Below are 143,887 nucleotides of genomic sequence, written 5' to 3'. Positions count from 1 at the left end.
CTCCTCCTTCCCTTATCAGCTGAGTTCTTGGCATCTGTCATTCTTAACATCTGTCAGCCACAGATGTGAGCTGGGAGGAACAGAAAAGAAAATCCAAATGGACAGGTACAAATGGGGTGGAGGGAGGGGGAACCTTTGACAGTAGCCCTGCTGAGAAAATTCTGGGGATTATAATGGGTCATAAAATCAATGCAAGCCAGAAACCTGATGCCATTGCAAAGAAAGCCAATGCAATTTTAGCCTGCATTAAGAGAAGCATTATACGACAAATATGGGAAGTGATGGTGCCACTGTACTCCACGCTAATTAGGCCTCAGCTAGAGCACTGTGTCCTTATTTGAGCACTTCATTTTAAGGAGGTTGTATTGAAACTGGAGAGGAATCTAGGTGTGAGTGAAGAAGGTGATAAAAAGGTTGGAATGCAAGTGTATGGAGAAGCTACATAGAATAAGTTTGGAGAAAGGGAGATTATTGGGAAATATGACAGCAATTTCCACATATTTGGAAGACTGAGTAATTGGGTTAAGGGATTCCACTGCAGAGATGTTGGGTAGACCTCTGGGAGTTGGCTCTTTAAAAGACTGAGAGTCACTTACTCTGGGTCCACCCACCCAGAGCTATATATATAAAAGGTGAGGCAGGGAAAGCAAATATGTTAGACCCAGGTCTGTGAAGAGACAGAGTTCCAGAAATTTGGTATGGGGCAGCCCCCAGTGGCAGGGCAGTAGGCTGGGTAGGTTGCAGGGTGCTTGCCAGGGAGACCTGCAGAGTGGAGCAGAGGGCTGGAGAGACCTAAGGAGTGGGATGACCATGGTAGTGTAGTGAGCATTTAGCTTGGTGATATGTGCCCCCAGGAGAAGGGACTCGTCAGTGACGCTGCTCAGGGCAGAGACTGTTGGACATTGCTACCCTGAACAGATTGCACAAAGGACATTGTGGAATGAGGCCTCTGAACTTGTCTACCATAAAGAAGATAGGGAAAAAATGTTCTCCCCTGCATAGAAGGCAGGACATGCGCCCAATGGGTTTAAGTTGCAGCAAAGCAGACTTATATTAAATTTTGGGATAAGCTTCTTAAATGCAAGAACTTCAGGACAAATGAACACACTGTCCAGGGAAGATGAAAGGTATTTTTCATTGGAGGTTTCTAGGAAGAGGCTGGTTGGGCATTACCTGGGTTTAGGAACTGTGCATCCTGCACCTATGAAAGGGAATTGGCTGCAGTCAGAGGCAGGCAGGCAGGGAGTACATGAGTGCTAGGACCCAGTAGCTACGGGCATTTTTCCCAGTGGCAGCACAGGGAAAGTGACTGATGGTGGAGCCCCCAGCACCAAATGTTGCTGAAGCCTCATGTTCATAGACTAGATTAAATGGTTTTGCAGACTTAATTTGGCTCACAGGCCATAGGTTATGGATTCCTGAAATAAAAATCTCTTCCTAATCTGGGGTTCTCTGAGAAGAACTTTAAGCCTATATTGTCTTCAAACAAGATGCAAAAAAAAAAAAAAGATAATTTATCATGTGATTGATCCAGTGAGATGGTGAACAAACTTAATGCCCTCCAAGTTCAGTGGGAGTAGAAGGTTCTCAGTACCTTATAGATATGAGGCATAAAGCAAACGTGTCTCTGATGGTACTTCATTTACTTATCTTCGTTACTATCACAGTACTACAACAACTGGCCCCAAGTGATATCAGTCGCTCAGTGTGCCCAAGGTCATATGATGGCACTTGAGTAACAGCTAACGTCCTCTTTCATCCCACACTCCACCCCTGCTTTTGGGACTAGGCATGACTGGAGAAATGCACCTCTTTAAATAGGACTATGGTTATGCGGTTATGCTGCATTAAAGGGTTAATCCCAGTTGGTATCAGGCACATCATAGTTGTTTTGTTGCCAGGTGAACCCCAATACAGAGGAGGTTCCCGATGGGCATTTCTTGTTAGCAAAACCTGATTTTCAGCTAACACTCTGCTTGAAATGGTTCCCCCATTTTGGGTACAGAGAAGTGATCACTCCTGAAAGCCATGCACTTGGTTTGTTCTTCAGTCTACTTCACATTATATAAAATCTTGAAATCTTTCAGCAAAAATATATGGGTGTTAAAACTTGAATTTAACCCTGTAGACTCTGGATGCAGCTACACATGCAATTGATGTGCATGAATAAAACTCCAGAGTTTATTACTCTGGAGTTTATTCGTGTGCAGCCCATTGAACCTGTTTGGAGCAGCCCTGGCTGGCAGCAGCCCATGGCTGCTCCAACAGGGCTCAATGTGCTGCGGAGGAGCTGGCTGAGGCATGAGGGTGCTTCATTGCAGGGATTCTTTCTTCAATGCAGTCTGTAGAGATACGTGTATACTGGTATGAGAATTTCTGATAACCTAAGTGCTGAAGAGTGTAAAGGGGCAGTACCTATATTTACCCTGAGAGATCTTTGGTCATGAACAAGGAATAGTATCCTCTCTTCTTTGGTATTATATGTTCAGGGTCTACCTTGCCCCTTTGTAAAAGCAACTGACTTAGGAAACGGCATTTTAATAAGGAAAAATGGGAGATCAAAAGAACTCACAGGTATGGCTAGCATTTTAGCCCTCTGGACAGAGATGCTATCAAGAGGTGATAGGAGAGGGAGAGTGCCAAGTGCCAGAGAATGGGGGGAGGCAGGAGGAGGGAATGGCTAGCTGCAGCTGCCACAGTGCAGGTTTCCTGCATATTTGCCCAGTTGCTGCTGCCACTTGAGTTCCCTGGGGACTGCCATTCTGGTGCCACCTCTAAATTGGCACCTGGGGCTAGAACCCTGCTTGCCCACCTCTTGTTCAGCTACTGAAAGACTTGGTATCTTATTGGTATTTGTTTCTGCATGTTCTGTGCAGAGAAACATGCACTCCACTTTTAGCTTCAAAGAGCATGGAAGGAAATGAAGAAAGCAGCTGGTATTTTGCTTCTTATTTATATTCTTTATTGACTGCCATTGACTGAGTGCTTGTATTGAATGCCAGGTATCAGCAGAACAGGTGGGACTACATTAGAGTTACAGCAAGATTTATGAAAAATGGTGTGAGACATGGAGGCTGGGGAGAGCTTGGTGGGATTTTGAAGCCTCAGCATAGCGATGGACCCCATGAAGGATCTAGAAAGACAGTGGAACAGCGTGCTTATCCTTGCATCAGTTGTCACTGGGGGAAGATGACACGAGTGGCATAAACAGATACACTTAAAAACTTTACTGAAAAATTGTTGCAGCTGCTGCATGTGACATGTCAGTGGTTCTCCTGTTGCTTCAAGGAATTCATTGTACATTCATTTCAGGTGCACAGTGTCTCAGGCTCTTTTTAAGGCAATTAGCTTAATTCTCACTTAGAACAGAGCAAGGCTGCAGGGCTTTCTCCTGCTTGAGCCTAATATTAAAAATCAGTATATCAGGTGTTGGTGTTGTGCACTCCTCAATATCTGGTAGATGTTACCTTGTACACCACAATATATGACTGTTTCAGCAAAGACGCCAGCTTGGCAGCATCCTTGTATCATGTCATCCTGACAGCACAGTTTGTTTAGGTTTAAGCTTCAAAGACCACTAGCTGCTCACCCAGCCTCTCATTCCATCCAAGGGGGAAAAAGTGAAAAGAAAAAGTAAACCCTTCTAGAATGCACTGATAGCTATGCAATGGCTCTGTGAATGAGGCCTGTGAATTGTGACAGCCTGGATGCTTCAGTAGCAGGTTGAGCTTAGGAAGAAGGAGCCGAGGTGGGCTTCTCCTCACGGGCTACAGGAATGGGTCTGTCGCTGTGAATGGTATCGACATTAGACTGGACCTTGGGACCAGAGAAGGTCAACATGCCATCAGCAGACAGGACACAGGTGATGGAAGACTGGTCCACGCTGGAAGGCAGGCGGTACCTGCGGTGGAATTCGCGGGAGATGTAGCCATGGTCATCCTGGTAAGAGACAGGAGAAAAAGAGATGGTTCTGTCAGAAATATTGTGTTACCCCACTTGTTAGTCATCCTTCACCTCTCTTGGCCCTCTGCACTGCCAGGGTGTGACTCCATATTCCAACCACTTCTTTCAAATCCAGATTTGACTTATAATGAGATCATTACTTCAGACAAGACTATGAAAGTTCGTACATTATAATCTGCATTCCGCTCTACTAGGAAACAAAATCTGTCCTGCCTGATATCCTGTGCAGCTTTACTGAAGTCCCCAAGGCATCCCCAAGAGTCCAAGGTGACTTTTGGCCTTACTACAAAATAGATCTCTCTCTGTGCTGGACACCTGTGGCTGCCCTCCATTTCAGAGGGAGCCATAGGTGCTTGGCACCTCTGGAGAGCAAATGTCCTGCTGATGCTGTTGGCTGAAAAAAGAAATCTTTTTAAAAAATGACAGATAATAAAGGTGATTCTTCCCCTCTGTCTTAATAGCAGCCTCAGAAAAATACATAGAAAAAAAATCAATGCTGATAACAAATTTTGTTTTCCCAGAAAGGATCTTTATTGAATGAAAAGTTAGACCCTCTGCTAGGAATATTTATACTTCAAATTTATACTTCTGGAAATTCCCATGTCATGCATATGTTAAGTTTCCAAGCCTCAGGCCCTTACTGGGTTTTTGTTTTGTTTTTGTCTTCTCATCTAACTCAGCATATGAAAATTTTGCGTTCATTAGTGATCCTGGCTTATGCAAACCCAGCCATTCTTTGGCAACTTCAAATAACATTCTTTTTCTAGTCAGACATCAATAATGCGCGTTGTTCTTTGTCATCTGATCATCTGACTGCACTGGAAGATGACAATTTAAAATGAATAAAGAGAACTGGATTATCTTCTTATCAAAAAACAAGTTTCATCTTCACCAGACTCAGGCATGTACATTTAGTTTGGTTGCTCTAATATCTGAAAAATAATGGTGTGGGAAGAAACTAAGAAAACCTATCATCTTCCATTTTTTCCCTAAAACACTATTTTCAACTGAGGAATATTTTAAAATAGAAAAGAAACAGAGCAGAAATATTGCCCTCCCCCAGCTGAATTTTTTCTGCTTACCTGTCTTTCATTGTGCTTGCCATGGACTTCAACAAAGTCATCAATAACCTTCACGCTTAAATCTTCAGGCGAGAAATGTTTTACATCCAGCATGATTGTAAACTTGTCCCGGTCAGATCTCACCTGAAATTAAAATTGTAGAGTAAATTTTTAAAATCCATGTTAAAAATCGTGTTGATACAAATACTGTGACAAAATAGTTCTCAGACTCTCGCTCTGTGACTGATTTGAGAAGGCTATAGAAGGGTCATAGAACTAACACAAAGTCCACTGAAGTAATCAGGATTCTTCATTAACTTTAATAAGCTTTGGATGAGGCTCTGTGATTGGGAGACTAGAGTAAAATTCCAAGTCACTTCTATTGTTTCTTGTGTCTGCATCACTTCCTTGCTCTATTTTTTATCGGTGTACCTTTATTTTTCTCAGGATAGGTTTATTGGCTCCTAGGTTCGTGTTCAGAAGCTAGAGGTCAAATTATATCAGTTTATTGTTTCATATTATAAGGCATTTTGTGAATCCATCACTTTTTCTACTGGGCTTCTGGTAGCGTTTGGAGGAAACTTTGAAAAGTCTGGAGGAATAGGAAAAGCACGCGTATCTACATTCACTGACACTTCTGATCTGATGGTTTTGAATAAAGCTCAAAGTATAAAAAGAAAGCACGGCTTTTTTTTTCCCAATTTGTATTCAGGCTTTTGTGAATTGTTCTTGGGATTTCTAGTGTAGGACTCCAAAGAATACAGAATGCATGAAAGGGGGAGGGAGAGCCAGAATATTCCTACTCAAGCTTGTATTTACACTGAGCTCAGTTACAAAAAAAACCTGTTATAGAAGCAGTAAGTTTTTTCTTTTCTTCCCACCCTTAGTGAATACAGGACTGAAGCAATTCTTTGACGTTATTGTAAAAATGCTATAGGCAAAGCCTTTCTTTTTCTAGATGGTAACAAGAAAGATTTCTCCTGCGCTACAAATGACCTCTTGATTTTCATTGAGTCAAAAGGTTTTCCTACACCCACTCGCATCACAGTCTTAAAATTTCAGCTTATAAACATACTTTCACAGAATCATGGAAAGTAGCAGGAGGCATGTTACTCTCCATGAACTGATAGCAGTAAAGATATTCAGTAAAGAAGTCTTACCTCAGAAATGCCTGAGTCCAAAACACTGCGGAAGAGTGAGTGCCTGTAGTAAGGGCTGATGGTGGAGGACAACAAAGGCAGGAGTTCATAATCAAAAAGACCCTCCCCGAAAAACTGGTCAAACAAACGGCTTGGAATCAGGGGTCCAAGAGCACGTTTGAACCAGGGGTGCTGGATGGTAATGTCCATGTCTTCTACTGAAGTTTAATGGTAGGAGAGAAGACAGTGCAATCACTTAGAGGACAGTGATGTCTTTGCTGGACTGCACGCTGCTAACACAGAGAACCTCCCTCTATATATACCACCTTCACAGAATGAGGGCATTAGTGGGATTTCTCTGGAAAGACATGATCTCATGATGAAGGCAATTTGGTCAGCAGAAATGTAGAGGCTGACCTAGAAATGACAGTCTGGTTAGACTCAGTGCCAGATTACTGCCTGGCCAATATCTGCTGTACTGTTTGCTTCATTACATGGAGCAACTTCTAGCCAGATGGAAAAGAGGCGCCAAGCTTTACCATAAACAAGTCATTAAAATGAGACTCTTCCTGTGGGTTTCTTACAGAAATTTCTTGACGGGGTCTGTTTTGGGGATCTATACTACCATTCTCTGCCCCTTCCTTGTCACTTCATTGCTTTTCCTTCTGTCCCTGAAACTGGGAAAAAATGTCTTTGAAGTGATATGTTTCCCCCTCAGGCTAAAGTTGTTTGACTAAGGTTGAAAGGAATCATATTTCATGACAGGTTTTCACATGTCCTAAAATCTTCAGAAAGGAAGAGGTGCCCTAGGCTTCAGTGACAGTGTTAAGAAATACGTTCCAAATTCTGATGAAAGAAACACTGATGCATAATGTCACCACTGGCAATCCCTTGACTAGAGGATGATCTCTACCACAGTTCATTGATGGGTCTTGAGGTGACTTAAGAGTCCAATTTTTGAGCCACAACCCAGTCCATAGAAGTTGCAAGTCTTTCTGCAAGGGAAAGTAGGCTGCAGGCTGGGCTTCCTCTCCTTTTCCTTCCTCCACTCTCTCTTCTCTGCTTTGAGGAAGACACTTTACCTCAAAACCAGCTGCTGCTTGGTTGAGGTCATGGTACCATTGGGGTCAGTTAACAACCAGCTCCTCCCAGCTCTTGATGTCAGCAATTGTTTTGTTGAGCTATGCCTTCAATGCGTCCTTGTAGGACTTCCTCAGGCCACCACAAGATCTCAGGCCATTACTAAATTAGGAATAGAGTATTTGTTTTGGGAGCTGAGTTAGGCATCTGCACACAATGGTCCAGCAAAGTTGGTGCTCAAAAATCATCCACTCAATGCTGGTAGCATAGGCTTCAGCAAGGATCCTAGTGTTTGCGCAGCAATCTTACCACTTGATGTGGAGGATTTTCCAGAAACATAACTGATGATGTCTCTCCAGGCTCTTGAGATGGTGACAGTAGTCACCCATGTTTCACATCTGTAGATGAGAGTGGGGATAATGACTGAATAGTAGACCTGGATCTTGATGTCTTTCCAGAGGCTGTGATAAAAAAAGACATGCCAAAGCAATTTTCTAAAGGAGGCATTTTCACACCGGGTCCTGTGCTGGATCTCTTCATGAATGTTCACTCTCTGAGACATGGCTACTAAGGTAAGGGAAGTATCTAACTACCTCCAGGGTCTTTCCCTCAATGGTAATTTGTGGAGGTGGATCACATTCATGGCCCAGGGCAGGCTGATAGAGCATTTTAGTTTCCACAATGTTGAGAGGGAGGCCCAAAGGTCCAAAAAGATCTAGCACAGTCTAGAGGTTTTCCTCAGTGTGCTCAAGGATGGCACAGTCATCAGCATATTGAAGGTCAAGGATGGTTATTTTAAATACTTTAGTCTTTGAGCGAATATTCAATAGTCACTCCCAATTCCAGGGGGAAGGCAATCCTTAATGAGAACCAGGGTGACTGTCAAAAAAATGGAGAACAGAGATGGGGCAATGACACATCCTTGCTTGACCCCAGCTCAGATGACAATTCACTACATAAAACTGTCACAGTCATCAGTTGTAAAGATGCCTCAGGACCTTGATATACTTTTCAAAACATCCAAACCTGGCCAGTACTTTCCATAAGGCTTCACAACTGATGAAATCAAAGGCCTTAGTGAGGTCAGTGAAGGTCATATACAGGTCCTGGTAGTGTTCCTGATACTTTTCTGGGACCTGCCAAGCAAAAAAAATCATGTTAACTACCCCACAGGATGGCCTGAAACCATATTGAGATTCCAGTAGGATTTCCTCAGCAAGAGGTAGAAGACAGTTATGGAGGATGTAACATGCAGTCAGTGTAGTTCCCGCAATCAAAAAAGGTCAATCTTGGATGGTTTTGCCAGAAGAAAATCAAATTTTTTTTTATCCAGTTTGACAATTATCAGAAAAGACTTATTGAGAGCTTATTTTCTTTCATATCCAGGAGTTTGTGATAAATCCATTTCCTCATCCAGCTGATAGCATAAATCTCCCATACACGTGTACTTTTTCATGTATTTTCTTATTGGATGCTTTCTAATCCTTGTATATACCTCCTAACTTTTGACACAGTTGGTTGGGTTCATTTTGTATTTATTTTTCAGATGTTAGTATCAGTCAAAGCAAAGATTCCATGTTTATTAGTTAGTCCTACAGGGCAAAGTGGTTATATCATGATATCATCCGTGTGCTTCATCACACCAGCATTTTGTGATACAGCACCATCATACTGGGCCTCAAACTTCTCCCAAGAAAATCAGGAAAAATTCCAAGTCATGCCATTATGACAAAACAGGATTTGGAGCTATAAATCGTTCCCTGGAGTTAAGCTTCTAAACTTGATAGTCCTTTCTCACAAGTAACAGAGAGAAAACAAGACAGACTTCCATCCCCAGTATTTAGGCCTCCCTTGATAGTGCCCTGTGTTTAAACCACGTTGTCCCAAATCTATCTTTTGCGGGGGGGAAATGGATGAAAGGAAAAATGCATTTGTGACTCCAAAACCAGCTGCTTTCAAAATATTTTTTTTCTTTTCAAGAGATCTTTTAGGTTCAGGGTTAAGCAGCAGAGTTCCAATGCAATGACACGTGGAATTCCATTTCTCCCATCCTGGCTCAGATATATGCTAACCTATGTTTAATGAGGTGAAGAGTTACAAAGTGTGATGGAAGCTTGAACTCCAATGTAGAGCAAATGGGAAGATTTAGGAATCACTTGGACTGTGCTGTGTGAATGATTTGGTCTGCTGGTACAGTAGCAAGTAAAGAAGAGAAGTAAGAGATAATGTCTCAAGGCCCCTATACGTGCATTCTGGACTAAAGCCATGCATATTGTAATATGATCTCTGTAGTGCACTGGAAAAGTTCCCTTCATCTTTCAAATCCCTGGTTGGGATCAAACAAAATAGATGTATCTTTCAGGATTACCACAAGTAGCAGTGTGCTTTATAAGCTGACCCTTAGTTTTAAAGAGACTGCCAACAACCACAGAGGTACTCAGGAAAGCTGTTCATTCTTCATTTTTTCACTTCCCTGCAATAATTTCCCATATGCGAAAGCTACTCTTCTCACATGGCCAAGATCCTCCTGAGCCTGCAGAACAATAGAAATATAGGACTGAAAGGGACTTCAGGAAGGTACTTACTCCAAACCCCTACTCAAGGCAGGCTCATTCCTGTCTAAACCTTTACAGTGTTTATCTATCCTGCTCTTAGAAACTTCTAAGGATGAAGATCCCACAACTTCTGTGGCTAATCTATTCCAATGTTTATCCACCCTCATAGAAAGCTCTTCCATTCTAAATGTCCCTTGTTGCAACTTAAGATCATTGCTTCTTGTCCTGTCCCCTGCAGTCAGAGAGTAATCCATCACAATCCTTTTTATAACCAGCCTTCAGGAATTTGAGGTCTGTTGTCAACTGCCTCCTTCCCAGTCTTCTCTTCTTTAGACCAAATAATCCCATTTATTCCACCCTTTCCTCATAAATCACATTCCCCAGAACTCCAGTTGTTTTTTGTTGCTCTCTGTGGAGCTCAAATTTCTGTCCATCTTTCTTGAAGTGCGGTGTTTAAAACTGAACATTATACTCCTGGGGAAGCTTCACCAAATACTGAATGCAGTGGAAAAATCACTTCCCTTGACTTGTAAGTGGAAGACTTGTTAATACAACTCACTATGTTATTGGCCCTTTTTTTGCAACAAGAGCACACAGGATACTTTAACTGGCAATACTGCAGCCTAGCGATTCATTTCCCAATCTGTATTCGTGCATGAGACTGTTCCATCCTAAGTACAGGACCTGGCATTTGTCCTTAGTGAATTTCATTTGATTAATTCAAAGAAAGATTTGATTAAATCCTGAGATCCCTGTCCCTCTCTCAGCAGCACAGAAGAAGAAAGGGATCTCAGACTCATCGTGGACTCCAAGATGAACATGAGTCGTCAATGTCACGAGATCATCAGCAAAGCTAAACCGCACTTTATCATGCCTTTATGTGGCATTGGTCAGACCGCAGTTGGAGTACTGCATCCAGTTTTGGGTGCTGTACTTCAAGAAGGTTGTCGATAGATTCAAGAGGGTCCAGAGGAGGGCCACTCGTATGGGCTTACAGAAGGAGAGACTGAGGGACCTGGACCTCTTCAGCCTCTGCAAGAGAAGGCTGAGAGGTGATTTTGTGACCACCTACACATTTATTAGAGGGATACAGCAAGGGATCAGAGACACTCTGTTCACCAGCGTGCCTCTTGGGGTAACAAGGAACAATGGTCACAAACTGACAGAGAATAGATTTAGGCTAGATATCAGGAAAAACTTCTTCACGGTAAGGGTGGCCAAAATTTGGAATGGGCTTCCAAGGGAGGTGGTGCTGTCCCCTACCTTGGGGGTCTTTAGGAGAAGGCTGGATGGGCATCTGGCTGGGGTCATCTGACCACAGCACTCTTTCCTGCCTAGGCAGGGGGTCAGACTCGATGATCTGTTGAGGTCCCTTCCGACCCTACCAACTATGAATCTGTGAATTTTGGACTATTTTTCTGATCTATCAAGGTCATTCTGAAACTGAATCCTATTCTCCAGAGTCACTGCAGCTCTACCCAGTTTGGTTTCATCTGTCAACTTGTTCACCATATACTCAATCCCATCCTCCAACTCCTTCATGAAGGTATTAAACAGTAGTGGAGCCAGGACAGACCCCTCAAGAGCCCCACTCAATACCTCCTTCCAAATAGACATCAAGCTATAAGATTAGTAGGGTGAAGGTACATCAGTTCCTGTAGCCACACAGCATCTGAGGGAGCATTGTAGCTAATAACACATGCAGCCAATTTTGACTATTGAGCCCAAATGGCCAACATCTATTTAACTGTGTCAATGAACAGCAGTTTGACCGAAGAGCCTTGACTCAAATTTGGAATAGGTCTGAAACTTGCATCTTTAGAGATGCAATGAGACACCATAACTGTTTTGTCATTATACTCTCCCAACACACAAACACAATCTCTCAACACTCCAATAAAATGAACAAGGTATACCCAGACAGAGGGTCCAACTGCATAAAGCTCCTATCGGGATCAGAATGTATGCTGAATGTAATATTTTTCTTGCTATCTGGATTACTGGAGTAGGCTGTTGAGAGGGTATTGTGTATGATCAGAACTGAATGGGGAAAAAAATGAATTAGTTTTACAAATTGCTGGCAGTATCTCGGTGAAATTTCAAATATTTACAAAACGTTCAACTAACTCTCAGTTTTATTCTTTAATTTTATTACGGTATGTACACACCCTGTTAAGGATACCTGTGGTATTTGTTAAATTGCAAGACAACATTTCAGTCTTTGACAGACAGAATCTTTTCCACCATGGCAGTAAATGTAATTTCATATTTCAGGTTTTTATGGATACTGAAGCTTTTGTGATTTAGAATGAAGTGGAATAGTTTAAGATCTGTCCATATGTCTCTCCAAGTAGCCTATAAATTATGCCTTGTCCCTTGTCAGAAGAAAGCTGCATATATGTGCTACAAAACAAGAAATGTAATATTTGGAGGTTATTGTCCCAGGGTTACATAAAGAACATGCAGCTTGAGGATGAGAAGCCTTTTTATTTCTCTGAGTCCAGGAGCCCATACTTCACCACCAGAGTGAAGAAGAGACCTTAGGCATTGTCTTAACTATTGAGTATGTTCAACTGCTGGTGCTCATAAGCAGGAGGAACAAAAAATACTGTTACTTTCTTGCAAAGAGAGGTCTCTTCACAATATATTGCATAATCTGTCCTGAAACACGACACAAGAAGTGTTTACCTTGATAGACCTAATCAAGGGCAATACTGCATTGCCCCTAACTGAGGCTGACCTTGTAACAGCACTGAGGTAAAAGCAAGAATGTTTTGTCTACACTAAGGGTTTAGAGCATACGCTGATCTGATGCAAGAAACCCAAACCCTCCATAAAAAACAACCAGGAACAAGTTATGACTTGTTCTTGCAAAATATGGACCCAACCAAAACCATAGCTTTCATGAGCCCACTGTCTGTTCTAATAATTAGTACACCACAAGCTGTATGGTTTCATCCTGTTCTCTTTACCATTCCAGAAGGCTTATTCTAAACACTACAACTGCACTCCTAACAATCCTTCCCTCCCTCCCTCCATTCTCTCCTGATCCCCTTTCTTCATGCCAGGCCAGCTGACAGGGTGACAGCTGTTCCAATGTCATTGCCGTGATCGCTCAATTCACTATTCTTCCCAAAATGTACCTGAAAGATACTCTGAATCAATGGTAAATGGCTGCATACAAAATCACTGTGAACAGGACCAAAGGACATTTTGGACTTCTTTCACGGGGATCAAGAGAAGAATGGAAGGGGAGGTCAGGGCAGCTGAACAGGGGAGAGAGGAAGAGTCATCAGATGGGCTGTCCTTATTGCATAGGGTGTCATATGCAGGGGTCCTGGTTTTCTCTGTTTAAAAATCTCAAATTCTTTATAAAAATAACTAATTCTCTGATTTTAAAACCCCCAAATCTCTGATTATAATGAAATGTCTCCTATATATGTGTGTGTGTGTGTGTGTGTGTGTGTACGTGTGAAACATTTGATTGATAAATTTATAATGTTAAAGCAATTTGGAAGCCTACCAGTGCTTCAGTCACTATAATATAATAAATTCTAAGTGCCTATACATTTTGGTATTTGATGTTGGATTTTTTATCATGGAAAATCAATGTTCCCCCTGCTGTCTTCACTCACCCGGAAGCAGATCCAGGGTCCTCACTCCCAAGCCACAACCCCCCAGCCCTGCTAGTGGCCCTCACTCCCCACCCACAGCCCCCACAGCCACCCCCCAGCCCTGTCAGAGGGAACCCTGGGACTCAGGTCCACATCCCCCTGCCTCCGCAGGAGCGCTTGAGCCCCAGCTACTGCCCATGGGAAGTGGCAGCTGCTGCAGTGGAGCTGAGCACAGAGCCTGGCTCCCCCTCCCCCATTGGCACCATGACCAGAGCGGAGCCTTGGTGGTGGGGAAGGGGGCAGAGGCAGGCTACCCACTGTGAGCTTGGGCTTCTCACCCTGCTGCCTTCCCCCAGGCCCTCCGTGGTCCAGCAGGTGGGACCTGGCACAGCAAGGCAGAGCAGGGCTGGGTGGGAAAGCTCATTGTCTCTGCAAGCCCTGTGCCACCCTAGTGAAATGCACCCTGCCTGTCCAGCAGCAGTGGGGGCAGTGGTACAGAGCTGTGCCCCTCACTAATGCTGGGTGGGCAGGGGGCACTTCACCAGGACAGGGTGGGGCTTGCAGCAGCAGCAACAGGCTTCCCCACCTGACCCCACTCTACCTGCTGCTGCTGGGCTGCAGAGACCCATGGGAGGGCAGCAGGGTGGGGAACTTGAGCCTGCAATGGGCAGCCTGTACACAAATCTGGGGGATATGTGCCCTCCTGCCCCTGCAAGGGAGTGTGCACAGCAGCCACCCTGTCTCCAGATGAGCTGCTCATAGTCCCTTTCTGAAGAGCCCCACTCATTTATGTTTACTTTGTTTTCAATGCTTTCACATGGTTTAAACCACTAAGAGTCTTATATTGCAGCATCTGTGTATTTGCAGGAATGTTTCTAGTTAAGCATTAAAGGACCCTGCACTAAAGGTGGGACTTTCTAAAGCACCCAAATGAGGTAGAAGCACACATCCCATTCAGACGGTCTATCAGTGGAATTTGCATGCCTAATATACATTGGCATTTTAAAAAAAATCCTTTATTAACATGGAATATCACAAACACACACACACATGCAAAACCTTATTTCGCCAAAAGAGCATGCTACCACACAGTGCTGCCCAAGAGAACAAATCAGAGCCTCAGATAAAACAAGTAGCAATTGGACCAGAGTATTTCAAAATTATCATTAGTTTGTTCACAGGACTGGCCTGGGCACAAGGGTGGTTAGCCATGTTAGTCTGAAGTCATGCAGAAGGTAGGGTAGGATGGCACCTTTAGAGGCAAACTTGTTCAGAGAGACACAAGCTGGTGTAAGCAACAACCTACTTTGTTGGTCCATTCATAGCATCTGATGAAGTAGATTGTTGCCTAAAAAACCTTATGCCACTCTGAGCCAGTTAGTCTCTAAGGCTAAAATCAGATGACTGGTTTATCTAGGCCGCGACTGATTGTCCTGGGCTTTGACTGGCATCAAATCAAGCTAGGGACAGTCATTTACTCATACAGCTTGAATTGTCCTGGGGAGAAAGCGTTATTGCTGTTCTTCATAATACTTGGGATGGGACAATGGGAAATTGGTCTGTTTTTATCCTAAGGCACCAGCCTTGCCATACCTTCTACATGACTGACCTGGTAGCCTTCTCATTTCTAGCCCAGAAGTTCATTGGTTCCAGTCTCATGCCAGAGTTTGTGTTGAAACCTAAGGGCACATCCAGACGAGTGGACCCCCTCCCACTCCAAATAAGCCTAGGATCTCAGTCCTTGGCTTCTAGTAGGCTTTTTGCTTCCTCATCCCTGATGACTGTGGTCTCTGTAGGAAATAGATCTTTGGGCAGAAAGGTCCTGGTTGCATCCCAGAGCAGCCCCATTGCCCTGCATGGGTGTGGGAGGGAGTGAGGAGCAGTGCAGCTTAGGATGCTGGAGGACTGAACAGACACTAGGCACAGAATGCTGTGGTCTGCACATCAGATTGAACCTGTTCAAGGAGGACCAGCTCAAAATAGTACTTGATATTTCTGGTTTGCTTTTGACATGTTCCAGGAATTTTAAACCAGTCTAAGGCACCCTGTACATTTCAACTCCTGGGGCACTTGTACATGTGATGGTCATCACAATGTACACATGCCAAAACTGTCATTTGTATCACTTAATGGCATCATACCTTACACATGTGCCAGTTTGGGGGGAGTTTAGATGAGTTTGCATAATTGCAAACTAAACTATATCTGGATGTAGTTTAGTTTGCAACAATGTGTTGCAGCTGTCAGCTCACCCCCCAGCCATGGGAGAGGTGGGCAGGCTCCTCAGAAAACAAGGATCAGGCCCCTGCCTCCAGCCTTTTGCTGCCCAGCTCAGAGGTAGCATGTGGCCCAATCCACACGCTAATACTGACACTTTGTAGGTATGAAACGCCTCATTATTCAGGCTGTCATTAATGGTTGTTGCTACTTCCTGGGATTTTTTTGAGGCAGCTTAAGGTAATTCTGTGTTCTCAACCAGTCACAACCCCCTGGGGAAACACAAAATGCCATTGAAAAAGTAAAGTTATGAAGGGTTGAAATCTTATAACCTAAAGGAAGAAAAATATCCCTCCTCTCACCTTCTCACAGGTTCATATACCTCAAAGTCAAGTAGTCACTGTCAACCTCTTGAAATGCATGCACATGCGCGATAACAGCCTTAGCACTGACACTGTTTTTACTCTTTTATGGTAAATTCAAGCAGATTGTTAGTGTTTACTTTGAATAAAGGTTTGTCTGCTAGCAACTTTGAACAGTGCCAGGCTAGGTCATTTTGTGCATTTGTACTTAACTTGTTTTTTCAGTTTATATGGAGTAGTGAATGGGGGTACTTCTTGATATCAAAGAACGGTATTTCAGATGTGCAAATGACAGTCTTGTCCTTTTAAAGAAATGTATTTTTTGAGGTAGAAGAAGGATTCAGGCCAGCTGTGATTGCAAAACAAGTTAATAGCGGATTATGAAGGACTGCAGATACAGTATACTGGAATTTATTGATTCCAGCTTTCCTTCTGACTATCTTGCAATGGAGCAGGATGCTGGGAAAGGCCTCACAACCCAATAAGTAGGATTAGCCTTACTTAGGCCCTACTGAAGTCAATGGCATTTATGTACCTGCTTAGCATTAAATACTTCCCTGTATGAAGGCTTCATTTTGTGATACATACAAGGAACAGATACAGCTGCAGAAGCTAATCATGCCACTATTCCTGTCAATCGAGACCTCAGGTACCTAAAAGCCATCTGAAAGGGTTTGCGCTGCACATATTCTTTCCCTAAAGGGATAGAAATGTTCTGCTTCATTTCCCTGATGCTGTCCTGGCTCAGAGAGATGAATGTCACTCTGCGATCTTCAATCCCATTTGTGCAGAGTCACTGTTCACATCCAGGAATGGTTCTTCTCTTTCCTGGACTGAAAGTCAATGAGGCTTTCCACCACAGTGCATCGGCCCTGCCTGCCCTCACTCCAGTCAGGCAAGCTGGAGCGGCCACTGAAATGAGATCTAAAGAACTGACAGTGTTAATATCTACAGCAGTACACATCCCCTCCTTCTGAAATCCCAACAAAGGCAACAAAGGTAACCATTCCTTCTTAATTTTGAATTCCATTACCATCTTGCAAAGCACTTACACCATGGATGACAAATGGGACTGGAAGATTATTAGAATTTGCATACTGCATGTAGGAGAACAAGGAGGGTGGGTGTGCTATAGATGAATACAGTCACAGGACACAGAGAGTGCTGTGCTCACTTCCACTGGACTAACAACCAGCACTGCAAGCACCACCCAAAAGCCCCTTTTTGTGGGTGGCTTATCGTAGGGGACAAGTCGGTGAAAGCTACTGGGTGCTCAGCACCTTGGAAAAACAGGCCACTTACATGCCTACATGCAGATTTTGGAGCCCTAATGGAAGCATGGGGTTTTTTTATTTTGTTTTTCGCTTAAAAATCATATTGTTTGGGGTGGGGTGTTATTGTTGTTATTGTTAGGGGGAGGGTTTTTTTATAACTTTGTTTTTAAATTGTGACCTTCTTGCTTTTCTTTTTTAAAAGATATTTCCACAACTCTGCAAATTCATGAACCTCATTTCTCCCTGTGATCACCAAACTTTCCGGTGGGCAGTCAGTGGGACATCTACCAGCAGCCTGGCAGCTTACCACTCCCATTAATTGACCAACTCTGTGGGGCAGTGCCGTGCGAGCAGAGACTCCTGCCCCTCAGACTGAGCTTTCTTTCTAACACTGCCAAACCCTGGTAGCCTGGAGGAACTGCAAATAAGAGCAGGAAAGTTCCTAGGCTTCCTACATAGTGACAGAGATTACTAAAGACTCTGGGACATCAAAGTTTGTTTTCTTTTTCTTCTAAGACTTACAGTGGAAGATAAATCTGATAGGATGCTAACTTTAAAGAAAGAAGTGGCTAAATACATTGTCGTATCTCTCTTGCCCCCCCTCCAGCCTCCATCATTCTGGTTGGTGCGCTACCAACCTGTGTACCATACAAGAGGGGTCACTTGTAGTAAACCTTTATTTATAGCTGATTTTATTCCTTCCCTGTAGGACTGAAGACTGATTGGCAAGCTACTGCATGTTAAAATGAGGGAAGAGATCACAGAATGGGTGCAGTGATGGTGGTGAAATGTTGTTGCTTTCTACCTTTGACTACTTCACCACACCACTGGTATTTAGAGAAGATGCCTCAAAATTGCTTTAGTCAGTCATTCTTCATCTTGATGGCTGGCCTTTGTAATGGGATGGATTTCCACTGCTTTATCACCTTCCTCCTTATTTTAAAGCTCTGGGGTTATTTATATTGTACAGCTTATGCCTATTTTCAAATAGTTTTACAATTCAGCTGTATGTTGGCAGAGCTAAATATGAGCTCTCCTCATACAAAGGCAGAAATGTATTTTATCTAAAGAATTTATATAATGTCAACAGTCTGTCTCAGTGCAGCCAGAAAGGCTTAAAAAATGACTAGCAATCCCTTTTTTCCACCTCAGAGCCCATGTCTGCACACTGGATAAATCCCATCAGTGTTTGGGGTATATAATATCATTGTTTTAGAATCAATGGTGAATTTATGTGGTGCTAATCTCTGTCCTTTGTTCAAACAAACTCAGCAAATTTCAGCAGCATAATGCATTCAGTGTTTTCATCGGTGGATTTACGTAATGAATGAGGTGGTCTCTACACCTCAGCCTGCCGCATTACAAGACAGAGAGAGATATCGAGAGTGAGGAAGCAGGAGAATGAGAACAACAACAGGGCTGGAATTTTACAGCTGCTGAGTAATGGTACCTAGCTTTCTTCTTCTGTAGATCAAAAAGCACTCAATGGAGGAGGTGAGTATTATTATCCCCATTTTAGTGATGGGGATAAAGAGAGGGGAGGTAACTTGCCAAGACAGAGGCACTGTGAGAAGTCTCCTCAGTCTCCTGTCCAGTAGTCTTTCTGATGAACCTGCCTTCCACACTGATGGAGCTATTACCCAGAGGTCCAGAGGCTTGCACTCAGGCTTTCATTTACAAGAACTCATTTTAATCCCTGACTTTGCTTTACAACCCCCACCCACACCCCGCCCTGCTTGCCAAGAAAACTTTAATGGTTCCTTTCAAGCCAGGGAACATTTTAATTTTTTCTTTTATAGCAAATGTTGGAGGAATTTAGCAGGCCTATCTGTTTAGATAAAATCTTCCATTTCCATCATGAATAATGTGAATCCTTACCTAAACTCGGTTTGGTGTTAGGACCTATACCTTCAGGCACAGAGAATCCTTTTCAAGAACTGGTTCCTTTATTTAAAAAACCCAAACCTGTCGTGATTTCCTCTGGTACTGACAGATCACACATGATTCCTGAACAGTCACTGTTTGCTCCCGCAAGGAACAAAATCTGTGCCTATGTTATTGGGGAGAATGCAAGTGATGAAGACAGAGACGAGATCAAAGCCTATTCTGACAGAGCTAGAGGAGTGAAGAAGGTATAATGAGGGGACTGCCATGGACATATGGCAAAGGCAGAGGCAATAGAGAAGTGTTGGCAAGCAGAAGGGGCTACCTGCGGCAGGTGGGAGAAGTGTGCACTGCCCAGGAGGTAAGACAGAGCTTCTTTTGGGATATGTGGAGAGGAGAAGTAATGATAAGTAGTAGATGTAATGGGAGAGGCAATGAGTCTGCAGTGATTGGGAGACCACTTAAGGGCTTGAGGGGAAGCTTTGGAGGAGGGCAGCTAGAACAAGGAGGCCGCAAGATGTAAGAGACCGCATCGTAGAAATCAGTTTGTGCAGCAGCTGAGCACTGGAGCTGTGTGGCAATTCTCCAATGAATTGTTTAGGCACTGCTGAGTTTGCCTCAGGTTGTCTGTGCAGAGCTTGAGGGAGGAAGGGAATGCAAAATGCTAAGCATAGGCTAGGTATGCATGTGGCAGTGAGATTAGCTGAGCCACCCAGGAAAGGCCAATAAACTACTTAATCCCAAGTGATCAGGACTCATAGTAGAGATGATATCTTTTATTAGACCAACAAGATTTCTGCAAAAAAAAGGTCTTTAATCCAAAGTGAACTGGCAATGAAGGACAGGTCTGGGATGAGTTGGAATTAGCTGATCAAACAGTGGATCTGCAAGTCAGAAATGCTTTGGAAATAAAGCAACCTTTGAGATGTGTTTGCAAAGAAGAGGGGTGGTGAGAAGAGACATTACGAGAGGCAGGAGAGGAAGGGTGTTAGTAGGGTTATGCTCAGCACTCTATTTCTACTACAGAGTACATACAATAGAAGCACACAATTATTTATATGTTGCACTCTTGTGTATCAGTATTATTTATATGCAATGTAATGTTAAATACAATTAAATAGATCATTTGATGCATCTACAATACAAACTGCATACACACTTAGATCTGTATTGAAATTAGTTTGTTCTTTGTGGCTAGGGAAAGACGTTACACACAAACCTGCTTAAGTGATCAAAAACTGGTTAAAAGCTGTAACAGAATAGACATTCAGTGTATATAAACCAGTTTCCAAATGGCCGAAACCAGTTTGAGATAAACCTGATTGAATGTAGTATCAGACTTAGCTGATTGAGCTCAAACCGGTTTATGCAATGTCTGTCCCAGACCCCTTCCTGGTTTGAGTTAAACCAGAGTCCCCCAGTATCCCTGCATGCTCTCTGGTCTGGATCCTCTGCTCTAGCTGAGCAGGCCTGGCTCCACCCCTCTGCTGGAGCAGTGACAGGCAGGGGTAGGAGCCTGACCAGACACTAGCCCCAGAAGGGAGTAGGGAGCTCCAGCAGCAGGGGCAAGGCCAGCCGCAGCAGTAGCCTTGGCTGAACTGTCCAGAGAGGGGTGTAATTCTCCCCTCCCTGTCCCACCGGTAGGGACCCAAGCTAGGTCTGCTGGGCGCTCCCCCTTTGCTGCTGCAGTGGTGGGGCCGGGCATGGCCAGAAGCCTGCTGGCTTGGCCCCTGAAGCAGAGGGAGCAGGAAGGGGGGTATTTCCCCCTCTACCCCCACTGCCTCCAGAGTACCACACTTGGGTATGCCCACCCCAACTGCCACCACTGCCACTCACTCCTTGCTGCTGCCCCCATCATGGTCGCTCCCCCAATGCCACTCCAGCAGCCAAGTGGGGGCAGGGCCAGAGACCAGCCAGCACAGCCCCTTAGGTTGGGGGCAGTGAGCGGGGTTATTCCACTGCTTGCCCCAGGCATACAGTGAGCAGTGGTGGTGGCAGTGGTCAGGGCAGGCAGACCTTGCTGTGGTCCCCCAGGGGCAGAGGGGGGAATAACACTGCTCCCTGCCTGCCACCTAAGGGGCCGTGCTGGCTGGCCTCTGGCTCCACCTCTGCCCAGCTGCTGGAGTAGTGAGGGGGGAGCGACCATGATGGGTGCAGGGGGGGTGGGGGAGGCCCTTCCCAGTGGGGGACTGCACTGCACAGTGTGGAAAGTTGCTGCAGATTGCGGAGGTAACAGCGGCGCTGGGGGGTGGGAGGGCTCTGGCCCCCTCCAAACTCTGGTGCTGCTGAATGAAGTCCACTGCAGCTCTGCCCACCCCACAGCAGGGCCCCCCACTGGGAAGGGGCTTGTGCTCCCTGGTACCAGGATAGGAGTGCTACCCCCATTAAAAGCCCTGCCCCCTCACCACTACAGTGGTAGGGCAGGACAGGGGCATGGCCAGAGGCCAGCTGGCAGGTCCCCTTAGGCAGGGTACAGGGAAGAGGGTTATTCTGTCACTTGCCCCAAGCAGTGAGCAAGCAGTGGTGGTCAGGGCGGGCAGACTCCGCTGCAGTCCCCCAGGGGCAGTCAGGGTAGAGGGAACAGTAACCTCCCTCCCTGCCCCCTCTGCCTCGAGGGCCATGCCAGCCCACCTCTGGTCACACCCAGCCCCACTGCTACAGCAGCGAAGCAGTAACACCTGGCAGACCTCGCTCAGGTCCCTGCCAGTGGGACAGGGAGGGAGGAATTAAACCCCTCTTTAACCAGTTCAGGCAAGGCTACTCCCTGGGCTGGCTACACCTCCCCAGCACAGCTTACCTGAACCTGAGGGTACGCGCTAGCACCTCCCAGCTCCTGGCCTAAGCAACTGTAGACGTGCCTGCATTTCCTCAGTCCAGAAGGAATGTCTGTGTGATTACAAATTGGTCAAACCTAGGCAGGTTAGATTAACCTGCAAAGTTTGAATCAATTCAGGCTCCATTTTTTTGAATACCTGTCCCTAGCCTGGATGTGAAATCTCTACAATGAATTATTATTGATAGGCCTCCCTGGAAGCATGGGATCAAAACCAATTACAGGACCCTGCAAAGCATGCAACCTCAGGTGTCCAATTGTTTAGAGCAGGGGTCAGCAACATAAGGCCTGCAGGCCAGAACTGGCCCACAGAGCCACAGCATCTGGTCTGTGGAGCTGGAGGGTTCTGCCTACATCCACACCCAAGGACAAGAACAAGGCTGCTAGAAGCTGTGCCTGTGCTACTGCTGCTTCTCCCCATCCCTGGCTGTGGTATGGGCACAACTTCCAGCCAGTCACACGTGACCTAGGGATAGACACATTCCAGCTGCATCCATGCTGGGAGAAAAATAGTGGTGTGCATGCAGCTCCCAGCTGCCCAGCCCTGGCGTTGGACTAGTGCTGAGTTTTTCCAGCCCATGGCTTGCAAAAGTTTGTGGCCACTGATTTAGAGGAACTAGAAACATAATAGAGAAAAAAAATCTCAGCTTTCAGGTTGCTGCAACTTTGATTTGTGCAGGAGTGTTAAATGCATTCGGCTCTACCAGCTGAACCCAGACCACAAACAGGGCTTCTTATGAGCTAGATGACCTATGAACCCCTACAGCTGCCAGGGACATTGTTTCAGCATAGATTTGGAACCCAGGAAGTTAATTCTCCTGCTGATATTGACCGCCCTTTTTTACCTGCCACTGATTTTAGTCATCAGGGAAGACTAAAACCCCTAATTTTTGGTGGCAGATAAAGGCAGGACGGGGGGGAAGGTGCATGGTGTTAGCTCCCTGAGTTCTGGAGCTCCGCTGAAACAGCTGTGATGGGCTGGCTGGCAGTGACCTGGCCCAGGGGTTTTGAAAGGGCAAAAGATGATTGGAGGATTTGGGATTCCCTTTCCTCACCAATCAGGCCCCAGAGACTCACCCTCCCCATCCCCCCCATGTCCCGATTGGCCCCTTGGGTCACCTGGAGGGGGATGAAAGGGGCAGCATGGGCTGACTCAGGAGAGAGCAATGAGGGACAGCAAGGAAGGAGCTTCACAGAGAAATTCCCCTGGAAGAGCCTGAAAGAGCAGGACTCGCAGGCAGCAGTGGGGTCCTCAGCAACGCAGCGTGCGGCCGCAGGAGAGGCTCCCCGCTGGGCTCCAGGACCCCCTATGAGAGGCTGCAACCAGCAGGAGAGGCTCCCCCGCTCCAGCAAGGATCTGAACAGTGACCTGAGAGGTTCCCAGCTCTGCTTCCAGCTCTTCCAATCAGAGGCGAGGCAGCATGATGTGAGGCTAGGGCTCCAGGAAGGTCAAGACCCCTAGCAGGATAGACTAGTACTACTAGTGCTGGTTGTGTGGCAGTGTTCCTGCCTACCATATAGCAGACCTGGGTTCAAGTCCCAGCTGAAGTGAGTGAAATAAAAAGCAAATCTTGCAGTGGAAAGTGGCCATTGTGTTTTCCCCTCTAGGTACCAAGGCCCTATATTTCCTTGTCACTTGACATTTTGCATTTTGTGCATCTTTATATTTCACCAACCAATATTGTTTGTTTGTTCTGCTGTTTGTGTTTTACATTTTGTTAACCCTGTTTTTTGTCAATGATTTGTAAGTGTCTAACCTTTGAATCCTGCTCTCTTGGGGCATTGTAGTGTCCACTATATCCTCTAATTTATGCTTGTTATCTTCCCAGTATCAAAAGGTATATGTTAAGTCCCCACTGGTGGTCTGGCTCTGCTCTATAGGGGGAGGAGAGTCCCTACACCTCCCACAGTGCTTGTGCACCTGTTTTGATCCCTTCAATTGGAGAGGGGGTACCTCTTGGAGTACCACATGGGTTACACAGCAGCTACAGAGATTAACACCGCCACCACAGGGTCTCCAGCAGCCACAGCAACAAACCCCATGGACTGAATCTGGTCCATTGAGGTAGATGGTTCAGCCAGCAAGAAGTCCTGTTGGCCAGATGACCCAGCTGTGCAGGCCAGTTCTGACCTACAGGCTGTATGTTTGCCAAAGAGAATATTGTTCACTGATAAGGCCAGGAGAGATCACGCCAATCAGATCACCTAGCTTACTGCTACACAGCAGTACTCCTGGATAGACTGAAGGTCTCTGGTCCCATACATTCTTATGTAAAAGGCATCTCTTGATCTGTCTTTCTGTACAGTGGCACAATTGGCATCATCATTCAAGGGAGGGTTAGCTGCAACCACTCTATGCTTACTTACACACACCAGTAGAGATAGCAGTAGTAGGCATCTGTCTGTCTCGCAAAACAACAGAATTATGCCAAGTAAGACATCAGCTCACTGAATATAATCCTCACTTAAAAGTAAAGTGAATTTGAAGCAGGCACACATCAATCTTTAGTTCCCTAGGTTGGCTTGGAAAATGCTGAGACTGGCTCTGTATGTGTCAATGTAGGAACCCATTGCAAACACAAAGACTCAGACTCAGCAGTTTACACTGGTTGTTTTACATTCTGCGTTTATGACTGCTTTGCATCACAAAAGGAGGGAAAACAGCTAGAGCAAAGCTGCAAGTCTGGCTCTGTGTCTCTGCAGAGTTCACTGAGTAATAAACAGTACACGAAGCAACGATTCAAGTACTGGGTTGGGTCTGGGGCACAACACATAGGAATAAATCAGTAGAAAAATCATCACATTCCACACATGATAATCCATGGAAGAGCTTCATATTCATTATTGGCATACTGATTCTCAGCTGGTTTAAAATGGTGTACCTCCTTTGACTGAGTATCTAGTATATAGCAAAGCCAAAGGATCATATTGCCCCAGCATTTCCATTCTAAAATGCTTTCTCCTCTCTTTTTCTTCAGAGGCTTTACAACTCTATTAGAATCTGAAGTTTGTTATACCTATTCTGAACTGGAGTGATTTTTAAACATTTTTTTGCAAAGTCTGAGGGGGAGGAAAGAAAACCTTCTTGCCATGTTTGAATGAGAAGAAAATGGGAATTATTAGTAGTATAAAACATTTGCCCTGTATTATGGGACATATTTAAAGCCTCAACTCCTTGACACAGTCTTGAAGTCTGAATTCAATGTGGCTTCATGCAGATGCAGGGATTTCATCAGGCAGGAATGGATTACAGTACTTGGACAAGCTTTTCGGGTATCCAGTGAAATCCTCCTGGGTTTGGCAGAGTTATAGGGTGCCTACACACAAGCAGGGAGGCTGCTTTGATGCACTGTAATTCCATGGTGTCAGAGCAGACTCGATTAATGAAATCTGCTGGACTGTGGCTATCACTGTGGTCCAGCAGCTTCCCATGTCTCATGTATCAGTGTCCTTGCACTTCAAAATGGCAGTAGGGGCACTATACCTAAAGCTCATTCAACAAGTTTTCGTTAAAACACCTCCACCACCGCCATTTTGAAATGCAAGTCTCTGAATACATGAGATGCTGTGGGCACTTTAATTACAGCAGCACTGAGACCTGCAATAATTAAAGCATCCACCCCCCAGAGCACGTGTAAAGATGCCCAGTGATCTCCCAGTTTTCCTTTAGCATGGTGTATTATCATTTGCATACAACCCTTCACAGAGCCCACAGTGTCCTGACAATGCTTGGGACATCTCATCTCAAGAAAGGTAGTAGCTGAAAGGCAGTGTGAGGAGAAGCTATGACAGTGGTTCTCAACCTTCTTAAATTTGAGGCATCCTTCAATAGATTCAAGGCCTCCCTAGGAAAATACCAGCTCTTATTTTTCCTTTCTTTACTACAGAAAAATACTAGAGCAGTTTTTCTGTTGCACAGAACTCAGGAACACCACAAAAGGTTAGAATGTCCTACTAACCTCTGCTTCCGGGGAAGATCAGGTAGATTCCCAACGTAACACAATTCAAAATGGGCCAGACTCATGGGCGGAATTGGGATTTTGAAAAGGGCAGTATGGGAGCAGTGGTCAGCACAGCAGGGGTGGTTGCACCCTTGCTTCTACCTTACCTCCCTCCCCACACCCATCCTCCTCTTCATTAGGGAAGGACCATGGCTGCAGTAGCAGCAGCTGGGGACTTTTTAAAGTCCCCAAATCAGGTAAGCATCCTTCCACCCCTCCCCCTCTCAGCACCCTCTCCTTTCCCATCTGTGTTCAGTGACACATCCCCACCCTTCCCATTCTCCCTTCTGCTACATCACACTGTCCTGGTGGACCCAGGGGGAAGGGGAGCTCTAGAGCTGCTCAAGCAGGGCTGCACAGGGGCCAGACAGTGACAGGAGTGAATGGGTTCTTCCTCCCTGCCTTATCCCCCTGGCTAGGGACAGACATTCAAAAACCCTGAGCCTGAATAGATTCAATCTTTGCAGGTCAGTCTAACCTACAAAGCTTGAACCAATTTGGGGATGGATAGACATTCCCTTTTTATTCCATAAATGCAGGCACATGCCTCCAGTGGCTCAGACTAGAAGCTGTGGGGTGCTAGAGTGAGCCCTCCCTTTCCTTCCACGGTCCTGAGCTGAGGAGGTGTGTGGCCAGGCGCTGGCAGGGTGCTCTGATTAGGGAAGGGTTTTAACCCCCACCCTGTCCTGCAGTCCCAGGCTTTTCCCCACTGGCTGCTCAAGGGGCAGGAGTGTTGCCAGACCCTGCAGCTGTCGATACTGAGCTTTTCAACCTCTGTCTCCCCGCTTCTTCAGACTGCAAACCAGGTCATTTCTAACACCTTTCTCTGACCCCTCTTGAAGACTGACAGATTGCACCCAGCAAGTTGTTTGTCAGAACAAAATTTATCATCCCATCAAGCCCTACAAAATAAAACTTCTCACTCTTTAGTTTTAAGCTCTTCTTATCTGCAGGGTGCATTAGCATTCACAAGCCACTAGCTGTCTGCCTTTGTTCCAGTGAAATTGGAGACCAACACAGACACCTTTCAGCATTAGCTAGCAATCAGGGAAGGAGGGGCATGGCCAGATGCTGGGTCCCTGTATTGGGGTCCCTGCCATAGGAGAGGGGTGGGAGGGGGGATACCTGTTTGAGCAGCCAGTGGGGAGGGGAGTGGGGGAGAAGGGGAAGCCTGGCAGCTGCTGCAGTCCCTCAACCAGCCAGTACAGTGATAGTGCTCTGGCTGGGAAGGAAAGGGGTAGGACGAACCCTGCTCTGCCCCAGCAGACAGTCCTACAAAGCATCTGGGATGCTGGGAGGCTCTGGTTTCACTTAAACCAGGAACGGGTGTGGGACAGACATTGCATAAATGGGTTTGACCCAAATCAGTTAAGTCTGATACTACATTCAACCTGGTTTATCTCAAACCAGTATTAGCCATTTTCAAACTGGTTTATGTGCACTGAACATCTGTTATGTTACAGGTTTAAACCAGTTTCTGATTACTTAAATCAGTTTATGTGTAATATCTGTCCCAACCCGTGGGTGTTCCCCACCAGCCCATGAGCAGGTTCAGGGAGTGGCAGCGGGCAGGTTCCCCTTTCCTGAGCTTGCTTCTGGGCTGGTGGGGAGCACTTGTGGGGGGTCAGGCAGGGAGGAAGAACCTGCTCATTGCTGCCTCTGCTGCTGCCCCCCCGCAGCTGAGCCCGACTCCGACTCAACCACTTCCTGCTGCCCCAGCTAAAGCAGAACAGGAGCAGCTGCAAGGCTGTCCCTGTGTGTTAGATGGGGGCAGTAATGTCAGCAGATGAGTTCCTTCTTTCCATGCCTGCTCCAAGCCAGCAGGGGACACCTGCAGAGGGTGGCAGCAGGGAGCAGGTGCAGAAAGAGGAAAACCATCTTCTGTCAGTGCTGTCCCCTGCTGAAGCTAACACCCCACTCAGCCACAGCCTGTGGCCAAGGCCCACATAGAAGCCATAAGCTCCTCTCTCTTTCTGGGACAGTGGCACTAAATGTGTAATGACAGAATTCTTGGGACAACTAAAGAGAAAAACCAGGGATGGGAGAAGTAGTCACAGGTTAGTAACGAGTGCTCCAAGGGAGTATGCTGAGCAGAACATGTTGGCCAGTGCCCACTGGCCCTCAAAAAAATCCAAGGACATCACCCAGTGAAACTCTGCTGGGAGACATGAGTGGCTGAGAAACCAGAAAACAGTCCCACAGTCACCGGGGTTCCCCCCAGTCAGATCCTCCTTCCTGGTCAGATAGATGGCCAGCTTGGCTAGCACCAGGAGGTTGACAAGGAGGTCCCAGGACTTGGTGGGACCACAGACAGAGAACACATAAAAGAAAAGGGGAGGGGAGGAGTGCAGCTACAACCTCAGCAGGAGGTTTCTGAGCAGGCAGTGAAGAAGCTGTAGTTTGTTGCACTGAAGGTAAGCATGCACCAAGGTCTCCCTCTGTTGGCAGAAGGGGTAGGTGTCCATGAAGCATGCCATGTACACACCCATGGAGATGGCTCCATGCAGGAACTGTCAGCTGAGGTCCCTGGTGGCTCATGAGATAAGCTTTAATAAGGCAGGAGCAGCTCTGGAGTTCCTCCCACCCCTAGGTCAGACAGAGTCAAAAGCAGCAGTGGGTGGGATGGGGATAATGGAAGGGGAGGTGACAGAGGGAAGCACAGAGGGAAAGGGGGAGGGGAAATTGTTACTTGCTTTGGGCTGGCTGCTGCTCCCGTGGTATGATCCAACATGGGGGTATGACCAGGCCACTGCACCCTCTCTGAGTCTGCCACTGATCACACCTTCAGCTGGTGAAAAATCCTATAACTACACTGTGGCTCAGGTTCAGACACAGAGTGCTATGGTTCATTCAGGGCAGCAAAGATATAGCTTGTCTGAATGAATACACAAGCAGAAAAGAGAACACACAGTGTAATTGTCTGAAGCATGAAAGGTTAGCATCCTTCCCCCCTCCCACTCCTCCAAGGAAATAAGCACAATACAGTGATCTGGGGTGTCATTTTCCCAGCATGATTCTCAGAGCCTAGGGACTTCAGAAAGAGACCAGCATGTGTAAACACAATTACTGTCTTTGAAATGGGATGTAGTCAATTTCTTCATGTGAAAGAGAAGAGAAATTGCCCTGAAAAAAACTGCTGTCTTCTGTGACTGTTATTATGAGATCTCTAACAAGGCTGCTCCAAACACAGGATTGTAGAGCTCACATGGTGAGAGCTTTTTTTTTTCATTATCTCTAAAAACTGTAGTGCAGGCAATTTTTCCAGTGTGTACCCAGCATATCAGAAGTGCTGGGTAATCGACAGCTAAAATCACAACGTGCTCCACATCCATCCAGGACATCTTCCCAGGGATTACTGTGACACAGGGCTGGCTTTCCCTCCATAACCCAGTTGGAGCCAAATGTCCTGTCAGCACTATTAAGGTTTGGCTAATCCTGGAGGAGATCAGACTCATCTCTTGTTCAGGAGGGCTCTTCACTGCCACATTTAGGTCACACTAAAAGAATTTATGCTACTTCAGAAAACTACCAGTCGTGTCCAAGGAGTTCTGATTAAGTTTGTGGGCATCCCACATTCCCCTTGCAGACTGCATGGTGAGCAAGCTACACCTGTACAATGTGATCACCTATAAAGAGGGGCATGATGTCTAATTTTCAAAGAAACTCAGCTCTCATTTTGGAACCTGATTATCCAAGTGCTTAGCACTGAATAACCCCCACTCTGATCCCAGTGCCTCAGGACTCAATGTTTGGAGCACTTTTTAAAATCTGAGCCATGATGCAGGTGAGAGAGGGAAGGCAGCCAATGTAAATGTCAAAGAGGAAGAGGAGGAGAAATGTGAGAGCTGAATTACCTCTTTCTTGCTGCCTAAAAACTTTCAAATAGACATTACCTCCATGAGTCTTCCTGTCTGGCCATTCCCTGAGTGTTCAATTTAAAATCTTTCTTTTATTCCTTCTACATTTACGTCTTTCTTCTACATAGGAGTTTCCCTTGGAGTGTCTGAATTTCTTTATAAGATCATGGTTTCTGTTTTTGGAAAGAAAGAGGAAGAAATATAAAAGAATTCACAGTGACTAAGACTAATACAACACCCGGCAGCAGTGTACTCAAACACTGGAAGCAGTGGAGAAGCTTCTCCACTGGGCTAATTAGCACTGCTCAGCAAGAGGGCTAGTTAGCCTGCCTCCAGCCTCATGCAAACAGAGCTATTTAGAGAAGCCAGCCACATGGACACTGAGGACACTGCTGCCCAGCATGGTAAGTATGCCATGTAGACATAACTTCATTTGTGGGGGAGATAATCCACCTATATTTAAGAGAGAAAGAAGTCTCGAGCAAATCTTTAAATCTGAATGTTTTTAAATATTGACCAAGTCCAAGCTTGAATCTATAATCAAACTCTATGAAAGACAAATGCTAGGTTAGGATGCCAGGGATAATCCTGCCTCAGCCAGGGCGCAGGGCTGGACCAGATGACTTTGTGAAGTCCCTTCTAGCCCTGCCTTCCTATGTTCCTCATATTTATACTGAATGAGCAAACCTTCTGGACTCCCAGTTGTTCAAAACCCAGATCTGAAGTTTGTGGCTTGAGTCTGTCTCAGCTTTATGAGTAGTATAGTGTTCTTGGCCTGAAGATGAGAGAACAGTCAAGATTTTCTCAGATACTTGGGCTCATGTGCAAGAGGTCCCCTGTGGCCCACAGCTGATACTGCTAGTTCCAATGAAGTCCAAGTATAGTTATAGTGGGCAGGTTGAGGTAGGGTGGGGTATGATTAGAGCAATACTGGACTCTACCAGTTCACCACTGTTGAATGGGGACTGCAGACAAGTGATAGACTTTAGAGGAGGCCCTGGGCCAGTCTAATCTAGGCTGGGGCTGGGGCTGGGGCTGGAATAGAACTGACTTCAGAAGCAGGGACCCCTAACAAACTCCTTGGCAGGCTCCTCTCAACTCTGCTGAGAGATAAGGAGGGCATTCCAACACAGATATTATTAGATGATAGAGTCAGAAGGGAACTCAGTAGGTCATCTAGTCTGACCCTCTGCCCTGACAGCAAAATAATCTGGGATAGACTGAACAACTGTGGCTGGTAAATCAAGAGGAAATACAAGAGGAACCAGGAAAATTTTCTTTTGTCCTTCAGCCAGAAAACACAAGTGCTGGTGGCTAGGCCCACAAAACCTACTGTGTCTTGTAACAGCTGCATGAGCGTGTCTTGATTACACAGCTAGTTTATAGTATTTGCAAGGTAATATCAGCTCTTAACTAGCCTGCATCACTAATCCTGTCTATCACTGAACTCTGCTAATAAGCATTTCTGCAGTTGTGACCTTAAAAATAATTTCTTGTCTAAAAAAAAAAGCAAGGGAAAATTCCTATAACATTCCAGTGAAGACTGCTGCTTGGGAAAACAGTGTGCCTGGGAAAGAAAACAAGTAAGTTCTTTGTAATCATTGGCATATCAAATAAAGTGCATTTGTATCTTGCCTGAGGGCACTTGTATTTGCAGCTGATTTGTGTGTGAGAAAGGGAGAGGGAAAGAGACTGAGTACACGTGCAGAAAACTACTGCAGCATGAAGAACAGATATTGCTGCTGCTTTGACACTGGGCTTGTGTTTGGGATTTTTCTGCCAAGGCACTTCAGCAATCCCACTGCTGGCTTCACCCTCCTCTTGAGCCCCCCAGGGTGGGGAAGAGCTGGTTTCCACACCAAGTCACAAATCAGATCGTGAAACATTTTGAGATGGTATCTCAGTGACTGAATGAAAAGTAGCAGACTTCTAGTCTAGGGACGGAAGTTGCACACAAACTGGTATAAGTGATCTGAAACCGGTTCAGATCTGTAACACAACTGAAATTCAGTACACATAAACTGCTTGCAAAATGGCCAAAAGCAGTTTAAGATAAACCTGGATGGATGTAGCATCAGACTTAACTGATTCAGGTTAAAATGGCTTATTGAACTTCTGTCCCAGATCCCCTCCAGATTCAAGTTAATTCACAGTCCCCCAGCATCCCAGAATACTTTGTACCTCTGCTACAAAGCCTGCTCCTCACAGGCTGGGCAAGCTAGGCTTGGCCCAAGCTGTCTGTTCCATCAAAGCAGGGAGGTGTGCTCTAGCACCCTCTGGCTTCTGGCTTAGACCACTGCAAGCATATGGCTGTGTTTCCAGAATCAAAATGAATGTCTTAAATTCAACCTATGCAGTTTAGACTAACCTGGGAAGATTGAATCAATTCAGCCTCAGACTTTCTGACTGACTGTACTTAGCCCTAATGAATCAGCCATGAGTCACTAGGACAGCTCACATCAACATGTATTTGAGGCAGTAACTAGAAGGCTTGTCTGACTTAAGTCATCTTCAGTTTTTTGATGATAACCAATAACCTGCAGGGATGCAGAAAGGATGATTTCGAGGGTGCACCTGCAAGCTTCTGTGAAGCTCCATCAGGCAGAGAATAATTGTTCTGAACACAAGTGCACAGCATGGCTGCAAACATGAACTTAAAAGATTCAGTTGCTATAGTCCAAATGGAGTCCCCTTATTATTAAGAAATACCCCGCTCCCCTCCGAGATTGACAGATGGCCAAAACAAGATTGACCATCTATAAATCTCCAGCGAGAGACAGGACTTGTGGGGTTCCTCAGCCAATCAGAGGCATGGGGGCACCACGCTTTGCCACAAAAATGGCACCTAATGTGCATTGGGACCAGGAAATGCAGAGGCAGCCTCTGTGAATTAGATAGGTCCTTATGTATAAAACCAGAAATTCAGTGGGACCTTGCAGCACTTATTGCTGCAGACTTGCTCTGATTTAATTCTGTTTCATCCAGGAATGGAGTGGAGGCCATTTAACCCCTTTTGTAACTACAGGGTCATACACATATACCAGTTAGAGTGAAACAGCTATTGTGAACTTGGAGCAGCAGCTCCCCCCTCCACTTTTGAAATTACCCCAATTCACATTTGTCTGTGGCCACAGACTGAGGGTATTTGACTCCACTTGGAAAGTATAACCTTAACATATATATGACTGTACTCTATGGAGATCAGGGAGGGGAGGGAAGGGGGATGTGGTGCACTGGTTTTGTGCAAGCTGACCTGAAGTAGCATATCTCCCTGCCAGGGAGCTTCACCCACTCTCCTGCCAGGTTTGCTGTGTTGTCCACCCCTGGGTTTCCCAAGTGAAGAAGAGATTACAGACAGCTTACCTTGCTGTCCCACTGAGTCAGGAAGCCATGCTTGCCCCTAGAGATTTTTGTGAAAAGCCCATAACTGCAGATATACCAAAAAATAAGCTGCATTAAGGGATCACATAGAGCCAAGTTTACTGCACATGTCAGGGGCAGCTTGCATTCTTCTATTTTCCACATAAGTTCCTTCACTATCTACATTTTCTCTACTCCCCTCTATCTCAGGGACTCCCAATAACAGCCCTTATTTCATATCAGGAACATGCATCACTGCTGTAGCTGATTTATTGTCGCTTTTCCAATTGTCCCCTTGCAGACACGCCTAAAGGGTTATTCCTGTTAGTCTGCAAATGGCTGTTAATGCTCTACCAAAAGCATACAGAGCTCTTTGGGTAAAGCCAATGTCTTTTATTAAACCAATGCAAATAAAAGATATCGTATTTACCCAAAGAACCTTGTCTGCCCATGTCCTTAGACCAACACGGCTACACCTAAACCACCAAAAGCATTGCACAAGAGGTTCAGTTTTTCACCACTGGAGGGAGCCATAGTGATGCAAATGACGCTGCATTGCTCAGTCAGTGCAGCTCTGCCATTGACCATGGAAAGGCCCTATTCCCCAGCACTTAAGGTATGGACAAATGTACATTTTAGCCGCTATAAAAGGGGAAGGGGAGGTGCTGCTCTAGAGTGTACAGCAGCTTGTGTGCAGTCATGGAATTAGCCTGTAGTGAGCCAAGCTAGATTAACCCCCCTTACAGATACAGCAGCTGCATTATAACAACTTGCATGAGTATCCTTTGATAGAGATGCAGTCATTTTGTCTGTATGTCCTTACACACTCCTGTCTTGGGAAATCTCCCAGTGACTTTGGTGGGAGGATAGTCTGACTAAGAGGAACTAAATAGGGTTCCCACTAGGTGTACTGTGTCTTTCAGTACTGCTGATTTTTTTATTTTTTTATTTTTATGGATGGACTTTTTTCCCCTCTAAACCAAAATCTCTTCTGTACAGACATTTTTAGGATAAATTTGGCAGGTTTCTTTCTTTTTCTGGTGGTGTTAGAGCCTTAGAGGGCATCAACCTGCTGAATGGAAATGCCTTGCGTGACCTTGGGCAAGACATCTCATTTGGGCACTTATCTTGCTGTGATCCTTCAACCCTAGCTGACTTCCTGCCCCTTGGGCAGGGGCTGGACCCGGTGATCTTATGAGGTCCTTTCCAGCCCTAATGTCTATGCAATCTATGAAATCTAGGCCTCACTGACAGAAGTGGGGTGTCAGTACTTTTTTTCTCCCATGCTTTGTCTACCTTATCTGTTTGAATTGTATATACTCTTTTAGTAACTAGCATAATGTGACCTTCATTTTTGCTGGAGCTTCTAGGCACTATTGTACTAGAAGCGTCATTGCTTCATTTTTTACTTGTAGGGCACTTTTTAAATGTGACGATTGAAGTGATTCAGCATTGTTTGTACTCCGAGGCAGTTATTAAACTACCTAAGTAAAAGCTCTCATGTGATGCCTGTTTCCTCATTTTCCCTTGGCAGTGTCTTTAAAAATGGAACCCCAAACACTTCTTATCTCCTCAGCACCTCCCTCATCACCCCACGTTCCACCCAAGCTTTACCCGGATACTCTCTGTGTCCCTCACCTACTATCATCTCTAGTTAAGTTTCACCCCCTCCAGAGCATCCATCACTCACGTTGTCAGTGTTGGACTCATGTGGTTCAGAAGGCTCTTAGCTCTTTCCTGCTTGTCACTGCTTTCAGTTAAAACATCCTCATAATCAGTTTTTACCAATCACTATCCCTCTTCTTTGGGTTCAGCAGCACACTGTAAAGCTGCACACTAAGCTGCAGGCTGTAAAGATGTTTTCCCCTCTGTTTTGTGCTCCACTGTATTTACTTGTGCCACTTTAATTAAGCCTCTGCTTAGTTCCTTTCATGATGTCCACTTATGGTGCTGTGCTGACTGGGAAAGTGTAAATATGTAAAGAGATTACATCTGATGACTAGTTAGTGCTTCACTTGGGTTTACACAAGATTTCTTTGAGTAGCTGGTGTTTGTGGGGGTGGAGGGTACTGAAGTCTTGTTGGCTGAGAATTACTATGTACCACTGTATCTGTTTTGCTTATGAAATACCTTTAAACTACTAAAAGCCAGCCCTTTGCATTATTTTGGAACTCTACATATTGCTTTCGTCATAAGAAAGGGACCATGACTTAAATAATACAGTGTTTTACCCCAGGGAATGAGCTAAATACACTCACTTCTTTTTTTCACTGTCCTTCCTGTTGTTAGCCTGGTTTTGTGCCTCTGTCTGTGGAATGTGCTTTGAAAAGCTGTTTTGATGTCTGTCCTAATCTTCTTACATCTTTCTAAACTCTCATTTTTCTTTCACAGCTGGTGTTTTCTCTTTCTCCACCCCTCAAAGCATGTCTATCCCACCTCCATGCCACACCCAGCATGAAGGATGTGGTGTTTCCTTTTTTTGCTTTTACTAGCCATTGGATAAAGTAAATAGAAGTGGGATAGCTTTTGCCTTTTTAAGGACTACAGCAAGATCAGAAACTAGGACCCTTCTCTTCCAAGGCAGTGTCTGTCTTACACGGCGTGTCTACATATGCACATTTACTGGGCAGTAACCAAAATTACTTCACAGTACAGGCATGTGTCTACACATGAACACCTGTACTGTGCAGTAAATATGGTGACTTATGCCATCTTGAGCATAAATCTAATACATTATGCGGGTATCAAATTTACGCCCAATTAGTTACTGCATAGTAACACACTGTGTGTGTGGACTGACTTTGGACTAACTTTAGTCCCAAGTAAGTCCACAGACAGCGTTAATGTTTTTTAACATGTAGATGCCAGCCTATTCCCACGTAAATTTAAGCCAGCGAAAATGCATGTGTAGACATGCCCACTGAGTTACATTTCCTTTGCCTTGCTCATCTCCTGGATGAGTTCACATATTTTCTCATCTTGGTTACCCAGTGGGCCAGTTTCAACAAGGGATGCTGAAGGGTGCTCCTGGCAATGCCTAGCCCATAGCTGGGGAGGGGAGGGGAGTTAGGGAACTTTTTGGGAAGTGGTAGGTATAGTACAGGCCCCCTCAGGCTGAAAGACCTGAAAACTAGATCTCTGACTCCTCGGGTTATGTCATTACTACTAGGCTTTGGGCTAAAAGGTAGGGCCTCCTCTATTTTTGAAAAAAGAAAACTTACATAAAGTTCTGACCTTCCAAGGAGGAATAGTGTCTAAAACCTGTATAAGCAGCCCAAGTGTCACTGACATAGCTATATTATCTGCATAAGTGCTACTTACTCATCTAAAAAGTAGAACTAGATTTGGGCTATGGCCTATACAGGGAAGTAATATGGGAACAGGCTAGCCACAGGTACTGTATCGATGGGAAAATGGAAGAGAAAACATAAGTTTGTTCTGCAACAGTCCCATTCCTTGGAAAGTGTAGCTTTAGCTCTGCAGTTATGGTCACATAAAACAAAGGAAGGACGATGCTATGGCTTGAGCTGTGGTCACCTGGCTAACAGTATGATGGACTGGTACAGATATTGAAACCTATAAAATGGAGTCCTTATGCAGTTTTCCCTCTTGCTTACACTCCTATAATATTCTATAGGGCATCTGTTTTTCCTAGCAGCTTCCTAAGATTTCTTCTTATGGCACATGAGGGGAAGATTCCTAACTTGGAGGAGCAACCGGTTTGGTTTGGCTTTTCTTTAAGGAGCATCTCCAGCCCACATTGATTGCCTGTGGAATGCTTGTCTCCGTACTGGTGGGCTTCAAGATAAGAATCGGTTTTCAGAGTGTCCAAAATACAGCCGTGCCCTGCAGCAGCACCCTAGCAACACAGCATGATATAAGGGTCAGTACTGAAATGTAAATGGTTTTTTTCCCCCCTTCATTACACGGGGTAGGATACAGAACATTTCTACTGGGTAAGTAGAACCATCATTAATGCTGCACTTAAGTTTCAGAGTAAGCATGAAAATCATTTTAAACTCCTATTCCTTGTCACCTGAGGCCTTGGGAAAATAAATTATGAAAGCAAAAATCAAAAGCAGAAAATTTGTTTTGCTCATTGCAATGGAGACTCATTCTGTCAGTAACGAATCCAATTACTTGTCACTTTTAGACATGGATTTGGACTCACCAAGAACTGGGGAAAAGTATACCTCCAGACTATACCTGTGTCTCTGGGGCCTTCCTGTTGAGCCTGGAAAGTTGGAAACACTGCCAGGAAGTAAGTCTTGGCCCCTCACTCCAGTTCTGTGTGAATTCCAAAGCCTGGAATGACACAGTTTATAAAGGCCAAGAGTGGCCTTGAGTGGAAGCTAAGTAGCACTCCCAAGACAGAGAGACTGAGACCATGTGCTTGGGGCTGCTCTGAGAAACCTACAGTACCTGATGGGATCATACTTCATATGGGATCATTATTCACATATATAACATGTGTGTCACACACACACGCACACACATGTACCAGCTGAAGTACCCGTTCTTCACCCAGGTTGTAATTTTTGTAATTGCAGTGTTTGTTTATTTTCAAAAAACTTAGTATAACATATTTAGGTCGAAAAGTTTGTTTATTGTTAATGAACCTAGTACAACATATTTAACATTTAATATTTAATGTGGAGCAAAAAAACAGGCAAGCATCAATATAATAATGACAAATGAACTGCATGCAGAATGGAGGGGTACCGGATTGTTATCTGAGAAGTGAAGTAATCCCAGTCAATGGAAGCCCCCAAAAGGGCCAAGTGAAAAATAACCCACCTATAATTTTCCTTGGGTGGTACTCAGTGATTTTTGGAAGGTTTAGACTAGATAGGACCACCCATTCTTGAGTTATAAGCAAAGATACATTCAGACATACAGTCATACACTTAATTTTAGATAGATATGAATAATTAAGTATAAGTGCCTGAGCCTAGTTCATCAAGATTCCTGTCCCGTATTTTTCACAGTCAGATCTTGCCACTTATCTCCCATGAGGAACTATTAACTATTACCCCTGTCTAATCACTCAGCTATGAATACCATCCCCACCCCCCACCATCACCCTTCAGCTGCTTTAGATACAAACTCTATAACTGGATCTTGTCTCTAATTCTGCTGAAATAGTAAAACCAGCCAGATCTGCTTCCTAAACCCTGAGTGCTGATCATGAAATCTTTGATTCCCCTGCATAAAAAGTCACTCCAGCCTCTAGAACCAAAATCTACTTAAACCAGTGTTGCGGTGTTTGGTAGAAAGGTACCATGAGAATGCTGTTTGCCCCTTGGCTACAAGTGAACTGGGGATATGAAATATGGCGGCAGTGATCAGTCTGGCACGAGCCACAGCAAAAAATAGAGCAGATTAACAAACAAACAGAGCAACACCTGCAGAGGGAGCAAACAGCATGAATGGACTCTGGCCACCAGGAAAAAAAGCCTTGAACAAGCATGAAAGCTGAGTCAGTGTTCAGAGGTGATCATATTTGGAGGGCAGGATGATGGCATGAAGATCAAACTGTTCTTTGCTCTTCCATTGGGAATAAAGGACCAGAATTGAATGAGAGAACAGTGCTTGAAATATGGGAACAACTGATAAAGGTCTATGAAGAATCCTGTGACTTCAGAAAGACTGAGGCTTTAGAGACATCTGAATTATTTATCCAAACCCCCCACCAAACAACCAGCAAAAGAGGAAGCAAATACTTTGTTGAGTTGCAAACTCTGCTACCACATGTAGTTCTGAAGACATTAAAGATTCCCTAATTAAGAGTAGGATTCTTTGTGGGACACAAGCTTTCAATTTACAGACGAGATTGTTGAGAGAAATAAACCTAAATCTAGATAAATGCCTCCAAATAGCAAAGACAGCTGAACTTTCCAGAGAAGGGATCAAAACAAAGGTCACTAGTGTATAGGATTCTAATGAAGGAGCCCAGGAAAGAGGACACAGAGAAAGACAGACTGAGATGCAGGCATCACGGTCTAGTGCATATATGGTAGAAGACATCACTAAGGCTAAAAACAGATATTGCATTTGTCCCAGGATAAATTGTGCCTGTGTTTGATCCAGAACAAAAAAATCCTAGGATTGGAATGTACACATAAGGCCCAGACAGAAGTGACAATTTTTGCCCAATCTGGCCCCTGAAAGAACTCTACAGGCATAATCTAACACAAGTACATGGCTGCAAAGTGCTTTAAAAGGGCCTGCTCCTGTGACAATTACATGAGGATTCAGATGAAGGGGCTCCAAAGGGGAGCCCCTTCATTAAGATGCATCTGCATGCACTGGGAGAAGAGCTGGGCTGACACAACCTAGCCCTGCTTCCAATGCTGTTTTCAGAATGGGAGGGGGGAAGGAGCTCATTCTGGGGATTGACCAGCTGGCATTGGAGGATAGGGCAGGTGGATTGGAGCTCTAATCCACCCACCCTACCCTCTAGTACTGGGTGGGCAACCCCCAGAATGAACTCCCTCATGCTACACACTTTCCCCTCTCCCATTCTGAAGACAACACCAGAGCTGGGAGGTGGGAGGGGTGAGGCTAGGGGAGGATGGCTGTAGTTTCACAACCACTCTAAACTACAGCTCAGTCCCCTAACCCCCAGGACCCAATAGTGAACATCTTTTGGGAGATTGCTGTAACTCATGAGGCTTCACAGGAAGTTTCATGAGTTACAGCGAGGACCTACACTTCTGTCTGTGCCTATAATTTCCCTTCTTATCAGGGTTTAAGGGGAATCTGAATACACTGCTGTCTTTCTGCTGTTGATTCCCAATCCTTGGGAAACTGTACAGATGTAATTTGTAATATCCCAGGGTAAACTGTTACTATCTCTTATCTGTGAAACATTTTTAGGATTTAACCCAGGATAATGGACATGGATGTCTATATAATTGCACTTCATCCTAACAAAGTGGTTTATCCTGGGGATAAACATGATGTCTGTTTGCAGCCAAAGATGCTGAAAAAAATCTGTTTTCCATGCAGGATGGGAAAAGAACCATTTTACATCCTACTGCTGCAGGTAGATTAGGAAGAAAAAGGCAGCAGTACATGCAGTAACTAAGAATACAAAGATTTCTAATGAAGTGGAGAATCTCTGCAGCATGATCTTAGCAGATCCAAACACTCTCAATGCACAAGCATTGCAACTGCTAGCAGTTTGAAGCTCTGGTGCCATGTTTCCAGATATGCCATTAGGCTTGTGACCAGTTTGATTCTAATGGGAATGTATAATCATATTAGCCTGGCAAAACTGGAAAACAGCAATATTAGACTGGAGAAATGCCACCAAATACTGCTGATATGTAATAGAACTTTTCTGGAGAATATGCAGTCTGTTGATAAGAAACCCAAGAGACTTTACGATTTTGATTTGACACAGATGTGTATCACATTGCTAGGCAGCAGGCCAATATAAGCCATGGTTTTAACCAAAATGTAGCACCAGAATATCTTCAACAAAAGAGGGGAGAAGAAACAGCAGCTGTGGAGTCCATGTAGCATTTCAGCAGAGTATGCAAGGATTCGTTTCCAGGAGATAACTCACCTGGAGGGCAGGCTGCGGTTACAGAAAGGCCCCACATACAGCTCTGAAGACTACTGAAAATGTAGAGTTCCACTACCTCTGATTGCAGCCACCAAAGATTTCCTCCTACAGATTCCAGAAGAAGAATGAGCTGTGTGTGAAAGATGGGATTTTGTTCAAAGGTGGCTAAGCAAAAGTTCCAGAAAGTCTAAAGTTGACATCATAAGATTATATCAGGACCTGGTCCCAAAACCCAACCCTGGGGCTCAGGTACCAAGCACCAGCTTAGCCCTACACCAGGCCACAGCTCATAATGAAAGGCAGAGTGACAAGGAAAGGGGCACCACTGGGGAAAGGCTTTCTGTCACTGGCCTTTGTTTGGCCTGAGGCTCCCAGCCCCTAATGGATCCTGTATAAATTTTCCCAGGAAACCTATATAAAATTTCCCCATGAAACAGGAAGCCATCCAGACAACAAGGCTCCTGCTGTCCTTGGACTCCTCTGCTGTTTCTCTGCATTTGCCTCCTAACTCTAGATCTGACTGCTTGTTGCTGACCCTGCTCAGATTTCAACCTCTGCTTTCTGCCTCTTGTTTTGGATTGTTGGAAGTTCTCACAGATATATGATCTGGCTTGCTCTCTGACCTAGCTCTGTCTAGTGTTTTGGACCTGGCTTGGACTCTGACCCTCTGGCTTTGACCCTGGCTACCCCTCAGATCCCAGCTAATGGCTTGTGCAAGCCACCAACCAGATACCTAGAGATAAAGGCATGCCTGAGATTAGCTGGGGAGTATATCTACCAGCTAGGCAGGGGCACCAAATGGTATAAATGGCACCATTCAAGACATATAAAGAATATGCTGATTGAAATCTCAGAAGAGATTAGAATAGACATCCACTTTTAACAGTGAATACTGTGCAGATACAGTAATCCGCTCCAGTTTGAGAGCTGAACTTCTGAAGGAAACTCAGACCGGAATTATGATTAGGAAACTGAAAGCACATTTTGCAAGGGATGATATGTGTTCCACCATAATCAGGTAATAGACTATTATAGTAGAATTTAAACAGGGCAGTACAAAAGAATTTGAATGCAGGATGTCTTCCAATGTTTATCTACACAATAAAAGGTACATCAAGTATACGTTAAAGACCACCAGGGTCGGATAGCTAAAGAAACATGGACAGGAAGGCAGCCTAAAATAAGAGCAGTGGACAACATAATGTAAAAAAGCAATAAAAGGATAACCAGGTAGACAGACAATCCACCACAAGGGAGCCACTGAGCTGTGGCCACTACAACCAGGTGAGGAGATCTCAGTCAAGCAGCCTCATGAAGCAATGGCAAAAGGCAATTGCCAAGCTGCAGAGTGATACAAGTCATGTGAATTTTGCACAGACTCAGGATAGGGGTGAAGAAACCAAAGATGACTATGGCATAGCAGGAAGCACCTTTTCTAGTACCTCACAATGGAGGTACTAAAATTTAATGTGCATTAGCAGAAGTGCATTAATGAATATGTAGACGTACCCCATGTAGTTTGGAGCCTTTAATCCAAGAAGCCTGACAGTATTCTTGTGGTAGCAAGTTTCTTGTATTGTACTTTTGGAGGCTATGAAAACCTCACATGTCCACCAGCTGGATTAGTGGTATTTGCTTAACTATCATAAATGTCACACAAAACTGTTGATTGCAGTCACTATCCATGGTGACTCAAAGCATCTCCATTGGAGCATGGCAAAAGACAAAAAGCACAACAGTCACAATTGAAACAGTAGGGCAAATTCTCTTCTCGTTTAAACAGGTGTAAATCTAGAATGTAAGTGAAAGATGAGGTAACTAAATAGGCCTTCCCTATTAAAGCTGTGGCCCTTCATCTCTATAAAGGATCTTAACCCGTTGCATATATATAGCAACTGCCCACATATGAAAAGGTTCTGTAGACTCCTTTAGCAGGAATTTGCAAGGATAAACATTAAAGATCTTTCCTTTTCTCTCTCTTTCCAGCTCTTTGAATGCTTCAGGGTGATTCTAGTCCTGCCAGCTGGTCGAGGCATCTCAGATGGTTACTACCTTTGGCACCAGGCAACCCTGAGAGAGTCAGAAGAGCCATCACTCCAGTACCCAAGCAGCAAATGAGCCTGTGTTCCAGATTTAAAAATGCTTTTAAAGGAAAGAAGGGCAAGCCCCTGCAGAGTCAGCAGCAGAACAAAATCAGAGTGCCCATACCCCAGCTGCTGTCATCCAAAGTGCTGGCATGCTGGAAGTCAGCACTACTTGCACCACAGGACAGAGACTAGGATGTTAAATTGGTACGTGTCAATCTTAGTACAGCAATGTTATTCCCACGTGGTATACTTTGAGGCAGCAACACAGGGAAGACCCAATACGTCACCTACCTTTCCTCCTTGTGGGGACAGTTAACCTGATACCCAGCCTCACCTCTCCTACCTTTCTCTAGTAAGCAGAGTGGGCCATAAACTTTAATTCCTGTTCTGCTGGAAATTCCATATATATATATAGATATATATATATGGAAGTGAGCTGAAGATGTGGAATTCCTGTTCCATAAGAGATTTTTAAAAAATGTTTCTATTTTGTGTCAAAAGAATTTAAAACTAAATTATATGTATATGTATGTATGTGTATATATATATATTTATGAGTTTTAAATTCTTCTGACACAAAATAAAAACAATTTTTTAAAATCTCTTCTGGAAAGGGACTCTCTTATGTGTTCTTTCTTTGTGTGTCAGATCCTCCAAAGGCCTACATTTTGTGTTGCTCTTCCCTGAATGCTATCCTATTGATTAAAAACTTTCTGGTAAAAAGAACTGAAAATAGTTTTCCAGGAGGGACTAACACTCCCTGCACTGGGTCATGATGCCTCTTATGTTGAGGTGTCCAGAATTGAATGCAGGAGCACCAAGAGGCTCCAGTTCAGTGATTCTGTATTCACTTACGGTGTGTAGAGAATTTTGAATTCTTTCACCACAAAAGATAAAATGTTCTTGCTGAGCCACTGTTTTTCTATTCACTTGAAAAGATGAGAAAGTAAAAAGTTGGATTAGTGGTATTTGTAAAAAGTAGGATTTAGAAAATGAAACAAATAGTTATAGGCTTTAGCCTACTCCATTCATCAAAACTCCACAACTGCCATTTTAAGAAAGCTATAATTAAGCAAAAGTTTGTGGCTGGTATATTTCAGTAAACTAATTTTAAAATGTCAGTGTTTACCACTCAGCTTTTGCCAGGTTTGTTAGTTGCTTTCCCTGATGCATCCTTGACAATCAACAGCTCAAAAGACACCCATAGTGACATTTTCTGTTCTTGTGTAGCTGTTATACGCCCAGAGATCAACAGACTGCCTTTCACTGGGTGATCTTTTTATCAAGGTATTGAAACACTCTTAAAACTTCCATTGTGTTTTAAAATGCAAAAGTATTTTTAAGGGGTATAGGTCGTAGCCGTGTTAATCTAAGGACATAGGCAAACAGGGTTCTTTGGGTAAATCTGATATCTTTCATTAGACCAACTGAATAGTTGGGAAAATTCTTCTCTGCAAGCTTGCGGGTACAAATAATCTTCATCAAGCTGAGTATTTTTAAAAGTGAAAGTATTTTAAAGTCTCTTTTGTAACCAAAGAAATATACATAAAGACTCAGTACATCTTCACCATCCCTAGAATTGCAGGGGCTATTAAACTTCAATTCTTACTGTGTTAGGCCCCAATGCCACAAAAACTTACATACACCCTTACCTTTATGCATTCTGATTCCAGTGGGACTGTTTGTATGCATAAAGTTATAAGCACATATATACATGCTTGCAGGATCAGGGCCTCAAGTTCTAGAGCGTTTATAACTTTAAGACAAGTTGTTACATTGGCTCACGGGAATGTAACTAAACTGTAGCGGTCATTTCTTTGCGCTAGTAGCGAGTTTGGTTCACTATGGCTTAGTAGTCAGGGATGGGGTGGCAGATTTGGTAAGGCATCAGCTTTTCACTAGACTTATGCCTAATGCTGGTCCCAGTTAACCCAATATGTACCTGTTTGATTCAGCTGGGGAACAGAGAAAACTGGACATCAGTGTTAGTGACATCACTCCCTGGTGTGCTGTTGGCTACACAAATTGGTGTGCCCTAACCACACCAGCCCAATGGCAAACGGTGGCCAATTGATAGGCAGGCTTGATCTTCATTTCCATGTTCTTGTTCCTTCAGCATAGCTGCATTTCTTGAGCCTGTCACAGTGGGAAAATATGGCATTTGTTCACTGGCAAAAATCACTTTTATCAGAAATCAGCTTTTAAAGTACAAACATGTGTCCATGGTGAAAAGAAAAGTATTACATGTGAGGATCCACAGCTTTGTTAATATTACAATGGCATCCACAGCTTAACCTCAAAAGGCACTTGGAGGAAAGCAAGGGGAAATAAAAGGGTTTCCTGCAGCAGTAATCAATTTCCCAGTTGCAACTTCCTCAAGAAGCTAGCCACCAGTTTTCTGGGGACGTTACAAGCCTATGTCCCCTCCCATTTCATTCATTCTCTGAAAGATATGCTCAGCACTGGCTTATGCACAGTCTTTGCAATGTTTTAATTGTACTGATTTTAAACTGGTAGTATTAAAGCCACAGAGCCAGCTGGATAAGGCGTAAAAGGTGCCTTATGCTAGAATCATTTATTTGTGTAGTTTATGGGAATAACTTATGTGACATGATCTGGTGGAAAGAAATAAGAAAGGGTAACACGGATAAGAGAGGCTTTGTTTGAATCAAATCCCATTGGGAAAGGACGGTAAAATAGAATCTGTTTGGGTAGAGTTTTAGCCCCCAGAGTTGTATTTTGACTGGAACAGAGAAGTCTGTAAGGTTATTACATTCTGCCAGGAATTGTATCATTGTGGGAGACTTTAAGGCTGCCTATACACTTGCTCGGAGGTGAGGAGGAGTGGAGGTGTTTTAATTAGAGCGGTTCCTACACAGCCACAGTTATTAAAATGCCTCACAATCATATGTTTTAAGCCCCTGCACCATGAGTGACTGGTGCCTCCTGAATCTGGGGAGGGCACCCGCAGAAGCCACTGCCAGTGGTGGCCCTGTCAAGGGGGGCACCAGCCCTGCTGACGCCATCAGTGTCGGCCATCAGGGGGACACTGGCCCTGTCGGGGGGGCACATGCACCCCCATGCACCCCCTACCAATCTTCTATGCCCTGCACATTTCAAAATGGCTGTGGGGGCGCTTTAGTTAAACCTCGTTTAATGAAGTTTAGCTAAAGTACCCCTGTGGCCATTGTAAAATGCATGGGGACTTAAAAAATGTGACAGTGAGGCAATGCTGGAGCATTCTAATTACAAGGCAGAGCAGACTCGATTAATCAAATCTGCTCTAATGCGTTCTAATTAGAACACAAATGAGCACGTGTGTAGGCAGCAACTGCCCTGTTACAGACTGAAGAACAAATGCAGCTAATAGGACTCAAATACTCCTGGATCTAGCAGGCAACAAAATTCTTTCCCAGTCTTTGAGCCAACAAGAAATATTGCTATTTTAGCCTTGGGTTTTGTATACAATAAGGATATTAAACAGGAGCTGGTTATAGAAAATAGCATTTGATCAAGTGACCATGACAACTCCATTGAAATTAAATAGAAGGAAAACAAAAGTAGGACTGTAACCTAGGTTCCCAATTTCAAAAGGACAAAAGTGATAGACTGTGGCGACTAATTAGTCTTGTAATCTCAGCTGAGGATCCCAGGTACTTGAAAGCAGGGGAGGCCTGGAACTATTTTAAGTCAAAGGTGCTAAAACTATCAGGGTCTGTATACCAAGCAGAGAGAAAACTTCATCCAGATTTAACTGGATGAAGAATCAGCTCTATCATTAATAAACAGAGAGTCTCTGAAGAACAAAACAAAGAACTCATCAACTAAGATGAGTTCTTTCACGCTAGGAAATCTGGTCATCACACCAGACAACTAAGCTAACCTATTTAACAATTTCTTTGCTTCCATTTTCCTGAGCAGGGACCAGGTCACTCCGTCCACCGGGACCTCTGTAGGCCCCAGGGGGGGCGCACCCAGACCTAGGGTCAGTGAGGATCTAGTCAGGGAACTTCTGGAGGGACTGGACGTATTCAACTCAGCTGGTCCAGATGATCTCCACCCCAGAGTGCTGAGGGAATTAGCTGAGGTCATTGCAGGACCCTGGCATGGCTTTACGAGCACTTGTGGTGCTCTGGTGTGGTGCTAGAGGATTGGAAAGGGCCAGTGTGGTTCCCATTTTTGGTTTCCCAAAAAAAGCCGGGGAAGGAGGACCCAGGAAACTATAGGCCAGTTAGTCTTACCTCAATCCTGGAGAAGCTTTTTGAGAGAATTATTCTGGCACATGTCCATGAGGGGCCAGAAGGGGAGACTATGCTTAGGGGCAACCAACACAGGTTCATTGGCAGCAGGTCATCAACCTGGTGGCCTTCTATGATCAGGTCACCAAATCCTTAGATGCAGGGGTAGCAGTGGACATAGTCTTTCTAGATTTTAGAAAGGCCTTCGACACTGTCTCTCACCCCATTCTCATTAAAAAACTAGGGGATTGTGGTGTCGACACCCACACAGTCAAATGGGTTGCCAACTGGCTGGAGGGCCGCACCCAGAGAGTGGTGGTGGATGGGTCATTTTCGACCTGGAGGGATGTGGGCAGTGGGGTCCCCCAGGGCTCGGTCCTTGGGCCCGCACTGTTCAACATCTTCATCAGCGACTTGGACAAGGGGGTAAAAAGCACCGTGTTCAAATTCGCAGATGACACTAAGATGTGGGAAGAAGTGAGCATGCTAGAAGGGAGGAATAGGCTGCAATCAGACCTAGAAAGGTTACAGGGGTGGGCGGGTGAGAACAGGATGGGGTTCAACACTGACAAATGCAGGGTGATGCACCTGGGGAGGAAGAACCAGCAGCATACCTACAGGCTGGGGAACTCCCTTCTTGTCAGTGCAGAGGCAGAAAAGGATCTTGGAGTCATCACTGACTCCAAGATGAACATGGGCCGGCAGTGTGGGGACACGGTCAGGAAGGCCAACCGCACCTTGTCATGCATCCACAGATGCATCTCAAGCAGGTCCAAGGAGGTGATCCTCCCCCTCTATGTGGCACTGGTCAGGCCGCAGCTGGAGTACTGTGTCCAGTTCTGGGCGCCGCACTTCAGGAGGGATGTGGACAACATGGAGAGGGTCCAGAGGAGGGCCACTCACATGATCAGGGGACAGCAGGGCAGGCCCTACGAGGAGAGGCTACGGGACCTGACCCTGTTCAGCCTCCACAAGAGAAGGGTGAGGGGGGATCTAGTGGCCTGTTACAAACTAGTCAGGGGGGACCATCAGGCACCGGGGGAGTCCCTGTTCCCCCCAAGCACTACCAGGAGTGACCAGGAATAACGGTCACAAGCTGGCAGAGGGTAGATTTAGGCTAGATATCAGGAGGCGCTACTTCACGGTCAGGGCAGCTAGGATCTGGAACCAACTTCCAAGCGAAGTGGTGCTGGCTCCTACCCTGGGGGTCTTTAAGAGGAAGTTAGATATACACCTTGCTGGGGTTGTTTGACCCCAGTACTCTTTCCTGCCATGGCAGGGGGTCAGACTTGATGATCTGCTCAGGTCCCTTCCGACCCTAGAAACTATGAAACTAAGAACGCTATGGCTTAAAGGTCAAGAAATATAAGGATAAAATGAGAATTTCCAAAAGGCAAGTAAAGTTAGAAGTAGTAAAGAATACTAAAAAAAAAAAAGAACCAAAACATTCCTTAGCAATATAAATAATGGGCAATTTCCATCTCAGAATCCAGAAGAAACAGGCATATGAAATTATAGGTCCAGTTACACATATTTTTAATAAATCTAGTCAAGACCAGAAGACTAGAGAATAGCAAACATGGTGCTTGTAGGTAAAAAGAGGAGGGGAAATGTTATGTCCAAGTACTGGCCTGTCAGTTCAACTCAAAATGATGTGAAGCTTTAGAAGAAATGTTGAAGGAAATAATATATACAAGTATGAAAATAAACATAAAATACAATGTGGGTTTAGCCAAGATAGCACACGAAAGACTAACCTGATATTTTTCACTGATAATATATTTTCTAGACAAAGGAAAAACAGTATCTTTCATCTGTCTGGAATTTATTAAAGCATCTACAACATAACCACATGGAACAATGAAGGAACTGACCAGCAGGAAGACAGCAACAGGAAACGTTGGAAGGGGAAGTATTGGTGGTGAAGCAGGATGACTACCAGAGCTTCTAAAGTAGAGGTGGGCAAAATCCAGCTTGCAGGCTGGATCCGGCCTGCAGAGGGATTTTTGCCCAGCCCACAATGCAGTGGCCAGAGACTATTTCCTGGCAGCCTTAGTAGCAGCAACTCCTATGACTGCCACTGCTGGACCTGGCCCCACCGAGCACACCGCCTCATAGATACTGACTTTTATTTTTGCCAGGTGGAGGCCTAAGATGATGCCACCTTGCACCCTTGTGGCATGGCTGAAGCAGAGCCAAACGGAGCCTGTGGGGGTTGGATACAGACTGCGGGCTTGGGGCTTCCCACCCTGCTGCTCTTCCCCTCGGAGCCCCATGCTGGCCATGCCACCATGGTGAGCTGCCCCCTGCCCACCCAACTGCAGTGGGGGGCACAACTCTGCCCCACAGCTTCTGGGTGGGCAAGGGGCGTCTTGCCATGGGAGTGAAAATGGTGTGGGGCTCCCAGTGGAGGGGAGCAACCTGCATCTGCCTCTCCCCTATGCACAAATCTGTGCCCCCTGCCTCTGCATGTCCTCTTCCCCGGAGTGTGTGCGGCAGCAGGTAGCCTCCCCACACCCTCTGCCCCTCTTGATGAGCCACCTGTGGCTCTGTCTTGTTCCCCACCCCAGCCCCAATCCCCATGTACCGCCCTGGGTGGGCAGCTCCCCCAGGCTCAGCCCCTCCCACTCTCTCCCTCACCATGGGGCCCTCAATCTGCCCCCTCCCATAGATTTACCTGCAGGCAGCTAGGGGAACTGAGGCTCTCCACCACTGCCTGGGGCCATATTTCTGGCCCCATGCAGCATGGAGCCAGGGCACAGGGAAGAGCTGCAATCTGCTGCCCACACACCCCTATGACAGGAACTGGTTTTGCAGTCAGAGACATGCAGGGAACAGATCGCGCCCCTGACCCCAGCCTCGGGCTGTCAATATCCCAAAATCCAAGCCCCGCCCACCCACTCAACCCACCTGAGCAACTTCTAGCTCTCCTCCATGGCTATCCACCTTTAGACACACAAGCAGACTGCAGACTTTAGTTCGGGAATATTTTATTACCATCTCTGCTGCTTTTGTATTATACATTTAAAAAATAAATAACTGTAAATAAGTTAGTAGAGGACTACAAAAATACACCCACAGAAAAGAAGTCATGACCCATGAAAACTTCTTTTTGGAATCCAGAATGAATGACTATTCTTAAAAATGTATCCACATCCTTTTATTTCATTAATTCCACAAGCACCCACTTTCTGCTTGTGTGTACTAATCAGACGTTGCTCCAATACTTTGATTGGGAATAATTCTCACTTAGGATCCTTAAATACTTTAATGATCTTAGGCATCACATACATGGGAAGTGTATGGCGTGTGGGTCCATTCAAAGGCACATGATACACAAAGGTACTCAGGAACATGCACAGGTATATGGTAAGTGTGCATGTGTGTCTACAGGTGGACAGCACATGCGTGTCCATAAGAACTTAGGAACTACTACTGTTCAGTATCCGGGCCAACTGGCTGGTAGCTGATGTTTCACAAGGAACATAAAAGAAGCTCTGCAACAGGTAGTTGTTGTGAGATAAGGTACCTCCTACGCTAGTTCTCGTCCCAATTCTTAACCATTGAAGATTGGCTTAAGCCCCAAATCGTAACATGCAATATTCCTTCTAACCTTTCATTTCTAGTGTTAATCATTGTAACTCTAGCTAGCCTTGCACTGAATACTAATAAACTCCTTGATGTAATAGCATTGGGTGGCAATGAATATAACTCTCTTTTGTGCAGGAAAATAATTCCTTTTTTTTATTTTTGTGCATATCCCTTTTGGATTAGAATGGAATATCCTCCTGTTCTTACATTACTGAAGAAGTGAGAAGGAGGTTCCTGATCCACGTTATCTCTACCACTGACTATTTGATAGACTTTAATCAGGATCCCTCAAATTAATTCCCTTTCTGAAATGAACACTCCTATCTTTTTCATCTCTGTTCATTAGAGAGCTTTTCCACATCCCTGTTCATCCTCCTCACCCCTTTTTCTGCAATACCCTTTTAGCTATACGGCGACCAGGACTACACGAACGTCCCCAGTGATGGGGAACTACCGACCCCTATGCCGACATTATCATTGTACGTAGGGGTGGGGCGAGTGATGATTGACAGCTCCGCGTCTCCTCCCAGATGCCCCGCCCACCCGGCTCGGACATGGCGGGGGCAGAACGAACAGACAAAGGCGCATGCGCTGAGTACAGCGTGTTTCCCCCCTCCCACTCCAGCTCGAAACCAGCTCTTTCCGGCGCGTTGCGTGTGACGCACTCGGTCGGCGCCGGGCTGGCCGGCGGTCGGGCGAGCGGCAGGAGATGGCGGAGTATCTGGCCTCCATCTTCGGGACCGAGAAGGACAAGTCAGTGGCGGGGCCCAGGCGGCGGTTGGGCTCGGGACTCGTGACGGAGGGCGGGCAGAGCGCCTCTCCCCCAGCGCCGGTGCAGTGTGGAGAACGCATCTCGCGTTGCTCCCCGGCCCCACGGGGGGGGGGTCACTAGGCTGTGGCTGTGGCGCGCGCCTTCCTTACCCCTCCCCCCGCCCCCCCTCGTGCGCCGCGCGCCGCGGCCCAGCGTCCCCGCCCCCACCCGGGCGGGTGGAGTCCATGCGCATGCGTGGAGCAGTTGCGCTCCTCTTCTCCCCCCTCCCCCCTGCCATGCGGGTGCGGCGGAACCTTTCCCGCGCGCGCTGCTCTACCGCCCGCTGGGGATTGGCTGCTGGCCCCACGTGGGCAGCGCGTGCGTTGGGGGTGGGGGAATGGTTAAGCCTCGTGGGGGTCTCCTCGCCCGTAGGAAGAACCCGGGGCCAGGCCTGGGGCTGCACAGACCTGGCCGCCCGGCCCCGTGTTGGAATAAATGCCGACTGACTTCGTCTTTATTAGTGGTATCAGGGCTCTGCCTACATTGGGTTTGTTCCTTTCTTTCCCCACCCCCAGGGGTGTGTTTGAAATGAAATGATCTTTGATGTGTGCCAGCGTGTTGGTCTGAGACCAGAAGAATTGCAAAAATCTCGAACTCTTGGTTCAGAGATGATGTGTTTTATTATTCTCAGTTGGTCTCATAAAAAAGTATCATTTCTAAACCCAGAGTTCGAGATTTTTGCACTTCTTTTTTACATGTACCATGTGTTAGGCCGACCGTGAGAAGTTACTGCTCCAACCCTGCAGCCTTGCTTAGGATTTCCCTAGAGTCTCCAGAAATTTGATATAAATCTCCAGGAAACTGCTGGGAGTCTCCCAGAAGATCAGTGATACAGTGTTTATTAAAATTAATGTTAAATGTTGAATCTGATTTGTATAGTAGTCTGGTTTTTTAAATGTAATAGTTGTGTGCATTTGCCTTCCTGAGTACAGTACAGTAGATCAGTCAATGTCTTTATACCGTGTGATAAAACCTCCCAAATAGATTCAGACAGAGTCAGCAACCTTAGACTCGCTCTGTATTTTGGGGTCCTGCTAATATCTCCCAGGCCCGTGCAAAGGGGAATTTATTAAGAATGCTTTGTATTGGCTTTGGCTGTGTAGCATGCACACCCCCTACCCCATTAGGAGGAAAGCCTTCCAGTTTGCTTTTTCCCTGTGTAGTTGGCAGCTGGAACTGCAGTATTGAAATTTTCCAGTTACTTAGTTACTTGGCAACAAGTTGTGCTCTTTAGGGCCCTGCCACACATTCATATTCAAACCAGGTAGAAACCAGCAATGGAGTTGGTGCACCATTTCAAGCATTAACTTTGTAGTTGGTTGGCTGTAGGTAACCAGATGGTCATTTTTATCATCTGATCCTTACTTTGCACTTGCGGCCTACGTTGATTGCCCGGATTAACCAGTCAATGGTGTGATAAGTACTTTGCATGTGTAGGCAGTCTGCATGTGCTGTGGGATTGCACAGTTAGTTGCGTAATATATGTAATGTGTACCAGGAGCCTTAGAAACAGCTGTGGAGAGTACCAAAGTTAATGTGAAGAGTATGAGGGACCTAGCGTATGAGCAGCTTTACCTTTCTTTCTCTTCCACATAAGTTACTAATGTAGTGGTAAAGAAAAATAACCTTTTTTCTAAGTTCATATACTTTGCATACATGCACATAGGCCATATTAGCCATACAGAGAAGTTTTCTACTGATCCTATCTAATTGCCTCCCCCATGGGACAGATCTTTCCTAAGCAAAGTAGTTTTAAGGAATAAAGTCCTTCCCTGATTAGGTTACAGTAGTTTGGCATACTACTGCAGCCTGCCAAATCAGGCTAGGAGGTTACAGTTGTAGTGTGGTGCTAATTGCCTTTCAGATGCTAAAGAAAAGCTGTCCAGGGTAGGTCTTATATCTCTGGAAGTACAAGTGTTCTGCCTTCACTACCACTGTTTCTTGGGGAGGCAGCAGGATGCTGAAAAATGTTTTTAAAAAGCTCTGTAGTCTCATGGCAGAAACTGACATTTAGCTTCCTGGGGTTCCCCACTCATAAATATAAACCTTGACATTCTTACTAGTGATTTATTAGCTTGAAACCCAAGTTGTTAGTGGTAAGTTCAAGACAAGAAAATTTTGGTGGTTTAATTACATCAGGAAGGATAAGGAATATATGGAAGAAAAATCACATCCTTTAAATGATGCATCTTTTCACTTATTTATTTGATTTATATGGCACTCCTCCCCCAAAATAGCCTCAGGGCAGCTTACAATAAATGATAGCAACAGATAAAATATGAAAATGAAACAGCTCCCCAAACACTACCCCAATACTTAATCCCACTTGCAAAAAGCTTGCCAAAATAAAGATCTTGTACCACATCCAGAAGATTTCATAGATTTCATAGACATTAGGGCTGGAAGGGACCTCAGGAGATCATTGAGTCCAGCACCCTGCCCAAAGGGCAGGAAGTCAGCTGGGGTCATAGGATCCCAGCAAGATAAGCATCCAATTTGCTCTTGAAGGTGTTCATTGTAGGTGCTTGAACCGCCTCCGCTGGCAGGCTGTTCCAGACCTTGGGGGCTCGGACAGTAAAGAAATTCTTCCTTATGTCCAGCCTGAAATGGTCTTGCAGCAGTTTGTGACCGTTCGACCTCATCATCCGTTGGGGCGCTCTGGTGAACAAATGTTCCCCCAGATCCTGGTGGTCACCCCGATAAACTTATAGGTGGCCATCAGATCACCCCGAGCCTGCGCTTTTCCAGGCTAAAGAGTCCCATGTCTCTCAGCCTGTCGTCGTAAGATTTGTTTTCCTGACCTCTGATCATGCGCGTGGCTCTCCTCTGGACTCTCTCAAGCTTCTCCACATCCTTTTTGAATTGTGGAGCCCAAAACTGGACGCAGTACTCCAGCTGCGGCCTCACTAAGGCCGAGTACAAGGGGAGAATGACGTCCCGGGATTTGCTTGAGAAGCATCTATGGATGCAAGCCAGCGTTTTGGTCACTTTACTAGCCGCAGCATCGCATTGGAGGCTCATGTTCATCTTCTGGTCAACGATGACCCCCAAGTCTCTTTCTTCAGTAGTGCTTTCCAACGTAGCACTGCCGAGCCTATAAGGATGCTGCAGGTTTTTCCTCCCAAGGTGGAGAACCTTGTATTTTTCGGTGTTAAACACCATGAGGTTCTCGTCTGCCCATTTGCTAAGCTTGTCCAGGTCAGCCTGGATCACCCGCCTATCTTCTGGCGTGGATGCTTTGCCCCAAAGTTTGGTGTCATCGGCGAACTTGGCCAGTCCACTCCTGACTCCAATGTCCACATCATTAATGAAGATGTTGAACAGGATGGGTCCCAGGACAGAGCCTTGAGGAACCCCACTGGTCACAGGGCACCACGATGAGTGACTGCCATCGATTATAACCCTCTGGGTCCGACCACGGAGCCAGTTTCCCAGCCAGCGGATCGTGGTGGAGCCAAGGCCACAACTGGGCAGTTTGGCTAAGAGGTGATTGTGGGATACCAGATCAAAGGCTTTTTTGAAGTCAAGATATATGACGTCAATCACTTCTCCCTTGTCCAGGTGATAGGTCACCTGGTCGTAGAAGGAAATGAGATTGGTCAAACAAGACCTACCTGCAACAAACCCGTGCTGGCTATCCCTTAGGATGTTAGCCTGGGCCAGTCCCTCAAGGATGGCCTCCTTAATAAACTTTTCTAAGATCTTCCCCAGGATAGAAGTCAGGCTAATGGGCCTGTAGTTAGCTGGATCCACTCTCCTCCCTTTCTTGAAGATCGGCACCATATTGGCCTTCTTCCAGTCTTCAGGCACTACACCAGAGCGCCAGGAGTTTTCAAAGATCCGTGCCAGGGGCTGGGCTATAACGCTCGCCAGCTCCTTGAGTACCCTGGGGTACAGATTGTCAGGGCCGGCTGACTTGAGGGTATCCAGCTTCTCAAGGTGTTCCTTCACGAGGTCAGCATTTATGGAGGGTAGGGGATCCCCATCACCCGGATCTCCCTGTCCCATAGCAGGCATAAGATGTCTAGTTATGGACTCTTAATGGGTTTCAGTGGGGGAGGAGTGGGGGATGCCTCTAAAGCAGAGGAGTTACTACCACGAACAGCTTCCCACGTAGTCTTGCTAAATGAATTTGGTGCACAGGTGGACCTTTCAGAGGGTTGCTCTCAGCTGATCTTGAGGATTTGAGAAGTAAGGGAGGAGGCAGTCCCTATCCCAGCAAAGCCTAATGTAGATATATTATATTTCATGGTGTATAGGTCAACCCCCAGCTTTCCAATTTTGAAAGGTAAGGATTTTCATACGCATGGTGTATAAGTCCGGGCCAGGTTTGGTGCTCGTCTGGTGCAGCCCCATCCTCTGCAAGCGGCAGGAGATGGGGCCATGCCAGCCAAACACTGTGCCCAACCCTGTCCCCTACGAGCACCGCATCCCCAGCCAAACACTGAGCCCGGCCCCATCCCCTGTAAGTGGTGCCAGGTTTGCAGGGGATGGGCGCATGCCAACCAAGCGCCAAGCTCAGTCCTGTCCCCTGTGAGCAGTGCCAGGCTTGTAGGGGAGCCACACCAGCCAAGTGCTGAGCCTGGCCAACTGTTGCAAGTGACACTGCCAAGCCCAGCATCACTTGCAGGGGATGGGGCTGGATTCAGTGCTCAGTTCGTATAGTCCCATCCCCTGTAGGCAGCACTGGTGTTGCCAAGCCAGTGATGCTCACAGGGGATGGGGCCATGTCAGCTCAGCACTGAGTCCCCATCCCCTGTGAACAGTGTTGGAGTTGGGCTCTGCTGGCACAGCCAGATCCCCTATGAGCAGCGTTGCCTGGACTGCACCAGTGTTGCTCACAGGGAATGGGGCCGCATCAGCTGGGCACTGAACCTGGTGCTGCTTGCAGGGGATGGTGATATGGTGTGTAAGTCACGGTTGAATTTTAATAGTTAATAATTAGACTTCAAACCTCGACTTGTACTCTGTGAAATATGGTAGTTCTGGAAACAAGTTCCTATTGCTTATTTTGTTCAGGGAACTTGTTTAAACTAACATATAGATTTGCCCGCGTGCGCACACATGCGTAAGTCAAGACAAGGTTTACATCAGTTTGTCATAATAGGATATCCAAGGCTCCATACCCCTGCAGGTTGTTTTTTTCTTTTCAAATGGCAAAAGAATGGCCTTGGATCATTTTACCGTCTAAATAAAATTGCATGTTATGGATTTAAGTTAAAGCAGTGGCATCAGCCGTATTTGTCATAGTCTGGATCTTATCTGCTTGGTCAGCAGCCACCAGCCTTTGCCCAACTGTGGGCTGGAATAACCTGGCTCAGGTCTGATGTGGGCTGGCCAGCTTCTGTGGCAAATTTTGGGTTGGGGGGGGTCCTTGCACCCATGCCAGGGCAAAGCCATTGGCAGCTATGTCTGCTGCTACTGCTTACTTTTCTCAAGTTCCTGTTCCCTGCCTGCAGCATGGGTGCTGCTGCTTCTCCCAGCTTCCTTCCCACCACCTCTCCCACTGCTTTCTGCTGAAGTAGGGGTGCAGCTACAAGCTGCCTAATCCTGGCATAGCTCCCCACCAGCTGAAAGCCATGCCCTCTTGCCAGTTGTGGCAGGGGGCAAGGAGAAATGGTAGTGGTGTGGGCACAGGTGGAAGCTGTGCTGCCCTGGCCTGGGTGTGAACACAAGCACAAGCAAAACTCTCCAGCTCCATAGGTTTGCAGCCCATGGGCTATATGTTGCCAACCCTTAGGTTTAACTGCATACACCACATGTAGGTTTAACAGATTCTGTACAATCTCAGCTTTCATTTTAAATTAAGCTTCTGTACATTTGAAAGTTATGGCAGTGGAACCACAGGTGGGTGGGCGGGTGTGTGTGTGGCAGGAGTGTGATTAAGCCTTGCGGTTATACTAGATGGAAATATACTGGCATAAAACACCTTGCTATTGATTCTTGTAGTCCACAGTAAGATGTAGTATCATTGAACTATGTCTGTATTATAATTATTGTGGCTTCCTTATGTAGACATAGCCCAGGCTTTTATATTCCAGATTGACTGACTATAATCCTTCAGGTGTAAATTGATTAACTTGTGGAGTCTGCAGACTTTCTGAAAGCATGACTGTAAGATGTGTTTCTTGCTCTGTCCTTTATTAGTTTTGTTCAAAGTATTCATTCTAAAGCCTCGGTACTGACATTTTGAAATTTCAGGTATTTAATAGATGATCTTTTAGCCCTTAGGATCAAAAAATGGAACGGGATGAAGCTGACGGGGGAAGAGGAAACGTGAAACTGCATGATAAATAGGGATATAAGGATTGGAAAGGAGAAAGAGACATGGGAGGCTTGTGTAGGTGTTGAAATGAAGAAAGAAATGATCATCCTGCTGATCAGGGTCTTTTCCCACTGACGAGCTGAATGCAACAATAAGGGGCTGAATAAACCTTAGGTTGTAGATGATCTCCATGTTCTAGGCTGTTCTGATCAGTCTGTTCATGGACTAGGTGGAGAAAGGAGAATGGTTGCATGTCAGCTAGTCCAGTTGCTGGACTTGCTCAACAAGTAATTGTGGACTTCAGGGTTAAGTTGCAAGCTACTATGCATGTTTTGCTAATTGCAGATTAATGTAGTCTCACTTTGATTTTTTTTATAGGCAACTAATTATCTTTTGTGTTTGTTGCAGAGTCAACTGTTCATTTTATTTCAAAATTGGAGCTTGTCGTCATGGAGACAGATGTTCTCGATTACACAATAAGCCAACATTTAGCCAGGTTTGTGTCTTCTAATAGAACTTGTATATATGTTTCTTTAAAATAATAGTTATAACATTCAAAATTAAATAGTTTGGTTTTGGCCCCAATTTTTATGGGATTTTTCTGGGGGTGTTCCAATTTTCTTCTCCCAGCATTTCTAATTGTCTCCTGTCACCCTTAATGGCTGCAGGAAGCGATGCTGTTGTAAGCTTGCCTGTAGTAGAGACCAACCAGTGCTAACTTTCAGGTGAGTGTGCCTTCTCGATGATGTGTAGGCACTTAAACCATCCCAAACTGGTTATATCACAAACAGTGGCACCAATCCCAAATAAAAGAACGCAAGTTCTTTTTTGTTTGCCAATTAGGACTTTCCTCTGACATGAACGAAAGAGACAGTTCCCTCATTGTCTCTTGATCTCTGACCCAGGCTGTAAACATTCGGCTTGGACTTGCCCGGCACTTTGGGTGTGGAAGAATGGTTTCTCAGCAGTGTCTGTCTACCTGTGTATGGACCTAAACTAGTTGACCATACAGACTATCCTGCCCTTGGCTGAACTAGTGTTAGCAGCAAAATAGGGCTTAAATATCTGTATTTATTTATTTTTACAGCACGTTTATTAATACTACAATTTTCAAAGAACCTCTTCCACACTGGCAAAAATTAATATATTGAACCTCTTATTTAAGCTTTTCTATTTTGTTTTCTATCACTGCTGATTGTCACAGCACACAAAAGATTCTCCTGTATTTGTTAAAGTCAATAAAATAATTTTCATACTCATCAAAACTGTTTTGGTGCATATGAACATTTTTATTGACTTTATTCCTATAAATGTAGCATATGCAACAGTGGAGTCCCCTGCTAATATGCCTCAGCTATGACAAAGGGGAATTGCTTCCCATACTTCAGTTAAAGTAGAGTTTTCCCATTTCAAGTAGCCGCTTTAAAATTGTTCCCGCAAACTTGTTAAACTAAGTACAGCAAAAGCTTTGTTACCCGGCACCCCCCAATCCCCATGGGTGACAGATAACAAAATATGCCAGTTAACTGAGAGGCCCGAACAGGCATCTTTGCCTGTTCAGGCCACCACCTCTCCCACCATGTCTGGGGTGTTGCTGCCCCTCCCATGGGCCCCAAGGGACAGGGAGGTGAACCCAGCACAGGCTGCTTTGCCCTGGGCCATGGGGGCTCGGCGAAACTGGAAGTGCCACCGTAGGCACTTCCAGTTTCGCTTTTACCTTACAAGCTGGTGTGCTGGTTAATAGAGGATGCCGGCTTGTAAGGTGCTGGTTAACACAGCTTTTACTGTAGTATCATCTGAGAGACTTAAATTATTTGTTTTATTTACTGAGGCTAATATGCCAGCCTATTTAGAGACCTGGACTTAATTTCCAACTCTGCCACTGACTTCCTGTCACGTAATTTTAGAAATAGATAGTTACCTTCCATGTTGGGTCTCTAAATAAGTTTGCAGAGCCTCTTTTTTTACCAGCAAAATCAGTTTTTCTGTGCTGATAAGAGATTTCCTTTTGCTGGAAGTGATAAAAAGGAATGGCAGTTAAGTGGATTGCTGGGCTTGTTACAGTTTTTTAGTGGCATCACTGACCTGTGTCTGTAGTGCTGCACTTTGCAGACATGCTAGATTGTGATGCTGGTAATGAATCTGACAGTTGCAGTTGATCTGTTTTTTGGAATTAGTTATTTATGGAGGTAATAGAAATCAGCTGTGATAGAAAATAGATGAACAGATTTTACTAATGGGGTGCTCATTGTGCAGACATTGTTTTGGGAGTGCCGTGTTGATAAAATCAGTGTACAATTTAATTATGACAGTATATATTCTTACCACTGGGTGGCATTGAGAAATGTTGGCAAGTGAGCAGCAACATAGTCTCTATGACTCGGAAGGTTTATAGCCATCACCTAGCATGTCCCTTATCATATTGTAGGACCACCATACATAGGTTGCTGGCTCCATGTTTTAAATAATAATTTTTTACTGCCTTAGTAAAATTAATTTGGGGATGAAAAGTCATGCTAATTTTAATTGTAAACTTGCACTTTAAAGTAATTGACTAAATCTTTTTGAGCTACGTACAGTGATGTGGACATTGGAATTTTATGTAATGTTAGTTTACTAACTTAAACATGGTTTGTTTTTTCAGACAACTTGATTTTAAGAAGAACGGTACAAATGTAAGGTTTCAAGTCTGCCTGGTCTAATTCTTCAAGTAAAAGCAGAAGGGCTAGAAGGATATTGTCCTTAATTGAAGGATCGGAAAACGTGGACATTTTTTAAACTATTATATTATATAAACAGAGAATCCACCAAGAAAATGCTTGTTGAAGCAAAATGGTATACCTTGATGGTGTCTGAGAAAATATTTTAAGCATTTAAGGTATTGTATGCAATACTGTGCATGTGTTACAGACTACAACTTTTTTCTAGGCCCATGGTAACAAATCTGGCAAAATCAAAGTTCAAGAAAATATATAACAACATCTTTTATTCAAGATGTTTTGTGGCTGTCATGAACTCATCGTCAAATAATCACTACCAAATCTTGTCTTTGGGAAACTTCACTAGAAAAAATGTACACAGCTCTTTCTTGGTGGTTAATTTAACTGTTTTCATAATATGATGGTTGAGATGCTATTTCAGAAGATATTCCACAAATAAAAAAGGGAATCTTGTGAATAAAATTTTATTTTTAGCTGTTTGCAAACAAGTTGTCTCTTTGCAATTGTCTATTATATGCACAGCAGCCAGTAGAATTCCCCTTTTTATTTTTTTTCCCCGCAGACCATCTTGATTCAAAACATCTATCGTAACCCCCAAAACAGTGCACAGACGGCTGACGGCTCACACTGTAAGTCCCACAGTTGGAGAAATTTTTTTAAAGAATGGTGTTAAAGAGCCCACTCCTAATTGAGAAAACAATGTTGACTTCTGAGCTGCTGACATAAAGCTGTTGCAAACAGGACAAGTGATGGAACTCTTCTTGCACACATATCAAGAACTTGTTAAATGTATGCAATTAGAGTGCAACAAGTCTGTTTTAAAGAGAGTAAACAAGTTGGACTTCTCAGTTCAAAATTTGCTGATGTGCTGTTAAAACCTTGTCATTGAGTGTTGCATTCTAATTTTGTTTAAGTAATTAAACTGCAGGCATTTCTCAAGTTCTTGATATGCTATGAAAACATAGGTATATGTATTATGTACGGTAAGTTGCCCAGAATTACAGGTTTTATTTCACTTTTTAATTTGAATGGAGATTTCATATTGTGCTCTAATTATTGTATTATAGAACAGAGCCTATTCTATTTCAATATATTTTGTGGGTTGTGATGTTTCTAAAAAAAATTAAAATATTGAATAAAGCCAGATTCAAACAAATGATTATGCCTAAAACCTTGCATATAATAGCTGTTGCTGTGACATTTTGATGACATTGATTATATAAATATTTTTGTGCAACCCTATCTTAACTCCTTCATGATGACATTGGTGAGCAAAGATATTTTTAATTTTAAAAATACAATAATGGAGTATGAGATCTCTATTGCTTTACAGCGTTAGGTTTATACAGAAAGGCCACCAGCTAAGGGAAAAGTCTCCCTCTTAGGAGATTATAACTACCTCTCTTTCAGCCCTGGAACTCGACTAAAGCGATCACCTAAAGGAAACCAGTTTCGTGTTAAATTTATTTTCCATAATATAAAGTTGTTGCGTTTTGTATTTCAGACCATTGCCCTCTTGAACATTTACCGTAACCCTCAAAACTCTTCCCAGTCTGCTGACGGTTTGCGCTGTAAGTTCATACTAGTTCCTTCACTGGTTCCCTGGGCTTGATTGTCAGAGCTCAGTGTCGACTTAAGCTGGTCTACCATTTTAGTTTTAACGGATCAAACTGACCACATTTCATAATGTATCAAACATTTTTTGTTTTTTGTTTGTTTTTTTTTTTTTTGTCCTCACCTCCACAAGAACTTGTTTCTGAGGAGAATTTGGATACTCATGCTTTAAAACAAAAAGTGGTCAAAATGGTATCCCCTATAGAGCAGTTTTTATCTACTGCTCTCTCCTTCCCTCCTTCCTCCCTGCCACTTGCATCCTAGAAATGTTTTGCTGTATGTTTTATGCTAATGCATTAGACTCTACTGTCCAAAAAGTAGGACAGACTACACTAATTTCATTCTGAACATGTTAGCCACCCTATATTCATATTAAAAGCAGTTGAATTTGGAACTTTTCAGATTGCATGCAAAAAATTTTCTTAGGCTAATGATGCAGCTTCCATTTAGTGATTACTTTGGAAGGTGCATTTAGACTGCTGAAAGCTACTCTTGGGTAGTTGTCCTTTTAGCTAGGTAGATGTTTAAGACTTCTGGAATTTGAATTTTCAAAGCAGGTTACTGAGTTGCATATCTATATAGTAGGAAAAATATAAAGAGTACACTTAAGGAAAGGAAGCTGTTTGGGTAGTGTTAGGAAATTATTTCCTGATTTTACTAGAAGTAGGAAATGGGCAAAAAGTAAACTGAAATGACATTAATAATTGTCAATCTGTGCTTCCTAATGTATCGTAATTGATCAGTTACACTAAAATAAGACACGAGCTTTAGAATTAAAAAGAACGGGTGGTATTTTTCTAACTCTTACCTTGTTATGAATTGGACATTGTCTGTGTGGTAATAGTTTTGTTTAGCTATTCCTTTAACCGTTGAATCCTAGACTAGTTCAGATTAGTTACCAGCGTATACTTGGGCATTTTGTGAAATCAGACCCATTTCAGAATGGGCACTATGATTTGCAAAATGAATGTCTTGTAGAATAAGCACCACTGTCCTTGAAACAAAATTACTGCCCCTGTTAAAGGGCACTTAAATACTTATAGTGTTACAGTTATCAAACTGGGCATTTGTTTAAAAATGGAATAAGTTACTTGTTTGTATAGCCTTAGTATTATTGGCCTCTGGGCCTTTCATTCTAGCAGTGAGGTGGTGTTTGTATACTGTTAAGAACCTATGGATGGATATTGGGTATTTCCTACACATCAGCTAAATTCTCAGTGAGCTGGTAACTAATTTGCTCAAAGTCAAAGTTTGGCCTGCTGTGGAGCTGTTTAGATTATATTTGCCCAGACTCTGCAAAAGTCTCTAATTGAAGTAAACATTATCCAAACTAGCATTTAAATGTTGGTATCAAACTTTAGCTTTTTAAAATCTTGATAAATGGGTAATTACTTAGCAGAGCCTAACTGTACCTGATGTGGTAGAGCTATAGCCCTGTTATCAGTGGGTTTGCTGAAACCCCCTTTTCCCCAGGCTTGTGAATGTTATCCCTGTTCTAAACAATGCATGTATTTATAACGGATAACCTGGGTAGATATTTTAATGCTTATATTGTTGCTTGACTGTATTCCTTTTCATTGTCGTCGTAAAGGATTAACCTTAGTTTTTACCAGTAATAGTTTTTTGACTGATTTAATTGATAGATGGGCTTCTCAAGGGTGAGAGGCTGGTAGTCCTGGCTCTTGAATGTTTGTAAAGTCTTGTGTATGATGTGTACCCTTCCCACCTTAGAAAAACACTCAAGTACTTTTGACATGTATTTCTGTTTTATGGCCTCTTAAATTGACAATGAGATCTCCGTACTAGATTTTAGCAATTTCCCACTTTGTAAACATTTTATTATGCCCTTGATTATGCCCTTTTTTTTTTCCCTATGGAACCTGATGTTTTTTAAAACAAAACGAACTAGGTGGTAGTATGCTATCATCATTGTTGGCACAGCCCTTGGAATATGGTTAGCTATTAAACTGTAGTGAATATTGACTAAATGGGGTTGTTGTGCATTCCTGTATAACCAAAGGACTCTTAAAAATTGCTTTTGAATTCGGAAATTGATTAAATGTCTTGAGCCTGAACTACTTGATTGGGGTACTTTTTAATTTTATAAAAAGCATCCATCTTTAAGTTTTAAATGCAGGGCCTCTTTTAAAATTCCCTTAATCTTAATTAAGCTGCTTAACTGATGGAAACAATCAGTTTAGCTTTTAATGTATATGGCTTTTAAATGTATAATAAAATGCCATAGGACTGGAAATATTGACTGTAATTTGTTTTGCTAGTCATAATGCTTTGAAAAAAAAATCAGCAAAACTTAACTTACATCAGTTTCTGTAGCAGCAGGTAAGAAGAAATTCACCTGCAAAGGAGCATAAAAAATATCTAAAATGCCTATGTGGCTAGCTTCTGTTGTGCTAAAAGACTTCTGCAATATTATGAAAAACAAATTGGTGTTAAAATTAAATGAAAAAATACTTTCTGTTCCAAAGCATATGGCTTCACACTTTACTGAGGGCATGAGAAAAGTGCATCACTTTGGGAACTGCTCTAAACACATTCTTTGGATAATGATAGGCTGCAGTTTTAATCGCATCAGTTTCTCCCTAAACTTCAGTGTATTTCTACTGAAGGAATGAAGAACTTAAAATGAACTCTTCCTGTAGGAAGAAAATTCTTAATTGTAATGCCTTAAAACAGTTAATATGACAAATCACTTGCCTTAAGTTTAGGTAAAATCATTGAGGGTGGGAATCTACTGTTAACCAGAGTAATATTTCAAAGTCCTTTCCCTTTAAATTCTGAGTTTATCAATTAGATGCTGATTAAAACTTGTCTTGATTGGACCATATTAATATTACGTTTTGAGCTATTTCTTTTGGGACTCAAGGCTGCTCACAATTATGCTTAATATTCCTAATGGTTAGCTACATGCTACATGGCATCTGTTATGCTCCAGTAGATGGCTTCTTCTGGTTTCTCTTAAGTTTTATTGTATAGTATGTTCAGAATCCTTTCATCACTTAAAATATGCATTCTAATCAATATGACACTTGGTATTTGCAGGTGCTGTGAGCGATGTTGAGATGCAGGAACATTATGATGAATTCTTTGAGGTATGTTAACTTACTGATTAAAATAAATCATAATCTTTAGACAATCTTGATGTTGCAAAAGTGAGTAGTTTGTGGCAATGCCTATTGCAGAGGAAGCGGGGGGGATGTGAACAAAAATGTAAACTTTCAGTCTGAGACTAAAAACAACAACAAAAACCCCAAACAGCTGCAGCTTTATTATACTCCTGATTTGTTCATGAACCCCTCACCTTCAATAGGGGGATTGAGAACCTAATCCTGCAAAGGCTCTGGGGTCTAGAGTATTTTGTTCCAAGAACCTGTTCTTAATGGATGACTAGAATATAATTCCCTTTGTTCACCTATACCTATGTGACGTCAAAATATACTTCAGTCTTGGTGAATAAATTCGGAAATGAAGTGGACTGAAACATCAGATCGACTTTACTTTCTTAAAGTTACGTGCGTTTGAGCAGTCCAAAACACTGATACGTTTCCCAAATACAAAAAAAGAACAATTTTTATGGTTCATTATTTTATCCAAGTAATAGCCACTGTGTGCTAGATGTTGCCTAGGCATGTCTAGAAAACCATGCAACAGGCATGTAGAGAGAGAACTGTTTTTCCTACTTGGCATTAATCATCTGTCTTTTTATGCGGAGAAGTTATTTAACTTGCACAAGATTTTTTTTCAATCGGTTCTTCTATATTTAGGAGGTCTTCACAGAAATGGAAGAGAAGTATGGTGAAGTTGAGGAGATGAATGTTTGTGATAACCTTGGAGACCATCTAGTTGGAAATGTGTATGTCAAGGTAGGACACAGGAACTCCACAGATATCATGAATTCTGATTTTCTTTAATGCATACAGTTAACATTTGCAAAAGCATGATAGCATTCTAATGAAAGCATATAACTTTACAGTCTGGTGATGTGTTGAAGTGAGAATCCAAACCAGGGAAAATGGAAAGGCAAATGTTATGGGGTATAGAAGAAAGTTTAAAAAGGATGCACTCTTAAAATAATTTTGCTTATGAAAACAAGACCATTTTCTCCTTTTCCTGTTATAATGAATATAGTTGCCAGAAGTGTGTACTGTAAAAGTAACTTAAGAAATTTGCAGTTAAATGGTAATTGCTGGACAAATCCACTTAGCTGCCATGGTTCACCTATTCTACATGCAGCAGATTAGGATTTTATATCTGTGTTGCATCAGAGTTGACAGTAGTCTTCTGTAGAGTTTAAATCATGGATTGTATTGGGTGGTTTGAATAGGAATGATCTGCCTCAAGAGAGGGGTTAAACTAGGTGATCCACGAAGTCCCTTCCAGCTCTACTTCTCTAATTTCCATATAAACCTGAAAATTAGAAACAGGCTTAATTGTCAGCTACTTGAAAAAAAAATTATTTTTGGTCTTGCTGACAGTTGAGTATTGGAATGCAAATAACCTTCTTAGTCTTTTCACCTTGCTCAGCCTGGGCATAAAGCTAATTTACACATATAATGGTGGTTGCCTCTATTCAAACTGTCATCTCTTTGTTTAGCATACAAATGAACAGTATTTGTACAAGCCTAACGTTTTTTAAAACACGAATGCTGGATAGTCACCATTGCTACTTGAATATGAGGGTGGCTGTGTTCAATGTGTCCCAAATTTTCGGTGCTACCCTTAACCTTTAGGGTTGTTAATTGTAGCCATGTTGGTGTAAGGATGTAGGCAGACAGAATTCTTTGGGTAAATGTGATCTCTTTTGTTAGACAAACAAAATAGTTGAAAAACTATTCTTTGCAAGCTTTTAGGCACAAACACCCTTTTTCATGAGTAGGGAGAGTCTGATGTTTTGTGTGCTCTTGTGGGTAGTTTGATTAATTACAAAAAATCATATGCCTGCTTCCTGCTTTTTCATCCTTGGCAGTGTTACAAATACTGAAATGTAGAAATATTTAGTTCAGGGGTGGGCAAAATATGGTCTACAGGAGGGACTTTGTCCAGACCCCAGTGGGTCCCTTGGTCCCGCCCTGCCCACCTGCAGTCTGGCCCACAGCACTTCCTGCTGCCCTCTGGTTATGCAGCAGGGTGGGGTGGAGTGGCTCTGCATTTGGACTGCCTTTCTAGGCAGCCCAGGTGGCAATGGCTCCTTCCAGCTGCTGCTGCCGTTGGCCCCAGCCCTGTGGTACTGGCAGGGACCCATGTACAGAGCCCCGACCCTGGCCTGCCCTGTGTCCATTCCGGACTCGCTCCAGCAGAGCAGCCCAGCTTCAGATCACCCAGAGCATGTGCACAAAGCCCTGTCCCACCCCGCACCTGCTCCATACTCACCTGCCCATGCTGAGCAGCAACGGCGGTGATGGCAGCAGAAGATGCTGCTGGGTGTGGGGGAAAAACAGCCCTCCCCTTAGCTGCTGCTAGGCCCTTCTTGCTGCAGCCACCCTGAGCCTGCTTTTGGGCTGCTCTGCAGCTCTTTTGCACTGGCACTGCTGCCCTGCCAGGCAAGCCAGAGGTGGCGGAGAGGAGTAGCAAGGCAGCCTGGGCATGGGTTTTTGCAGCTTCAGCAAGAAGGGCCTGGCAGTGGTGGGGTGGGAGGTTTCCCCCATGCTGCTTCTTGGCTGCTGCTCAGCATGGCTGGGTGGTCCAGAGTAGGCACATGGCAGGCCAGGTCAGGGCCGTGCATGCATATTCCAGCTAGTCCGCTCTGGGCCAAGTCTGGAGCAGGAGCTGGGTGGGCTGGGGTCAGGGCTTTGTGTGTGGGTCCCCACCAATACTCCAGGGCTAGGGCCAGTGGCAATGGCAGCCAGAAGGAGCCACCACTGCAGCCTGGGCTGCCTAGAAAGGCAGAGCAGGCCAGGGTCAGGGCTGGGGCTGTGCGCTGTTGGCAGTGGTGGGGAGGAGCCACAACGTATGTGGGCTCCAGAGCAGGAGAGGGGGTGCTGACCAGCCCACAGCAGCTCCCCAGAACTGCCTATGTGGTACATGGGCCCAAATAATTTCCCACCCCTGACTTGGATGATCCCCAACTTGTGTGCTTAGAAGTTTTTAATAAACCTTAAAGCTTGGGGGATAACTAGGGCTCAAATCAGCTATCAAATATCCTTAAGCTGATTTCATGTTTGTAGACAGTAACTTTCAGGCATCTGAATGAGGCAGTATGTGGCATACTTGCTAGACTAGTGTCTTGAATATTAGTATTCCGCAAAATCATGTAAATTAATACTTATCTGGGAAGAGAAGATTGTCAGACCTTTTGCCTGTTTACTTAATATTGTTTGCTCTTTAAATCAAATGCACTCATGTCTTTATGAGTTACAGTGCTTTAAAAGTAAAGCCAAATAAAACGTGGAATAGAGAATTTTTTAGGCTGTTTGGGCTCATTTTGAACAACAGTTAGTGAAAAGCCACATCATACTTGCACTTGCTTCAGTGGGCTAGTGGTGTTAAAAAAAAAAATTCTCAAGTGGTTAGTTCGTTCTGAATGACTTGCTGGGTACTCAGTCATTGATTTAGTGGGAATAACTGACCTATTTCTGTGCAGCCTCTTGAGAAATCATTGTGGTTCTTTATTTTATTTAGTTTCGTCGTGAAGAGGATGCAGAAAAAGCTGTGATTGACCTGAACAACCGCTGGTTTAATGGGCAGCCAATTCATGCTGAGCTCTCTCCTGTGACTGACTTCAGAGAAGCTTGCTGCCGTCAATATGAAATGGGGTAAAAAAAAAACCCCCCACACTTTCTTTTCATAATAGCTTGCGTGAAAAACAAAGCAATCAACAAATGCAGGGGAGAACCTTAGAGTAATACTGACATGCAGAGTCAGTGCAGTTCATGGACTGTAGTATCTATGTGTATTTGGTCTCTTCGTATCCATAAATTTTGGTTCTCGTTCAGATGTGGGGCACATAGCTAGTTCCTGTGAATCACAGTCAAGCTGAATTACCACTTCTGGCCAGCTGAAATGTTTTACCAAACAGATGTTAAAATGATATTAAAAATGAGAGTTAAAATTAGTGGACATGGCTAAATAATCACTCAGACTTGGTACAAAATTTTGTACTAATTAATTTAGTACAAAAAATTGACAGTGTAAGGAGGAAAGAATTTCTTTGTGCTAACTTTTTTTTTCTTAATTTTGTTTCAGAGAGTGCACACGAGGAGGCTTCTGTAACTTTATGCATTTGAAGCCCATTTCTCGAGAATTGCGACGTGAGTTATATGGACGTCGTCGTAAGAAGTGAGTATCTGTAATTGAAATTAAGTTCCAACCGATGGGAGTAATTTAGCTGTTTTATTTCCTAAACATTTTTAACCAAAACAATAAGATTTAACGTAAGAATTTAAGCTTTTGCTTGCTCTCCTGTTGCATTTATGCCTTAAAGTCATCTATTATTCATAGATGTTCAAAATTTCATTCTGGCTATTTTTGCTACTTCATGACAAAATTAAAGAACCAAAGCTAGTGTTATCAGAGGATCTAGAAAGAAAGTCTCCCGCTTCACATAACTGATTGTGAGTTTATATTTAGGATGTGGGCAGAAACTGGAAAGGATGTCCTGAAATTTAGCCATACCACAAGTTGATGCTAGCATCACAAAACTTATGACAGTTAGTATTCCTGTTCCTGTCTTTGGTAAGGGTTCTAGTATTGATAGTTTCTGAACTAAAATTGTAGTTATGCAATATTTAGTGTAACTTGCATCTTTGTGAAGCAAGTCTCTTTAACTGTCTTGATAAACACCTGAAGTTATTATGATTGATGTAAAGGTGGCAAAGGAAAGTGAACGTCACAGAATGGCAAGAAGCTTCTGATAAACTGGTGAATGTGAAGTAAGTTTACCTTGTGGACAATTTAATACTGCTTCTATCAATGCAATATGCATCTTCTTCATAAGACTTCAATTTCCACTGCAACCAATTTGACACTTTATTTGTTCCCCTCAAATATACAAAACTAGTGTTTAAAAATGCTATAAATGTCTTGGAGTATTTTAGGGATTAGAAAGTGCTTTGCAAAAAGTATACATTGTATCGTTTGTGCAAAAAAAAAAGTTGAGTAACTGCTTTAATGAGAATTCCCCAGTTAAATATGAGTCCATCTGAGATTGCAGGCTAATGTCTGTATCGGCTTCGACATTTACGCTAAGAACCTTTTAAAATAAAACGTCAAAATGTTATCAATTTAGGAGCCATATTGTCACTTTTTTCTGAATCTTGACCTCTTTTCCCTTTGCCAAACACTCTTCCTGCAGTGAGAACTTTCACTTGTCTGTATTTGGCCTTGGAATGTAGCAGTTCCCCAGTATCCCAGTTTCTACCTCTGTTAGCACAAACAGCAATTTGATGTTCTTCCCTCCCTTCCCCACTTTACTTATCTTAGGCTGCAAATAAATCATCTGTGAAACCCAAGTTGACCCATACTAGCAATGAGCTGTGCTATAAGGAAGCACGGTTTGGAACCTGTTCCCTTTTGAGTTTGTGAATTGGACTTTAAATGGATCATGCAAATAGTTCAGCCATAATGGGACTGAAGCTTGTACCAAACATCTCAGAATCAAAGGGCAATAAAGTAAATGGTCAACACAGAGCACTTCTTTCATTTTCTGCCTCCTACAAGCATGCCTTCTTTTTAAGGCACCAGTTTCTCCTGTATCACAGCAGAACCAGTCTTTTCGTCACATTGATCACTGAACTCCTCTACGATAATAAACTTGGCAAGTTTAGCAGTTGGGGTGAACGCAGAATATAAGTTCTTATGTTAGCCCTGAACCATACTTCGAAATAAAATAGCATACCCTTGAAAGCTTTGAATGCATGGTTTTTATATTTTGGTTGGTTTAAAACTTTTTTTCCTACTATATTTGTGACCTGTGCACTTCCTGCCCCTAAGAAACATGGGTCCATAGATCTGCATTCTCTGTGGTGATAGAACTCATTGTTTGACTTCCTCTGTGGTAGAGAAAGTAAAGGCTGGAGAGGAAGTGGCTATGTGCTAGTTACTCGGGTACATTGCTACTGTGGAAATTGATACAGAAAATCCTCACTTTTTTTAATTTTAAAAAATGAGGCCTTTTAAATCTGGGCTGCCTCTTGTAAACAGGAATTTCCAGCATACATGTAAACAAAGAAATGTATGCGTATGAAATAGAGGAATTGACTGGTTAATTCTTTCTGAGATGTCTAATATGTTAAATGAAAATTATTTCAAAAGGGCTGTAGATTTGCTGTGTTCAGGAAAACCTGCTGATGGCTGTAAAGATTTTCCCTTTTCTTACTACTACAACCTGTTATGTACTAGTACAGTTAAAGGGAGGAATCTTGCTGTCACTGAGCCTTTTGCTCGCCATTTGGACAAGAAATCTAACAGTGTTTGCCAGCCTTTGATAGGTGTGCCCTGACCCTTCCTGAGTGCCATCCTCATCCTTGCCCCCTCAAAGATGTACCTGATAGTTTGCACCCCGGGCTGGCCTGGTGGAATGGAGGTGCTTGGGCCTCGTGCTAAACACCAAGCAGCTGCCTGTGCCACTTGTGGCATGCATGCCATAAGTTGGTTACCCCATATCTAATAGTTGACAGCAGTCTTCATTACACATGTGAACTCTTGCAATTGAACTTCTTTCTGTGGTCTTGCAGACCACACCTGCCTGAGTGCTATCTTATTACTGCTTTAGTTGATCTTTGAGTTCTCTGTAGGATGTTACTGTCGTATTGAATGTGGTGAAACATTTATGTATTACAACTTTTTTGAAGGCATAGATCCAGGTCAAGGTCCCGTGAACGTCGTTCTAGATCCAGAGATCGTGGTCGTGGTGGCGGTGGTGGTGGCGGCGGAGGAGGAGGTGGAGGACGGGAACGTGATAGGAGGCGGTCAAGAGACCGTGAAAGATCTGGTCGATTCTGAGCCATGCCATTTTTACTGTATGTCTGCTAGAAAGTGGTGTAGTTTGACCAAACAAGTTCGTAATGAGATTTTTTTAAAGAAGGGCTTCTGAATAAAAACTTGTAGTGATACAGTATTCTTTGTGTAACTTGTTTCTTGTGGGGGAAGTCTTTTTAACTGTCATTCCTCTATCTTGACAAATACCTGGAATTAACTATGCTTGAGTTAAAAGGTGGCAATTGTATTAGAGGTGTGCCAGTCATTCAGGTATGAATTGAACTGTTAATGAAAATGAATGTATATAATATAAATTATATACATGGGGGGGCAAATATACTGCTTAAGAAAGTTACCCACCTAAATTTTCCTTTTCTGCTATGCTGTCTGCTTATTTAGGTTAGTTTAGGCACATTTAAAGGAAGGCTGTGCGAAGTGCTTTTATTTACCCAATAGAAATGCTTAGTTACAAAATATGTATGTTTGTTTGTTACTAGAAGTCTGTGCACTGTCTATCACTGTGACTGTGGCATTTACAATAAATCCAGTTCTTTGGTGTAAAATCTAAAGCCTATTCTCTAAGCACTGCAGAGTAGCTGAGTTACTACTCTTGGCTTTGCCAGAATTCATAGTTAAATTTTACTCGGGATTCTATACATACGTACACACACACTTCTTGGATAATAGCTTAGAAAGAAAATGTATCTAGTGTAGTGTGTAACTTTAAAATTATGAAGTGTCCTCTAGTAAGTCAGCACGTTATGATGCCAGAATGCAGCAGGGTAATTTCTGGATAAGGATATCTAAGAAGAAAAATTCAAGAATCGAAGCTGTCTTTTGCTCCAAGATCCATTAACTGTTTAATAATCAGTAAGTTGGACACCAGTTTAAAGTAGTGTCTCTTCTCTAACTCCTTTGTCACCTCCAAGATGCCTGAAATGGATTCAAAGTGTTTGTCCTACCTATTGCATTTATAGCACAGCAAGTTAATGGACAAAGGGTGTATCTACACATGCTATTAAGACGATGTGATTAAACTCTGGCTCAGTTTATGCAGGAATCAGCTGCTCCTAGGAGCAGGTATCTCCATGTGTGCTTGGTAACAGCTCTGAGGTGACAGGGCACAAGGAGTCAGCGCTGGGCGGCTGTGACAGTGTCAGGGCTGACCAGTGGCATGAGAGTACTAAAGTGTGGAGCTAGACAGCAGGCAGACCCTGCACCCTTGTGCCCCACGCAGCCTCTGTCACCATCTACACATGCATTTTTGCAGAATTAAGTACTCTGCTCTAAGGAAGTGCTGTCCCCAACAGTACTGTCTTATAGCAGAGTTAATCTACTACACCCTAATACCAGCACACGTGTAGATGGTGATGCTTTATTGTAGCACTAATTAGTCAACTCTGCAAAATAAGGTGCATGTGTAGATGCACCCAGAAAGAGCAGTTTTAATTGCAAGTCTAAGCTGTTTTTTCATTGCAATTGTAAAACATTCTTATAAATTGATACGGCATGTAGAATACATATTTTGTCATTTAGTGTCTCTTAAAGACCTTAGAACTATAACCAAGGATGCTGGCACATACTAAAAGCTAAATAACTTTTGCAGTTAGCTGACTTTGCAAGCTGCCTAGCCAAAATTGAATTCTTGTCTGCTTATGTAGCAGTTAAAAAACGAGTATAAAAGTTTGATCTGTAGGAATCTGAAGAAATACCCAATTTAACTATATAGCTCTCAGAAAGGAGGAAACACTCTTACTGGTGTTTGTAGGTTGTCTTGAAACTGCCAAAAACATGTGAGGAACAGCTCTTTTAAAGTGTAATAAATATGGAAGCATGGTTATAGTGACTATTCACATTTAGTTCTTATTTTGTTAGCTCCAAAACCTGAGCCTAAAGAGTTGATTTAATTTGCTTGAACTTGGCATTGTGGACTAGAAACTAGTTCAATAATAGTGACAGAGGGAACTAAGAATCTTGACTTCTAAATAAACTTTTGGGCCAGCTCGGAATGCAAGTTAAACCTAGCCCTGTGCTGAATGCTTCCACTAACTAGATTTTGAAGGTTTTTTTGTTTTGGGGGTTTGGTTTTTTTAAGACTAATGCCTTAAAAGCAACAGAATCTTTAATATGATATATAAAGATATCTTCATTATTTAAATTATGCTTTTAAGCACATTGAAAATCAGATCCTAGCTTCCTTTCATTTGAAGGGCTTCCACACTGCCTGAAAGACCTCAGTGGTAATATTGGTACAGACTGAAACCAAGTTATTAACACAGTCCTTCATTGGCCTCTAAGTTGGACAAAGCATTAATGTATTCCCACGTTCAGTGAGATTCAGTATTGCACTTGTGCTTCTCTAGGTACAGTTCAATGTCCAGCAAAATCTTCCTCTACATATGCAGTGTCTAGCATAGTATGGGCATTGCTGAACTACCAAAATACAAGTATTATAGAACTATATATTGTGTATATAAGTACAAAATACTTATGCAATACACTCAGTCTTCAGTCAAGCCTTCCAATTAATCTAATACTGCCTGTTAGTGGTAAAACTTTGAATGCAAGTTTTCAAAAGGTACATTTGCTGATTATTTACACAAGCCATCTAAAGCTGCCAATGAGGTTTAATAATTAAAAGAGAGGTTACTTTATCCCAGCCTACCTTTCCCACATCTTCAAAGCCTAGAATAAGATTTTTTTTTTTTCCAAAGACACCCATTTCTCATACTTGCAAATGTCAGGTTCTCTTCTGTTGAACAGAAATGTTAATTTATGGATTTCTTTGACCTCAAATAAGTGACAGCATACAGGACCTCCTGAAGTCTGACTAGACCAATTAAGACTGATAATCCCAAGTGGCTTCCTCTTTATTTGTATTAGGCTTATCTGATTATTCTGTGAAATGCTGCTTGCCCATGAATATGATGTATTTTAAGCCTGTAACACCAAATGGAGATAATTTGTTCAAAATAAAGCATTTTTTTTTATACTGAACATGAACGTGATAGAAATATAACCCCTTTCTTTTAGTCAGGTACTCCTTAAAACCACATCATCCAGATTATTGTGAGATCACAAACTTTAAATTCCAGTTCACAACTAAACCACTGAATCCCCGTTCCCAAGTAATGTCTTCCGTATCTTAAAAAACAAAAAACAAAACAAAAAAAAAACCCTGTTGGAAAATGTCCTTTTGTTTTCTAAATCCAAAAGCAATCTTTTCTAGCAATCTGTTGGAAAGTCTTCTGTATTTTCTAAGAAAAAAAGAGTTGTACTTGAGTAAGTGGTGGAGGATTTCTTCAAAACTTCATATTTGATTATAGAGAACGTAACTTGGATGATCTTGTTTTTACTTCAGAATACAGTACAGAGGCAGCATGAGCAAATGAGTAACTAGTGTGTTGGAAGCCCAGTGCACACTTGTTCCTTGTACAAAACAACTTGTTAAATTGCTTTTTCAGCCAAGGGTCACTGAGTGCACCTGATTCCTCTGCTCACATTGCGCCTGTTTATTTCAAACTATTTCACAGGTAGGTTAAATCTGAATTTCCTGTCTTCGGTCTACAGAAGTATAGTTTCACCAAAGAGAGATGAGATCTCTTTAAAGTCTTCAGGGCTTAGTGCTTTTTCTGGGCTTATGGAATGTTTTTAGGCCTCTCTTTCTTCTGAAAATGAACATGGCATCTAAGTAAACTGGAAGTGTACAGAAAGACTTACTTTTGTTCTGTTTGAATTGATAAGTTACCACATTTTAAAATAGTTGACTTGAACCTTTGTCACCAAAACTTATTCACTTGAAGAGGAAGTAGGTACATTTCTTTTGTGTCCAATTGTGATGAGTTATTGACATTGTATATGAAAGTCAACTGAATTCATATGGGCTGAAGTGCATCCCCATCCTTGAAAATATGGTCTGTACTGTTTTGAAATAGTGATGTTGTTTACCTACCATGAGTCAGCTGACACACTTCCCTCTTGTCCATGGCCACTTAACTATTGTAATATCTGATCACAATGTGCATTAATTAGCACGTCTGAATTTTGGGACTATTTCATATGGGCTTTTTTATAAGCTTTTTGATTTGGCTGACTACATGAAGTGTCAGCTGGGGGCTCCTTCACTTTATCCTTAAAGTGTGCTTAATAAGTCCCCTCTGGCTCTTAACCGGGTCTTTTAATTTTTGAGGATCTGTGTGATGACTTCTGTAACAACTTACAGCATTGCAGTGTAAAGAGATTATAGTAAGAGAGAGTAGAATATAGGGCTAGATTCTAATAGTTCTTACAGGAATCTAAACTGGACTTAAGTGGAATTTTACTTGCCTAAGTTGCAAAAAGCAAGTCATGTAGCACCTCTTCAGTAGCTACAGAATTGTGGAGGCAGCTAGATTCATTAGATACCTTGATGCCTAGACTCAAGCTTCTAGGCATGCTCATAATTGAGCTAGTTCACACAGCTATCTTACCTTCTGCCTGATGCTCTACTGCAGTGCAGACTAGAGCTGGAATTTGCCTTCATTTGGCCTGGTAGGAGCCTACAGAGCACACCTAATGCCAGTTTGATACCAGCAGCAGCATTAAGCGCAGTGGAAAGTGCAGCATTTGCATCAGCTTTCCCTCTCAAACAGGAGATAGGAATTATGGTGCTTGCTTCTTCTGCAATAGCCTGGTAATTTGAGCACTCAAATGGAGACCTGCAATCCAGACTTTCTTTGCGCTGAGGGCTTTGAACCCCCATCTAACACTGCTGATTTTTAGATTATCCTGAATGTGCCCGCAACAGCAATCAGGATCTGGCCCAGAAGCTGAAGCAAAAATGGTGCATCTAAGTTCTTTGCTCAGCATTCCCCTCTGGATCCTTAATTTTAAATCTTTGACCTGCACCTATGCATCCCTGGTGTTTGCTGTTTTCTTGGTGTCCAAAAGTAACTAGTTGTAGTCTTGGATCTGCAAAGGGTTGCCAGTGTTTCTAGCACTGTTTCTTGTCGGTGAGACAAACTTGTCCCCACCAGCAACAACATAAACAAATGAATACATAAAGGGTTAACTAGTACCCTGCAGTCCTTTCCCAGATCTTGAGAGTGCCTCCTGGCTCAGTGCTGCCACCTTGAAGCCTTCCCTCTTTTTTTCTCTTGGCTTCCTTCCCTGTGAGCTTTTAAATTCCTCTGGCCCTGACAAAGCCAATTATTCTCCTCAGCTGGCCCAGTCTTCCTGGGTAGGCCTGTAATCACTTTTTTTGCAGCTGGGCAGCAGCCCTTGATACCAAAGCCTGCCTTAGGGGAAAGTGGTGCCCTGGGTGAATTGTATTTTGGCCCAAGTTGTCTGTGCTGTGGTGGGGGCTAGAGACAGGTGTGCATGCAGTGGCTATGGGTGGCAGGGGACCCCATGGACTATCATGAAGCAGTGTGTGTCTGCTCACCAGAGATGCTGGCCTGGTGCTGGCCTTCAGGGGCTCAGCATGAGGCAGCAGGCAGGGCTGCCCGCACAGGAAGCGCATGCAGGTGTGGCAGCAGGCAGGACTGTCTGTGCAGAAAGTCAAGCCCAGCAGCAGAGTGCTGCTGCCCACCTTTGCCCTCATTTTTGGTGGTGTCAGGTGGCTGGGGATGGCACTGCAGCTTGGCCTCCAACTCTAGTAGGTTATTGATGAGGAAGCTCTTTGCATATAAGCCAGGGCCATCCACCCACACTACTTGCTGGGCATCATCTCCTTGCCCTTGGCCCAGCACCCTCCTACCCCACCATGGTCCCTGGCTGCATCTGCCACCACTGCTGCTGCTGCCTGGGGCTTTCTAGCCTGCTGCCCTGGCCAGCTGGCTCCAATCAGCTCTGGGCATAGCCAGGAGGGAAGGCCCTGCTGCTCAGCCCCCAGGATATGTTGCCATCAAAGTCCCTTGACATCTCCCACCCAGCATGAGCAGAGGTGTGTGTGTGTGTGTGTGTGTGTGTGTGTGTGTGTGTGTGTGTGTGTGTGTGTGTGTGTGTGTGTGTGTGTGTGTGTGTGGCACCCCCTAACCACAGCGCCTTGGGCAGTCACCCAAGCTACCCACCCCTAAGGCTGGAGTTCCAGCCATGAAGCTTCCTACAGCATTGTTATGTATGGTTTTTTTATGACAACTTTGTTGCATCAGGGGAAAGTCACTTGGAATGCCTCAAGCATTTGCAATCATTGACTCGCTCTTGAAATGAGGTCAGTTCCTGGGACCAAAAACCACATTGTGCTTTTAACTTCTGTTACGCCTTATAGATTTCTCTATACTTGTGCTGTACTGCACCTTTATCAAACACTCCAGACCGTAGGTGTCAAACACACAGAGCCCCATAACCCAGCCCTGGGTGTTGTCTTGTGGACCCACATGCTGTTGGATTGGCCCTGTGCTATGTGGGGTGCTAGATTTGGCTGTGTCTTGAGCTGCATCACCTGCAGCACTCGCTTGGGCCAGTTCTGGGATAAGCTGCTTGTGGCAGTTGCTGGGGCTTGGTCCACTGCTTGGAAGTGCTCACTCAAGTCAGCATTTTAAATCAGCCCAGGTGGGTGCTGCATTGTACAAAATGAGCCACACCCCTTCTACAATCATCAAATCTCTTGATTTATGAATTATACACTTAATAGCTGAAAAACAAATCTCTATTACTGGGACGTGTGCCCAGTAGGCCTGTGCGAGTAGGCACCTATTAGACCCGGCTTCAGATCTGTCCACTTCAGATGCCAGGGATCTGATCCGGAGCTCTGGATCGGTTTCCAGCTTCATTCTGTCCGAAGCAGCTCCAAAGCTTTGGACGGACTACTGCAGACCTGGCTGCTAAGCTACTGTGTTACTAGTTAATCCTGATTCACTCAGAGCCCAGCTCAATACACAGTACCTAGCTACTACATAATGAGTTAAGGAACAAGGATTAACACCTACAAAACCACAAACTAAGGAGAGGAAATAATCAATACAGGAAATTTGGCACCTTGGTGGGGCTGGATCTTTTAGTCTTTAAGAGCCAGCCCTGTTCCCTAGCTCTAAAAGAGAGATAGCAGCACTTTCCTACTGCCCGGTAGCACTGTGCGAGGCTCGGACAGAGCTTCAGATCTGGAGAAGCTTCGGATGCTTCGGGGTCTGAAGCAGCATGTCAGGGCTGAAGTGCTGCCTCATTCAGCTTCCTGAAGTGGTTTGGAGCTTCCAAAGTGCTTCAAAGCCACCTCAGAGCCACCTCGGAGATCCGGCAATGGGGTATAACGGGGAAAAATAAAATATCTATAAGTTTGTTGGTTTTTGTCCAATTTGGATGACATTTTCAAGAGTGGTAGACTCTGCAGAGTGCATGAAGCCTGCCAAGTTTCAAGATTGGTGCAGGGATTTGGGGGATCTGCCCCTCAAGCTGTGGACAAGCAAAACTCGTGCCATGGGTGACACTGCGGGTGTTAAGGGGCAGCAGGGTGACGGCTGCAGGGATGGTGGCCCCTGCTGCAGCCATGAAGCCTGCTAGCTGTCAAGGAGATGGGTGCACAGATTCTGGGGCCCTGCACCCCTAGCTGCTGACTGGCAAAACTTGTGCCATGGGTGCTTGTGGGACTGACTGTCTCTGTCTTGGGGCATGGGAGACACTACTGCAGGTCTGGCTGCTAAGCTACTGTGTTACCAGTTACCAATCAATCATGATTCACTCAGGGACCAGCTCAATACACAGGACCTAGCTAATAGAGCCAGTTAATTACCATCAATTAGCACCTACAAAGCCAGACTAAGGAAAGAATCAATACAGACAATCAACTGCCCCAAGACAGACACAGTCAGTCCCACAAGCACCCATGGCACGAGTTTTGTCTGTCAGCAGCTAGGGGTGCAGGGCCCCAGAACACCCCTGCACTGATCTCCTTCGACAGCTGGCAGGCTTCGTGGCCTCAGCAGGGGCCACCATCCCTGCAGCTTTCACCCTGCTGCGCCTTAACACACACAGTGCCACTCGTGTCACGAGTTTTGCCTGTCAGCAGCCAGAGGTGCAGGGCCCCAGAAGCCAGACTCCACCTGCACCTATCTCCTTGACAGCTGGCAGGCTTTGTGGCCTCAGCAGGGGTGACCACCCCTGCAGTTTTCAGCCCACTGCGCCTTAACACACACAGTGTCATCTGTGTCACAAGTTTTGCCTGTCATCTGCTTGAGGTGCAGTTCCCCCCAAACCCCTGCACTTATTTCCTTGAAACTTGGCAGGTTTTGTGGCCTCACCAGAGGCTAGCACCCCTGCAGTTTTCAGCCCACTGTGGTGTAACAGATGTGACATGAGTTTTGCTTTCATGAATTTGGGGTGCAGTTCCCCCTGAACCCCTGCGCCAATCTTCTTGAAACTAGGCAGGCTTCATGCTCTCAGCAGAGGCTACCCCCCTGCCAGTTTCATCCAAATCTGACAAAAAACAACAAAGTTTTAGATATTTATTTCATTGATTCCCCATTATACCTTATGACCGGATCTCTGAAGCAGCTCCGAAACTTTTCCAAAGCGGTTCGGAAGCTCTGGACTGCTTCAGAAAGCCTAACAAAGCCAGTGCTTCGATCCGGACATGCTGCTTCTGATGCCAAAGCATCCGCAGCTTCTCCAGATCTGAAGCACAGTCCAAAACCTCGCACAGCCCTAGTGCCCAGCCCTTCTTGGTGGTAGCTAGCCCTCATCTGCTACAGTCTTGACCATTGTTACTCCAAAGAATTCATCTGAGTGTCATCCTCCTCTTCGTACGCATTGTGCAAACTTTTGCAGTGATCCACTGTATTTCTCACATCTTTTTTACACATAGCTGTACTAGTTTATTACAGAAAGTGTAGCTCCACGTTGCTCTTTGTGTTTTGCCTACTTTGTGAATCTATTTTGAGCATATTGTCAGTTATGCTGATAGCAAAATCACTGTCCATTTTGTACTAGATGACCGTAGCCCGGCAAATCTGAATTGCCTTATCAAGGGTTAACCTCCTTCTGCCTTAACAGTCAGCTCAGAAAATCCAGAACTATCTATACTTAACTTAATCATTCTTAACTTAAATGTTAAGAATGACTTAACATTTGCTTACTTCAGAATCAGTCACTATCTACCTTCACATTGTCTTAAGTTTTTACTGGCATCCATTACTTGCAGATACAGAGTAAAGTATCTTTTGATCTTTCATTTCCCTTCTACACTTCTAGAGTGTTTTATGTTTTTGGGGTTTTAAACTGCTTCACACGCTCACTCATGGCATCCTTTTAAATGCTGGTTTTACTCCTGGCAGGCAAGCTTCTTTGAGTAGATGTGATGTCTTTTATTAGACCAACTGAGTAGTTGGAAAAAAGTTCTTAGCAAGCTTTTGGGTGCAATCACCCTTCTTCAGGCACAGGGAGTTTCTGCTGGTCTGAGACTCCAAGGTGTCTCAGACCAGCCAGTTGTATTCCCTTTGCCTTACAGTATGTGAGCCTCTTAAAAGTACAGTTCTCCACATTGATAAAAATACCACTGCAGCACAGGCCTTCCTGCAGATTGAACTATTATCTTTTTTAACTCCACAGCACAACTATCATGGCTGGTGACTTTTTATTTTTCTGAGCAAAGACCCCCAAATGAAAGCAAACGGGGTTCCTGGGGAGGCATATAAACTTGCAATATTTAAAGAAGCAGTACTGCATGTAACAACTAATGAACAGTGCATTGCACAGGCAAATTTCTCTATATTGTTTCTTAAAAAAACATGAATTAAAATGTTATGGCTCCTTTGCATCACTGGCATGACACATCTACTGTAGCAGTGAGGACTGATTTTAAATGCTGCACCTGCCTGTGCCTACTTAGGTTACAGTTTGAACCTTTACAGGGCTGCATGATGACTGCTTTTCCTGCAGCTCATCTACCACTCAGTCCCCAAGTCTAACAAATCACTTAAGGATTTACTTGTAGTGGGATATGACCCCCATATTTAAAGTGAAGGAGGAACTCAAAGTGTTTTCCATGTCCCTAGTCAGGGATGGCAATAGCTGTCAGGTTTTAATTTTTCCCCATTAAACAGAAGATCCAACTTGTTGGTTTGTGATAAAGATAATGTCAAGGTAATCAATGCAGTCTATTCTAACGTATTAGTGAAATCTCTCTTTAGGTGCTTTTAACACCACTCAGCACCTTAGGTTCTGTGTTTCCCCCGGGAACCATCCTAATCAGAGGTCCAGCATCACATCCATGTATGTAGACACCCCTAGTCTGGTGCTGGGACTTCTGTGTAGTTAGAGATGTAGTTAGGCCAGAACAGTAGTTCTCAACCTTTTTGGACTCAAGGTGCCCCTTGCAGGACTGGAGGCCCCTGTCATTGCACTGGAGCAGTGGTTTTCAACTGTTTTTCATCTGCAGACCCCTACAAAATTTCGAATGGAGGTGTGGACCCTGTTGAATTGCAAGTGTGGGTATTCACCTGTTTCTGAGTGATCATGGCCATCTTTCATGGACCACTTAGACATAGTCTGTGCCCCTCCCCCCAGGGGGCCTCAGGCCATAGCTCGAAAATTGTTGGACTAGAGGAGGCTCCCCTCATTGGACTTGAGGCCCTCCCTCGCTAGACTCAAGGCTCCCCTCACCAACTGAAAGCCTCTCACTGGACTCAAAGCCCTTGTTGAACTCAAGGCCCCCCCCATTAGACTCAAGGTCCCCCTCACTGACCTTGAGGTCTCCTCCATCACTTCTGTGACAGGGGCACCCCCCACTCCCAAAATGGCTGCCTAGATCCCAGCTCTGCCCTCCTTGCACAGGGGGCTGGCAGGGACAAGCCTGAGCCAGCTTTCCTGGCCCTTTCCCCACTGCCTCCAAAGGCCGTGGGGGCAGCCGGGCCAGGTGGCAGGCACAGGGTTATCATACATCTGGGTTTTCTGGACACGTCCTCTTTTTAGGTCCTCTCATCTCCGTCCAAGCAGTGTTTTGAAATCTGAACAAATGTCTAGGACCTTTCTCTGCTCCATGGTAGGAGCAGGGGGAGGGGGGATTGCGGGGTGAGGGTACCATGTGCATGTGCACACGCACGTGGCCCGCATGTAGCCAGGCAGGGCAGTGGGTGCAAGCTTGGCAGCTGGATGCAGATAAGTCTATCTGTGGGTGTGGGTGTGTGTGTGTGTATGTACACCCGCCTGCTGATGTGGGGGAGGGGAGGCTGTCTGGGCACCAGGGCTGTGGCAGGGTGCGGGGGAAGCACCTGCCCCTCCAGCAGGGAAAGCGGGCAGAGGAATCCTTTTGGCGGCGGCGGCAGGCCCGGTGCTCATGCTCGCGGGGGCAGGGTGGCTGCGAGGCGGGACGTGACCAGGCTGCCTGGTGCCTTTTTTTTTTTTTTTTTTTTTTTTTTTTTATTAAAAACATTTTATTAGTAAAAGCTGTCACTATGAAACACATTAAGAAAAACTACAAGTAAACAAAACGCACCTGAGGTTTCACAAAGTTAATAGAAACTCACTTTTACAAATTTTCCTAACATTCACAGAACAAATAAAATCACTTGTGACTTCCTGAAAACCCATTTAGAAATCATTTAACTTGTTTCTTATATAATTGCAAGTACCCTCACCCACTCTTGGAGCCCCTTCTCCATTTTATCACAGGGGAAAAAAACAAAAACAGGCACTATTAAACACATTGTTGAACCAGAATCCCACCTTATTACATAATATTCACATATTCAACGTCGCAATCGACCTGCTGAAGGCCCCCCCCACCCTTTCTGGCAAATATGCTGTCCCTTAAACTATCCTATGCCTACACGGGGCTGAAACAAACCTCTGAAGTCCAGCCCTTCCCAGGGCGTTGTATCCCCTCCTTGCGTTCTCTGCTTTCCTCTTCCTCTATAGAAATACAACTCGTGCATAGCTAATTGCAGACACTCTATCGTTGAAAAGCACGAGCCCTTTAGTGCTAGGAGGGAACGCACTTTCCAAATTGCTACTTTAATACATGTGACAAGCACCCTCACACCCCATGACCCATCCGTCCCCTCTGTCAAACCATAGAGCACGTTTTCACTCGTGATCCCCGTTGCCTTCCCTGTCTCCTTCAAGAAAGCCCCTGCCCTCCCCCACACCTTCTGTGCATAAAAACAACCCCACAAAACATGCGCCACGGACTCAGGTTCGTCACAAAGTTCTCTTGGGCACTTGGGGGACCGTGTGAGTCCCCATCGATATAGTACTTGTCGCACTGGCAGTGCGTTTCTCACGGCCCTCCAGGCCAGCTCCTCGTGCTCCCCTTTCCATTCCTTCCCCACCAACCCTCTCCACACCCTGCTGACCTTGTCCGTGCTCAACTCTCCGACATCAGCCATTCTCTGCTTCCCCCTGAGGAACTTGAGGACTTTCCTGGCATCCGCCAGTCCTTCCATCCCTAACCCTGCCAAGCCTTCCCTGGCCACAAAGGATCCAAGGCGTGCGTAAGGGAGTGACATCCGCCAAGCCCAAGCCCCCCGCCACCCGCTCCCAAACAGTCCCAGCCTCTGTAGGAGCCTTCCCGCCCAGAAAACGCAAAGGTTAGAAACCGGTCCCGCTGCGCCCCTCGCTTCCCTCACGACCATCTTCAGAAAGTGCACGTAAACAAAACCCTCTATATTCGGGAGAGCCCATCCCCCCAAGCCCTCTTCCTTATATACCTCTGTCCTGGCCACCTTCTCTGTCTTCCCCCCCCAAAAGAAGAGGCACAATGCCCGCTGGACCCGCCGGGCCTGTAGCCAGGACGGGGGGTACGCCATCGCCGTGTACAAGATCTTTGGCAACAGGCACTGTTTGATCACTTGCACCTTTCCCCTTGCGGATAAATGCCGGGTGCTCCACAGCTCCACCGTCTGGTTGACTCTCGTCTCTAACACTTCCCAAGCCCGCTTCCCTTTTCCATGGGTATCCATCCACACACCCAGGATTTTCAGTTCCTCCCTTTCCACCCTCAATCCAAATTTCCCCAAATCCCCCCAGTTCCCAACCGCCAGGACTACGCTCTTGTCTGTGTTCACTCTCGCTCCAGATACCTCCCCAAACTCCGTAGCGTGCTTCACCACTCTTTCTAAGGACACCTCGTCCCGCACCACGCATGTCACGTCGTCCATGTACAGGAGGACTTTTAATTCCCCGCCCCTCGGCACTCGAACACCGCTGATCTCCCTATCTCTTCGAATTCGTTGTGCCAGCGGCTCAATGGCGCAAAGAGCCCCGGCGACAGCGGGCACCCCTGCCTCACCCCCGAATCCACTGCAAAGGCTTCTCCCAGGAAGCCCCTCACCAGCACCCTGCTCGCCCTCCCGTACAGCGCCCGCAGCCACCCCACAAATTCCCCCGGCATCCCCATGCCTGCCAGAACCCCAAACAGAAACTCGTGCCCGATGCTGTCGTACGCCTTTTGCAGGTCCAGACTCGCCACTATCGTGTTCCACTTCCGGTCGGTAATGTACGACAGCGTATCCCGGAGCAGCCAGTGTGCGTGTGTCGTCCGCCGCCCCCCCACCACGCACATTTGTTCCCCGCCCAGCACCTGCGGTAACACCTCCCCCATCCTTGTCACTAGGATCTTGGAAAATAATTTATAATCCGAATTCAGCAGGGTGATCGGCCTCCAGTTCTTAATGTCTTCCCGTCCCCCTTTCTTATAGATCAAGACCACGACTCCCTGGGCAAAGCCCTCCCCTACCTGACCCCGATCCATCATTTCCTTAAACAGGGCCAACAGGTCCCCCTTCACTAAATCCCAAAACTTCCCATAAAATTCCACCGGGATCCCATCGCCTCCCGGGGTCTTCTTTAAAGGCATTGTCCTCAAGACCCCCAGCATCTCGGTTTCCGTCAATTCCTTTATCAGCCCCTGTCTCCCGTCTTCCCCCACTTTGGCTTCCAAACTCCCCACCAGCCCCTCCAGGTCTTCTCGCCTCCCCGCTTTCCTACGAAACAAATCCCCGTAGAACCTAGTCACCTCCCGCAATACGCCATCCACGGCCTCCACCCTCCCTCCCTCGGCCGTGCGGACCGCCCCCATCACCCGCTTCTTCCTTCTCACCCGCAAGGCGAAAAACCTGCCCCATTCCTCTCCTTCCTCCACCCACTCCGCCTTGGCCAGGAACATCCGCTCCTGCATCCTGGTCCGGAACCAATTTTTCACTCCCTCCCTCGCCCTTTCCCATTCTCCCTGGACCGCTGCCCCCTTCTTCCGCTCTTCCCACAACCTTTGCACTTCCCCTTGTAAACGCACTAACTCCTTCTTCCTCTGCCACGCCCGCTTCCTCCCCACCGCGGTGAACCACTCTCGCACGCGTTGCTTGATTTCTGCCCACCAGTCCCACCGTGTTGGAAAAAGGGGGTGTAAGGATTGCCACTGGCGATACGCCCTTTCAAAGGCCATGCATTCCTCTGGGTCATCCAGTAAGGACACATTTAATTTCCAGACCCCTCTGCCCTGTTTCAGCCCCTGCCCGATGCCCACTTCCACCCACAGCACACGGTGGTCCGAGAAGCTGACATCTATCAGTCGCTTGCCAGGGCCGGGGTGCCACGGGCCTCCCTTCTTCCTCCCTCCAGTCTGTGCTGGGCCCGCACAAGTCAGAGCCGCTGCGCTGTGGTTGGGTTTAGGACCGGGGCAGCTGTGGGCCTTTGCCAGGCGGGCACGTGGCGGGGGCACCCCCTCCCCCTCCGCACCGCCAGCGCCCCCCGCTGCCCCCCGCCCCGTCCCTCTGTGACGTCACAAAGCGGGCGGCGGGGGATGCCCCCCCAGGGGAGGGGAGGAGGGGAAAACCCCATCCCCCCGCCACAAGGCTGCAGGAATGACTCTCCGCCTTCCCATTGGTGGGGCGTATGCCCCCCACGCCCACGGTCCAGCCAATCAGAGCGCGCGCCGCTCCCCCTCCCCCCCGGCAGGAGCGCTGGAGCCCAGCTGCATCCTGCCCGCGCGCTGCGATCGGGGCGGGGGGCGCCGGCCCCGTCACTGCCGTGAGTGCCGGGGGGACAGTGGGGCAGGGGATGGGGGAGCCCCGGGGGAGGCCGTGTCCCTGCGCCTTGGCTTTCCTCTTGCATCATCCCGCAGCACCTGCTCCCTTGCCCGGCTCGCACGCTTCTGGCCCTGCGGGGCTCAGAGGCTGGGCACTGCCCGCCCCTGCCATCCCTCTGGCCCCCGCAGCCAGGAGAGATGGAGCTGGGCCCAGGTCTTCCGCAGGGCGCTGGGTTAGGCTCAGAGAACAAAGGTAGAGGCCCCTGCTTCCAGGGCTGGACACAGGCATGGGCGACCCCGGGAGCCACCCAGGGCCGGGACACAAAGGGGGTCCGGAAATGGTAATTGTTCCATGATTATTTTCATTATCTCTGGTGAAGGTGGGTTCATAATAAAAGTTCTCTCAGGGCTGCCTGGAGTCTGGGTATGGTGCTGCCTGCTTCCCCCAGCCTGAAAGGAGACCCAGTGGGACAGAGCTAGGTCCCCCAGGGTGAACCCTCACTTGCTCCCAGTTCATTCTGGTGTCTCATGCCCGGAGCAGTTTCCCACCTCCTCCCCCCGGGATCCCTTTGTCTGGTCAATGGTTGCATTCAGCCACTCACTGAACCCTCTCCTTCATTGTAAGGGCACCATGTGGACACGCCATAATCCCAGGTCAGCCATGGGCCCAAGGCAAGGGTTGTCTAGGGAGAGGTGCAAGGTGTGTTGCTAGTTTGCTAGTCCAAGCAAATTAAATACAAAGGCGACCCCCCCACCCCCTTGAAATCTGTCTGCCTTCTCAGCCTGGTGGATGAGCTTTGGACAAAGTGCCACAGTTGCAATGCAAAGGAGTGTCAGAAAATGTGTAGCAGTTTGGCCACAGTGCAGACACCAGAGCCTGCTCTCTGCGTCTCCTATTCCAGGCCTCGCTGAAATCCTGAGTGCTGCTCACTTGCTACGCTATGAACAGGATCCTCTTTAAGCACCAAGTGGACGCTCGGGTTACAAATGTCTTTTGCAGGCATGGGGGTAGGATTGCTTTCCTCTTGCATCATTGCTTTCCCCATTTGCAGCATGCAGGAGAAAAGGTTTTGGACCAGATTGTGTCCTGACAAAATTTCAATTGTGCTGGAGTCTAGTGGGGTCAGTCTGCCAGCCTGGGGCTGCACTAACCAGGCTCGCTGTGCTGTGGAGGGGCTGGCTGGGGCAGGAGGGTGCTTCAGCATGGGGCTAGCCTGCAGGCAGGCCCTATGCTGAAGCACCCTCATGCCTGAGCCAACCCCATCAGCATGTGCATTGCTGCACATGAAAAAACTCCACAGGAGTTTATTGCCCTGTATTTACAAGTGTTACCGTGCTGCAGAGTTTATTAATCCCCACATGTAGATGCTGAGACATTTACTGCAGAGCTAATTAGTCAGCTGGTGTAGACACACCCAGGATGATCTTTTGTGAAGTATCTTATTAATGGCTTGATTTCGATTTCTTCCCACTGATGTCCCTGCCCTGATGAATTTTATTGTCTTTCCAGCCCCTGAAAACCAGATCACAATGTGGATTGTTTTGTTTTTTTAAATGTGTTTGGGACTCATTTATTTCCTAGTGGTGAACAGAAAGATGGGATTGAAAGTAGAAGAATAACGAGAGTTATGTAATACTGAATTGCAAGGAAAGGATGGCTCTGCAGGGAGTGCTGAATGAGAGCATGTTCTGTAATGCTCGAGTTTATTTTTCTAATGGCTATGAAGCTATAACCACAGAACCTTGGGAGGGCTCCAAGTCTGCTACTCTGATGCCTACTGTTTTTAAAAGAACCTCCCTTACTAGCCTGATAACACAGGCCACATTTGAAGTTTTCTCATGCTTGTGAGATAATCTCCAAGTTTTTCTTCCTGTCGGTTACAGGCTTGGCACTGGCTCTTTGCCCATTCTGGGGAGATGGTTCTGCCCAGGACCCTCTCTTACATATTTTTTTCTTACCTGTTTGGCAGTATTTGCATAGCTTGTTGGGACAGGAATGTGTTTTTCAATGGGAGCCAACCTCCTTTGGCAGGCATGCCATGCGTCAGCCCAGCACCCTCCCAAAATGCTACTCCAGTCCTCTTCCCCTGCCTGATGTGCTGCTCTGCTCTCTACTTCCTTCCCTGTGCTATTTGCTTGATCTACTTGCTTTCTGCTTCCTACTTTATCAGGGTCTGTGCTCCCTGTCCCCCTCCTAACCTGCCATGTCACACACATAGGCTGCCCATGCCACTAGTGGCATTTATACAGCTGGTTGGCCATCCCTGTTTTATAGCCTGTCCAACTTGAGGAGTTTTTGAACCTGACTAGAGCCTCTGAGAGCTGCCACAGTAGAACAGATTACTAATAATGGTCAATTCAATGGCATTTTTATTGATGGTAATAGTGAGCTTCATATTTTTTCTTTTCCCTGTTTTAGATAATCCCCTGATTCTCATAGGAAACCTGCATGTTTTCAAGAACTTGATCCTGAAGAATGTTGAGCACTATGGCCCCGATCCACTGAGCTAATCAAGCATGTGCTTGCCAGAATTTGGGCCGGCATGCTCAGCCCCTTGGAAAACTTCTCTTTGAAGGGGAAGGCCGTTCTAGAGGAATAGAAATGGGGTCTGGGAATTTTACATATGAGAATAAAAGGGTGTATGAGTGAAAGAGATAACAAATCAATGCTGCTGCTGGAGGTTACCTGAAAAAAAAAAAATCGGGCTTGCTATAGTCTGGTAATTCTCAGTGTGAGTGGAACCACAGCACAAGCAAAATTCAGTTGCCTGCTGTTGCTGAGATGGGTTTCTATAGGCTAGTCCAACTGCTTGAATTGATATAATTCTGTTTTTGACAGTGACTCGGCAATTCTCTGTCTAATGTAACACTTGCCATTTGTGGTTTTGGAGAAGGAGGTCTGTGGCTCAAAGCCTAGTATTTAACTGGTGTGGGTGATTAAACAGCAGTGAGCTAAAATAAAACAAGATGACAAAATCCCCCATGCGTTTTTGTTTTGTTTAATTTAGAAAGAGAGTTATGAAGTTGTTGTTAAGCTTTTATTATGATGTAGCTCTGCTTTTGGCAAACCCACTCTAATATGGTTTGTCTGCCAAAGCAGGAGGTAATTTTCTCAATGTGATAAGCATAACCAAGGCAAAGTTCTATCTTAAGGCTGTTGTATATTGATTTTATCTGCTATGTTTAATCTTATGTTGTGTTATATAAGAAGCATCTCTTGTGACATGTGATTTGTAAGGGGGAGCATCCAGAAGTGGTTTGTTTTGTTTGAAAGAGCAAGGCTGCTGAGCTAGGTTAATTTTTTGTTTTCAAATGTTCACTGGTTAGTCTATGAGTTGCCTCCAGTCTAAGCTCTTTCTCTCTGTCTGCTTCAAGGTTTTTATTACAGCTGGGGCCAGGGGCGTATCTAGGGCTTACACTGGTGCACTCACATCCTCCCTTTGATTTCGTCAGTTGAATTCATGGTTTATTACAACTCTACCTAGTTCCGTCTGAATTCTTTATTTCATGGGTGTTTAATGATTCTCTCTCCTTTTCAATGATCTTGATGTTCCACTGATCAAGCTAGCCTTTCTTCTGCAATTCTACTATTCCTTAGTTGCTTCTGCTCACTACACCAGTTTCACCAGCTCCATAACTGCATACATGCAATCCTCCTCATCTGGGAAGATGGCAGAATAGAACATTTTGCTGTCCTTAGGCCAGGAGTTCTTAAACAAAACATTTACAGTTTCTTTGCCAGCATAGCTGTAAAATCCTGGAGCATTAAAAAGGCAGGGGAAAATTGTAATGTTCCATTTCAAATCGCAGAGTATTTGGATGTACTAATTCAAGGTTGAAGATGATTATTGATCCAGGGAAAAGCTTGCATCCACACCTTCCCCTATTGAATGAGATCACTGAGAGAGAATTGGGCTTTTAACTCCTCTAGGGGCAGATCTGCACCCCCTCTTCTCAGCTGTCTTTTTTCCAGAACCAGAATGTGATTATTTCAGTCCCCAGTAATTTCAGATTGCTCGGTGGTCCTTGACTGATGCGACTGACACTGAGGGAGATGCAAAGAGAGCATAAAAATTACCTGTGGCATTAGCGGTCTTCCTAGAGGCTTCTAACGGCTGTGTGTGGTATCCAGATGTTACAGCAATACCTATAAGAGGCAAAGCTAGGAAGGATGCTAAGTACCCACTCCAGCAAAGCACTTAAGACCATGAGAATGCCTGCTACCTTCAGGTGGATTTTTTGCATGCTTGAAGTAAAGTATATCCCATTCTCAGGCCAAGGCTGAAGGGACTTACTTGTACACTTTACCTCCTCTTTGGCAGTCAAACCTTAGTATTGTTGACTCTGATCCACCAGGTCTAACTTGTGGACCTGCCTTTTGGACAAAATTTAAGCTGCAGGCAGGACTCAGAAACTGCGCAGACAGGATCTAATTGGTTCGTTTCTTTTAAATGGTGTGGGAAATACACCCATATGTGAAGTGTTCACGGAACACATTGGATTAATAGCTTTGGAAACTGACATTCCTCATCCTGAAAAAGTGCGGCACAGACACTATTGGGAACAAATTCCCAAGCTGATCTTCAGTCTTGATCTTTACAGCCAGGAAGGCAGGGCAGCTGGAAAATTGTCTTTGGAAGCTCCTGCCTGGGTATGTGGCTCCTGGTTCATCTGAGATTACCAGTGTACCAAACACCCACCAAATGGTAACAGCTTGTAGCCACTGTTCACCTAGCCTGGTGCTTCATGGATGAATACCCTGATTTGCAGTAATAAGAGATACAAAGCTCACAGCTGGGTGCTGTCTGATTGAAGAAAGTTCTATAGAAAAGGGGGAGCAGCAGATTTTAAGGACATTTTTCTTCATCTCCCCAAATTTAAGGGATTGGATGCAACTAATATTTTCTGTATATTGCTTTTTTTTTGGATTTATGTTCTAGAAAGTAGTTGACATGACCATTGGAATAAATGCCTTTCCACAGTTTATACATGGTTTTTCTATTCAGCATCTCTCCAGTGTCTTGCTCTGTGTGTGTAGTGGAGGAGGTTAGATCAACTTTTCTAATTAGCATGGCTAATTTATTCCTAATATGGGTGTAGCTTTTACAACCTGGCTAAAAGCTTATGGCCCTTGAGAGATTTCCTTCAGGGAGAGGGTTAATGCTGCTGACCTGCCTCAGATTTTTTTTTTATGATGGAGGAGTTTGATAGGGGAGTCAGCACAGCAACACTGCTCCCTGGTAGAGGTTGATGGTAAGGTCCATTGATCATAGTACGCCTTGGCTGGCCAGTCTATGCCCTTTCTCCAACCCTTCCTTGCCAGCTGCTCATAGGAGGCAGACCAGAAAAAGAGGAGGTTGCTGCAATTTTCTGTCTCTACAACTTTGTTTCATATTTATCCCACTTCCTCCATGTATTTCCTACCAGTAGTGGGCCACCAGCAGCAAAGCCCAGCTAGGTTCTGGCATGAATCTGGTCCTTGTCTCCAAGCTGTTGAAGCCCTCCAGAATGTCTTCACTAAGAGGGTGTCGTCCTGGGAAAGACGGACAAAACTCTTGAAGTAGAAACGATATCTTTTATTCGACCAACTAAATAGTAGCAAAAAATTTCTGTGCTACTATTTAGTTGGTCGAATAAAAGATATTGCCTCTACCCCAAGAGTTTTATCTGCCTATGCTTTTAGACCAACGTGGCCCAAACCAATATTCCTCACCCTGGAAAAAGTATTCTTGGAAGTACTACAGGGTCTAGTTCTTCATAGCAGCAGCTTGTCCTATGTTCTGGTGACTACTGGTTAATATACCAGCATCTGGGCTGGTGCGGGAAAGATGTTGGTGTATCTGTTTTGTTTGTGGAGTCTTTGCCAAGTGTCAGCCTTGCATTTTTTTTTTCCTGGGAGCAGTATCTTTTAAAGTCAATATTGTGTCCCAGGATAGGGGTTTTGTGGCAGCTGTGACCATTTGTTCTACTTTTTTCTACCTTGGAATTGTTCCTCTTAAGCAACAATAGTAGTCCCAGCCAGAAACGTTGTTTAAAATCCTGAACCTGTGTCCCCTTCTTTCAAAATGAATGTGCTCAAAATCTGGCTGGACACAGCAAACACAGCTTTTTCCTCTTAACAGTTCTGTTATTTCTGGTTAAGCAGAAATAACATCCCTGTGACCAAGCGTAGTTAGTAGTGGTGGTCTGTGGGGTTTGTTGTGAAGCAGACTTCACTGGCCCTGTAAGAAAGGGGATGATGAGGGAGTTTGTAGGGCAGTCAGTATCAGGAGAGGGAGTGTGTGTTTGTGGGGGGGAAGATATCCTCTTATCCATGAAATTGTCTCATGGGAAGGGTTATTGAGGAGTATGTGAACTAATGAGTAGGGAGTTTCTTTGAAGGAGTAAGGCTTCTTATAAGCAGCAATCTGCTTTTATTTATATAAATATGAAAAACCACTCCCACCTAGATATAAATATATAGGTGGGAGTGGTGTTTTATTTTAATCTCAAAAAATGTGTATTTTGGGTTACTTTTTTTAATCCAAAAATTGAGGATTTTTTTTTTTTTTATCAGAGAAAACCAGGATCCGTGTTTATAATCTTGTTGGTTTACTGGGGAGCAGTTCTATGGGTTCTTCCCTCCCTGCAATACACAGTCTTTTGTAATGTATATACATATCACACTCCATGTTCAGCTGGTAGGGACACAGCAGTGTTCTCAAAGCCTTTGTGAGAGAGACAGCAAAATCTGAAGAGATCGAGAGTTGCTCTTGGAAAATGCCTTCTGCCTTCTTCACTTCCAAATGCATTGCACGGAGCACCTTTGTGAAAACAGAAGGCAGTGTTCAAAGCCCTCTCTCCTTGCCACTTATCGTTATAGCGAACAATCTGTATTCTTTGTGCCTTGCAGCTATCTATCGATGAAGCTGGTGATATTGGTTCCATTATGGTGAACACGATGTTGCTGTCCCTTAAGAAGACTTTCACAACATTTTAATGCGTTTTCCCTTTTTTCTTTTTTTTTGAAGGAGAGGGGGAAAAAAACCTTTACTGGAGCCTCTTGAAGCAAGAAGGCTAAAGAGGTGTGGTGGTAAGTACCAGGTGCAGAATTGTTTCTAAGCTACACCCTCCTTGCACAGCAGATCATAGTAATAAAATAATCATATCCCTTTCCTGTTAACAAACTCTGCCTCCTTTCTTATGGGACACTCAAGAGGCATTGGCATTGCTAGACCACAGGGTTCTTGTTGGACTTGCTTTGTAAACTAGGATTATTTCCTCTTAAATTCTGTTGGCTCCCAGCCTCCAGTGACATCACACATCCGTTCTCAGCGAATGCTTTCTTAGTGATCCTTTACGCAACAATTTGTACACCAAGAGAAGTCACAAAACCCTCTGTAAAAGACCTTTCTTATATTGCCCCAAATGATGCCATTTTTGGTACATCTCAGGATATTCCAAGAATAAAAGTGAGTGTTGGGTTTCACTGGGTAGCTGAGAATATCCCTTTTTCTACTGATGAGATTGAAATCTTTTAGCCCTGTGTGCTTGTGACAGATTAGACCTTATTGGTACCTGTCTGATAAGCCTTAAGACTGAATTTGTCCTGTGCTGGGCCTTAGACTAATGTAGTTTTTAATTTGGGATGGGATGAGAAAAAGAAAGAAACACTCGACTAAGAGGTTTTAGGTTTGTGGCTTGTTTTATGTTTGTTCTAAGTGGTGACTATTTAAACCTGTTTAGGGATTTGGAGCATTCCTGAATCATTGGCAGGGAAGGTAACTAGTGGGCAGAAGGTAAAAGTGATCAATGGTGTGTGCTGAATTGGAGACTTATATACTGAAGTTCATGTATCACGTGGTTCCACGCTCTCATTGCTCTTCCATTGATCAGACAAATATACAGAGGGTGTGTCTCTTTTTACATAATATTTGTTTTGTGGTTGAACCCAGAGACTAAGTGCCACACTGGGGCCTTGTTCCAGGTGCTGTACAAACATGAAAGTAGATATGGAACCTACCACAACATGATTACAGAATCTAATTAAAAAAATAAGAAAAAGCACAGATATTTTGAAAGACTTGAGCCAGATGTACATCTCTGCAGACATGGGAAATCCCCTTTGTGCAGCTGGACTTGGAGATGCTAGCTCATTCTGTTACAGGCATAATTTAATTTATAAAACACCAAGACTGTTTTTAGATTTCATTTCCTAACACCTACATTTTTTTTGTATGCTGCATGCAGTTCTACTGGATTCATACAGGCAGCACTAATTTAACAGTAGGAAGAATTTGCTACAGGTTTGTCTTGTGATTGGACTCCTCCTATGGAGGAAAAGCAGAATGGGAAGAACATTGCCAATGTTTTCTTTAAGAAGTCATTTCTCAACTTGTTCCCTTGCTGGGTGCCTCTTGTGACACTTGCGCTTATTTGGTTGGTTCATCAAGGGTGCTTCTTCGATGGAGATGAAGGATGGCATTGAATAGGATGAGTGCTATCAAAAGAACTTCAGTTGTTCACCTCTGTGAGGGAATCTTCCAACTATTATGTAGTAGTTCAGATCGGGCTTAATTTGGTACCTCTACTGCCCAGCTCTTCCTAATGTTATATGTTTGCATGTCTTGTCCACTTTGTTTTGCAGCATCTTGGCTCATTAAAAGCAGCGGATGTGTCTTACACCCAGTACAAAAGTTTGCCTGGCTCAACATTTTAACCTTCATACCCTGAAGCGTTGGAGAACTCGTTCTTCTTTGTGAACAGTAGCAAAAAGAGATTCTGGAGTGAATTGAGTCTCTTGTGTTTTAAATCCACGCTTGGGAACATGTCGAAATCAGCACTAAGGAGATCTGGTGCCGTGCTTGAGGTACTCAGTCTGATGGGATTCGTTCTGTGGAAGCTTTCTCTTAAGATCTGGCTTTGCTGGCATTATTTTATTGTTTCAGGATGTTAGAAGGTCACAACTCATAGGAAATGTAGCTGTGCCAGCAAAACCCCTTGTTAGGATGCAGCTCTGCTGGTAGACGTGGCTCAGCTAATGCTGTTCATGGTGGTATCGTAACTTGCTACCAGCTGAAAATCCATTCCTACTTCAGACAACATGGCTGTGATAGGAGATAAGGACATAACTCTGACAGCATTGCTTATAGCACCAGCAGCTATAACCTAAGGGCTATAGTTCAATGAAAATGAAATGAATCTCTAAGACATAAAGGGGAAGGGCCGTTAAGCTTGAACATAATGTTAGCGGATGACTTGGCAGTCTTGTTAAGATGCAAAGCGAGAAGGTGAATGCAACAGAACTTGGGTAAAGGGCCTTTTTGTTATGCACAGCTTGACCCAGAGACCTATTGTAACCACTTTTGTAGCGTGCTTTGCCCCTCATCCATATCTGTAGTTTGTCTAACAATTGAACTACTTCATTCAAAAACACCAAATTCTGCTCTGCACCAAAATCAGTGGGGCTTCACGGGTTAATCGGGATAGAACTTGGTCTAGATGTGGACTTAAAATGCTTTCATTGAGACAGTGGAACCAAATTCATGAGCACAGATGTTTTATTGTTGAGGTACATATCTTGAACATGCTGCAGACCTTCAAGGAGGCTAATTGTTCTGAGAGACAAAATAAAGAGCTGGAATATGAGAGTCAGGCACCTCAGGCATGAAAACAGCGTTAGTAATGTTCAAATTTTAAGCTGGCCTGGGGCCAAGGTGGCTCCAGTGTGTAACAAGATCAGTTATTGAGTAATTTTGCCTTTTCAGCTGCTTTATCACAAAATCAGCCCTTGCAAGAATTTAGCTCCACCCTAACCATTACTAGAAAACGATGCCTTCTAGTACTGGCTCTGACATGGAACTAAGCTCATACAAGGAAAGAGAATTTAGATTTCTCCATCCAGTAACAATTTCAAGAAGTTTGAAGTTCTGGTTTTAGCACAGCTCTAGAAAACAGCTTCCAGAGCAAAAGGCAAGCGATGACGTCCATCTAATGCAGTGAATGTATAATCATTTTTGACAGAATCTTTAACAATTCATAATCTTTCAAGCTAGGGAAGTGTTAATGTCAACTTCCATGTAAGGCAGTTAGAAAATGAACTCCTGTATTTTCTAAAGTGTTGAAGTGATGCTGTAGCCATGATAGTCTAGGAAATGTGCATGAGGCAAAAATGTTTGTGGATGATCTGTTTTTATTGGACTAACTGCATGGTTGGAATAGACATAGGTAAGTTTTCAGGTATCATAATACCCTTCCTCAAGTCTGTTCCTCAGGTCTATCCCAACCATGCAGTCAATCCAATAAAAGAGATCATCCACAACAAATCCTACCTCTCATTTTTTAAAGCCATTTCATTGGGCCTTTTTTGGACACAACTTCATCTAAAGACCTGCTTTAACCATGTCTGTCGAACGGACTCCCATATTCCTCATTAGTGAGACATTGGACAGTGAGTGAGTATTTCAGGAAATGTATTTAGTGGAAAAAAAACCTCTGGTAAACCTCTGTAAAACCCTCCATGAGAACCTGCCCTTGTTTACTGTCCTGTGTGGTGTGGTGAAAGAACTTCAGGAAGGGGCTTGGTTTGAATTTGTGCGTGAGTTTTTATTTGTTTTGAACAATTTTCTATATGCTCAGACCCATTTCCCTCATTACCTTGCTGAAGAGACTGAGAAGAACCATTTGGCTATAGACATGCATTGCATATAAACTGGTATAAGTGGTCAGAAACCAGTCCAGGGTTGTAACAGAACAGAAGTTCAGTGCACGTAGACTGGCTTCAAAATGGCAGAACACCGTTAAAGATAGACTAGGATGGATGTAGTATCAGATTTAAGCAGATTAGGGTAAACTGGTCTATCAGATTTCTGTGTCAGATTCCCTCCCAACTGAAGTTAGGATGCAGTCCCCCAGCATCCCAGGATGCTTTGCAGCTTATCTTCTCCTCCTCCCTTGCTAATGGGCAGGCTAATCTCTGCCTACACTCCTGTGCTCCAGCTGAGCTAGGCTGGCCCTGCCTTTGGGCTGTCACAGAGCTGAGGCAGCAAAGCCATTGCTCCCTAGCCCTGCATCCTGCCTCCTCTTCAGCCCAGCAGGGGAAAGGCAGGAGAGCAGAGCCCCCCCAGCCTGGCCCCGGGCTCCCCTCAAGTTGGGGTCTACCCAGCTAGGAGCGGCCCTACACTGGAGGAGTTCCCCCACTCCTCCCACTGCCGGCAGGGCTAGCTGCACAGCTCTGCCCCCTACAAGTCTCAGTCTCTGACCCACAGGGGGAGAGGCAAACAGAAGGCTGAAGGAGGTCTCTCAGGCCATTGAGTCTGGTCTTCTGCATTGAGCAGTCACTGTTGAACCAAGGGTTTATCAAAATTGCCACTTTAAATCCTTATTCCCAAGATTGATTGGCTGATTTTAAGGACTTTTTTTTTTGTGTTCCAAGCCAAATCAAGTCCAAATCCATGAGTCAGTCCAGAACCATAAGTGGTCCTACAGCCGGCAAACGTCCTCCACCCCCACCTCAGGCTTCAGATATTTCCAAGGTCTTTGGCAGGCATCTTATGTGCAGGCCCAAGCCCAGAGGTTTGGGGTTTGGATGCCCTCAAGTTTCACCTGCTCTCAGCCATATGGCCTCCCTTAAAGCCCATAAAGTGGGCTTAAAGCCCCAAAACCTTGGTGGGTACTAAACCACGCCAGAAGAGCAGTTATCTCTAAGCATGCTTAAGGAAAACTGCCTTCATGGACCCAGATACATCATGTTTCCCCTGCCAAGTAGGGTTGGCAAGCCAGTCAATGGATCAATCGGATATAGTCAACTGACTGCCTATTATTTGCTTATGCTCAAATATTGTTAAATATTCCATGAATAGGGTGACCAGAGCTTCTGCTTTTGCTGGGACAGTCCCATTGTAAACACTTGTCCCGACCATCCTGTCAGTTGATCAGTTTTTATTCCATTTCATCAGGGACAAGAGTCAAGAGATACAAACACATCCCATTTAGGAGCAGGTACCTCTCCCCACCTTGTTCTTCTTTCCTGAGTTTTTTCAGCCTTTTCCTCTCCCTCTCCCACCTTCTCAAAGGTGTAATGAGCAAGGTTTGCACTCCAGCATGGGGAGCACTGGTGGGTGCTGCTTCTCCTCCCCCACAATAAGTGCCTGCCTTTTTGCTGGTGGCAGCTATTGACCCCTGCTGGACCCCCCCCCCCCCAGGTCAGTGATCGGCCACTGAGGGACCTCCCCCATTGGTGATCAGCAGCTGGTGCCCCCCCAGAGCGAGGAGGCACCAGTCAGTCGCCCATGCAGTCCAGGCAAGTCCTGCAGGGGAGCGGGGAGATGACCGTGGAGACATGGGCAGGGAAGTGTGGGTGGAGATCCTCAGGGAGGTGTTCTGAGAGCTGGGAGAAGAGATGGTGGGTGTGGAGAGGAAACTCGGGAGACTTGCCTAAGCCAGAGACTCAAACAGCCCCCAGCTGCTGCAGCCACATCATAGTCTGCCCACCCCAACAATTGCTGTTACAGTAGCAGTGCAGTGTCCATGCAAGAGCCTTTTTTTTTTTTTTTTTTTCCTGGAGTGCTGGGGCACAATTCTGGCAACCCTCCTTAGCTGGCACCTTGTTCACCCACCCCTAATTATGCTACTACCCTGCCCCCATTTTAAGCCATGTGGTGCTACAAGAGCTACTCTGTGCTGAAGGAAAAACCCAAACCAGCAGCATAGAAATGTTTCTCCTACTTGTCATCGGCTGTGCCTGCATTAATCTCCAAACAGAAACAGGAAGATTCAAACAGCAAGATGCTTGAAGAGTTGGCTTGTTGCCTACTTAGCTTACCTACATTTAAAAACTGGATTTGGTGTATTATAGTTGTTATATGTGCTTTAATTTGTTTTCTTTTTTAATTTTATAATTGTTTGAGCTGACCCTGGGTGTCCAGAGTAAGAGCCAAAGAAGAGAGCTGTTCGTTATTGAATGCCATTCAGAATTGTACTTGCCTGACATTCTAAGCTATAATAATTCATTTCATTTTTTTAGAATTCAGTTTAATTATTTCTTAAATAACAACTAATTTGATTTTTGTAACAGCCTAAGTATCTAACCTAGTGAAGATTCAAGTCTTTCTCTTTACTGTTTTAACACATTATTTGACCAGTTAATTGATAAAGTTTTTACTGACCGCTCAAATATCCAACTCTACCGCCTGGCACAAACCAAGAATCCCTTGCAATATGCCATAGGTAGAAGCAAAGGAGATGAGATTGCTGTCCTGCCATTGCACTGACCAGACATTGGAAGTAATTGGTTAATATGCAGTGGTTAACATGCTTTTATATCAATGCTAGATGTCTAAGATCAAAGGTGGGGGAACTCAAATTCTTAGCAGTAAATAATGATATTGGCATAATAGGTATCTCTGAAACATGGTGGAATGAGGAAAATCCATGGGATGTTTTAATACCAGGATACAAATTATATAGCTATGATGGAGTAGGTCATACTTCACATCAAAGGAGTTGCACTTTACATCAAAGACTGCATAAAATCAAATAGGGTAGATTTTTCAGCTCGTAAGAGAGGTATCATACAATCTTTGTGGATAGAAATCCTGAGTTTAAATAGAAAAAAGTACATCTAGAAACATACTATTGACCCCCAGACTGGGATAGCAGTAATGAGCAAGAAATGCTAAGGGAGATGAGAGAGGCTGCAACAGCAGAAAACAGAGCAATAATGGGGAACTTCCACCAGCCATAAATAGACTGAGGCAATATAATGTCAAGTCAGGATACAGAGACCAAATTTCTTGATGTTATAAAGAACTGCTAGAGCTGGAATGTATAAGAGAAAAGGCCATTTTTGACCTAGTTCTAAGCAATGCTCAGGATTTGGTGCAAAACGTTACTGAGCTGCTCAGCAACAGTGACCACAATGCAATTGGGTCCATGTAGGAGGGGAGATGAGAAGAAAACCTACCACAGTCATCTGTGACTTTAAAAAGGGACACTTCACCAAAATGAGGAAGTGAGAAGTTAAAAAGGGCCCCTAAGGAGGTGAGGAACTTGCAAGCAGTGTGGCAACTGCTTACGGACACCATACTGGATGTACCGAGCAAAGGCTTACTGCAAATAAAAAAAAAACAACAGATGGAAAGTGGAGCAAAAGAAAGCCAGCATGGTTTAATGGCAGAGTTGTAGAAGTAATAAGCAGAAAACATGCTTTTTTCAAGAAGTTGAAGTTAAATCCTAATGGGGGGACCACAAACTGGCAAATCAAATGTAAAACTGGAATAAGACAAGCTGAGAGAATTTGAGGAGAAACTTGGTAGAGACACAAAAGGTGACAATAAAAAAATCTTTAAGTACATTAGAAACCAAAGCCAGAGGAGTCAGCTGGGCCATTAGATGTTCAGGATGTAAAAGGGGCACTAAAGGATGACTGAGCTATTTCTGAGAAACTAAATGCATTCTTTGCATCTGTGTTCATTGTGGAAGATGCTAAGGACAAGTTAGTATTGCTGACCCAGATTGAGGTTTCAATAGATGAGGTTGCAGAGGAACTGATAAACTAAAGAGTAGAAAATCACCAGGACTTGATGGCATTCATCCTAGGGTTCTGAAGGAACTTAGTTCAAAAATTGTTCCAATATAACCTATCACTAAAAACAGTACCAGAGGACTGGAGGGTTGCCAGTTTAAACAAAGGCTCTAGTGGGGTTGCAGGGAATTACAAGCCAGTGAACCTAACTTCTGCTTTTAGAAAACTGGTAAAAACAAAAATAAAAAATAGAATTGTTCAGCACATGGATGAACATGACTTGCTAGAGAACATAACATGGCTTTGTCAAAGGGAAATCATACCTCACCAATTTACTAGAGTTCTCTAAGGGTGTCCATAAGCAGGTGGATCAGGGCAATCCAGTTGATATATTATATTTGGACTTCCAAAAAAGGTCCGCTATCAGAGGCTGATACCTAAATTAGGTAGTTGGGGATTACAGGGAATGTCGACTCATGGATTAGAGATTGGCTCAAAGAAAGTAAAAATTGAGTATAAATGATCAGTTTTCAGCATGGAAAGAAGTAAACAGCAGGGTCCCCCAGGGATCTGTGTTGGGAACAGGTCTGTTTAACATTTTCAGAATTGATCTGGAAAAGGGGATGAATAGTGAGGTGGCTCTATTTGCCAATGAAACAAAATTATTCAAAGTGGTAAAAACCGGTGTGGACTGTGAGGAACTAAGCATGATTGAGCAAATGGACAATTAAATGTTAGATGAAATTCAGTGTAGATAAGTGTGAAGTGATGCACCTGGGCAAAAATAACCCCAAAATAACCCAAACTACATTGTGTTGGGTTCTACATTAGCTATTGCCATCCAGGAAAGAGATCTGGGAGTCACTGTGGATAGCTTACTAAAAACATCAGCTCAGTGTTCAGCAGTCATCAGAAAGGCAAACAATATTAGGGATTATTAAGAAGGAAATTGTAAACAAAACTAAAAGTATCATCATGCCACTTTATAAATCCATGGTGCATCTAAGGAGATCTACAGGTTCCAGGAAGCATACGTTTTATTTTGCTTAATGTTGGCAAGACAGTAGCAGGACGTAGTGTAACTTGGCACCACCATCATATAGGGTTGCTTCTATAATAATATATCACTTTATGTATCCCATTGGGATTTAGTGCCAATGACTGAATTAAGTAGTCTGCCATATGTATCATGTTAGTATTACATAATCTACAGGGTGAAATTCCAGGCAAGGGTTAGCTAAGCTGCAAAAGAAGAAGAAATGCCAGTGTGTAGGGCTGTGTAATAATAATAGTGACAGCAGCAGGAACACCAATGATTTGACACTGTTGTGGACTTGAATGATATTTGCTGTTGACCAGCAAATAGCTTTTGGTAAGGATGAGTAATGGCAGGCTCTTTTTTCTCTTTGAAGGATCCGATGCCTCCTGTCCCTCCCGAACCTGAGATGGACACAAATTCTTGCCCTCACTTGTCTGCCAATTGTGTGCAGAATGGAGGACTGGAGAAGGAGCCCTGTAACACTGGGGAGAAAGAAAGGAAGTGGATCCGACCTGATACACCTAGCAAGTGTACCTGGAAACTGGGGAAACCCCTTTCAGAATCCCCTCATTATCATTCAACTTTGTAAGTAATACCGCTGTTTCTGCTCTGTCTGCTTTGTTAAGCAGGAGCTGGTGCCCTCCAAGAATTTCATAGGCTTAACTAAAAATAGCTTTAATTGGCCAGTTCAAACCAAAGTGATAACAATTTTAACTTAGTTTGTGTTATGGGATGGGTTTGCATCAGTTTAGTTAATTAGTGTTTTTTGAAATAATTTATGCTGGTGCAGATGCTCTGGGTGAAATCCTGGCATTGCTGAAACTAGTAGCAAACTCCCAATGGGTCATCAGTGAAGTCAGGACTTCACTCTCTGTTTCCCAAACTCTGAATTTTCTTTGATTTAAGCAAGTAGCTGTTCAGGAGGACAGGGATCGTTCTAGTGAACACTGTTGCTGAGTAAGATGATGCCTACAGTGGGTGATCCTGCTGTGACCCAGTTCTTGTGCCTTTAAAGTGTATATGTTGTTTCTCTTCCTAGCTCCTTCATTCTGTCATGATTACACATTCCCTTTCCTCTAACCTACACATCGCTAGCTTGAAAGAAATTGCAGGCAGAACATTAATAAGATGACCAGGAATCTGAGGCTAGATGTAGTTAAGAACTTGGGTGCCCTGCTTGAGCAGGATTTAAGGAGAATATAGACAACTCCAACATCATGATCCATAAAACTCCTGCTCAGCTGCCACCCAACCGGTGCACCTGAACTCACTGAGCATCTTAAATTATTGCCTTAATGTTCTCTCAGTGTGTACCTGCGTAGACCCAGAACTGGTCAAGTCTCAATCACTTGGTACCTATCTAATATCTAAGCATGGTCAGGATCCAGGAACTAAGGGCTCCTATAGACATGCAGGGATGCTGCTCTGACATGCTGTAATTACAGCGTGTCAGAGCAGACTCAAGTCTGCTGGAGTGTGCTAATTAGTATGCTTTGGCAGCTTTTGTGTGTCATGTATTCAGCATCCCTGTGCTTCAAAATGGCATCTGGGGTGCATTAAAGCTTGTTGAAGAGCTTTATTTAAAGCACCCCCACTGCCATTTTGAAGCACAGGACACTGAATACATGACACACTGTGGGCACTTTAATTAGAACAACTCCAAGGGCCACTTTAATTAAAGCACCCACCCCCCCCAGATATGTGTAAAGATGCCCTAAGTGTCCAGCCTGAGGGACCCAGTCTTAGGCAGTGTCAGTGCACATCTGACAGGATGGGGGCTCTCTAAAAAATACAGTTGCAGCTGCTTTATTTTAAAAGCACTACAAGAGGACAAAGGGATGGTGTTGGTGGTGAGGTAGCTATACCACTTGCCAGGGAGATGGGAGACCTGTGATTAAATACCTCCTCAGCTTGAGATGCTTCCAATTTGCATCTCTCCCCGAACTCCATCTCCCAAAAGGGCTGCAACCATCAGGCTACAGGCTAATCTAGGTGGGGACACTTGCCATGCACCGTGGTAAAGATGTGTCACTGCACAGAAAAATGTTCAAGATTCACTGAGTCAGAAAGAGGGAGCAAAAGTGAGCATAACTCCTCAAATTGGTAGTTAAGATGCTTCCCTGTGAGGTGGGAGGCTAGTTTTCTGGCCATTTCATTGGGTACTATTTATGCTCTTCCTTCAGTGACCACTCTAGAGTGAAATAGTCTTTAAGTAAAATATTCTTAAAACTAGGACCTGTTTCTTCCAAGCTGGAAAACTCTGTTCTTAACCAACTTTAATAAATTAGACCTCTTTCTATTCTTTTAAACATATTCACAACAATCTGTAATCACTCAGTTACTGTCAAGCTCTTGTTCAGAGAAGCTGAACCAAAATGAACTCATTTTAAGTAACCTGGTGAAGCAGTTATTGTAATCGGGTAAATAATTTAAATTGTTTATTCATTCATTCATTTGGTGAAGTGCTTTGTAATGATGATGCCAAACTATCTGATGCTTGAGTAAATGCAACATATTTTAGTCTATCCATGACACCTGGCTGATGGCCAATTATTGCACAAGTTCTGGATCAGGGGTTTTCTGGCTTTTCTAAACTTTAATAGGTTTTAAAAAGTACATTGAAAACAATGAAGTAGTGAAAGGAGTGAATTGAGCCTAGTGCTGTTGTATGACCTGCTTGTTGTCATTGTCAAGAATCATGCTTGTGTGTGTGTGTTAGGTCAAAAACGCCAAACATCCTGCCGAGTATCCTGGAGAAAATTGGTGATACGCCCATGGTGCGGATCAACAAGGTTGGAAAGCAGTTTGGACTAAAGTGTGAGCTCTGTGAGTACAGGCTGCAGATACAACTGTTAAGTCTGCGGGTAATCCCACATAACAGCATTTGCTAGAGGTAGCTGTTGTTGTTCTTCTGAAAAACTGACAAAAATAAAAAGTTAAAAAACTCACCCAAACTCCATCAAGCATGGAAATTATTGTACAAAATGTGTACTTTAATTAAACAGCACCCTCCTCCCCCCACATTTTAAATGAACCTGTTAACCCACTTTAATATTCGTGGTTGCCATGAGCTTAGCCAGGGGGAGGTCCAGGGTTTTAAGTCAAAGGGAAACAAGAAATGTTAAAAGGGCTGGGAGAACTGACTTTTTAAGGAAAGCTTGAAATGAACAGATGTCATTGGTATAACCTGGCTAAACAGTGACTGCTACATGGGTACAGTTTAAAAGTCAATAATCGTAGAGACCTGAGAGTTTCTATTCACTATTGTCCCAGGTGTGAGAACTAGAAGAAATGAAATGAGGCAGGCAGAACATTTTAAGAAACCTCCCAACTGTTAGGGCAGGCTCCTACCTGATGAAAAAGTGCAATAGGGGACAATTCTTCATTGATGAAGGAACAGTCTTTTAAAATACTGTCTAGATTAAATACAATGGCAGCATATTTCCGTACTCCTCCTCACTAGATTTCACCTGCATCTGGGCTCCTAATCCTTTTTGATCCTCTGCCTCACTGCAACAAGCAGAGACAAGCCAACAAAGGAAGGTAGTGATTGGTTATGATGAAAGAGATGCAGTGCGGGGCTTCTAATTCCTGTGACTAACAAAAAAATACTAATATTTTTATTACAAGTTGGCCAAGAACACCAGAGGTGCTTTGTCTGGGCTAGGGAGGAATTTAAAACTGAGGCAGAAGCCATTTTGGCTGCAGCCCTTTTGAAGCCAAGAAGGCTGTTTGTAATGCTACTGGTGAATGTTTGTCGTTTGTTTCTTTCAAAAAGAATAAAGAAATCTGTTTGATATGTCTGTTCTCAGTGGCAAAGTGTGAGTTCTTCAATGCTGGGGGGAGTGTGAAGGACCGAATCAGCCTGCGGATGGTGGAAGATGCAGAGAGAGCTGGGATTTTGAAGCCTGGGGACACTATCATTGAGCCAACATCAGGAAACACAGGTAGGAATTTGCAGGTTCCAGAGACCACGAAGTAATGTTGGGGAAACAGTCTGATGCCTTCCATAGCACAAGCAGGAGAGGTATCTGATTATAGAGGTCTGGTCACTCAAAGGACTAAAAAAAATCTTCTCTTGGTAGGATGGGACAACATCACAGTGGTTGTGTTCCCTACTCAAGGTCAGATGGGGTAGAAATACAATACTGTGGTGTTCCTCTAAGTGCCTGGGAAGCAGCTGGTTAAGATTTTGTAGGGACAATTTCTACATATATAGGAGTTTCATTGCCTGTCTGTCTGGTAAATCGTATAGCCTGTATCACCATTATTAATGGATGTTTGTCCTTTCCACACCCTGCCATGTACTTACCTGTGGAGCAGATCAAGTTCCCAGGGCCATATAGGGAGTCTGTGGCTGAACTAGGAGCTGAACCAGGTCTCCTGCAGTGTCCCTATCCTAAAGGTCATCCCTTATCCAATGTCCCTGCAGTGTCCCTATTCTAAAGGTCATCCCTTATCCAATGTCCCTATCCTAAAGGTCATCCCTCCTACTCCTTTGTCTGAATGAGTAAATCAGTAGTCCAATATCTTGTTCAGACAGTGGCCAGTGGTGGATGTCTGATAGGAAGGTGTAATTCCCACCCCTCCCTCCAAACTCCTAAGTTATTCAGTGATTGAGGGAAGAGCGTTTGATGGGTACAGTCTGCAATTCATTTTCCACTTCTGTCCCGAAGTATGAAGATCGCTAGTTCGTTCCTCTCTATAGTAGCTTCTGTAATTGTGACCCTGCCCAATAGCTGAGGACAGGAAATGAATAATCCTGTACCCAAGGGATATGGCAGAGAGAGACAGCAAGACTTAGGATGGATGGGGGCCCTAATTCATTACAAGGGCTTCCAGTTGCTACTGCATCAGAAATAGCCCAGAACAGCATGTTTCCTCTTGAGAAGAGTAGAGTGTGATTCCTAACCAAGGGCTCCTGTCTCAATGGCAGCACTTCCAGCAGTACAGAGCACTCTTCTGAGGAGCTGGCTGGGAACTGAGCATTGCCTGTTGAATTGTCAGAATCAGTTCTTGTAGCACAGAGGTGCCCCTTTGGAGAGCTGATACAGGTGGCTCCTGCTCAGCTTGCAAATGCAGTTGGTATCTTGGGCCACATTTAATTACATTCAGCTCTAAAGCATAGGTAGGAAAGAGCTCTGGAAAGGAGGAAGAAAAGTAGTATGAAGGGTAGAGCCTCTGACACATGGAAACAGCATCATAATAGAAAATACTGAATCTTGGCAGCACTCTGCTTCTGCCACTAACTCTTCCAGATCTGCAACTGCAGCCTGCGGCTGCTGGCACACATTCATTTAAAGGCCAATGTATGATTTTGGAATTGGGGATTAAATCCCAGTTGCACCCTACTTGCTAGTGCTATCAGACCCAGAGATCATAGAATCATAAAATCATAGGACTGGAAGGGACCCCAAAGGATCATTGAGTCCAGCCCCCTGCATAAGCAGGAAAGACATCTGGGGTCAGGTGACCGTCCAGTCTTCCTTCATGATCCCAGGCTCCACCTGCACCAGCAAGTAGAAAGCTGGGTGCCTGATGATCAGCTGGATAGTGACTGCCCCAGGGCTGAAACCGGCCCATGTGATCCTAGAACCTGCCAACAATCAGCTCATTGTCAGGTGGGAGGAACCCCACCAAGACTGGTTGGAGATTCTGGTGCAGTCCTGACCTTGCCATACGTTCAATTTAAGACATGATGGACGCCAGCCACAAAACCATTACACAAAAAATGTGTACAGATTTTGCAGCTGGTTTCCATTTTTGTGGTGCCATTAATGCCCTGAACATGTGGTTGGGTTACAATTTAAGGCATGATTAACAGACTGATTGCATTGTAAGTGTAACATCTGCCAGAGGCCTGAGTCATATGTGAGGTGTAGGAGTCTGAATCTGTATTCTGCATCTCCCACATCTCCTCACATGTGGTGACACTGCAGGCTTTAAGTAATGGCCTGCTCTTTTATAGGGTGAGGTCTCCTAATCAAGTAGTCCTTCCTGCCACAAGATCTTTGGTGCAGAAGGTACAGGGTAAAGGACTTCTTGAAAAGTGCCTTGTTTCATTAAAGGTAATGAAGGCAATCAGGCAGGCATTACAGGGAAGTGCTTTTCTCCCCGTATCTCTTCCCATAGCTACTAAACCAGTCACTTTAGCAATGGGGATGGGTTTCTCTCCTTCCATGCATCCCTTCTCCTTTGCAGCTTGAGCCCTCATTTGGAATGTGTGGTCCCTCAGATCTGATCCACAGGGCCAGATGAGTTTAATGCTCCTGGTTTAGAGTATCATTAAAGGAATTATTTGAGATCTGGCAATAATGCCCTATAATGAGAGCCTGAAAAAGCTGTCTGTTGTTAGGATCAATGTATTTAGTTGATCCCAGAGAAAACTAAGTGGAGATTGGGTCAGAATCTATAAGAGTATAAGTGGGGAAGAGATTCCGAGCAGAAAACCCCATGATGAAAGCCACCAGTCAGAGCTTGAAGCTAGATTAATTCAGACTAGGAATGTGGTACAGTGTTTAACAGGGGGGGTGTAATCAACTACTGGCACAAGTTATCCAGAGATGCAGTAAATTGTTCAGTACTTGTAGACGTCTTCCTAAAAGTTACAGTTCAACCCAAGGCTTGACAAAAATTTGATGAGCTCAGCCTTTTGTTATTCAAAAGGTCAGACTAGACAGAGGTGCTCAACCTCTTGCCCATGTGTCCTATCTGGCCCACAGAGCCATGGCATGCAGCCCATGGAGTTCCCTACATGTTGGAAAATTTGGCAGCAGGGGAGTGGTAGAAGCTCTGTGTGGCTGGATCCACTCTGCCTGGGCCACTGTTGCACAGCAGAATCAGGGCCAGGCCTGCCACCCACACATCCACATTGGGCTGAGCTGCTCACACCTCCATCTCCCCACTACCTCCCCTCATGTCTGCACTGGGGCCTGGATGCTTTGCCCTTCCTCTCTCCCTCCCATGCATCCAGATTAGAACCGGCCCACTCCCCACTAATCCCCCAGGCAAATGGATTAGGGTTGGGCTGTGCATCCCTCTCACCTCATGGCCAGATCTGGTCCCCACCTCACTGGCTGTGCTTATTGGATCGGGTCCACTGGCCAGATGCAACCTGCAGATGGACCTAGCACCTCCCATCTGGCCTACGGGGAAAAAGCTTGGGCACCACTGGACTAGATGATTGCAATGGTCCGTCTGCCCTTAAAATCCATGAATTCCTGTTCACATCCATGCTTACTCTGAGCAATGGGGTGCAGTACCAGAGTGGTTTTGAGAAAACTGTCCAGGAAACTTAGATTTACTTAAAATTTGCTTAGCTTGCTTCTGACTTTGGTCAGAAGTGAGTCAGTACATGCCAACAGTGCAAAAATCCAGTTCTCTGAGTACCTTCAAGATCTGGTTACCCTTTTGGCCGCTGCAATAACATCCCTGTCAGTCTGAGAATTTTCCTCTTTAAAATGGAGATATGTGGAATCCCTCATAACATACTCTGTATGTATTTGTCTGTTTCTAGGTATTGGGCTGGCCCTGGCTGCTGCTGTGAAAGGCTACCGCTGCATCATTGTGATGCCAGAAAAAATGAGCATGGAGAAGGTCAGTGTTGACCTAGAAGGGGACATGTAATGTGGGGGAGAATAAAGTGAAAGTGTATGGGGGGAAATATAGAACATCTTTCAGCTTTTGAACTAAGACCGTATTAGTCAATACTCATTTACTCTAACCATATAATCATACATGAATAGCAGCACCCATACAGTGACATTGATACTGCAGCTAGCTCAACATCCACTTTATTTTTAAATCATAGTAGTCAAAGGGACCTCAGGAGGTCTAGTCCGGCTCCCTACTCAAAGCAGGACCATGCCCAACTAGATCATCCCAGCCAAAGCTTTGTCTGCCAGGCCTTAAACCCCCGAGGATGGAGATTCCACAATCTCTCTGGGTAGCTTGCTTTACTACCCTCCTAGTGAGAAACTTTCTTAATATCTAACCTAAACTTCCCTTACTACAGCTTAAGACTGTTGACCCTTGTTCTCTCATCTTCCACCATGGAGAACAGTCTAACTTCATCCTCCTTGTGACCCCCCTTCAGGTAGTTGAAAGCTGCTATTAAATCCCCCCTCAGTCTTCTCTTCTCCAGACTAAGGTTTACTGCTGTCTTCTATTCTGCTCCAGCTAGTTAGAACTAGTTGGAGTAGCGGGGATCTGTTCCAATTTAAACTGGTTCTCTCTTAGTCATGAAAGAGTGGTTATGAGTGGGTCGTCTGGCTATGACTGGGCTTGTCAGTCAGAATGACTTGTGCTTCACAAGGTTAAACTTGCCTGAACATGCAGAGATCACAGAGGAGGATGCTCTGTGCTTGGTTGTGAAACTGAATATGGATGTACTGCCAATAATTGGTCAGACAAAGGTGCATTGTATAGTTTGCTGTTGGAGCTGATGGAAGGTTGGTGGGCAGCTGCAAACAGAAAAGGTATTGGTTATATAGAGGTGACATTGCCGGTCATTGTAAAACTGCTAAATGTAGGAGTGGTGACAGGCCTGCTGACAAGACCAGTATCAGATGCGAGTAGAAATACAAAGGTGTTTATCTAGGGAAAGAAAGGATGACTAGATGCTCTGGGTAAATTTAATGGAAACAGCTTAGAACAGGATGTTCTACCACCACGTTACCTATTGAGTGGTGAGATCAGAGAGAGGGGTCTAAAATTAAGTTCAGTCCTTGGAATATTGGCAGATAGATAAAAAGCAAAGATGGTCTTTCCTTGATTTAAGGAAATTTTGATCCACATGAAATGCAGAAGGGAAAAGCATGTCTGCAATTCTGCCCTGCTCCTGAAGTCCCAGTCAAAGCATGGCCATAGGAAAAGGAAGTGGTTCTGGGCCAAGTTCATATTCGGGACCTGTTCATGCTTTTTTGCAGTAAAGAACCACTGGGTAAAATACACGAACATTGTTGAGAGCAGAGGCTGGAACCAAGACTGACCTTTTCCAGGGGTGTGCCCTCATTCCTGGACTAGGAAGCCACGCTTCCTCATCCATCTGCTTTCCTGAATCTTGCATTCCTTCTCTGTGGTGGCCAGTGGGAGGCGGAAGAGAGTATCCCTCATCCTGGCTTTCCTATAACATTGGAGATAGGGTACTCTTCTAGGAGGTGGGATCTGTGGCTTTGAACACCCTCAGGCTGAAGAGGGCCTGAAACTGAGTTCTTCCACTCCTTGGGTCCATGTTCCAACCACTATAAGGTCCTTCCTTATAGAACCCCACAGGGCACTGAGACATAGGGAACACCTAGTTTGTGGATCCCACATGGACTTCATCATGAGGTGCTGTATCAGTTTAACTAAGGTGGTGGCAGTTTTAGGCATAGGCATTACTAGACCTTTATTGGTTAAAACTAAGATACTCGTGGTCTCTCAGGTGTCTAAGCAGGTAGGCAGAGTTTTGTAGATCACTCACTTAAACTTGGGTACCCGTATTTCTCCTAAGTTGCAAACTGCATGCAGCACACTTGCATCCACTTGCTGTGCTGTTAATCTGCAGGGTGGCACCAAAATTTGACACCAGAATGGCACCAAAATTCAATACCAGCATGACCCACCATAAGTGAAGCCTGGCCATCCAGAGCCACACTCTGGTTGCTGGCCAGGCTCCATGTGACTGGGTCAGTACTGCTGCTGCCTCGAAAGGCCCTCAGGATCCCAGGTAAGGCTGTTGGGGCCAGCACAGGTATTGGCCCCAGCCTCCTCTACCTTACTTGGGACAATGTGCTGTATGCCAGATGTCCTGGGGCATAAACCAGCGGCACCAGTATATGTGCCCCTGAGCATGCTTGTTCATCTGGATGTGCCTTTGGTGCCTAAAACTTTATTTAGATCTGGTCCTTCACCCCCAGAGGCTTAACAGTAGAGACATTGGACAGCAGGCAAGGGAGGCCTGAGAAATCCCACTTCTGTTTGTGTTAATTTTATTGTTTTCCTGCCTGCCCCTAAGATCTCTGTGCTGATGGACATTTATGGCTGACTGTCTGTCTGATTGCAGGTGGATGTTTTGAGAGCTCTTGGTGCTGAGATTGTGAGGACTCCGACAACTGCTAGATTTGACTCGCCTGAATCTCATGTGGGAGTAGCATGGAGACTGAAAAATGAAATTCCCAATTCTCACATACTAGACCAGGTATATGGTCCTGAATAATAGAGTTGCCCCATGAGGTAGACAGATTGATCGGTAATGTCTTCTTCTGGTCTCCATGGATGAAACCAGAACACCAGGCCCAGACAGTTCTCTGTGGAATCTGAACAGAAGACCTCTGGGCCTAGACATAAGATTATAGCATCCTTTAGCTCAGAAAAAGGAGTAGACTCCTAAATAGCGACAGATGGTTTAGTAGTATTGAGATGATGTTACTGCCATGGTGGTCCAGGAAGTACATGGAGGCAGGAATTCTCGTGGATGCTGTCTTTTATACCAGTGATTCCACACCAGCATGCTAGAGTGTTGCAAGAGTGATAGAAGTGCTACAGGATCTTCCTGTGTGAGGAGGTAAATGCCCTCCTCTGTCTGGCACCCTGTGCCTGTGCAACTACTCCAGTGGTATCTGTGACTACTTCTAGGGAGACTGCTGCCATTGCTGCTATCTTTCCTGTGCTCATCCCCAGCCCTGTGCAGTCCTTGTGCCACCTCCCTTCCCCCATGTTCCCAGTAGCAAGCTCTGATGCCAGTGGATGAATGCACAAATGGAACCGCACTTTGCAACCCAACTTGTCCCCTCCACTACTTCATTGCTCCCTGGGCCATCAGGAGAAGCTGTGAAGTGGGGGAGTGAGAAGGGTTGGTGTATATATGTGCATGCATAAATACACTACAAACATGTGTGCCCTCGCACACACGTTTATGTCTATATACACACATGCATATATGCACGCACATATATAGATACACGCACCTTTTCAAGTGTAAGAGAGAAGTGTGCCTCTAGTTTAAATCCAGGTAAAAAGTACCCCCCAGGTATCAAAGTTTGGGAAACACTGTTTTATACATATGGTTTAGCCACTAGAGGGGAGCAAAGAGCCACACAGTTAGCCTGGCTTACACAGTGAAAAGTGTTCTCTTTTAAATCAACAGTTCTACATTTCCAAATTGTAGAAAAGTTGAAACTTTTACAGCTAATAAGCCCAGAAGCAAATTGATGTTAGCTGTAATGAATGCTGAGACCTTAGAAGTACTTCTGCTTATCCTGCTTAAACTGATGCATTAAAAGGAGGCAATTCTGAACCAAGACAGTTTGACGAATTTAAAACCTAATGAGAGTAGTATTTGCCAATATGGGGCTTGAAGACTATTTGCCATTCCTTTTGCTTTTTAAACTCTGATCTCATCACTTTTTCTGTCATTCCATAGATCTTTTCCTCTGTGTTTTGTTACAGTACCGCAATGTCAGTAACCCGTTGGCCCACTATGACACCACAGCTGAGGAGATTCTGCAGCAGTGTGATGGTATATTTATTCTTCTGATCATTTCCTTTTTTAATTAGTCTCTAGATTTATCCTTGTTTACCTATACCAGCGATTAGGAGAAAGGTGTTCTTGGGGGCAGGGTAACATAAAACTGTATTAACTCTCGTACAGTTCAGGATACTTTTTAAACAGATGAAATTAGGCAAACCTCTAGCTAGGGAAGAGATGTGTGGGGTGAAGTAAAAACTATCTCATAATACCCCTGCGCCCAGCCTTTTATTTTATTGTTCTGTCAATGTGACTGGCCAAGCAAGATGATGATAATGATAAAGAAAACTTTCAGAAGAGTGAAAGTACCAAGCATTTTCGGTGTGTTTATGAGCACCCAAAAAGTTTTTGAAAAGCCCTGGCTCTTTACACTCTCTTAGCTTAAACCATGCTTGGGGGATTTTTTTTTACATTGAAAGGGATATTCATTTTTGGGGTTTTTTATTTGGTTTAATGCATGATTTTAATTCCAGTCTACCAGATGCTGTGGAAAAGCCTTTACTCCTTCAAAACAAGGTGTTCATAACTAATGATAGGAATATACCTGCCTTGCATAGGTGATTTGTATTAATGACAAGTTTATTGGTCAGTTATTGCTTCAAGGGGAGCATTATATCAGGTTTCTTGGTCTTTCCTATAAAACTATTGGTTTCAGCTTCTCCCTGTGTTTATTGGGCTTAATAACAAAATATGTGATTACATTAGGTTTTTTGATGAAAACAATCTGGATGGTAAAGTGTAGTTGCACTCTTAAAATTAGCGGAATGGGTTTATTTGCTTTGTCTATGCATGCTGTCCGCAGTTTACACATGTTGGGATGGCACCCCTGCTAACTGTAGCCTCTGAGGCTGCATCCAGATAAACGTGGTCATGCAGTAGGTGGCACTGCAGACACATCTGTGGCATCACATACCTCATGTTTAGTTCTTCGTGCTGCAAGGAAGCAGTGTGGAGGGGTTTTTTGACCCCTGGATAAAAAAAAACAGAGGGAAAATCTGGAGCAGTTCATGCACAGGCAGTGCACACCACTCAAAAGCAAAGCCAGGCTGTCCGGAACTGTGCTGTGGCTGCCAACCAGGCTCTGTGCGGTAGACCACCACTTCTGCAGCCCCGGGAGGCCCCAAGAACCCTAGTTAGTCTGCTGGGGCCATCCCAGTGCCGGCCCCAGCCTCCCTTACTGCCTCCAGAGTAACTTACTGCACGCCACAGTCCACGTGGCACAGGCATGCCCCAGGGATACCTAGTGGTGGCACAAGGTACACCAGTGCTAGTTCCACACCACATGTGGACTTGGCCTGAGAGTCCAGATGAGTTCCCTTGGTCTCTTAAAGTCTGGAGCATTTTTTTAAATCTCAATTATATGAGAATATGCCAGTAATTCTGGCAGTCACAGGAATTACCTCAGTGTAAAATCAGAATCTGGCCCTGTTTGTCTGTCTTTGTTTTGGTTTGCATATCTTAGCTTTTTTATAAAAGCCTGGAAATTAAGTGCTATTTTTTTTTTCAAGTAAATTATTACTGGAAATATGAGCACTACAATCAGGATTTAGTCAACACTGCTGCTGATGCATATGAAGAACTAAAATGAGTTGGCACTAAAATGCCATGCATGCTATGAGGAGCAAAGAGCAATAATAAATTATTGTTGTCATGAAAGTAAGAAATTATTTTTCTCTACTCTGACTTATAAAAGACTTCCATGCAATGGGCCCCTTTAAAATTCATTAATTTATATTTGATAATGGACAGTTTATCCCATTTTAGAGGACAGGTACATATGTATCAGCAAATTATAATGAAACAACATGGTGCATATGACCTACCTACTCTTGCCCTGCCTCAGAGCCTTAAAGATCACCCAAAAGACTGATGATAAAACTGGGTCCTCTTAGACAAAGCAGGGCTTGAAAAAAGTAAAAAATTAGGACTTTGAATATACCTACAGGGAGGTAATAAGCCATTTACATAATCAGTTTTCTTACATCAGTTGTACTTTCATTGGACAAAGCAATAAATCTTCCCCTTTCTGGCCTGTAAAAGCATTTTTAATAATGCTAGGAGTTGTTTTCATTATGGCATTTGTTTTCCTTTTACTTAAATAGGAAAAGTAGACATGGTGGTGGCTGGAGCTGGAACAGGAGGAACCATCACTGGCATTGCCAGAAAGTTGAAGGAGAAATGCCCAGAATGCAAAGTAAGTGGCAAAATTAAAGCATCTTCTTAAGCCTCTGAACCAGTGGCTTTCAAACTTTTTTCATTCACGGACGCCTACGAATTTTGAATGGAGGTGCAGACCCCTTGGAATGGTAAGTGCGAGTACTCGCATACTTTTGATTGATCGTAGTCATCTTTCATGGACCCCTTAGACATAGTTTGCAGACCTGCATGGGGTCCATGGACCACAGGTTGAAAACCACTGGTCTAGGTGCAAGTGGCTTGCCAAGTTTCTCAAGGGAGGAAATAACTTCTCGCTACTTCCCTGTGCCATTCCTGTTATTACAATACTGTGCCTTGGGGAGGGGGAGGGGCTCTGAGTTGTTCATCACTGAATGGTAGTTATGAGGTATGAAAAGATGCTCACAAAGTTGCGAAGCCACCACATTCTCTTTTCATTTGTGACCCAGGTCTACATTTTGCTCCTGAAATGAAAGTTGGTCCACCAATTACAGGTGGCAACGATTGGGAAACTGCTGGTCTTTTCTTCTGTAGCAAATTTTCCAGACACTTCTGATGTTTCTAAAAGATGTTTATACATCTCCATACCCTCACTGAGTTTTACAGTGGGCAGTTTTACTAAATTACCATTTTTTTGTGAAAATTCTCAAGTGAGATGGCAATTTTTGCATCCCTTGCTAGGTTACACATTCTTCCCACCTCTCTCTCTTCATGACTCCTGGTGGCTGCTTTCCATTTCCCATTTAGGCCAGTATCCAGTTTCTAACAGCAGGGCCTTGTTACACCCTGGAAGACTTGCTGACTTCTGTTGGCATACAATGTATTTACCATAACGAGAACTAGCATTTGAATGGGGATCCAAGGCTGTCTTTGCCCCATAGCCTCCTTGGAGGCAAATGAAAGCCGCAAAGAATAAGCACTGCCTTTCACATATAGTGTCATGCAGGCTGGCATTTGAAATAGAACAAGTTGCTGACAGCAGCAGGAGAGTTCATCCATGGAAACTTGCAAAGTGTCAGAAAATAATAAATAAATATGACTTGCTGCCGTTAGCGTGGCTGGCATTTGGATGGCTGGTGTGACAGTTTGGAGAGATAGCTGTCAGGCCTGAATAACTTGATGTGATATAACTGCATTTTGAAAATCAACCTAACAGCAGCCAAATCTGAAATCGCTTCTCCAGATCATTGGCGTTGATCCCGAAGGCTCCATTCTTGCTGAGCCTGAAGTACTGAATAAGACGGACGTGACGACATATGAGGTGGAGGGAATTGGATATGATTTCATCCCTACGGTGCTGGATAGATCAGTAAGTCAGACGCTCTTTACTTTTTGCTTTGAGGAAGAAAAGGCTTTGGATAAATTGAAATAGCACTGTGAGTGGGGAAAAAGAGAAGTATTCCTTAATTTTAAAGAACTGTATTCACAATGAAAGGCCCTCCCCACTGCCTCCCAGAGTTTAAAATATCCTACATGGTGCACATACCTCTCACTTTCTTGCAGTTCTGGGTGAAAACATGCCATGCAGATAGTTTTCCTTGGAAACCTAATATTGTTCTTTAAAAAAAAACCCAAAAGCTTGATCCTTAGTATCATTAAGTGCCAAAGAGGAGTATATTTCCTGGAAAGTCAAGTGAGAAGAAAGTAGAACAATTGCTTTTCCTTGTAGTGTTTTCCATGCTTGCCTTTTTAAAAGGCAAGATACTTTCTGTTAGAATACTGAAAACTGCAAATAACACAGTAATGTTAACTGAGCAAAAAGGCATTTTAAGGCTGTGAGCCAGAATATATGGATCAGTTTGCGAGGAATTTTCTACATATATAATTTGAACGGCATCTGTTTATTCAGGGAGAAATTAAAACTATGTTGTTTTGACTCTCTTCCCCACCACATGATTATAGGTGGTGGACAAGTGGTACAAGAGCAATGATGAGGAGTCTTTTGTCTTGGCACGCATGCTGATCAGAGAGGAGGGATTGCTGTGTGGTAAGAGCCAGTACTAGTTCTCCGTATTTTCCTCTAAATTCAGTGGGGTGGCCTCATGCCCATCTTTTACACTAGTGATGGGACACCTGGGCAGTGCTGAAATTAAAGTTCTGGCCACCTTCTGTCTAAAAAATGGCTTCCATATATGGTGATTTTTTTCTTTTTTTTTTTTTTTTTTTTTTTTACTGTATGATCTGGGTTTTGGCAGGTGGCAGTTCGGGTAGCGCAATGTCCATCGCTGTGAAGGCTGCCAAGGATCTGCAGGAGGGTCAGCGCTGTGTTGTCATCTTGCCCGACTCTGTCAGGAACTACATGTAAGAAAGTAACCTGGTTTACTTCCTGTTTCATGCTGGCTGCTGTCACAGAAGTGGCAGTGTGTGTACATACTGCAGCTAACATTTCCCCGAGTATCAGATGTCTTTTAGGTACAACTTTTGACAGCCTTGCTGGGGTCAGATATAGGTGGGGAGCTCAGCATTTTCTGAAAGTGGGACCCATATAAGGGAAAGTTTGCTCCCAATTTTCTCTTTTGTTACTGTAATGGAAACTGTTAGTGGTATTTAATGGTTTGAAAGTCATATATAAGCCTGTTCCTTATTCTCCCTGCCTTGTGGTATCTTCAGTGTAAAGTCCTACAGTAGTAACAGCCAGTGTCATAGGGGAGCTCCGTAATATTCTTGGCCTAATTTCCATTGGTAACTTCCTCTCTTGTCACCTTGAAAATACCCTCCCACAGTCTTTCTTTTAGTAATGTTATGTAGTACTCTTACATTTCGTGTTATAAAGTACATTGAAACTGCGCGCACACTCTAATTTCATGCAGTCACTCCTCCATTACAAGGTACATATTTGTATCATTGCTCCGTTTTCTAGGGGTTTCTATTCTTTTTTCTAATAATGTTCTACTTCCATTTCTCCTAATTGTTAGAATTGACTTCCTAAAGGCTGCAAGTTTGCAGTTACCCCATCATGTGTGAGGATGGGATGTGCAGTTACAATGTTGTATTATGTGATGTTACATATTGTTAGTAGATTAGTAAACCCCTGGCTTGCTCATTGGTTCTTGGTGGTTTCTAGGTCTAAGTTCCTGAGTGACAAATGGATGACACAGAAAGGGTTCATGAAAGAAGAAGATACCCGCAGTAACAAACCTTGGTAAGTTTGTAAGGTTCACTCAAGCTTTGTGAGCTTATTCTGTTATAACTACTCCATTTTTTCTCGAACTTACCAAGGTTCCTTTGGTATTTTTATTTGTCACTGAACTTGGTGTTTGGGTACAGTTCTGGGAACAGGAAGCCTTCTTAAATCACTTGAATATTTCCTTTTCAGTTATACTTTTGGTAAGGATTGGTACTTGTGAGTCTTGGTGAAAATTATTGGAAAAAACTCCTCCTCCAATTGTGAAGCATCCTTTCCCAGGAAATGGACATTGTCTAATTGAAATCTAGTCAGCAGCAAGAGAATTAAAAATAGTTTCAAGTATATTACTGCCACCAGGGCCTTTGTAATGGGCATGGTTTTTACAATCCCTCTTTGCTATTTTTTTATTTAAATATTTTTCTTTCTTATTTACTCTGTGGAAAACCCACATACAAATACAAAGAGGAAACTCTATTAGCTGCCTAGATAGGCCAAGGAAATTGACTGTACACAAATCGCACCAGACTCATGACAAAGGCCAGTGCCAATCAACCCAGCTGTAAACAAGTACCTGATTTTTCAAGCTTGGAGCGCGAGTGGGTTACAGGCAGCCAGATGTGACACTAATCACATGACTCCTCTGTGTGCATACAGAAAATGATAGGCCTTAGCCATGCTAGACAGGGTGAACTAGGCACAAGCACACCTGTTGCCTTGACCTTTGACATTTACAATATGTATGTACAGTGCCTAGCATAGAAGAACTCTGGTCTGAGCTGGGGTCTCTAGGTATTACTACATTGCAAATAATTGGTGCTATAATTTGAGCCAAGCTGCAACTACAGTGAGTAATTGTAACAATCACGTGAAATGGAGATTCAGAACAGCAGCGAAAGGAACACATAGCGCCAGACTTAATCGAGGTGCTTACATAGTTGAAATTTTGTACCATATTTCAGTGTGTAGGTCAACACAGTGTATACATCAACCCCATTTTTCTGATCCAAAAAGTTAAGTCGACTTGTATACCAGATTTACGAAATTTCTAACTTTTTGGATTGGAAACATGGGGTCAACTAATACCAGACCCTGTGTGCCTATACTGCGGGCCGGGCACTGAGCCTGTCACCACTCGCAGGGGACAGGGCTGGGCTCAGTGCTTGGCAGCACCACTCATAGCAGACAGGGCTGGGCTTGGTGCTCAGGTAGCGTGCCCCCATCCCTTGCGAGTGATGCTGCCTGGGTTGCCCCAGCTTAGCCCTGAGTCTGGCCCCACTCAAGAGGGATGGTGATACAGTGTATAAGTCGAGGCTGAATTTTAAGAGTTAAAAATTGGGCTTCAAAAGTCAACTTATACACTGTGAAATACAGTAATTAAAACCTTTCCTTTCCATTTTTGTAAATGAAATTTTAAATAACCATACTAGGGCAGTCAGTAATTTTTACTGGCTGTCTGCTGCATAAGATTATGAAACAAGATGAATGAAATAAAATGGAAAAGGGACATACGTTTAACCATTTCCCTTCCCAAGTCTTAGAATCTTTTAGAGTTCCTTCTGGTGCTGAGGTAGGAAGCCGTGAACATTTTAAATAAAGATTATTTTTAAACGTGGCTAATGGCCCTCTGCAGAAAACATGTTGTTGAGATTTATGGCACCAGTAGTGCTCTAGGCTTTTAAAATAACCTATCATTGGTTTTGGAGCAAATTTATTTTTTGGTGATTGACTTTTGGTCCTCAGGTGGTGGCACCTCAGCGTTCAGGAGTTAAGCCTCTCTGCTCCCCTGACAGTACTCCCTACTGTCACCTGTGAAAAGACCATTGAAATCCTCCGGGTGAAGGGATTCGACCAGGCACCAGTTGTCAATGAATCTGGGTATGTTCATTTATCCATCTTTTCCTTCTTGGCCTCCTCCTTTGCAAATACAGAAACCCCTTGGAAACAGATAACAGGTTTATTTATGCAAATGTAAATAAGCAGTATGAATTCTGTCATTTGTCATCTTCAGGAAGGGTCTACAAGGTTTTGGAAATGTTCTGCTTAAATGCCATGCTGAGCCCAGACTTAAAATGTTGTTAGGTTGGAACTGTCCTGCTGTTGATCTAATATGCCTCCAAGTACGGGGATATGACACACAATGTCTGTCTATAATGAAGTTATCCCCCTGCTTATGTCTGGGTGACTGTTGTGGGCCTCTAGCGAGGAAAAGGTCAGAACACAACCTCCTGTTTAAAAGAAACTAAGCAAGAAATACCACTACCGTGGTTCTGTTGCCTCTACAGACTCTACACACCTTTTTGCTGCAGTGAAATCAGGAAAGTGTCATTAACCAGGTCCTAAAGAAACTTAAAAATACACCTTGGGGATTTCCCACTTAATCCAGACAGGAAGTTTGCACCCAGAAATGAGACATGCAAAAACCGGCCATTTCTGATCATGCTAGTTCTGAACCTCAGGCTGGAGCAGGCCACTGATGATTCAGCTTTTGGCACTTTGTGATGATGGTACAGAGGCAAGAAAGAGCTACACTGCCTAAAGCACCATAAGGGAAAAGTCAAAGCTTGCCAAATGGGGAAAGGTTGCCAGAACAATAGGTAGAGGCAGAGAGAAATTTTATTCTTGAGCTTTCAGTAGGTCAAAGTGGGATACAGTAAAAACAAAGTCTAATATATAAAACTCTTCCCTGAATGTGCATGCCCAGCTGAAGGGACAAGGCACCTGATCATTAGTGCAGACCACCTGCAGCTTCCACTGATTTCAGTTTGAGAGCAGGTACCCATCACGCTTGAAAACCAGACCTAGGGCAACTCCAGGTGGACACTCAGCATTTGGTAATGCCTCAGGATATAGTGTTTAAACCTTTAAGCCCATTAAATTGACTCTCTTGGGGTACTGCACTGGTGAAACCTGCTCAGAGTGAGCATGTGTCACTTGTCTCTAGAAAACCTTGGATGTTTGTCATTGTTTGACCATGCCTTCTCTTTTCAGTGTGATTTTGGGAATGGTTACCCTTGGAAACATGCTTTCTTCATTACTTGCGGGGAAAGTTAAGCCTTCAGACCAAGTCAGCAAAGTAATTTATAAGCAGTTCAGACAGGTAAGTGTATTCTAAGTCAACTTCTCCTTTATGATTAAAGTACTATGGAGATGTCTCAACACTACACTGGCATCAACTAGGATAAGATTAGAAGGGAGATTTGACAATGTCTTCATGAGGAGAACACAACCATGGAGATCTGGGTTTAGGGCACACTTCCAACTTTATAAAGTGAACCCAGAGTCACTGAAAAGTTCTCAGGTTTGAGCTGATTCATGGTTTTGTATTAGACCATTAAAACTCTCTCTGACTTTGATAGTGATTGGGTTGTGTTTGTTGCTAGGACTTCTTGTAGTACTTCTGTCTGTCTTTTTCCAAACCTCAATGACAAAACTGAGCAATGTGAAGCTTCTTGGGATGAAATGATGGAATTTCAAACTGCGCTGGGGTAAAGTCCAGTGCTGGCTGAAACTAGCAATTGTTGTCTCTTTGCAACAAATACCTCCCTTCAGCAGCTTGGTGGGTGACTAATTCCGACTGTCCTCAAAGTGCACAACGCATTATAGCAGCCAGCTTTAACTGACAGTCCCAATGGGCCAAACTTATCATATCATAAATATGTTTAATTAATTATGTGTTTTGTTTCCCTTTGTTTAAGGAAAGGCCTGTCTTTCACGTGAAGTGATTTACACCACTTTCTCCAGGCCGTAGTTTCAATATTACATTTAGTAGCAAATAATATCCCATACTTAGGAACTCTACTCAATCATATATAATTATTATATTAGCCATGTGTATACTCTACTGGATATTTACTTTATAGCTTAGAATGAAAGGAAGCACTAGTGCTTTGCAGATGTAATTAAAAATATATATATTTTTCCTCCCCAGACAGCAAATCAAACGTCAGGTGACAGTCTGGTGCGTAACAAAGCTGTGTAGTTCCTATCCTCCCTCACTTTGATAAGCCATGTGTTGCTTATGCTGTATGGTGTAGTCATGGTTGTAGCTACAGCAGGCAATTTCCTGTGCTTCTGAGGTTGTATTTTTCCATGGACACACTACCCATCCTCCAGTTTCCTTAAATGGTCTCAAATTGAATATCCACCTTTCCTCCAACTACATCTCCTGGTAACCACTATCATGCCAGATGTACTGGTCATGGTATAATTCATTCTTGTCTAAATTTTTAGAACTTTCCTTTTCTTAAAGTTTTGAATTGCTGATACATTGGAGCAACATGGTTACATACGCAACCTTTCAGAAGCACCATAGATTCTTGCTCTTTTTGGTTATGCTTATTTAGAACCTCTGCTAGTGAACCTGGGATAGTAAGGGTGCTACACTTTTACAAAGGTAGCGTATAGTATTTTTTGTAGATAAAGATCTTTGGCACAGCACACCTCAAGTAAAAGACAATGTGATGCTGCCAAGACAATGAAAACCCTCTCTGGAATGGCTGTCACAATTTTTTCTTACCAATTTGGTCACCTTGAATTTGAAGAATATTAACTCCAGCTTTGATTTAAAGTTACCAAATGACCCTTATCCTAAAACTGAAGGCTTAAGTCATGAAATAACTTAGTCAATCAAGTATTGCACATTGACAGGCAGAGAAGACCATTCTCACAAGCAAGCCACAAAAGTGTGACTCAAAGAAGTTGGATAATGTTATTCCCAGATTCTTTCAGAAGAACAATGGAATAATGCATCAGCTACTAACAATTGCCCGGTGTTATGCAGACGCATAGATGCACACCTTGCTGGGATCGTTTGACCCCAGCACTCTTTCCTGCCATGGCGGGGGGTCGGACTAGATGATCTGCTCAGGTCCCTTCTGACCCTAGAAACTATGAAACTATGAAAATATAGTAACTGCTTTGAAGACCAAATGAACCAAAAAGTTCCAAAGAGTCAAAAGCTGTAGGAGAAGAGAGAATTTGCAAGCAAAGCATTTTGGGTTTAATTGGCCACCTCTTTTAGCATGGTTTAAATTTTTTACTCACTTTATAGGGAACACCTCCACTGTATCTTGTTTCCATTGACTGCAGAAGAGAGTTTGTATGCTAGCTGGCAAGAAAACTTTGAGCCTGATCCAATATGTGTTGGTTCCATTAACATTGTTTAGAGTTTTGCCTCTATTCTTTTGGGCCTTGTGTGCAAATCTGACTCTTTTAGACATCTTGGGTGCCTGTAGACATGCTGGGGTGCTGCTCTGACATGCTGTAATTACAGTGTGTCAGAGCAGACTCAGTTATCTGCTGGAGTGTGCTAATTAGCATGCTTCAGCAGCTTCAGGATCTCATGTATTCAGCATCCCCACACTTCAAAATGGCACTAGGGGCACTTTAACTAAAATTAGCTGAATGAGCTTTAATAAAGCATCCCTGCTGCCACTTTAAAGTGTGGGATGCTGAATACACGAGACACTGTGAGTGCTTTAATTAGAGCCATTTGAAAAATAATGGTGAGGAAGAAATCAGACCAAATTCTATAAGTTCACTTCCATTAAGAATCAAGAATACTTAAATTTAAGCATTGGTTGTAGCTGTCTTTGTACTCACTTTCTTTGATAACTTATCCTAGCTAGTCTGAGCTTTGAAGTGTTTGGAAAGAGATATTTATGAAACACCTCAGCATTTATCAATCTGTAGGTAAACCCAGATACCAGGAAAAGGTGGTGGTTTATTCAAACGAATAAAATGCTTGCAGTGACATGGTAGAAAATTTTTGTATAAAAGAACATGGTTTGAAGACAGTTTTCAGGTAAAATTTTTGGCTTAAGAAAGGGAAACTTCTTGAAATTGCAGGGAGGTGGGAAAACCTCTTTAACAGGTTTGTGAAGCACACAGGAGTGACTTGTGGGATGGATAGCCAGCTGGGAATTGTGCTAGCACTAGCATTGCTTTTCCCAGCCCCTTGCTCCCCTGCTATAGCATGGGCACAGCTTCCTGCTGGTGGGGAGTTGCATCAGGGCCAGGCAGCTGGAAGTTGTATCCACACTGCTATCGTTCTCCACACGCTGTCTGTCCTACCCTCCTCCCCTGCCAGATCCAGTGGCTCCATGGGCTGGATTTGGCCCGCAGATCACATGTTGCCAACCCTGGTCTAGTCCATAGTATACTAGACAGAGCTCAGTTTTACAACTCAGCCTAGACTGTTCTCAGGGCAAAATTTATTTCCTAGTCCCATTCTGAGGTTTTATCAAGCTAAAGGCCATTCGCTATACCTGTTCATCCTTTACTTGTATGAAAGTTCCCTCCCAAAGCAGATGTTTAGTAGCCCAGCCAAAAAAACAGATTTGTTTTTGCCTTGATTGAAGCACATAGAAAATATTAAACTGGTTGTTTGTGCAATGTAGGGTTTTTGGTTTCCGTTTAGCCACTGCCAACAAATAAGATTAATAGTCGAGGCCAGGGTTTTTTTTAAGTACGGTTATTTCAAATGGGAATATGTTGCCTTTAAAAAAATCTGGCCCTTGTATTGTTTTATTGTTCCAATTTGCTCAAGAAATAGTTTAAACAGCTTTACTGATGCTAAAAATGAATTCTTGGTCCTGGGTTCTTTATCCTGAGTCTGAACAAGATATTAACTCAGCATTCTTCACTCTTGAGGAGGTTTGTTTTTCTTATGGCTTTTCTCTACCCTCTTTGCAAACTTCCCCAAAAATTCTCTTCTGACTAAATTTGAAGCCCGAATGAATTTGTTTTTTCTTCCCAGTCTTTCCAGAGCTCTGTGGGTAAGCATACTCTTGAGCTGATATGGTGTCGGTCTCTTATTAGGTGCTTGGATCAGCGTTAGTCCCTGTTTTTAAAAAACAGCTCTCCTACATTTTAGTCAGAATGAAAATGTCACATGCTACATTCTTTTGTGTTTCCTTTTTAAGGTTCAGCTTCTTTAAAAAAAACAAAACCAGCACCATTTAATAAGGTATATTGAGGCCCCCAGTGGTGGTGTGTCCCAGGCAGGCTGTTTCCAAACATGCTCCCACTGTACACTCCAGACTTGGAAATACGTTGGTAAGGCTGCTCCAGGGCATCCCACTACTGCCACTCTACTCTTAAGACTCTGATCTCCAGTGTGTTTGAGAGCAGCCACTGGAGGGGCCGCAGGGATCACTTCTGGGTTTGGAGTATGAGTGCAAGGCGAGAGAGGGAGGGCAGGTGAATGGCCAGACTAGGGCATGCCATTTCTGTGTTGTGGATGTACCCATTAGGACATAACATCATGGAGCACTCTGATCATGAACAGTGCTATCTGTGTACTTATTATTTTAATTTTAATGATGTTGGGGGGGGGGGCTTTCTATCATTTAGTTACCACAGGACACTTTGCTTTTATGTTACTTCCTCATTGTAGATTCATCTGAAAGACAACTTGGGGAAACTCTCTCATATCCTGGAAATAGACCACTTTGCTCTAGTAGTCCATGAACAGATTCAGTGTAAGTATAATGTACTGCACCTTTTAAAATGTAGCCCTTATGTACACAGTACCATGTGACAAGGGAAGACCCTGTATAGGAGGCTTTTGATGTCCTGCATGGTACAAGTCGGCAAAAGCAAGGGTCTCTGTTATATTGTGGTATTTCTGTATAATTACTCCGCAAACAATGGGAGCAGTTCTGCTTCTGCTATCCATATGAAGTAATAATTAAATCCAGGAGTTGCTTCACAGATTTCTGTTGCATTATTCCAGAATAAAGAATGGCCCAAAATGAGCAGTGCTAACAGGTTCTGTCTACCCTGTTGTGTTAGTCATTTCAATAAATTATATTTATTCTTTGTTTTGGTAGGAGTTAGTTAATGAATAACATGTTGTAATCAAGCCTGTTTTTTTTCTTATGATGCCCATGATCTAAATTGCAGTTCTCCCATGGCAACGAGTTCCACAGGTTAACTCACACTGGGGCTTTTATTAGTTTGGTTTTTGTTGTTGTTTAATGGAAAAACCTTCTTACCTTTTAATTTCTTTGGAAGCAGATAAAAGATAAATGAGAGCATACCTGTAACCATCGCTAAAACAATTCCACATTTCCTATTCCTGCTCATTTCCTTTTTAAATTTGCCTAAATAACTTCTCCTCCTATAAGAGATTTTTGAAGCCCCTAATTTGCATTGCCATGCTCTAGTCTTTCTGCAATATCCTGTAATAAGTGAGGTGACCAAAAATGATACTCGGAGTTAGGATGTGCCATTGGCTTATGCAAGTGGTGTTGTATTATGAATTATCACCAGGTCCCTTCTGTATTATAAGCTACGGACACAGGGGCTGTGCATCATGGCACTGAGAAAGTTTTCAGTGAGCTGCCTATCTTAACATTTACCTGGGGGGTGGGGAGGGTGCATATATGCAATTAATTTACAGCTCATCATGGTGTCATGATAATTCAGTTTATTCTTTCCCTTGTTATCTTGCATTTTCTACATAGAATCTCACCTGTTAATGTGAGGCCTGTTTGTTTGCTGAATTCCCTCTGAAGTCATGCACAGTCCTCTGGAGTCTTCAGTAACACACTTGTTCACCCCAATTCGAGATAACTAAGAATGTTAAATATCAAGTCCTAGTACCATATTTTAGAGCTGGGTTTTTTTTCCATCTTGATAACAGACTGCTTATTTATGTCCCTTGTTGTCAGTTGGTTTTTTTATCATAACAGATCCTTGCCTTTCCTCCCATGACTGTTTAGTGCCAACAGCTACCTCTTGGGAGCCTTTAGCAGACATTTCAGCCATTCCTAGAGTTCTCTCAGCTGAAATAGGAGTTGGCTTCCATCAGCTACGGCACATAGTAATATCTGACCCTACCTCTGGACTTTTGGAATTATTTGCCCTGACTTCTAGTTTGAGAAAGGCATGGTGTGAAAATTGCATGAGTGGCTCAGTCTGTTCTGTTTGGTATAAGATCATTTGTCTATTGGCTCAAGTTTTGTAAAGGTGGGGAAAAAACTCTTTTATGTTTTCATATAGATCACAGTGACGGCACATCTAGTAAGAGACAGATGGTGTTTGGCATTGTTACAGCCATCGACCTGCTTAACTTTGTGACTGCACGGGAGCGGCAAAGAAAAAACACCTAAGCTATGGGGTCAGCATGTTTGCAGCTTCTGCAACAACATTTTCCAGTCTCCAAAAAGAATATCAGGTCCCTTTCTTTTCCTAGATAGAAAGTTCTGTCTCTTGTTTTTTGTTTTTTAACTTTCCAGAAATAAACACAGCTGGCCATCCTGACTTCCGTAATGTAACTGACACATCTAAATATTTCATGACTTTTTCGGTTTGGTTTTGAATCAGAGAGGCAATATTCCCTGCCAAGATATAGGTTTCTATTTTTCTAAATGCTACCTAAATTAACTAGTGTGAACCTAATTGATTGTGTCCTAATGTTTAATTGTTTGAAACATTTCTGGAACCTAACTAAAGGGAAGACCATCTGTGAGATGGTATTTGGTTTAAGGATGTTGAGTAAGTCAAAGATGCTGGGCATAGTGCCAATAGCAGTATGCCCCTTTGTAGTAAGAGATGGTTAGTGTTGAGTGTGTTTGGGGGCAGGGGAGGGATGATGTTTTCATTTACAGCAAGGTAGCCATCAGGGAAAGGGTTAAAGTAAAATTCAGTTGGGGACTGGTTTTAAGATTTTCCTCAACCAGTTACCATGAAGCAAACCTACTCCTTGCCTTGTCTTATCTATGATGTTACAGTGAGATAGTAAACAAGTATCCATGCAAAAGATGGACTTTTTAATTTGTGAGGACAGAAACTCTTGCTTATTTCCACCTTGGTAAACAAGCATAGGTGCAAACACAAGAACAAAATTGGAGCAAGCTGTTTACAGGTGTTTAATTTACAGGTGGTCCTATAACTTTACACTGGCCAGGGTAAGAACCTTTCTTAGCAACCCACCAGTTTTTCAAGTGCTTCTGACCTCTAGCTGTCTACTGCAGGGGAAAAAAAATGTTTGTTTGTAATGTGAACGAAAACATAACTGCATCAAAGACAAATCTTGCCTAGATAACAAGCATATAAACTGTATTGCAGCCAGCAGGACTACCAGTTTATGACAAAATTTAGCTAATTCTATGAGACAAATATTCTGGATTCTCAGTGCCTTACACTACCTGTGCTCGATTGAGATGGCACTGTCTCAGCTGGTCAGGGAGTACAGGCATGCTGAACATTAGCTACAGTTTTCTTCCACTTCCAGAATTGTCTGGACTCTCATGTGCCTCTGACTTTACATAATGGGAATGCGGTTGTATCTGAGTTAATAGCATAATCCACATATCCCCGTACTGTGGCTTAAAGGTAAGCATCAGCCAAACAGTTGGGTGATTTGCATAAGCACTCTGTGGATTTTGTTTATGGAAAAAAATCACCATATTTCATCCTTATTACGGGTGCTGTAATCCTCCTTCTCTGATTGGCTATTTGTTAGGAGCAAAGCTTCCTTCAGCAGTGGTAATTCTGTTTCAGTTTCTCACTTCCCTCTACTGAAGAAAAATGTACATGAAAAAAGAGAAGCCAAATAACAACATCCAGCGAAGTTCCAATAGGCAGTTAGACAAGAGGAAAATCATTGGTTTTAATGGTGGTTCCCACCATACACCACCACCGGCCTCGTTTCGTTCTATCCGTCCATTCCTAGATATCAGCAGCTCTTTTAGCTGCTAGCTTTCTCTTGCAAAAATCCACAGGACCTTTTCCTTCCAATCCAGAAGGAAATGAACAAAAAAAGTTTAACAAAAATATTTATCATCATAGTGATCACAGCCTTGCTGGCTTGGAAATAAGTGAAGAAAAAGAAAGGTTGAGGGAGTGAAGGAAATAAAGCAGTTGATGGTTGAGAAGATGAGACTGAAGAGAAGTACTGGTAGCACCACTTATCTGTCAGTAATTTCAAGAGTTCACTGTGCATCCTCTTCCCTTTTAACTTCCCCATTTAAACATGTCATTATAGGAATAATAATTTCAGGACGGTTTGTGGTATGCCTTTAACATTGTGCCCAAAGTAGACCAAACTCTCCTGCCGTTACCTCTGTGTGTTATTACCTTAGATCCTGGAAGTCACCCCAAGTTATTACTATATTGACACTTATACATTCAGGCAAAGTGTCTGAAAGACTTGGTCTCGAGGCAGAAGGTGAAGTCTGTAAGCCATAGATCTGAATGCCTTAAAGAAATGGTTTCCTTTCATTTGGTCCTAGCTTGGCCTAAGTAATTCTTCAAGTATATAAATCCAGGAAACCATCACCACCAAGAAAACAAGAATCAGAAGAAAGGGGCTGTACAGTATTAGAAAAAAAATCCTAGAAAAAGTTAAGTACAGTAGTAGGCAAGGTCAGTCTAATTACCAGCAGAAGGGATTTCATGGCAAAACACCCCCTGATAGGATCCACACAGTTAGGTTTCCTAGGCTCTCTATGGCAGCTTGGCTTCAGTGATGCCATGAGGCTCCCTTGCTTTCCGGCTTGTTCAGTTTCTTCACTTCATTGTAGCAGATCAGGGATTTCTGAAGCTGCTTCCCCTTTTTAAAAACTGTTTGTGTTTGATGGGATTAAACCAGAGTAACTGATATGGCATCATTAGGAAACATCCTCTCTCTAGTGCTACTTGCATTTTCAAGCAATAATGTAACAGATGAAGCTTGGTGAACAAACAATCATGCTAGGAAGGATTAAAGATGGGAAGTCATTCCTAATTTTTAATCAGACTGGGAGGGTAGAGGGGAAATGAAGAAGCACAGCCCCCTACTGGGACCTGATAGGCAGAATTATCATTTAAAAAATATTCTCCAAGGAGGAAGTCCTGGTTTTATTGAGCCTGGCTGCCCCATCAAAGGGACAGCAGAGGGAGTGCCACAGTGGAGCAGAGCATTCCTGCTCCATACACGCTGCTCCTACACATATGTGGCAAGCTTGTTGATGCCTTGGAAATCCAGCATGTTGGAGCAGACTCAATTAACAGAGTCTGCATAGAGCACGGAAATTCATGTGCTCTAGCAGCCTCTCGTGTCACCCATATCAGCACCGCTGTGCATCTCCTCACTGACAAATGGTGGTGGTGTGCTTTGAAATAAAATGCGTCCAATAAGCCTTAGTTCAAAGCACCCCACCACCATTTTTTCAGCTCAGGAATGCATGGCAGCGCTGATGAACATGATGTGCAGATGCTTTTAATTGGTGTGGCTTGCTAATTAAAGTGCCTGGCACCACATTTGAGAGCACATGTAAAAATGCTGAGCTGAAATGGGTGTAATGCCTGGCGCTGAGCACATGCCAATAGGTACACCCAAGAGAGAGTAGATTGGTGTATCCCAGTGCTCACTCAGTGTGGCTACACTACATTATATCCATTTGGGGGTGAGCTCACATGGCACAGTGTATGCCATGCTTCACTGTGCTGCTCCCAATCACAGGCCTTTGACTGTGTGGATATGCCAGAAAGCGTCAGGTGCTGGCCCTTAAGAAATTCAGCTGTTTCCGTTTTCATTATGGTACGTAGGAACTGACCCCCCAGTTTGTTGGCAACTGATCAGTGATTGCCTGTTATTGGCATGTTCTTATTAGACATGCATGTCACTGATTTGCTAACTGCAGATCACAGGTTTTCAGCAAATTGGAATTAAAGGAATTTCTTCAAAAAGGGACTAGCAATCTGGCTAAAACTTACATTTCCAGTTGAGGGTTAAAATTAGAATTTGAAAAAGCCCTCACATGAGCTCCAGTTAAAAACACATGCTGGGTTTTGTTGGTGTTGTTTTAGTGTGTGTGTTTTATTTTTAAGAGAATCCAGGCCAGGGGGGATAAAGATACTTCATTCTTTACCCTGTAGATCTCTCTGTGTACATCTCTATAGGTGTCCAGGGGCTCTTCTGGTTCAAGCTACTAGACCCGCGGAAGAAACCCAAGTGGTTCTCTCCCTGAAATGTAAGAGGGCAAATTTTGCACCATTCCAGCCACTATATATTCCTCCACTGGGGAGAACCATAGTTAATGCTACATACCACCAATCCTAGGAGAAAAAAACAGCCCTAGGCAGACTCCTCTTGTCTCACTTCCTTCCTTTCACCTCATGTACTGTTCCTAGGAAATGGGCAGTGTTGGGGACTGCAGAGAATATTTCCATAATGCTGAGTGGTCTGACTGAGTCTTGGCAGCTCTGCAGTACATTGATAACCCTGTGAGGCTGCCATAAATTAGAGCAACCCCTAACCTAGGGGTTTACACTGGGCCCATACCAGACCTCGCAGCAACCCAGAATCTAGAGGATGCAAAGGAGGAACTTCCAGGACACCAGCACAAATTAGTTCAGAAGGGCAAGAGAATAATAGTAATTGGGAGCAAGGGTGGCTAGATTCTTATTTTGAACTGTATAACCCAGTGGTACTTCTTCAGAACAATAGCATTCAACAGTTGAAATACCCTGGCTTCACTTCTAGAAAGCTAAATCAATTTAGGTAGCCTCTGTCTGTGTGTTTAGGGTCTTTTTAAAACTGGATTAGCAATGCCACGCTGTTCCTGTAGCAACCAGGTTGGACAGACGTGCCTCACATCTGCTGCCATGTCTGCAGATCTAGTATACTATTTTTCAGAACCATCTTTCAGATCGTTTTCCCCACAGGTCTTAACTAGTTTTTGAAGAATTCATAGCATGGACACAAACCACAATCTCCTTTCTAAATGTTGTTAATGTCCTTAATGTGATTTCTGCTGCCGAGTGGAGTGGAGTGGGTGAGCCGTTAGGTGCACACCACGAGGCATGAAAGTTCAAGGAAGCTGGTAGTCCATCCTTTTTCCTTCTTACCAACTTTGCAATACTGTTCTTTCATCTCACAGAAGCGTTGTCAGCTCCCATTCCCGATAGAGAGAAATAGGGTGTTGAGCGGAGTTGGGGAAACTGACCACTCTTGAAAGTTTCATTTTCACTACCTCTTCCATTTTCCCCCTCTGGTGAGGGAGTTTGTCTTATTTCACAGTGGGCATGCCTACACGTGCATTAATGCACTGTGGTTACTGCATATTAAGTTTAGTACCTGGAATAGCAGGTACTAACTAAATGTGCAGTAGTGCCAGTGCACACCTTTTAAGTGAATCTAATGCACCATAGACTAGTTCTACTGCACACTAGCACAATAGTACAGCTTTTGCTGTGGTATACTAACGCGCAGTAGGATTAGTCTATGGTGCAGTTAGCATCTCTTGTAGACGTGCCCAGTGGAGTGGGTTTGTTGCCATGGCAGTGGGCTTTTTTGGAAGTCATGACAAAGGTTCTGATTGCGAATTTGCTTTACTTGCCCTAATCTGAGTTTCTGATGTTCTTAAGGAGTTCACCATTTTACTGTTGTGCTTACAAATCCATCTGATGCTTCAGGCTTGCTGGTATCAATGGGAATAAAAAGGGAAATTGATTCTGCAAGTGCCAAAGATACAGTTTTGGAAAGCGATTGAGGAAAGAAGCTGTATTTCCATACTGGGTTTGGAATCAAAGATGATTAATCGGGGCTTCACCTCTCATAGAGGGGTTATATTTAAGAGCTTAATTAGTGCTAGTGCTGAAGTATTCTCAGCCCCCTTCTAAAATAAACTTTTGCACTGGTGGATGCTAAGAAAGAGCGTTGGTGTAGAACTGGGAGGGCAGAGTGGCCATGAGAGTAAAGAGTCAGAGAAAATCTTGAATTCCCATTGCTTTGCATGTCTCTATTTGTGCACAGTACAAACAAGTACACAAATGATGAGGCTACACCGTAGTGCTCAGTAGAGAAAGGGTGTCTGCTAACTACTTAAAATTGGCTGCATCTACACAAGACACAGAAAGCGCAGTCGTTACTGCGCAGTCAGGTAGTACTTATATAAACAAGTACTAAATGACTGCAGCATAACCGGAGTTACAGCACACTCACACCAAAGAATACTTTCTCGTGATGCTGACTGCACAGTACCTCGTGACTGCTGCACAGTAGTGTCGCATCATGCTTCCTGCCATGCAGTGCTACTGTACAGTAGTCACGGGCTACCAAGTAGTCAGCATCTCATGTAGACGCAGCCATTGAGTAGTAACTCTTGTTGTCCAGAGGAACCAGGAGTTTTGTGGCTGATTTAAGACTTTCAAGCCTACATAGGAGTGGGGCATTAGCAGGGCCACAGACTGAAGTACCTTGGTGCAACCCTTCAGGAACATGCTCATCCTCTGGTTATGCAGGAATGTTATTAACCTGGTTTGGTCAATAGGGGTAGTAGCACTGCACTGATTGCCTAGCAGCATTTCTCTGTTTACAGTACTGTGACGACCAAATAATGTGGGCAGTTTTTAGCCCATGTCTTAAGTCCAAAGCTCGAATAAAACTTTTCTTTTTCCTGACATGGGTTCCTGCATCTGCCAGATGGTCTAGTTTTTTGTAAGCAGATGCTGACCATCTTCCTACAACTACTTTGTACAGGGATATTTATATTAAATTGTGACATGGTATTTGTGCATCCATTTTCTCCCCCCACCCATGCCCAAACCTCTCTGTTTAGCAGTGACTCTTTAAAACCACATAGGTTTTCTTAAAGGCACAAATTCCAACTAAATTTGTGCAGGTACAAATCAAGAGGGCGTGAAGCAGTGTGGCTGTACCCCCTTTTGGCTGTGTCATGCAAGAGCTCTCTGCCCAAGATCTTCCTTGAGTCCCTGCTTGCTTTCTTGTGGTTCCTGGTCCTCCTTTCCTTTACTGATGAATTTAGTGACGGAGGGGAAGGGTGAACAAGAGTGGTGTTCGCCCCCTGGGCTCCAGAGCCATGCAAAGACAGGGGCTCTAGCCAGATCCCACCCTGATCAAATGGTGAGTTCAGAGCTGACTGCTCACTTGGAGCCCACACTGACCAGGCAGCGAGCTCAAAGTGGAGGGGAAGCACTCCCCATTCTTACCTTGTTCCTGGATTCACTACTGAGTAATTCTGCAAAGTTGCCTGGTAACTTCACAGTTGCAAGATAAGGGTTTAAAGATTATTTTAAAGTCCTTGTGACCAGTATCTTTTTCCAATCATACCAATCTATGGCTGACTCCAGAATTTCATGCAAATGAATTCATCCTTTCAACAGATTTATGCATACCTAGCTGATCATGGGATAAACAACTTTAAACTGTCTTTAAACTGTTGATTACAACACTGAACTTCAAGCAGGGAAATACCCACTGGTGTGAAACACCTTAGTTCTTGCAGATTTCCCTCTGCATTTTTTTCTCACTTTGTATCAATGTTAAAGCTACTCTTCAGTGGTGAAGGGAGGTCTTTTATTCTTTAAAGCAAAAATAATCATTCAATGTATACTGTACCGTGTTTGTTTTACAGCTGTTCACTGTACAATGTAAAAAGTTCAATAAAAGTCACTGGATTGGTGAAATTACATGGATTGAGTTCATTATTTTTCCTTTGCCCATCCAAGTGGCTAGCACTTTAGACTATACACCTATTATAGGAAATTTCCATCCACTACAGGGCAGCACCTTGTTTCACCTCATTGGCTATAAATTGCTGTACTCCTTCCATATTTTTTGAAGCAGCTGAGAGTATGACAAAATGTTGGCAAGGAGCCATGTGTAATTGTCTCCCTTTGATAAGATATGTAACAGTTAAAATGCAAACTTAGGCACAGAAAAAGCCACATGCTGCTGTTCACCATACATTATTAAGAGTTCAATAAAAGTGACTACACTGATTAAATTACACTGTAATTGAGTTTGTTTATTATTTTTCCTTTGACCGCCCAAGTGGCTAGTACTTTAGACTACATACTTATATTATAGGAAATTTCCATCCACTACAGGGCAAAACTTTGTTTCACCTCATTGGCTGTAAATCATTGTATGCCTCCCATATTTCTTGAAGAAGCTGAGAGTATGACAGGATATTGGCAAGGAGCCGTGTTTATTGTCTCCCTGTTGATAAGATATGCAACAGTTAAGATGGAAACTTAGGCACAGGAAAAGCCATGTGGTGTCATGTTAAAGTACCTACCAGTAGCAGAAAGAGGGGTGGGTGACCAAGGTACCAGTCCCAGATGCCTACTTAAATAGAGCTCAGGAACAGCAGTCATCACCACAGCCAGCTCAGCCCTTGTCACCCTAAACCACCACCACTATCACTGAGACCACACACCCAGATAATTAGGTGTTTGATACCCACAGCAACTCACTCCTACTTGCCCATATTACATATGTGTCATATTTTTTATTACTAATTGGACTGATGCTTGCATATACAATAAAGATGGACTAATATGGGTTTCTATGAGCATTTGCTATGGTTTTCAGTATGCTCGCATATTACAGTTGCATTAATGAAAAATTAATATTTAATTTCCCTTTTTTTCTAAGCTGTGAGGGGGGTAAGTGAAATTGCTGGCTATATTGCACTGCTGGGAAGCTACGTGTTCATTTATGTTCTTTCGCAGTTCCCTAATGCCTTGGCTAATGGCTTATCGCAAAACATTGTAGAAATGTTTTATGTTCATTGTGCATGAAAATAAATATTTAATCACTTAATTTTTTTTTCTAAGTTAACTTGCATAGCAAATTCTCTTAACTGAGGATGTGCTGTGTGTGAAGTTGGAGAGATTTCTGTTGTTGTATTTCCCCCACCACCACCACCCTTTTACTAATGCTTCCACTCAACAAAAGAGATTTTCAAGAGCTCACAGTAGGGATTTACTACAGAAGTCATAGTGTACCATCCTTTCCAGCATTTTGTTAGTCGGGTTAAAGTCTGTGCTGTCAGTGCACAAGTGTGGTATAGCTATGCATAAGCTATAGCTTTAAACTTGCCAGCATGGGTATGACTAGCCATAGCAGCATAGAGCTAAGTCTGAGTTAATGTACCTTGCTACTTAGCTGCTGCTACTTCTGCACCTTCAGTATAGGCATTCCTTCAGATTTAGAAAACCTTCTCCTTTGAGATTTTGATCCATGTCTTTGTCTAACAGTTCTTTCCAAGACAGGACACATTGGAGAGCTCAGCAGATGGGCATAAAATATGAAAATTCCCTTTTCACTCCCTTCTGGCCCATACTTCTAAATCAGGGGAGCCAGGGCTGGTTTATGGACTGGATCAGACCCATGGAGCCCTAGCCACATGCCTGATCCAGCACATGTAGCGCCCACCCATCTGGGATGCTGGCCTGAACAAGCACCATGCGCAGCATGGTGTGGGTCTCAAACCTGGCCCCAGTGAGCGTGGTGTGCAGGACAGCCCAGAGACCAGACCCAACCCCAGCAAGCACCACATGCAGCACAGGGCTGGCTGGCACAGTGTATGGGTCAACAAGACAGCAGCAGGGGCCGGATTATGGAGCTCCACAGGCTGGATTCAGCCTGTGGGCTGTATATTTGACACCCCTGTCTTAAATGATTGGTTGAAACAGAGCCTGAGTAGGTAGTGATGACATGTGATTGCCAACAGCTCTGTGGTGACACACAGGATATATGTTCTGCTCCTTTCATTCAGATAGGTAGCAGACAGGTGTCACTCAGAAGCCCAGACGCATAACAGGGCAGCTCATGCCCTAGACAGTTGCAGTGTATGGGGCGCCACCAGCTGCTACTGTGGCTGCAGATGTTTTTTGCCCCCTCTGTCTGTTTGGACCCCAGAGCTGCTGCCTTGGTTACCCTGTCTCTGTTACACAACTGCACAGACCCACCATTACAGCAGTGTATCTTCAGCAGGGAGGTTGAGGGCTGACTGGGCATGGAGGGCAAGGTAGCCTAAGCCTGTGTCCTATTCAGTGCAGTAAAAAAGGGCTCACGTGCTCCCCGCAAGTTCACTCCCACCCTCCTTTTCAGCTTGCAGTTCTGGGCTGCCTGCTCCCCCTGCCTACTTCACAGAGTATCTTCGCATTTCTGCATCAGCTCCTCAACATGTGCCCAAATCAGCTCTATGTGGGCAGAGTGCAGGGCTCCAGTATCTTTCAGTTCTAAAGACATCATGATGACTGAGCAGAACTAGAGATCCCTCTTTAGTGAAAGAAGCAACAGCTTTCCTATCAGCTAGGGCCAACCTGATAAGAGTGAACTGTCTTCACTTCTAGACGTGCCTTTCCTGAATAAGGGTGGGACACTGCAGGGAAGTATGTACAATCTGCTATACCTGCTCTATAGATAAAAATAGGACAGCAGTCCACAAACATACCTTTCATAAGCAATACATTCCCTGTAGGAAAAAAACCATGTTAGAAGGGTGTTGGTTGTAGCCATGTTGTTCTAAGGACATAGGCAGACAACGCTCTTTGTGTAAATGTGATATCTTTTATTAGACCAACTAAAATAGTTGGAAAAATTCTTCTTTGCAAGCTTTCAGGTACAAACACCCTTCTTCAGACATAAGGAGTGTCTCTCCAATCTCTCAGTTCTACTCAAAGAGAATACAAAACACTTTTTGCAGATGAGCCTACGAACTTCACTTTATCAACCTACTATATACAAAAAACATGGACTAAATATAGACACTAGATTTATGGCACATTATAACCTACCTGGCATCTGATACCCCAGGTAACCTCTCTACAATTTACCAGCTACATTTTGTCACCAGGTCACAATTTCCCACCCCTCCTACCCCCAACCCGTTTCTTACTCATTGGCTAGGGACAGAAGTTGCACATAAACTGGTTTAAGTGTTCAGAAACTGGTTTAAAACTGTAACAGAACACAAGCTCAGTGCACACAAACCAATTTCAAAATGGCTGAAACTGGTTTAAGATAAATTTGGTTGAATGTAGTACCAGACCCCTTCCTGGTTCAAGTTAAATCACAGTCCCCCAGCATCCCAGCATGCTTTCCAGCCCTAGACTGTGCTGTGCTGTCTGCTCCAGACAGCAGGGCTGGCCCCACCCCTCTGCTCCCTATCTGGGGCAGTGAGGGCTGGCTGATGGGGTGGGAGTGGGGCAAGCGCAGCTGGAGTGCAGCCCAATCTGCAGGGATGAGGACTGTCCCACCCACCCACCCCCATCAAACCCTGGCTGGGGGCTGGGGCCAGGGAAGGGAGTTAAACACCCCTTCCCCTACTCAAACTTACTGTTGGCTACAACTGTGGACTACAAATCCCAGAGGAACCTGGAAGCAGGAAGAGAAAGTGATGAGTAGCCCTGCAGAGTCCTGCCTCAGTGATTCTGGACTGCAAATCCTAGAGACTTCAGGGGCAGCAAGAAGAGAAAGTGAACACAGCCAGAGAGCCATGTTTTAGCACGTCTCTGCTTCTGGCCTGAGCCACTGCAAGCATGTGGCTGCATTTCTTGAATCAAAGGTAAACGTCTGTTTATTTCTGTTTCAATTTAATCTCTGAAGTTTCAACTAACCTGTAAAGACTGAATCGATTCAGCCTTGGACTTTTTGAGTGTCTGTACCTAGCCATTGTCTCTCACCCCCTCTGACTCTCACTGCCACACATTTGCATTTTCACTGACCTGTATTCTTGCATGCTGGTTTCTGGCTTCTATCCAGGAAGATCACAAAACAACTCCAGATGCTCCCTCTGCCTGAAGAAGGGTGTTTGTTTAATCCTTGTATTAGAAATCTGAAGATCTGTTATATGGAACTCAGTGCATACTGTCATAAAACAGGATATTATGATCTGGCCTCTAGATGCAGACCTAGATTCAGAAGAGCAGTTCCACAAGGATTCAGAAGGGGCAGTTAGGAAGGCCAAGACAGAGATGGAATTGGGACTGGCTTCCCAGATTAAGGACAATAAGAAGTCTTTTTTTAAATACACAGGGGGTAAAAAGAAGGTCCCGGGTAATGTGGGGCCCTTGCAGGATGACGTGGGTAACGTGGTCATCACACCAGATGGCAAAGCTAACATGTTTAATGATTTCTTTGCCTCCGTCTTCCTAAGTAGGGACCAAAACAGCCACCTCCCTGCTGGGCCCCCCTCAAGGCACACCTGGGCCATGGGTTAGCGAGGATTTAGTTAGGGAGCTTCTGGAGGGGTTGGATGTATTCAAGTCAGCCGGCCCGGATGATCTCCACCCTAGAGTTCTGAAGGAACTGGCCGAGGTCATTGCAAGTTCCCTGGCACAGCTTTATGAGCACTCGTGGTGCTCTGGTGAGGTACCGGAGGACTGGAAGAGGGCCAACGTGGTCCCCATCTTCAAAAAAGGCAGGAAGGAAGACCCGGGAAACTATAGGCCGGTTAGTCTCACCTCGATCCTAGGTAAGCTGTTCGAAAAAATTATGCTGGCACACATCCAGGAGGGGCCAGCAGGGGACTGCATGCTTAGGGGCAACCAACATGGGTTCATCAATGGCAGGTCCTGTCAGACCAACCTGGTGGCCTTTTATGATCAGATCACCAGATCATTAGATGCAGGGGTAGCAGTGGATATAGTCTTCCTGGACTTCCGGAAGGCTTTTGACACTGTCTCTCACCCCGTTCTCATTAAGAAACTGGGGGGCTGTGGTGTAGACACCCACACAGTCAAATGGGTCGCCAACTGGCTGGAGGGCCACACCCAGAGGGTGGTAGTGGATGGGTCCTTCTCAACCTGGAAGGACGTGGGCAGTGGGGATCCGCAGGGCTCGGTCCTCGGGCCCGCACTGTTCAACATCTTCATCAGTGATTTGGACGAGGGGGTAAAAAGCACCCTGTTCAAATTTGCTGATGACACTAAGATGTGGGGGGACGTGGGAACATTGGAAGGATGCAACAAGCTACAATCTGACCTAGACAGGTTACAAGGGTGGGCGGACGAGAATAGGATGGGTTTCAACACAGACAAGTGCAAGGTGATGCCCCTCGGGAGGAACAACCGGCATCATACCTACAGGTTGGGGAACTCCCCTCTTGTCAGCACGGAGGCGGAAAGGGATCTGGGAGTGATCATTGACTCCAAGATGAACATGGGCCGGCAGTGTGGAGAGGCAGTAAGGAAGGCCAACCGCACCTTGGCATGCATCCACAGATGCATCACGAGCAGGTCCAAAGAGGTGATCCTCCCCCTCTATGCGGCACTGGTCAGGCCGCAACTGGAGTACTGCGTCCAGTTCTGGGCGCCGCACTTCAAGAGGGATGTCGACGGCATCGAGAGGGGCCAGAGGAGGGCCACTCACATGATCAGGGGACAGCAGTGCAGGCTCTATGAGGACAGGCTGCGGGACCTAAACCTGTTCACCTCCAAAAGAGAAGGCTGAGGGGGGATCTAGTGGCCTGTTATAAACTAGTCAGGGGGGATCAGCAGGCATTGGGGAAGTCACTGTTTCCCCGAGCACCGCCAGGAGTGACCAGGAATAACGGTCACAAGATGGAGAGGGTAGGTTTAGGTTAGACATCAGGAGGCGCTACTTCACCGTCAGGGCGGCTAGGGTCTGGAACCAGCTTCCAAGAGAAGTGGTGCAGGCTCCTACCCTGGGGGTGTTTAAGAGGAGGTTAGATGAACATCTAGCTGGGGTCATTTGACCCCAGTACTCTTTCCTGCCATGGCAGGGGATCGGACTAGATGATCTGCTCAGGTCCCTTCCGACCCTACAAACTATGAAACTATAAGGACCACAGCCCATGTTGGCCAAGTGCAGTGGTACTGTGCCATCAGCTCAACATGATTTCTCTGGAGGCAATATGATAACTTCTGAGCATCAGTGGGCTAAGACCGTATTGATTTGGGTTAAAAACAGAGAACTGGAAGGAGGAAACAGGTCACACAAAATGTGGCTTATAGCATGTGTAGCCAAGATTTTAAAAAATGGGAGTCTAAAACTTAAATACCTATAATTGAAACAAAGGCACCTCAATACACAGTCAGGTTTTTCAAAAGTGCTGAGCACTGAGTAGCTTTAGTTGGCTTTGGGGGAAGAAAACATTCCTGGAAACTATTGGGGGGTGTGGTGTGTGTGTGTGCGTGTGTGCATGTGCGCATACAACGTTCCTAAACAGTGTCTTGTGCGTATATACACACATATAACTGATATACACACACATACATGCATGCATATATTTATAATATTACAATAATACATTGTAATTGAACTACGTTTAATATAGGCTCACATATATACATTTATATAAATATGAACATAAAAGCAAATATAAATGCAATACATTATAAAATCATATTCATAATGTATATTGCATGATTATATATCAATTATATATTAACTGATAGCCTTCAGGAAATTTTATAGGATTGGTAAGTCAGAAATACTTCTCACACAGACTTTCTAGGATCCTGCAGGATTCAGCATTGTTTTCCATCAGAAACTGATGTATCTGACTCCTGCATTTAGCTTCAACAAATTATTGTTTGCTATTTCAGTCCCTTGGGCTTTAATTAACCTAATAATTGCTTTTATTAGCCAACTGTTGTGTTGAATCCTGTTAGTGCTTAAACAGTCTGACACTTAAATCATTCTTGAGCAAGAAGATAGAATTTTTTGATTCAATAGTGTGGCATCTGCCAGGTTTATTCATCAAATAATGGAACTAAGGAGCGAGCAGGGTCATGTGCCATAGTTAAGCCAAGTACTGCTTTATTAGGTGCTAAACAATCTCTGCTGCTCAGCAATTGTAATGGAAAGGAAAACAAGCATGTTACATGGCAAGTTATATGGGAACCTCCTGAACCTCCTTAGCTCCAGGGAGGAAACAGACCCTTCCTCCAGCTGATGGAACTGTGTTATCCTGGATTATTCTTAGGGAAGCTTGCTGGAGAAAAGTTAAGGAAGCAGAGCTTTACCCCACAACTTTACCATTTTGCCATGTGACATGATTGCAGTTCCTTTGAACAAGCTAATTCATATTCTTTCTTCCATACAAACCCCGAAATCCTAGGATTGAAGGAACAGCTGGGAAAGAGGCTTTTGAAATACATCAGACTTTCAGGCATTGTCTTGCGGTTATTAAGAGGAAATTTGAATTTCCTAAAACATGATTGTTGTCTTTAGTTATATTCATTAAATTTATGTCTGTAATGCCACAATCTTTAGGACTAGCCTTTGCCAGCCCTACTTATATTACTTAATCTGTAAGTGAGCCCACTGGTCTTGGGAAGACAACACATGAAACACACTATTACTAAGCATGAACAGAGGCATCAAAATCTGGCCCTTAGCAATAATAAGCTTTTAAAAACCATGACTTAAAAACAATTGTGTTTTTTTTCATTTCTAAGTCCCCTGACCCACGTTCATCTAAAGACACCATGAGAGCTGAGCCCTGGTCTCAACAATTGCACCTCTAGTGATGCCATACATGCATGGCAAGAGATACAATTTTGGGATGAGGGATCAGATCCCAATCAAGCCGTTGCTACTTGCTAGTGCTGGGGGAACCCCTGCATGGCTAGTTAGAGCCAGTTGCCACAGCCCAGTGTGGTCCTGGGGCTGGGAACAACCACCAGCTGATTGTTGGCTCCAGCTCCAGGACTGTACTGGGTCCAGTTCAAGACCCTGGTGTGGTTTTGAGGCCAGGGCTAATGATTAGCTACTTTTTAGCCCTGGCCTGACACAGCCCTGGACATGCCACACATTCAGTGCAAGGTGCCCTACGAACCAGTCATACAAATACTCTA

General features: G+C 44.2%; 3 protein-coding genes across 9 annotated transcripts; 2 read left to right on the top strand and 1 right to left on the bottom strand.

The window, feature by feature from the left end:
• Positions 1 to 3,588: 3,588 nt before the first annotated feature.
• Positions 3,589 to 6,373, bottom strand: CRYAA (crystallin alpha A). Its single transcript, XM_090031642.1, has 3 exons — positions 6,185 to 6,373; positions 5,046 to 5,168; positions 3,589 to 3,939 (listed from the first exon to the last, which is right to left on the bottom strand). The coding sequence occupies exons 1-3, from the start codon at positions 6,371 to 6,373 to the stop codon at positions 3,730 to 3,732; spliced, it is 522 nt and encodes a 173-aa protein (XP_089887768.1). The 3' UTR covers positions 3,589 to 3,729.
• A 44,911-nt stretch (positions 6,374 to 51,284) lies between these two features.
• Positions 51,285 to 75,029, top strand: U2AF1 (U2 small nuclear RNA auxiliary factor 1). Of its 5 annotated transcripts, none has more exons than XM_090061528.1 (9): positions 51,285 to 51,442; positions 58,174 to 58,261; positions 61,048 to 61,114; positions 65,160 to 65,209; positions 65,882 to 65,980; positions 68,736 to 68,869; positions 69,300 to 69,392; positions 69,923 to 69,985; positions 71,906 to 75,029. In XM_090061528.1, exons 1-9 carry the CDS (start codon positions 51,399 to 51,401, stop codon positions 72,054 to 72,056), a joined length of 789 nt encoding a protein of 262 aa, XP_089917654.1. In that variant the 5' UTR covers positions 51,285 to 51,398; the 3' UTR covers positions 72,057 to 75,029. The 5 variants fall into 5 exon arrangements, with proteins under 5 accessions (XP_089917654.1, XP_089917644.1, XP_089917663.1 ...); XM_090061518.1 differs by lacking the exon at positions 61,048 to 61,114 and adding an exon at positions 61,990 to 62,056 and having other exon boundaries at positions 51,286 to 51,442; XM_090061537.1 differs by lacking the exons at positions 61,048 to 61,114; positions 69,923 to 69,985 and adding an exon at positions 61,990 to 62,056 and having other exon boundaries at positions 51,286 to 51,442.
• Positions 75,030 to 86,875: 11,846 nt separating this feature from the next.
• On the top strand, positions 86,876 to 135,739 carry LOC149874425 (cystathionine beta-synthase-like). 3 transcript variants are annotated; one of them, XM_090061488.1, is made up of 19 exons: positions 86,876 to 86,966; positions 93,975 to 94,036; positions 95,591 to 95,812; positions 102,880 to 103,091; positions 105,226 to 105,332; positions 106,319 to 106,453; positions 110,023 to 110,102; positions 112,552 to 112,686; positions 113,937 to 114,006; positions 116,118 to 116,209; positions 117,374 to 117,499; positions 118,093 to 118,177; positions 118,386 to 118,491; positions 119,255 to 119,332; positions 121,058 to 121,192; positions 122,306 to 122,414; positions 123,246 to 123,275; positions 126,714 to 126,798; positions 128,324 to 135,739. In XM_090061488.1, exons 3-19 carry the CDS (start codon positions 95,771 to 95,773, stop codon positions 128,431 to 128,433), a joined length of 1,737 nt encoding a protein of 578 aa, XP_089917614.1. In that variant the 5' UTR covers positions 86,876 to 86,966; positions 93,975 to 94,036; positions 95,591 to 95,770; the 3' UTR covers positions 128,434 to 135,739. The 3 variants fall into 3 exon arrangements, with proteins under 3 accessions (XP_089917614.1, XP_089917622.1, XP_089917631.1); XM_090061496.1 differs by lacking the exon at positions 123,246 to 123,275; XM_090061505.1 differs by lacking the exon at positions 95,591 to 95,812 and having other exon boundaries at positions 86,880 to 86,966.
• The last annotated feature ends 8,148 nt before the right edge of the window (positions 135,740 to 143,887 follow it).

The sequence above is a fragment of the Crocodylus siamensis genome, chromosome 1 (genome assembly GCF_052110815.1).
Source record: "Crocodylus siamensis isolate JL-2025a chromosome 1, ASM5211081v1, whole genome shotgun sequence".
Classification (NCBI taxonomy): Eukaryota; Metazoa; Chordata; order Crocodylia; family Crocodylidae; genus Crocodylus; species Crocodylus siamensis.
The sequence above is the reverse complement of the archived record's forward strand: the minus strand, read 5'-3'. Positions and strand labels throughout refer to the sequence as shown.

Coding starts and splice junctions, on each gene's coding strand:
- U2AF1 (XM_090061528.1), top strand. CDS start 51,399: ATGGCGGAGTATCTGGCCTCCATCTTCGGGACCGAGAAGGACAA. Junction 61,115..65,159: donor GACGGCTGACGGCTCACACT/GTAAGTCCCACA, acceptor TGGTATTTGCAG/GTGCTGTGAGCGATGTTGAG. Junction 69,393..69,922: donor TATGGACGTCGTCGTAAGAA/GTGAGTATCTGT, acceptor ATTGATGTAAAG/GTGGCAAAGGAAAGTGAACG.
- CRYAA (XM_090031642.1), bottom strand. CDS start 6,373: ATGGACATTACCATCCAGCACCCCTGGTTCAAACGTGCTCTTGGACCC. Junction 5,169..6,184: donor TGGACTCAGGCATTTCTGAG/GTAAGACTTCTT, acceptor TTTTAATTTCAG/GTGAGATCTGACCGGGACAA. Junction 3,940..5,045: donor GCAAGCACAATGAAAGACAG/GTAAGCAGAAAA, acceptor GTCTCTTACCAG/GATGACCATGGCTACATCTC.
- LOC149874425 (XM_090061488.1), top strand. CDS start 95,771: ATGTCGAAATCAGCACTAAGGAGATCTGGTGCCGTGCTTGAG. Junction 117,500..118,092: donor CTACGGTGCTGGATAGATCA/GTAAGTCAGACG, acceptor ACATGATTATAG/GTGGTGGACAAGTGGTACAA. Junction 118,178..118,385: donor AGAGGAGGGATTGCTGTGTG/GTAAGAGCCAGT, acceptor GGGTTTTGGCAG/GTGGCAGTTCGGGTAGCGCA.